Source organism: Quercus lobata, chromosome 5 (assembly GCF_001633185.2).
Source record: "Quercus lobata isolate SW786 chromosome 5, ValleyOak3.0 Primary Assembly, whole genome shotgun sequence".
Lineage (NCBI taxonomy): Eukaryota > Viridiplantae > Streptophyta > Magnoliopsida > Fagales > Fagaceae > Quercus > Quercus lobata.
This window is the reverse complement of record NC_044908.1, coordinates 1,237,142-1,357,141: the sequence shown is the minus strand read 5'-3', so window position 1 is coordinate 1,357,141 and position 120,000 is coordinate 1,237,142. Positions and strand designations below refer to the sequence as shown.

Genomic DNA, 120,000 nt, shown 5'->3' with positions numbered 1-120,000 from the left:
TAAAAGGAGTAGGCAAGATGGTGAGTGTTCGTGATAAGAGCTTGAAGGCTGGCACTGCAGAGATTGGCAGCTCAATGCTTGGCTTGGATGGCATTGAGAGCATGGATAACGTCAAGAAAATTTTATCACAAATGCAATTGCTGGAGGGCACAGTGGATGCCGGATTTCAGGATTTCAGAGATTGGAGGGCAAAGTGGACGCCGGATTTCAAAGATTGGAGCTTTTGATCAAAAGCAGATGTGGAGGAGGTGGCCCTAGACCACCACAGTCGGGCTCTGGTGGAGGCTCAGATAGTGATGAAGATTCAAGCTCCGGTGGTTTCGATATTGAAGAGTAGTCTTTTTTTTCCAAGTCCTTTAACTTTGACAAAATAGTATGATGTGTAATGTATAACTTGTTCTGCCTTCTTTTAAATGTTAATGGATATTGAGTGTAGTTTTCAAATATCAATTCAACCGGAAAATAGAGAAAAAACAAGAAAACCTGAAAACCACCGATAAAAGAGGAGTCTTTTGGCCAAATATTACTAAACCTAGAGTTTATTTGCGTTATAGGTACTGTTCCAAGTTATTTAGGGAAATGAGGAAAGAGAGTGAATTTCGGCAATAGTGTTGCCGAAATTCAACAAAAGTATGAGAGAGAAAGAGAAAAAGTGGAAGAGAGAAAATTTTGAATTTCGGTAATCAGATTACTGAAATTCCTGCTGCCCAAACCTGTTGACCGAAAACCAATTGTGGCAATGCCATTGCCGAAATAGGGAAAAAAAAATTTTGTGGCAATTGTGGCAATGCCATTGCCGAAAATGGGAGGAAAAAAAAAATGCTACGTCCACAATATTTTTACAACATTTTCACAACAAATTATAATAGTTAAATTTTTCATATTTTTTCTTACAATAGATTGTAAAATAATTGGAATTAGATCATTGTAATAATATATTCATTGCAGCTTCATGTTTGTCATTGCAATAGATTGTAAAATAATTGATATTTTAGTTATTGCAATGTTAAATTTGTTGCAATAGGCCATCTCTTTGAATTTTCGATCTATTATAATATATCGCAAAATATATAATTGGTATCAAGTTATTACAATGGTTTCTTCAATTTAAGTTATTAAAAAAAATTGATTTCTTCAATTTAAGTTATTGCAAAAAAATTTCTAAATTCAATTTAGTATTAAAATCTCTATTGCAACTAAAAATTATAAATTATTACAACTAATTATTATTAATGTAACAATTTACTATTTTTAAGTTACTATTGCAACGACTTTTAATTTTTAGATGTGATATTATGTCTAATACCACTATACTAATTTTGTTGTATTAAAACTTGACGTAATAGACTTATTTTGGTGTAGTGGTAACTCAACAAATTAGAAAATAAGTCAATTCAAACGTACACTAATTTAGCAATCGTGGAGGCTTTTGAGAATGGTTCATAAGCATGATGAAAATAAACTTTCTTTTTTAATGAGAGAAAATGGGTTGATTTCCTATACATCTGATGCCCTAGAATTTTCATAGTTGAAGACTTTACTTTTCACTATTCTATATGACACGTGTTATGTACTATACCAACAATTGCCAATTTTTGGGAGTACTATTCCAACAATGCCTAGAGTGACACGTGTTATGTCTCTTCACGTCCTTATTTCATATTAGCTCTGGCTCTATATATGGCCTCCACTATACTTATACACTCATACTCTTATACTCTCTGATTGTCATTCTCTTGCTCCCTCTCTCTCCTATCGGTCTATTTTTTTTTTTTCAAAATCTTCACCCTCACCATGACCCGCCTAGGAAGGATAGACGAAGCTCAGAATATCTTGAACAAGAACGAAGGTATTATAAATCATATTCTTCTTCTTCTCTTCTTTATCATCTTTTTTTTTTGGTTGGTTTTTTACTCAGTTTTGTTTTTTCTTTTTAAAACAAGTTGGGACTCCACCGAGTGTAGGATGAAGTTGAAAATTTTTCTTTATGGAAATAAATATCAAACTCATGGTATTTTTTTTTTTCTCCTTCCTGTTACTAATTTTTTTCGTTTTGCTTTATTTCTTTTTTGTATAGAGTGTCTTGCAGAAAGTATAGAAAAAAAGGTCAAAAAATTCTTGTTTAGAAAGAAATATATGGGAAAAGTTCAAGGAACTGACGTTTCTTCTAGGGTGGAGAAGGTGGATGCTAGTTCGGGAGATCATCAAGAAGATGCAAAGAAGAAAAAGGGTAAACTAAACTAGTCAATCACTTCGTTTTTGTAGTTGTTGTTTTGCCTTCGTTTGGAAACGTTTTGATGGTATATTTGCAATGTGTACTGGTTTTTTTGTAGGCGCAAGGGTCATGCCATTACTTTCCAACGTCGTGGTTGTTAAAGGTGCTGCCAAGATCGGCTTAAAAGGAGTCGAGAAGGTTGTGAGTGTCTGTGATAAGAGCCTGACGGCTGGCGCTGCAAAGATTGGCAGCTCAATGCTTGGCTTGGATGGCATTGAGACCGTGGAAAACGTGAAACAAATTTTATCAAAAGTGCAAAAGCTGGAGGGCAAGATGGATGCCGGATTTCAGAGAATGGAGCACAAAATAGAGGAGGAGTTTAGAAGATCGGAGCTTTTGATCAAAAGCAGATGTGGAGTAATTATTCAATTTGTAATTATTATAGGTCAATCATTTTATTTATTTATTTAGTATTAGTAGTTAATTATGTTTATTAGTATTTTTAGGTTCTTCAATTTGTTGTCTAGTTTTGGTTTGTCTTGTTCCTGTATCTTACCAAATTATTCTTTCCAAACAATAACTTTTTGACATTTTTTTCTACTTATTCTACAAAACATTCTATAAAAAAAATGAAAAAAATGTAGTAATAGGAAGGAAAAAAAATTTATACCATAGGTTTGATATTTCTCCCCATTAAAAAACTTATTCAGCTTCATATAAAGATTTGATAATTTGTACTAGAAAAAAAGAAAAAAAAGAAAAGAAAAAGAAAACTATTGTTCAAGAGTATAGTTCTAAACTATACTTAGGACTATACTTATAAGTATAGTTTGAGACTATACAATAACGGCTCTTCAAAAAATAGTCATTGGAAGTAAAAAATTGATAGAATTTATTTTAATCTTGATATGTAAGCTTTTAAGCAACTACAGCTTTGTAGATCTTGTAGTCTTTGCATCTGGTTGCTGGCAATATAAGTAGAATATTCTATACAGTTTTAAATGCCACTATTGATTGTTTTGATGGGCAAATTGGGCAATTGCTGTTTGGTTCTTTAAGTGTTTTTATGCATGTCATTTCTAAAGTAGTCAACATGACTATGCATTGTTTTAATTAGTATGTTGAAAATGTTGTTCCAGAGCTTGTGTGTTTTTGGGTAATTGCTTTGAACCATTTTCATGTTTTTGTAAAATTAATTAATATATGATTCTCTGCTTATACTTGGTTGTTTTAGAAACATAACACATCTTCCTGCTGTCAGCTGTGATGTTGATTTATTGTTCTTTTGAAAGGTTATAAGAGAACCCCAAAGAGAAAGGTTGTCATTCTAATTATCATAGATTTGAATTAGTGGAAACATACAACTTATTATACTACAATGTTTGTTTTTGGTAGGTGAAGGGGCCATGCCATTCCTCCCCAACCTCACAGTTGCCGAGGGTGTTGCTGAAATGGGATTAAAAGGAATAGGGAAGCTTGTAAGTGTCCGAGACAAAAGCATAAAAGATGGGGCTGTTGAAATTGGGACTCAATGCTCGGCTTGGATAGCATTGAGTTGATGGGAAGTGTGAAAAAAATTTTAACCAAAACAATTTCTACCGAAGAGTTACTTCTAAAACTAAAGCACAAGATGGACACTAAATTTCAAATAATTGAGCAAAAGATGGACAACGGGTTTAAAAGAATGGAGCTTCTAATCAAAAGTACATGTGGAGGTGGCCCTAAACTACCACCGTCGAGCTCTAGTGGAAACTTGGGCTCCAATGGAGACTCGAGCTTTGACGATGGTTTTGATAGTGGAGATTAGTTATTGGTTTTTTTTTTCAAATCTTTTTTTTATTTGAACTCATGATGATTCTATTGATTGTGGAGATTAGTTTTTTTTTTTTTTTTCTTTTCTTTTCTTCAAGTCTTTTTTTTTATTATTTGAACTCATGATAATTCTAATGATGGATTTATTTTTAATTTAGTCTTATTTTATTTTGGAGTCAATTGTAATTATTATAGGTCAATCATTTTTTTTCATTATTAGTAGTTAATTATGTTTATTAGTATTTTTAGATTCTTCAATTTGTTATCTAGTTTTGGTTTGTCTTATTCCAGTATCTTACCAGATTATTCTTTCCAAACAATAACTTTTTGACATTTTTTTTTTCTACTTATTCTACAGAACATTCTATAATTAAAAAAAAAAATGAATGAAAAAATGTAGTAACAGGAAGGAGAAAAAAATTATACCATAGGTTTGATATTTCTCCACGTAGAGAAACTTTTTCAGCTTCATATAAAGATTTCATAATTTGTACTAGAAAAAAAAAAAAAAAAAACTATTGTTCATGAGTATAGTTCAAAACTATACTTAGGACTATACTTATAAGTATAGTTTGAGACTATACAATAACGGCTCTTCAAAAGATAGTCATTGAAAATTGATGGAATTTGTTTTAATCTTGATATGTAGGCTTTTAAGCAATTGCAGCTTTGTAGATCTTGTAGTCTTTGCATCTAGTTACTGGTACTATAAGTGGAATATTCTATACGATTTTAAATGCCACTATTGATTGTTTTGATGGGCAAATTGGGCAACTGCTGTTTGGTTCTGTAAGAGTTTTAATGCATGTTATTTCTAGACTAGTCAACATGACTATGCATTGTTTTAATTAGGATGTTGAAAATGTTGTTCCAGAGCTTGTGTGTTTTTGGAGAAATTATAAGGTCCTCATGGTGGACAAGTAACGTGGTCCACCATTCTACTAAAAGACTCTCACTGGTTTAAGATTGTTGAGTTAGAAAAATTTTTTAAATAGAAACTAATTACTGACTCAGCAATTTTAAACAAATGGGAGTCTTTTAATGAAATGGTGAACAAATGACGTGGTTCATCAGAGGACTATATAATTTCTCGTGTTTTTGGGTAATTGCTTTGAACCATTTTCATGTTTTGGTAAAACTAATTAATATGTGCTTCTCTGCTTATACTTGGTTGTTTTAGAAACATAACACATCTTCCTGCTATTAGCGGTGATGTTAATTTATTATTCTTTTGAAAGGTTACAAGAGAAACCCAAAGAGATTAAGGTTGTCGTTCTAATTATCGTAGATTTGAATTAGTAGAAGTGTACAACTTATTATATTGCAATGTGTGTTTTTGGTAGGTGAAGGGGCCATGCCATTCCTCTCCAACCTCACAGTTGTCAAAGGTGTTGCTAAAAGGGGATTAAGAGGAATAGGGAAGCTTGTAAGTGTCCGAGACAAGAGCATAAAAGATGGGGCTGCTGAAATTGGGAACTCAATGCTCGGCATAGATAGCATTGAGACAATGGGAAGTGTGAAAAAAAATTTAACCAAAACAATTTCTATCGAAGAGTTACTTTTAAAACTATAGCACAAGATGGACACTGAATTTCAAAGAATGGAGCAAAAGATGGACAACGAGTTTAAAAGAATGGAGCTTCTAATCAAAAGTACATGTGGAGATGACCCTAAACCATCACTGTCCGGTGCTGACTCGGGCTCCGATGCAAACTCAAGCTTTGACAGTGGTTTTGATAGTGGAGATTAGTTATTAGTTTTTTTTTTTTTTTTTTTTTTTCAAATCTTTTGTTTATTTGAACTCATGATGATTCTATTGATGGTGAAGATTAGTTTTTTTTATTTAGACACAGGATAATTCTAATGATGGATTTATTTTTAATTTAGTCATATTTGATTTTGGAGTCAATTGTAATTATTATTGGTCAATCATTTTTTTTTTCTGTATTAGTAGTTAATTTTGTTTATTATTATTTTTAGGTTCTTCAATTTGTTGTCTAGTTTTGGTTTGTCTTGTTCCCTGTATTATATTATAAGACTCCCCTTTTACCGAAACCAATGTAGCTTGTATAGGACACTCTAGATGTATAAGGTTTCTTGATGAGTTAAATTCTTAAGGATTGCTAAATAGTGTTTAATATATAAGGGTTTAGGAAGGTTTTGGTAAATAAAAATTGAATCTTGTCTAAAACTTGCGGGAAATTAATGGGTTTAAAGTATTGAAACAAAGAATTTGTGAAGTCCAAACCTATGAGAGTATTAGAGGATTCCAAGTTCAAACCTGGAAGACAACTCTTCAGATTGGACAAATTGAGGGAAATTTTGTCTATGTATAGATGTGGTGGAAAAGTTTTTTTTTTTTTTTTTTTTTGAAAGAAATGGGATTTAAGAGTATTTGAGGAAAAGGTTATGGGTTTTATAGGTTATTTAATGAGTTATTTAATGAATATTTGGTGGAAGTATGTTGAATTTTGGGCTTGATTTTGGGTTGTAAGAGCATTAGCGATCTAGACTTCTAAAAAAAAATCAAATTTTACACTCAAAAGCTATTTTTTTCTATTTTAACATACAAATTTATAACTCTCCAAATATCTTAGTTTTTATTTTACTATACAACACATTAAATTAATATAAACTACTCAATAAAAATAATATATCCCTATTCTCTCTCTCTCTCTCTCTCTTCTCTCCTATCCTCTACAACTTCTCTCTCTCTCAGCCACCACCATATCAACCCTCCACTGCCCACCACCCAAACCCGCAAAGACCAACATACCACTGCTTAAAACATTCAATAACTTTATTAATCAACTCTCCCCCTTGAATACATTGAGCACAATTTATAAAGACCATTTGTTGTAATAGTACTAACTCCTGCAAGTACTAGGACTCCTAGTTTGACTAGTAAACCAAATCCCATTTGAATTACACCAAAGCTGATTTTTTTTTTTTTTTTTTTCTTTTGATAAGAAAGCTTTATCAATTTGGAAAAAAAAAAAAAAAAAGTAAAAAACAACAACCACACTTTGTATAGACAGAATGTGTACTAGTAGTTAGAAATGGCAAAACGGGCGGGTCGGGTTTGGGTCGGGTCGGGTTGACCCATATTTTTTACATGAATTTTTTTTTTCTTTTTTTTTTTTATAAAGAAAACAACATATATTTGCCATTTGAAAAGTTATGCAACAAATTACTTGATGTAAAATGCATTATTTTGAATTCACCACTTATATTAAAAATGAACTCAGTTAAACTTATTAATACTTATTCAATAATTTTAAAATTATACAAATCCTAACATTACTATCTAAAACAAAATAATACAAAGATAAGTAAAACAAATACACAAGTTTTATTTCTACACAATAACAACATTCCAAAATATAAAACAAAATTACAAATGACTTATTAGATAACGCATTTGATAAAGAATAAAAACATATAAGAAATTTACAATCTTGAAAATTAATTTTTTTAATCTATTATCAATTGTGGTTGGCACTCTATTTCAATTGAGATATACATTAAAGTTTGATTGCTTACTTATTTATATATGGTCTCTTTTATAAATATCATATCATTGTTAAGCAACACACACACTAGGAAATATCATAATTTATTTTGAAAAGCCATTTATTTTGGACATAAATTGTTAAAAAAATAGGTCTAAGCATTCATAATTTATGCTAATTTGATACTTTGGCTTCACTATTTTCACACTTGTGAATGTTTCTCACACATATCTACAATTTTAAATCTATGTTTTTAACTCTACTGTAACCAGATTATCTTGGCATGTATTTTACTCTTTGATATTTAAAAATCTTTACTCATTACAGAATGCTCAACCATTTATCTTTCAATTAATTTGCATGCAATTATGTAAATGCATCAATTGTTTCTGTTGGAACATTTTAATATTAAATAATTAAAATGAGTAAATGTTATAAAATAAATGTAAAGATGTGGAGTGAATATGGAAGATGAAGAGTTGTGAAAAATGTTTAATCCCACATTGAAAAGGAGAGAGACTTTTTTATTCTTTTTAATTGTGGTGATTAATGGGCTAACATGAATTGTCTCAGATATTGGGCTAGATACGTGCGCAAGGGGGAGGTGAAGAATGGAGGTATCAAAAATGGAAATAAATTAGAATAATTGGCCGCGCCTCAGTCCAAATAGTGTTGTGTATTTCCTTTCTTTATATTAATAATATTCAGAAGTACTATTCAGTTTCTCTTTGTGTATTATTTCCATTATTATTGTGTTTGCACCAACAGTTTCCTTAAAACTCACAACAAACAATTAAACCAATATTGTCTTAATTTTACTATTTTTTTTACCAAAAAAAAAAAAGTTTAAAAAATGGTTCGGGTCGGGTCGGGTTGACCCGCAAAAAACATGGGTCAAGTCACGGGTCAACCCGTTTTTGCTTTGGGTAAAAAAAAATAGGGTTCAGGTCGGGTATTTTTCGGGTCGGGTCGGGTCAGAAAATTATTACTCGTTTTGCCATGTCTACTAGTAGTGCACTGAAATTAAAGAAAAATACAGCAATCAATGAAGTCCAAAATACTAGAAAAAGAATAACTGCTCAAAAGCACCATCCACTCATATAATGATTTCAGGAATGTTTGCTTCACCTCCATCATAGATCATTCAATGTCCTCAAACACCCTATAGTTTCTTTCCTTCCAAATAGTCCACATGATACGCAAAGGAATTGCATCAAATATCTCCATTACAATGCCTAGCAAACCTCCCCTTCCAACATGCCAATAAATCAACTGCCCTCTTCAGCATAACCTTTTGAACCCAAATAGACAGAGCTAACATCCAAAGGTCCCTATTTTGTTTACACATACTACACCAATTTACAACAATAATGCCTTTAGTAGGAGCTTTAGTGGAGCTTTCACTTTCCAAATTCTTTTCCAAAGGCCCAAAAACTAAATAAGACTTATTAATAAAATAAAGCCTATGAGCCATAACTATGGTCCATGGTCCATATCCAACAATTGTTGATTATCAAAATACCCTTGACTCTAGAATAACCAAAAAATATATATAAAAACTACGACAGACACTAATTATTCCTCTAATAATGAGGTGGTTATACCATCAACTCTGAATTTACATTTCACCCAAAAAAAAAAAAAACTCTGAATTTACATGGAGAGCTAACCCATCACATCGCTTCATCTACTTTCTCCATAATCCTTTTGTCCCACATGAACCATATGCCACCAGAAGTCCCAATAGGTCCCACAAAAAGCCAATCAACGTGGTGACTACCCTATAATATACTCATAATCTTCATCAAAAAAATATACTCATAATCAAATACCATAATAGTGTATCCTAGTTTTCTATTTTGCAAAAACAAGAAAGTCTACCTTCCACTGTTTGAGCAAATTTCTCTGTCGTTCTTTTTGAGCCATCATTCAACCCCTTAATAGTTCAAGAAAATATTTTAAGTTCACCATCAAAAAAAAGAAATTCTTTAAGTTCATGGCACCGATAAATCCCCCCCAGCTCCCACTATTATTTGTTCTTCTCTTTGAACTCCCAGCCTTATTTATCGTCGATGCCATGTAACCTCTTGACTCTAAGATACATATGGCTTTCTTCAACTGCACATACAAGTACATAATGTCTTCCTCAAACCCATCATAGGAGGTGCCCAAGAACTTACTAAACCCTTTGGATTTTTTCATCACCTAGCTCAAGTGCTTCTTTGGTCTAGGTGGGTTCTCTACTATTTGCCTTCTTTTCTCCCCTCATCAAAAACAGGGAGTGTTGCTCGACCCACAATAGATCATCATTAAAATGCCCAACTAAACCAAATCTAAAGTAAAAAAAAAATGTTAAAGCAAAGGCCTCATTTCATCCCTCATATTTCGAATCAAACTCAGTATCCAAGAAGCTGCCATTCTCCTCCTCATATCACTCCTCATACTGTTCCGACACCTCACCAACCTCTGCCAGTGCCTTCCCCCTTTCGTGGAGATCTAGCATCACTCTTGTCCTAGGAGAAGTTTCGACAACACCATCAACAATCCACCATGTTGAGGCATCACTGGGGATGCAACTGACATTGACCACAACAAGGGATCGGAGGACCGAAGTGGAGGTGGTAGAGCGTCACCACTCACCAAGCTTGGATCTCCCCTCTTTCGTTCCAAAGCCAAAACTCGAGGCAAACTCAAATGATGTTCTTATTGTGTCTCCGTTATATGATCAAAATAGTGGTTGTTGGAATTTGCAAAAGCTTAGAGATTTGTTTGATGAGCATGCTTTGGAGGCAATCCAAAAAGTCCCACTTACAAGGTTGATAATTGGATCTGGACAGCTACAAACTCAGGTGAGATCACGGTAAAACCTGCTTATTGGATTTGTTGTAGTGCAAACCCACCTCTAGCCAAGATTCTATTCGAGTCTTATTTGGAATACAAAGATTCATGATAGACTAAAAACGCATTTATGGAGGATAGCAGCAAATGTCCTCCTAACAAAAGACCTGCTAGGCAGATTTTTTGATATTGGAGACTCCATCTGTCCACTATGTAAAGTGGCAGAAGAGAGCAGCCTCCACCTCTTTACAAACTGCCCTTTGGAGCGTGCTATCTGGTTTAGTAGTCTTTGGGGTCTTAGACTTGAGTGCTGGAACCTCAACTCTCCAGATCAATTTATTCAAACCCTCTTATCTCTTTCTAATGAGGTGGATTCAGAGCTGATTCTGTTTGGAGCTGTGGTTTGTGATGTTATATGGAAGGCCAGGAATCAAGCTCAATTTGAAGGCATGTCTCCTAATGTTGATAGCCTCATAGCACAAGAGATTCAAGGCCACACTATTCCGCACCCAAACATCATGTTATTCAAATGTATGGGCTAAACCTGTTAGACCTCAAATTAAAGTTAATGTAGATGCTGCTTGCAATTTTGGGAGAGCAGCCATAGCTGCTATTGCTAGGGATTGGAGAGGGGAGTAGGCCCAAGAATGAGCTTGGGGCCGATACTTCTCAATGTCAAGGTGGAAGATGAGAGACCAACTTCAGTTTGGATACGAGGTCATGGAAATGACAATGAGGGTGTGACTTAGTGAAAATGTCCGTAGGTTTATCATGGGATGGAACAAAGTAGAGTTGGAGGGAGCCCTGGAGGAGACAATGATGAAGATCATAATCAACATTGCTATACTTGGTCCATTAGTAGATGGCATTGTTACGGTAAATTAGAATGGAACTTTTGTTGTCATAGTATACAGGAGTAGTAGAAGCAAGAGGGACCCCAAATCTTGAAAAAGCCAACGCAACCAAAGGAGCTCCAAGCTAGTCTTTCCAAGAGCACAATATTCAGCCACAGCAAATGTAAGATGACTGAAAATCAGGTTCAGATGTTGAACTGTAAAGGACATGGGGGTGTAGAAATCTCAAGAATTCCTTCTAGCATATGATTGAATTCCCTCAGATCACTAAGAGCCTCCTCATTATTTTCCACCAATCTTTCCACTTTACTTTTACAGTAACATTCATAAGCCCCATTCCATTAGAATTGTCTGCCCTCTCCATCTCAATTTCCACACATCTCCCGCAGCAAGTGATCTCCAACAACATGACTCCAAAACTTTAAACATCGACCTTTATTGTAGCGGGTGTGTGTTCCTGAACCATTGGTGCAACATAGCCTTTAGTCCCCCTGATGCTCATGAGAGTTCGGGATTGGTGGTTCATCAAAAGTTTTCCTAGTCCAAATTCAGAAATATTGGCTGTAAAAAAAATCATCCAATAGTATGTTTTGAGGCTTTATGTCACAATGAATGATTTGTGTGCAACATTCTTTATGTATAAGTACATTAGTCCTCTAGCAACTCCTGAAGCAATCTGCATTCTTTGTCACCAACTTGGTCTTACTACTCCAAAGAGGAAACTTGACAATGAGCCATTGAACATAAACTTGTACACTAAAAGTCAGTCTTCACCCTCATCACAGTAGCCAAGTAACTGAACTAGATTCTTATGGTGAGTTTGGCCAATCACAGTCACGTTGGTTTTAAATTCCCTCTCATCTTCCCTCACCATCTTGTCTAGCTTCCTGACAGCAACATATTTGTTATGACTAGATGCTAATACCACTTCATAAAAAGTGACAAAAGAACCCTTACCCAATTCTTCTTTGAACCCACCAGTGGCTTCTCAAGATCTTCATATGTAAATGAACGTAGATTCATATCAAGATCTTTTGTAGGAACAATTTTGGAGAAATTTGATAGTTTTTCTTGCCACAAGAAGAATACAACTAGAGAAATTGCAGTTACAGAAAAGAAGTTAAAAAATACAGTACCTAAGAGGATTGCAAGGATCAATATTGCTTGATTCTGCTTTCCTAGGCCTGGATTTTGTGAAGAGCTATTCAATTTTAATTTCTTGAATAGTACTTTTCTTTCAACTGCACTGCTGTTGAGCCTCCCGTGAGAAAGTGGTAATTTCTTCTTCCAACATCTTCCTGTACCATTATAATACTCTGGTTGCTGGAAAATGGCAACTGCACACAGGAAATCTTGCATGCAGATTCTGTTGTAGGCTGTAACAGTTCACAGTCAGCTAAAGGCCAAACAACATACTCCATCTCCAAGAATTCAAATTGATCCTTTGAAATTAAGGATCCCATCTTGTAATAGTCACTTATGTAGCTTAAATCATCTTGTTTGCAGCCAATATTCCTCTTATTTACATCCAAGAGAGAAAAGCCTCAGGCGCATTGGCACATTGGCTTACCATAAGCTTCCAGAGTAAGTATGCTGTTATAACCACAAGTGCAACTTCCAAAATCGCCACCAATGACCAAGCAGATGTTATAAGAAGCATACCAGTTGGCAAGCCAGCTTTGGGTGGGCATAGAGTCTGAAACTCCATCAAAATCAAGTGTTGCCCTATAGTAAGAGTCTGTCCTGAAGACCGCACCCTCTGATATAAGGTTAGATATATTTCCCTATGCATTCTTGACTTGAAGGTAGCCTGACTTATCCAGGATTAGCTCAGAAACATCCTGATGACTATAATAAACTCCATAAGGATATTTGGTGTCGACATCTATTTGATTATCAGATTGTAGGATGTCTGCTCTATGCCAGTGAAATGGAGCTGAAATTTCCCCCCTCATAATTTTCTTCGGACATGATAGAGAATAGTATTCTCCCAGAATCTAAGACTTGGGTTGGTAAGATTGTATTGGTTGGTTCGTTGAAGCTAACCCATACGATGCTTTAGTTTGTGCTTGTTATCACAAAATTCCTAGTGTCTAGCATAGCCCCATTTGATACTTCACGATTCTCACTGTTGTTGGACCTCCACAACTCCAATCCACTTGGAGCTCTGAGTACAAGCTGTCTGGTAGCTTTTGATTGTCTCTCTTTACAAACAAAACTATAGTTTCATCTGGTATCTTAGCAAATAAGATAGCAAGTAGGAACTGATCCTGTTCACCTAGAAGCCAGTGGAATCCAAATGTAAAATCGCCAGATGGTGAAGACCATGTGGAGTTATTTTCAGCGGCTAAGAGAGTTGAAACCACACAAACGTTATTGTTAACTTCAGCTACTGCAGGAACCAGGAGGGTGATAACCGATAACAAGGACAAGCGATTAGCAAATGGAAATGAGAAAGTAATGAAGCCATTGGAAAAAGATAGTGCTAATACAAAGTGGTCAATGGTAGACTTATGAAGAACTTAAATGTGTAGCCTTGGTAAATATTGTTGACTTTGAAATTTGCAAATGGTCAATATAGTCAGGAAAATCAAACTGCAGGCAGCAGGTAGTTAATTGATACATCTCATAGATCACAAAGTTTTAAAATGGCACTGTTTTGGATAACTTATTTTTTGGATTTTCAACCTCAATATGATAATTTTAGCCGGCACATGCTTTGAAAATGACAAAATAAATTAATCATGGATAGTTTGACATGTTCAGGTGGGTCTTCATTTACTCAGGATTGAGGAAGGCTTATGCTTTGAGTGGAGACAAAAGCTAAGTGGTAAAGATTGACAAATATCAGCAAATTTTATCTGCAAACAACCAAAACAATCAATATGAAAGGGAGACAGTTTCTACAAGAAATAATTTGGCATTAACGTCTTGACTTCAAGACCCTTCCTTCTTTTTGCACCCAACAAACAGCAATAACCAGTAGAATAAGTTGAACATAAATTATACTTCAGATTGGAATAAGATAAAACTCTGTTAGTCTGGTCGCAATGCACAAACTTGATTATGTTTAGTTTCAACCTCCAAATATCAATAAATATATTTTCATCTGTATAGGAGACACGCAGAACAAACAGTAAGTGTCAAAAAACAATTTAAGTGATTTTTCAATTTCTAAAATAACTGCAGGCTGCAGCCTTCCTTGCTATTTGCCAAATTATGCTGAAGCTTCAGTATAGGGATATTCACTCAGTTCTAGTACTCAAGGGCAGCAAAGCAGTGTCTGATTTGTGTAATGGAATGTGTAGCTCTAGCTGGTCTATGGAGGCAGTTATTCTAGACTTTAAGCAGGTAAAGAAGCAGATGACAAATGCGTAGGTTGGACAAGTGGACAAACTCAGTTTAGCTGAACTGTTAGCATTAGCAAATATTGCTTCCAAGTTCTCTAAAATTTTACCTAAAATAACAAGTAAAGCTCTTGGACTTCTTTTTTCTATCAACATTTGTTCTATACTTTTGGAACTACGGTATCAAAAAACAAGAAATAATGAGCCATGCTAAATATGATATCATTATGCCGCCCTCTATCTACAGGGGAAAAAGAAAAAGGAAACTTAATTGTCTATATAAGCAATGGAAAAATATAAAGCCATTTGGGCTGAAAATCCAGACATTGTTCACAGAACTGTTACTTCAAATAAAATAAGTTGTAACACTAGTTTTAACTTGTTTTTGGTTTGGTCAACTAAAAAATAGTTGTTTGATTATGAAGTGATTCACTTGTAACTTGTAAGGCTGAATATGAGCCATGTTCATGTATACATACTAAATTTACTGGCTGAAACAGTGAATGAATAAAAATCAGGCCCTGGAGTCCTTGTTTTACTGCTCTGTTCTTTCTCTGTTTGCTGCAGAAATTTGCAGCTTCTTTCTCTGTGATAAGGGCTGGTTTGTTGCAATCCTTAAGCCATCTTTGTGTGTCTTATCTGCTAACATTAGTTTTTTCCCTCTCCATCTGCAACTCCCTGCCAAGCTACATTTTATTGTACAATGTCTATGGTTCTAGGTTGTTGTTGTGATTGTTGTTGTGATTGCTGTGATTCTTGCATCTAAAACTGCAGGGTCTGCTTGCTCAGACCACAATGCCACCTCCCCACCTAACACTAGATTGGCCTCCTTGCTCAACTCATATGTTATATCATAGTCGTATATGGTTTGCCATGTCTTGAAAGGTGCACACCATGATCCTCCATTTCCAGAGGTACCACTTGTTTGATTATCATACTGGTTGTCATTCCCTACAAAGCCACCGTGCCCACAGTCCAGATAATAGAAATCCGCAGATGATACAATAGCCCGGTATCCAGAAGAAACAATCTTTTTGGTGTTATTATGGCCATTGTTCCATGTTTGCAAGATGGTATGCTCTGGAGGAAGAGCTGTGGTTGGTACCTTGATATTAGCATCCAATATAACATCTTCCCAGTAGACCACTGTTCGGTTGAGGGATACAATATAAGGAAAAGTAGAGTTGACAAAGATCTCGAGTAGCTGATTGAGAGTTCTACCATTTGAGAGGAAGGATTGAATAGCTGCATCAGCTTTCCAACAACCAGGGATGATCTCATCAGCTCCAGCATGGTAGAATGGTTCTGGGAATAGGGTGGCTACATTATTAATAACTCGTTTCAGGACTTGGTAAGTCTTGGGGTTTAAGGGGTTCAATTGGCCTGTTCCAGGTTCAGAGGCAAGACAGTCTTCCCACTTGCTTCCGACTGGCCACCAGAACATGTTTGCACATGTTATAATGTCAGGGTAGGCTTCTGCCAATGATCCCGTATGGGCTGCAAGTAAAAAAAAAAAAATTTTAACTCCTTCCATTTCACCACAACAATTACTAAAGCTTAATTAAGTACAAACCTATAGTATGGAAAAAGGAATGGACTGAAATTTACTTGATATCATTGTATGCATTATGATTCTGGATTAAATGGTTCAATCATCTGAATCATCTTGTGTTTTATGTCTTTCAAAAAGCCTCACCCAATCCCACTGTCAAAAGTAGTATTAGCTCGTGTATATTCACCATATTGTAATATAAGAATTATGAAGGTTTCTCCAATTATATTTGAGTTTGATTTTGAAATTATATCTTGCACATATTCAAATTCAAATATATAAAATGTCTAATAAGTTTTGGCAAACAATGAAAAAATAATGAAAGCATCTAATGGGAAGCTGTATGCTTGATAATCCAATATTGTGTAAACTAGCTTGGGCTGCTTCCATTTATCATATTTGACGCCAAAGGCAAGAATCACCATGGGTTGATTTAGTCAGAATTTTTGCAGTAATGCAAAATAAAATTCTATGCAGTCAGTGGGGGATGTTTTCAAAGGAGGAATAAATGTCACTGTAGAAGAGCTTAGGGTGTGATTTCTGTCATGTTTTGTTGAATAATTAGATGGTAATGGTAGTTATGATTAGTTTTATCTGTATTGTTTGTCATTGTGTAAGATCTGCTTGTACCCCTGGCAAGGAGTGTTTGCAGCTTTGAATAGCTGCTTGTTTTTGCCACTATGCAATGTTTTTGTATGTTGAACAAAGGGCACTTGTTCATCAGAAATTATCTAAGCAATCTAATTTTTAATTATAAGGGCAAGAGATGCATATATGGGGCTTGCTAGATTAGATTTAGACTGATTGTAGTAAATAGGTAGTTGAAACAAGTTTACTAAACATAATCCTTTTTCATTTCTCTGCTTTTTTGGGATAAAAGGTTCATCAGAAATTGTGAGATTCAATCGCTTTGTCTTTTGATGTTTCCTGATTGATTTCTGAACCTGCTAAAGACAACATTCTATTAGACATCTTCTCAAATAAAATATGATCAATAAAAAAAAAAATGTTTGCTTCTCCTTCCAAAGGCAACAACAGAGAGGTACACCCCAATAAGAAATTGAATGATTAATAAAATCTCTTAGTTCTTGTTTAGTTAGTTGTGCCCCCCCTTATTGAATTATTGTTTAAATCTATTGCTGGAGAAAAGAAGAAGCAACTATTAGACAATATTGAATAAAAATAAAAATGCTATATTTTTCATCTCAACGATTCTACATACAACATTGTTCATTTTGCACAAATGATAAGTCCTTGACCCTAATTGCACAAAGATTAAACTCACATTGAATAAAGTTAAGTAAGACCCACATTCTTTTTTGCTAAATAATCAAGTGAGAGTGGCCCTTACACACACTTCAATCATTGAATTTTTAATTCCATTTTAAAGAACAAACCACTTGAAAGATAAATATTCACATAAAAAATAGGCAGGGAAGGGAGGAAGTTTGTTTAAATTGTTAATTTTTTTGTATAATTGGTCTTCTCTCTTGTTGGTTTTTTTTTTTTTTGGTGAGTTATTCTGTCCTACTAATGATCTTCACACATTTCAAGTCACAGTGAGAGCATAGAAATTTGACAGAAAGTCTCAAATCCATTAATCTTTCTAAGCTTCACAGTGAAGTCTGAAGGGCATCAATAAGATCAAAATTAATTTAATCCTATAAAAGATTTTAAAAAAATGCATAACCACGTCACTTCAAAAACATTTAAGGAGCAACATAATTGGCAATTCAAATATCAAATATAAATTAGAAGAAGAAAGATGTATATTAAGTAATGAAGCACACTTGCAGCCCATGCCTCAGTTCCAATATGGCAACAAACAGAAGCCAAATTCTCAGCCTCAATGCTTAAATCAAGGAGCTAATTTACCACAGATAAAGCACGACAGATTGCCCCCTAATATCACGCCCAATGTCTGACTTTGTTCTTTGCAATTACCTTAGGAATATATTATGCATTTACTTTATAACTTTTCCTTGTACAAATTACTTTCTTTACATGATGTAAATAGAATTTCTCATAAACATATTTCAAGCCTGAATCACTGTCCACGATTCCAACAGTATTAAAAGCATGTAAAATTTTCAAATTGATCATACCCTTTCTGGCAGAAACAATGGTGTTTTTTGTATTGCATGAACATGGCAGTAATCACTTGGACTTCTTCTTTCTAAAGCCGCTAGGTACTGATTTGTCAGATGGAGCCGATGATACCAAAACTAATTTGTCATATCAGCATAGTTGATTCCTGTTGCAAAAAGCATTGAATGTTTCTTCAAAGTTTTAAATAAAAATTTATTTGAAATTGAAAGTGAATAAGAAAAACCTAAACAATGAGAGATGTGGATAAGGGATTCACCATCATTGTCTAGTTTATGATTTTAATGGTGACCCAATCATCAGACCTGCTAATGTTCATCATTGCTATATCTTCATCATCAACTTGAGCCCTTGCATCACTATAACACATGGCATCAATTCAAAATTAGAAAAAAAAAAAAATTAAGACAAACAATTTAGAATGGCAGAAAAGAATACATGGCTGACCCTCTAAAGATCTATAGCCTCAGAAGCATGAACACTCCAAAATCCCTATACTTAAAATAAAAATAAAATACACCTAAATATATTAATTGATTTAATCACTATATCCCCAACGTATCATGCCTTAATTTTTTTAAAGAATCGACATATCACTGTGTGATCCATGTCTATATTTTTTAGTCTATAGCCAACCCCAAAATTTTGGGACTAATGCTTGGTTGATGTTGTTTTAGTAAGAACAAACGATTTATGTGCACTTGGTGTGTCCATAATTACATCGAATTATCAGTTTTTGCTTTGCATATAACATAAAAATACCAACACATAAATGAACAAATCAATGTAGAATTTGATTATTAATATGAAACAAAAATTCATTTCAAAGATAAAACGTAAAGAAGGCCAAGATTAGATAAAAGTGGACATATATGTATATAACTTGCATTTCTAGGATTGGACCATAATTGAACATCATCAACAGTGCAATAGTGGTTGAGTTTTTGAATGCACTCATTGACTATCAATTGTACTCGAGGGGAACGCTTTTTCCCTACCGTTAATATCCATAGGAACAACTCTCTGCCCAAAATAAAAAATCAATTAGCATTTAGTTAAACTCAGAATTTGAAGGAAAAATCAAAAATAGATTTTATTTACCACAGATTGGCCCGTGTATATGCCTCCTGAAATATGAAAGAGTAAAGTCAAGAAGTGGAAATTATTAGTAAGATAAGAAACAGTGGAAAATGTAAGAACCTGAAAGAGGAGCAGTCAGATTGGCATCTATTGAGATAACCATCCCGCCTTCCTTTTGCTTTTGATTTTGCCTAAAAGGAGGAGGGGGAGGATAGAGAGGCGAAATTGAATCTGATTTTTTTTTCTTTTCATAATGGAATCAAGTTTTTCATACGGCAAAAAAACCTAAAATAAATATCAATGCAACATTCAATCCTATACCTATTTAATCCCAACGATTTTCTTAAGATTAGAAACAGAAGTACCCAAACTAAAATCAATATTTTTAGTGATTTCTGTAATCTAAAAAAACTAACAAAAAAAAAAAAACAAAAGCAAATATCTAAAATTGAGAAAACAAACATTTTGATAGAGATTCCATAAACCCAAAACAAAAACGAATCAAGTTTAAACATACCCAACAAAAAAACTCAATTAAAAGTAACATTTTATACCCAAACCTACAAAATTGAGAAAAAAATGTACCTTTGTTGATGTCGGTTCCGACAATCTGATGGTCTAAGTCTGGCAAGGGATGGTGATGACCGGCCGTGCAAACTCTGTCTACTCTATAACGCAAGTGTTTTTTTTTTTCTCCTTCCCTTTCTCTGCATTGCTAGGGTTTTTTAGTTGCAAGCCTCTCTTTTTTTTTTTTTTGGACTTTAACCGTTTTTTTTAAATATATATACACAAAGACTGTCAAACAGTGTTAACGTTAGGAAACAATATAATGTATCGCTTTTTTAAGTTATACGTGTCTGAATTTTAGATAGGCAGTTATCCTATTTGTCACCACCTTCTTAATTGTAGGAATCCACTTTCTCTTAGCTTCTGCTATTATATATAATATAGATCTATGGTTGAGAATTTAAGGTAATGCATGGATATGAATTGTTTCATATCAGCTCTGGCTCTATATATGGCCTCCACTACAGTCACTGTCTTACACTCTTTGACTCATTCTCTTGCTCCCTCTCTCCTATTGGTTTTTTTTTTTTTCCTAAAATCTTCACCCTCACCATGACCCTCCTAGGAAGGATGGCCGAAGCTTGGAATATCTTGAACAAAAACGAAGGTATTATAAATCATATTCTTCTTCTTCTCTTCTTTATCATCTTTTTTTTTTTTTTTGGTTGGTTTTTTACTCAGTTTTGTTTTTTCTTTTTAAAATAGGTTGGGACTTCACCGAGTGCAGGATGAAGTTGAAAAAATATCAAACTCATGGTATATATATTTTTTAATTTCTTGTTTTTTTTCCCCCTCTTTTTTGTATATGGTGTCTTGCAGAAAGTATAGAAAAAAGGTCAAAAAATTCTTGTCTGGAAAGAAATATATGGGAAAAGTTCAAGGGACTGACGTTTCTAGGGTGGAGAAGGTTGATGCTGGTTCGGGAGATCAAGAAAATGCAAAGAAGGAAAAGGGTAAACATCACTTCGTCAAATATTGGGGAATTTTACCCTTTTCCTTCTTTGCATTTTCTTAATCTCCCGAACCAGCATCTACCTTCTCCACCCTAGAAACGTCAGACCCTTGAACTTTTCCTATATATTTCTTTCCAGACAAGGATTTTTGACCTTTTTTCTATACTTTCTGCAAAAAAGAGGGAAAAAAAAAAGAAATTAAAAAATATATATATACCGTGAGTTTGATATTTTTTCAACTTCATCCTGCACCCGGTGAAGTCCCAACTTGTTTTAAAAAGAAAAAAGAAAAAAACAAAACTGAGTAAAAAACCAACCAAAAAAAAAAGATGATAAAGAAGAGAAGAATAAGAATATGATTTATAATACTTTCGTTCTTGTTCAAGATATTCCGAGCTCCGGCCATCCTTCCTAAGAGGGTCATGGTGAGGGTGAAGATTTTAGAAAAAAAAAAAAAAAAATAGACCAATAGGAGAGAGGGAGCAAGAGAATGAGAGTCAGAATGTAAGACTATGTGTGTGGTGGAGGCCATATATAGAGCCATAGCTGATATGAAACAATTCATATCCGTGTAATATATTACATTCTCAGCCATAGATTTAATCTAATGGCTTAAGCCTTTAACACCTCACCAAATAACAGAAAGACTATTTTACCCTTAACAAAAAGACCAGCTACTTCACATGAAAATAAATAAAGTTTTAACTCGTTAGAACAATAAATAAAAAATAAAATAAAATACAACAGATTTCAATATATATATATATATATATACATTTTTTTTTTTTGCTTACCTTTTTCTTTATTCTCTCCATACTATTCTTTAAAAAAATTAATAAAAAATTATATTAACAAAAATTAATATAATTTTTTTTTTTAATTTTAAGAATGGTATGGAGAGAATTTGGAAAAATGGTAAACAATATAAATATATATATATATATATTGAAATCTGTTAGTGTTTTATTTTTTAATTTTATTGTTCTATCGAGTCAAAAACTTTTTGTTTGTTTTCATGTGAAGAAATGTCACTCTAGGGCTGAACAGAAAATGGAACATACTTCTGGTGAAGAAGATGCGAAGAAGAGTAATTGAAATCTCTTTCTCAAATGCTCTTCGATAGAATAGAATATATATATATATATATATATATATATATAGAAGCTTAGTTTGGAAGATGTGTTAGTATTAGATTGATCATGCAGTTAAACCCACCCTAGCCCAAACAAAACTAAATATCACCTACACAATTAGGACGCCATGAAGAATATTTAGTGCTAGGAACATCCTAAAGAACCAGAAGTATGTTCCTTAAAATCTCAGCTTAAGTAATAAATAAATAAATAAAACAATTCAAAGACTCAAGGAAAATACTAACAAAAATAGCAATAAGAAGAAGAAAGTACAAAATACCTATTCCCTATCTTGTTAGGAGGTTCGTAGTACCAGACAAACCTTCCAAGATGTGTCATAGTGAATGAGAGAAAGTTAGCTTTTAGCTATAAAACTAAAATAATTAGTGTGTAATGAGAGGGAGAGCTTTCTGTTACTAAAATGGTGTGTAGGAGGCTGAGATGGAGAAATAAAATAGGAGAGAGTGTGCAGGTTTTTGGATTTCAAAAATAAATTTTAAAAAAAGAACAACACAATTCAAACCTGAGACTTGAAATTCAAACGGTGAAAAGAAAGGACAAGAGATAGTAATGTGGTAAAAGTTGTATTGTGCAGTGCTGTCTAGTAATGTAGGTTATATTTAGTTTTATTTATTTATTTTCAATTCTTCCTTGAATTTTGTATACAGGCGGTGTTAAGATTTAATATTATGTTATTCGAATGGTTTAAAGATATATTTTTTCACTAAAAAAAAGTTTTTTTTTAATGTTAATGTCTTCAATTATATTTTGTTAATTTTCTCTTGATATAAAAGGTGAAAATACACTTAGAAATAATTTTTTTAAGCCCAAATTTTAGTTAGGATTGTATGTATTACAGAAAAAAAAAAAAAAAAAAGGCAAAAAAAACAAAAACAAGTACTTATAAATCTCTAATTCAATCTACCCCATGTGTCATACAAAGAGAAATTTACATCGTTGAGCTTAATTAAAAACAAAATCTTAATTCCTATTGATGGAAATGATATATCGATTGAATGCAAACATTGGATCACTAGATCAAAAAATCAAGCCTATATATTAAGTTTTGAGAAAGGTTTGGGATCAAAAATGTATTTTAGAAAAGATTTGGGGTTGACTTGTTATTTTAGGAAAGTTTTGGGGTCTAAAATATAATTTTAGGAAATTGGAGGGTTGAAATGGTATATTTAAAAAATTTTGGGCCAAATTGCGGTTTTGGGAAAGGTTTGTGGTTGATTTGTAATTTAGGGAAGTTGTGTTTGTGGCTTGTGGACCCGCGGATTGGGCTGAATGTTTGGAATTTAAGTTGAGGCTTTGCAAGTATTGGGCTAAAGCTTTGGGAAATCTGCTGGTTCGAAGCGCTCATGCTTAAACAAATTTCGGACTGGGCCCATTTTGCACACACGGATTGGGCTTGGTTTTCTTTGAGGGCCGGGCTAAAAGTTAAAAATGTGAGATTCAAATGGGCAGCTAAGTGATTGGATTGGTTTGAGACAATTCCAAAGTTGGGCTTTGGCGTGGATTGGGCCAAATGGATAGGGTGGGTCAGTCTGTAGAAACTTCCCTTATCTACTAAACTCTCTTATCATATCTTCTCTTATTTCAAATCCATCGGATTAAAGCATTTTTAAGCTCCTAAACCCAGCCGAGCCTCCATGGCTGAATCTAAAAGCTTTCTTCCCCCTCTCTCTCTCTCTCTCTCTCTCTCTCTCTCTCTATCTCGCATTTTCTCTCTCTAGATCACCACCACTGATGGCGGCGAAGCTAGACGAAGGCACCACAAACGGTGGTGTCCGTGTATGTTGATGTTGCTGTTTATGTGTTCTCTGTGCAAGAATATAGCTGTATGCATACAAATCTAAGCATGTGGAACATAGATCCAGAAAATAGACAAAGCTCAAATCTACAGAATCTAGGCACATACAACAGCATCTTATGAAATATGAGAATGGAAATAGATACTACCCATTTTTAGTCTCCTTCTCTGTTATTGCTTCCTCTCCACTGTTTTGCCTTTTCCAAGCTGCGTGTTATTGTTGTTGGCCACCATTGTTTGTGCTTGTCCCTGCTGTTGTTGGTTGTGATTCTTGTTAAAAAGGTTAGATTTTTGTGTGTATTTTGGGGTCTATTTTTGGAGATTTGAGGTGTGGTGGTTGTAGTTGTGGTTTAGGGTTTGTGAAAGAAAAAGGAGGTGCTTGGTTCTGTTTTGGTGTAGTTGCGGTTGTTGGTTTCGGATGTATTAAAAAGGTTGGATTTTTGAGTGATTTTAGGGTTGCAGTAGGAGATGGTTGTTTTTTGGGGGAAAGGATCACCTCCAGTTTCAAAACCTCCATTTTCCTGACATGGGTTAAAACAATGATCCAACGGTTAGGAAATTAGCCATTTGTGTTTTCAAAGATAGAAGCAAGCAAAAGCAAACCTTTTTTGAGATAAAAGTGCAGGAAGAAGGCATGGGTTCTTCGGAATCGGAGCAACACAGCCAACGGTGATCTTCAATGGCTGGAGTGTGGGTTGACGGCAAAACTTCAGGCCGCGCGTGGAGGCGCGTGAGGCTGAAGATGGACGCCGACTTCTTGGATTTTACACATCGGAGGCCGAAGAAGAAATCTGCGGCGTTGGTTTCGAGAACCACCAGTCGACGGGAAATCTGTGACGGCACGTGGGTCGACAGCCACCGCGCATGGCAACGCGTGTCTCTGAAAAATGGATATCGAACTCTTGGGTTTTGCAAATCGCAGGTCAAGAAGAGATTTGCAACGTCGGTTTCGCGAAAGGATGGAGAAAAACTAATAAATCTGAAGGGAGGCTCGAACTGATGGTGTGACGGCTGTGGCTTCTTTTTCTTTGTTAGCACAGTAGCTTGGTAAACTTAGGTGAAAGAGACGGGGGGGAAAAGAAGAGAGAGAAAGAGAAGGAAAAATAAGGATCCATATCCCGTGCAATTCCTCTTTTCTCAGCCGTAGATTTAATCTAATGGCTCAAATCATTGACACCCCACCAAGAAATAAAAGACTTCTTTACCCTTTAAAAAATTTCACCCGCCCACTGTTTCAGTTTCAACCCTAACTTTTCATAAACTCAAATTTCCTTTTTCGGCCAAAATGGCCAACTAACCCTAAAATTGTAAGTATATAGTTAGTAAGTTCCGTTTACAAACATTATAAATTTCTAGCATCTCGAGTTTCAAAGACTCGATTTTGGGACTATAAATCGAGTCTTTGAAGCTCGATTTACATGCTTGGACCAGTTCTGATGTGGCATTTTTTTGACGTGGATGTCCACCTGGAAATCGAGTCTCTAAGACCACTCAGACCAAACGAAAAACCCAGAGAAAAAATGAAAAAAAAAAAAAGAAAACCAGAAACAGAAAGGGAGAGAAGATCGAGATTGGAGACCCAGGCGCGCGCGGCATGACCAGAAACTGACCAGCGACCCAGGCTCGCGCGAGACCCAGGCGGCCTGGGGCTCGCGCGAGACCCAGGTGGCCTGGGGCTCGCGCCGGCCTGGGGCGCGCGCGAGCCTGGGTCTCGCGCGAGCCTGGGGCGCGCACGAGCCTGGGTCTCGCGCGAGCCTGGGTCGCGCACGGCCTGGGGCTCGGGCCGGCGCGAGCCCCAGGCCGCGCTGGTGAGGTTCTCTATTTCTCTCCCTCTGATCTGATCTGATCTGAGTAGCTGTGTGTTTCTCTTTCCCTCCCTCTGATCTGATTTGATCTGCGTAGTGAAATTTCTTAAATTTGTTTTGGGTAGCTGTGTATTTCGGCATGTAGATACTTGGAATTTTTTTAAAAAAAATTTGGGTTTGAAATCGAGTCTTAGAGACTCGATTTCCAGGTGGACATCCACCTCAAATAAATGCCACATCAGAACTGGTTGAAGAATGCAAATTGAGCCTCAAAGACTCGATTTATAGTCCCAAAATTGACTCTTTGAAACTCGAGATGCTAGAAATTTATAATATTTGTAAACGGAACCTACTAACTATATACTTACAATTTTAGGGTCAGTTGGCCATTTTGGCCTCATTTTTCTCTCTCTCTCTCTCCCCTGAGCAGCTGCCTCTCCTTCAACCCATTCTCTGCCTCTCCTTCAATCCATTGTCACAGCCGCCCGGTACCAGTCCACACAAGGCCAAGCTTCTCTCTTTTCCATCACTGTCGCTTCGATGAACCAATTCTCTGAACATCCATTGCTTCGAGAACCCAGTAGAGTTACTATTCTTCCAAAGCTCCGGCAAAGCTTCAAGCTCGTCCGATTCCGACGCCGACAAAGAAGACCCATCTCGCTCTTCAACAAAAAAACTTCCTCCCTCTTTCTCGTGTGTGAAGCTGTCCCAAGTCCCAACTCTCATGGAGTGAAGGTCTCTCTGAAGCAACGAAGCCACCGGCCGGATCGGTGGTTCCGATGGTACTTGGCCATTGTCTCGTCGGAAAATCCCCTTTGTCCTCCTCTTTCTGGTACCCCTTTTCCCTCTTCCACTTCCTATATATTCGTGTGCGTGTTTGTTATGTATAAGATTTTTTTTTTTTTTTGAGAGTCGTTATGTATAAGATAATTTAATGGTAGTGAAGAAGAATTTCAAATAGGCAATGAAGTTTTTGGAGTCTAATTAAGTGGAATCGTTAATTTTTGAAGTGTCCCATATGATAAAAATTGCTCTATTTTCATTTTCTTTGTCCTACCTAACAATACAGAGTGTCAGTAGTGGTTGGCCATTTGAGTTTTATGCTAAAAATTCAATTTTTGCTTCAAGAAAACTAAACATAGAAAAATCTGGGCTTTTGTTGTAAATTTGATAACTTTTCGTAAAATGAAGCTTAATTGCTTTAAACTTGAAGGTTAATTTCTTTAATCTTAATTGCTTAATTGCTGTGATGTAGGAATGGAGGATGTTCTGGCGAGCTATGTTTTTGGGAAGAAGAAGACAACAGAAGTTGCTCACTTGTAAGTACTTAAAGACTGGAATCCTTGAAATATTGATTTTATATAGTTGTATATTTGGTTTGCCATTTTGATTCTTTACAAAGATTTTAAACCTTGCTAATTCGGATTAAGATGTAGTTGATTACAAGGAAATAGAAAAAATCGCTTCACCACCTCTTTTGCACTGAGCCTTTTGTTTGTGGTACCTCTTGAGCAATTTTAGGAGGTTTTTCCTCTTTGACATTAGCTAGAAATTCTGTTGCTTGGTCATGAGGTATTCTAAAAAATATTTTTCTTTTTTGTCCTTCTAAGTTTACTTAAGTACATGTTCTTTTTCCCTAAATTTGGATTGATTATCCAGTTGTGTATTATTCTAGTAGGATAATATATTTGGCATGTTGTAGTTCATTTTATACATACAAACTATGGCTCTTGAAAGGTGAACTTGTGAGGAAACTTTTTGCTATCTTGAATTGTCACCAGTCATACTTTACAAGTTTTGCCCAAATGTTAAGCAATAAATTACAGATTTTTATATGTTTGTTAGTGCATGTCCAAAATATTTTGGGTTTTTGATTTGAAATAATCTTCCAAAATTGGGTGATTCTGTTTTTCTTCTAATAAAACATCAAGTATTTCTAGATGAACTTTGATTCTACTTGGACATTTCTATGTTATTGAGATACGGTTCTGATTTGTACCATAAAACAAGAATTGCAACTAATTTGTTAGGCATAGTTGATCATATGAATAGCCTAGTTTGTTTTATGTTTTCATTTACTGAGGCTAAAATGTTATATGGAGTAATGACCGTATGTCCCTTGTTTTCTTGTTAATAGGAAAAAAATTTAGCCTTTACTGGCCAAAAGTTTAATGTATCTGTTGAGAAAAGCTTTTGAAACATTCCATGATCAATTGAAGCACCATGTATCTTGAAGTCAACCTAGGCTAATGCAACAATGGAAAGCTTGATTTTTTTCCAGCTTTTTGGTGATGGTGGAGAAACTGTCAAAAAGGGAGCTAAAACAATGAGCCACTACGTCTAATCTGGAATGCAAGAATAAAGCTTACTTTGAGAAAATTTAGACACAACCAAAGGCCATCTTTGGAGGGAGCTTTAGTGATGTTGGAGACATAGCACAAGCTATCGGCTACTCAAGCACATTCTTAAATATTGGGCTACAGTTAACGACCTGGGCTTTTATCTTCATCAAAAGGTTTTTGTTTGGTTGAGGGATAGCGTAGTTTTCTTCTATTAACATTGAATGTATTCTCTAATTTTGACGCAAGAGTTTCCTTATTTATTTATACAACAATCTTACAAGAATGTAGAGTTCAAACCAAGAGAATGTACTAACATGTTTTATCCTTTCATGATATTATTTTGAGAATGTAATTGATTGTGTGATTTTATTTTTAATTTCTAATGCTTCAAGTTGAACTAGTAGAACAATTTTGATGTAGCATTACAATCACAAATCGATACATGAGACGAAAGATAAACAAGAAAAGGATTTGATCCAAGACTGAAAAAACTTCTATTGAAATGAAAACTTTGATTACAAGAACATAATAATGATAACAAGAGTTCTAATAAAATATACACATCCACGGGCAAAGATTCACTTAAAATAGATGGTGCCAACAGTTTCCAAATCACCAACACGAAGCATTACTTGACAGAGTGGCTCAGGAGTTGGACCTCTTTGGATAAGCTCAAAAACATAACCATCAGGATCCTTCACAAAGGCAATAACAGGTTGTCCACCTCTAACAGGACCAGGCTCTCTAGTGACAACACCACCCTTGGCTCGGATGTCTTCAGCCAATTTGTAAACCTAAATGTTCAAGGAATGCATAATTCAGCCTCAACACTAAAACAGAAATTACATCAACAAACTTCCAAGAATATAAAAATGAAACTTACATCTGGAGTTGCAATAGCAAAATGACCAAAACCAGTTCCTAAATCATATGAAGACACACCATAATCTGAAAAATCAATATCGAAGTAATTTTTAAGAAACCATATAGTAGTCATAATTGAAGTAACATTATCACCCAATTTGTCATTTTCAATAGTCTCAACTCTGTCACAAAATACCCTATGCATATTATCCTGAAATACACACAATCTCTCTCCAAAGCCTCTTTGTGTGTGTGTGTGTGTTCCTTTTTCCCCTCTTTTTAACTAGGACCACCAAAACAAGTATACTAGTGAGATTACATCCCTAAATCAACCATCAAGGAGAAAAAAAAATTAAAAAGGTTAACATTCTCTTTTTCTTTGCTTATCTCTTCATATTATATGTGCAAATCCATATTTATTCCATTGCTGCGTCTAATTTTCTTAGGCCAAGCTTCTTTACTGTATCAAATTGAACTTAAATATGCATAATCCACGTACCTCTAAGGTCCTTGTGTATGATTGTATTTAGAAGCTAACCAAAATGTACTTAGTCTAAACAAAAAAAATATAAACCTAAACTAGTTTAAAATCAAATAAAGTAATTTTAAAAATTGTTTAAAAACCAAACTAAACCATTTTTTTTACTTTTTTAATCAAACGCCTCACATTTTAACCTCACCCCCGCCCAAAAATCAGAGCAAAGAAGCAAGATAATAACAAAGATCAGAGCAAAGGAAAAAAAAAAAAACAAAAACGACAAGGTTATTTCATAGAACTAACCCTTCACATTCTCAGATTTTAAGGCCGGTAGTCTACTCCATGTGTTTACACTAATTTAAGCATAAATACAAATTTCACTCACACTCGATCACTCACGCACACAATGACATGCATTTTAGTATTTAGTATTTACTCAATAAAATAAAACACATGCTCATATCAAAACCCATTTTGACATCAACCCTCAAGTCTGTAAACGGCCATCCAACTGCCATTCATTTGAAACCCAAAAATCCAAACCAATCAACCATACCCAAAACAGTCGGACTTCAACGGAGACAAACAACAAGCAGTTGATTGACACCATCTACTGCTTTTAGAAGATTTCAGAGCATAGTGTGGGTTTCAGAGAATACTGTGGGCGGTGGTGGGGAAAGAGATTTGTGGGTTTCAGGGTAATCCGACAGACCAAGCCCGCTCTTGTCAAAACTGGCGAGGCGGAGCAATGGCTGTACTGGAGGCACAGTTGGGGTTGAGAGGAGCGTTAGGGAGAGGGAGGTAAAGAGAGAAAAACCGCTGGTGGAAGTGAAAGAGTGAGAGAAAAAAAAGAGAGGAGAGAGAATTTTTCTGAAATCATTTGGGTAAACTGTTGCTAAGTGAAAACTGAAAAGAGAAGAGAAATAGATGGGCACGCGGATTGCCAGCTTGGACAGAGAACATATCAATATTTTGAGCATTGGATTTAATCTATGGCTGATATTAAAGCTATTACATCCCATGCGGGTATTGCACGGGATATGAATCCGAATTATAAAGCTATGAAAAGAGAAATGAGACGGGTGACTTTAATGCTTGGAACAGCCTCTTAAAAGAAATGACCAAACCACAGTGTAAGCACAATGAATGAGTATGCTGATCTCACTCTGTAACTACAAATAAATGCAACTGTGCAAGTTTCAACAACCAAATTCATCATTTTGTGATTTCATCGGCAGAAAATTTACTACTAACACCGGTCCCTACAATTTCTACAACTCCTCTTATTTAACACGTTACTGTTTCGATTAAATAAATAACAATAATAAACTGACAAATCGGACATGCATTAAAAAACTTTCTACGTAAAATGCTGACACGCATAAAATATTGCTACAAAAACATGTCAATTGTTGTTTTTTTTTTTTTTTTTTTTTTCAATGAGCTATTGTTTTTCCAAAGTAGAGCTTCTACCTACCAATGAAGTTGCACTCAGAATTTAAGATACAATTTTTTTATAAAAAATTTGTTTTGATTTATTTTTTTATGGAAATGTTAGAAACTATTTTGCAAATTGTAAATATACTTTTAGCATACTTTCAATTTTTTTTTTTTTTTTTTTATAATCTTTAGCATACTTTCAAATATTAAATAAGGGAGGAACTATGTTCACAATATTTTTATAATATTTTCACAATAAATCATAGGTGGTTAGTTGTTATTGATTCAAATTTTAGCTTAACGTTAAGATTACTTTTTTATTCCAACAATAACAACTAATAACAATCTGCCACTTAACATTTGTTGTAAAAATGTTATGAAAATATTATGCACATATCATTTCAAACCGTTCTCAAAAACATGAAATCTTTATAATTAATTTTTTGAAATACAATTCTTCCATGAGTAGGACTCAGCAATTCACGCACCCATGATGAGCTTCCAACTGAGAGATGGGCTCTTAATTGTAGCTTTTATAATGGGGGTACTATGCCAATTTTACATCATGTTGTGCTCTTTTATTTTTTTTAGTAAATTTGTTGCAATATTTAACCAATAAAAAAAAATTTTCTTTTTTTTGCTAACCACCAATAAAAAATGTTTCTTAAAGTCTTTGATTTATTGATTATGATTCCCTTCTCCTTTTTCATTATTATTATTTTTTTATTTTTGAGAAAATAATTCTCTTATCCTTAGACAAATGCATCCAACCACAATCAAGCAAAACTCAACAGTCAACACTAGTCTATATAAAAAGTGTGGATAGTGAGCAATATTTAGAATGGTTTTGTCGAGCATATCAGTTTTGTTGAGCAGTTTTTATTATTGCTTTACCCAAAATTCACCATTTTACTCTTTTGGGATAAGTGTTTTTGTATTGCAAAATTATGGTTTGGTCCTATTAAACAATTGTTGTCTCTGAAGACATATTTATGGGGTTTCTATAAAAAAAATTAAAAATAAAAGACATGTTTATGGTCAATGACCTTGATAGACACTAGAGTCAAAGATTGATAGATGACCTTGATCGGAGGATGGGGCAATGAGGAAGAAAAAAAAAAAAAAAAAAACTGGTAGGAATTTAGGTTACTTTAACCGTTTTTGTTTTCTATTTTCAAAAAAAAAAAAAATGAAAAAAAGAAAAAATAATTTTTTTATATATTTGTAATTAAAAAAAAAAAAAACATGTTTGGTTAGTTGAAATTTAAAAAATAAAAAAAGTTTCCAAAGAAAAAAAATAGAAAATACTAAAATATGTTGTTACTAGGATTTGAACTTTGACTCTACCTTGTTAAATGAGATGGATTCATTAAAGTAGGTGCGTATTTTCATTGGTTTTTGAAAATTAGAATCAACATTTTGCTTTGGCCTCTTTTCAATTTCCTTCATCAATTAAGTTTTGATAACAATTTTTATTTTTTGTCCATTTTACGTTGCCAAACAAGTTTTTACCCAAATGCTAAAACTATAATATTTTACCCTTAAATTTATATTGACATTATTTTTTTATTTTTTATGTATCTTGAGAATGAAAAGAAAATAATGATTTTTATGTCTAAAAAAAGTAAAAAAATTAATATTTTAACCACGTAAAAATAGATAATATGATACATTATTTTGAAAAGTGAAAATGTAAAATAGAAAATGTGTGTTATTATACTAAAAGAAATATGAATTTTTACACAAACTAATGCAAATACTCTAAGTTTAGGAATAAGTTTTATCTAAATAGAATGTCATCTATATATTCTTTTTTTTTTTCTTTTTCTTCTTTTGATAAGGAGAAAATCTATAGATGAAATGTCATCTATAGATTCCAGACAAGTTATTTGTCACTTTCACGTAAACTCACTCCGCTACTCACTATTTATCACACTGGGGCAAGACTTAAGTACAATGTTTAGTTTCTGTTTCTTAGGTTTCCCTCTTAAGATTCAGTCATGTGGCTACTTAATTAACAAATACACTTCCATCTTATGAAAAAAAACTACTTGACTAAATCTTAAGAGAATAACCTAAAAAATAGTACTTAAGATATTGTAACTAAATTTTGTCCTTTCACACAAATAATTGTGGCAAAATTTGTGAATTTTTATCATATCCTAAAATCTTTGGATTCCTTGAAATCCAACAACAAGCAATAGGATAATGCCACCTCACCCATCATTTTATCCACCCCCACTCTTATTTCTTCTGATCTTTCTCTTACTTCTCTATTTATTAAGACCAGCCTCGATCTCTGTCCCTATCTCTTTTCTCTCTTGTTCTCGCCAAAAACAGCACCTCTCTCTCTCTCTCTCTCCCTCTCACAGGTGAGTCCTCTCATTTCATTTCTCTCCTTGTTATGTTGGGTTGACATAACATAATGCGGTTAATGGTTTGAGATTTTTTTTTAATTAGATGCCAAGAAATAAGAGAAATCCCAGGCGAAGAAAGAAAATGAGTCTGAAAGACTTTATAGTTGCTGATCTACGCACAAAGTTGATCACATGTTGGAATTGGGGGATTAGGAAAAAGGTACATGAATATGAATGTTTGTGTTATTATGTATTTCATATTGAAATTTTTTTTTTTTCCTAAGAAATTTTTCGTTTATTTTTGCATCTGAGTTGGCTGGTTTGCTTTATCTTTATCTGAAATTATTATGTTTTTTATGCATTTTAAATAGAATTGAAGAAACCATAAACTATTTAGAGTTTAAAAAAAAAAAAAAAAAGGCTATTAATCTTTTGTTAAGTTGGGAATGAACCTTGATTCTTCATCAAAGTGGTGGACAAAAAAAGAAAAAAAAAATCAATGGAAAAACGGTAGTGAATCTACCAAATAATGCAACTTAAATTTCAGTCAAACTATAAATTGATAAATTATAAATTTGCACATTTAGTAAAGAAAAGTGTGATGTAGGAGTTAATTTGTGTCCGTTCAGACTTATTCTCTAGAAAATGAACTTCTTTTTTTTCAAATGTGTTGATACTAGGAACAGAGATGCTATTTTGGAGGCTATATTTGGCATTCCACCTTGGGTTAAAATTTTCCATCAAGGCAGGATTAATTAGTTTCTCATCATAGCTATTAAATGGGAAATTAAGGGAAAGGTGGATTTTGCAATTCTGTATTGCTCTTATGGCATCTCAAAAACAAGTTATTTTAGTAGTAAACATTTAGAAATAATAAAAAACTTACTAATTTTGTTGTGAGATTGTTGGTGTTACTCCTTCCAAAAACATGGCCCCATTTTAATGACCTTTTGTCCTTACTGTTTGTGCTAATGGGCACCGGTGCTAATTAACAACCACCACTGCTTGACCTTAGCTCTAGGGCAACGAGCCAACGAGAGTGAACAGTACAACATATCCATGTCCAAAACAATATTGGCATTTTGGATGTTGAATGTTATTTCCCTTTTGTTCTTGTTTTCTTTTCGTTAAAGCATTTTTTACTACCGTACCATATTTGACATCTTTCATACGTGTGATGTGAATGTTGCGTTACTGCAATTTCACACACTGAATATATATAGGGAAAAAATTGGCACACCGCACATGAGACAAACAACAATTTATACTATCTGAACTGAGTGTCTTTGTTATTTCTTATTTGTGTGATTCGTGAATTGTGGTGTGTCTAACTTTATATGATTAGTAAAGTGCAGTGAGATAGGCACACCGCACATGAGACAAACAACAATTTTCAGTTTTTGAACAATATATCTTCACACACTTTTTCACTCATACATATTTTCACAAATGTTTTCAAACAACAATTTTCAGTTTTTATACACATATACCACGCGGAATGTGTGATAAAAAAAAAAAGGTTGAAAAATTAGTGATTATCCAAACATCTCAATGGTGGGGTTGGGCGCACACACTTGTATTTGTTCTTATTGTCATCATTGCACACTTATGTTTTGATCTCTCATACTCACGATCATGCATATTTCCTTTTGGTTAGACATGGCTAAAACTTCGACATCTAAGCGAACGCAAATTACAGAGGCCAAGTCTGCTTTCTCCCGAAGGTCCAAGACACTAAAAGAGTCTAATATGCTTTTCAAATCATCTCAGCTGTTGATGGAGCGGGAGGTGAAATTCTCCTCAATTGATGATAACTCTTTGAATTATTAAACAGAGTTGGGGAATCACTACAAAAAAGATTGCTATTTGCGACGAAACTTTTTCGACGATTACAAAAAACCATCGTAAAAACTAGCTTTTTGGACGGCAAGTCTCTTCCATCGACAATGACTTGTCAAATATCAACACATTTTGTGACGGCAAAATGAGTCTGTCAAAAATGCTTATTATTTTTGTCGAAAATGTGATTTTTTTTTTAGGGAAATGTTCCCGCCTTACTTTTTACGACGGCATAAAAATGTTCGTCGCTAGTAAGGTATTATTTATGACAACTAAAGAAAAACCGTCGAAACTATTAACACTTGTGATGGCTTTGGTACATCGAAAATACAAAATATATATTTTTTATGGTATTAGTATTTGTGACAAACAATCTTCCATCGTAAATATAATAGAGGGTATTATTTACGACGACAGAAGAAACACCGTCGGCACTATTAACACTTGTGACGGCCTTTGTGCATCGAAAATAAAAAATATATTTTTTTTATGGTGTTATTATTTGTGACAAACATGATTCCATCGTAAATATAAAAAAGGGTATTAGCGACAGACATGAAGCCATCAAAATTGGTAAAATATTTTGGAGGGAAAATTTCCCTCTTACTTTTCACATTTGTGACAACATTTATCAATCGCAATTAAATTGTTTTTTTCTAATTGAGTTTGTATTTGCGACAAACATGCTAACTGTTGTAAATAGCTAATTTGCTTTAAAAGAAAGAATGTATACTTTAAAATTTGGCAGCAAAATTTTTTTTTTCTTTATTGCCACTCCCTCTCTCCTACCCCCACCCCTCTCAAAATTTAGAATTTGGCAGCAAAAAATTTAAAATTCAGATCATCCAAAAAAAATTAATTTATACTTTAAAATTTTATAATTGACCCTTATAAATTTGTCGAAAAAAATTCAAGAAATATAATAAAGTTGGTACAACAATGTGAACAAACCCATCTTCTCAACCCAAAAAAAAAAAAAAAAAAAGGTTAAAAAACCCAAAAATATAGGAAATTCCTTTCAGGTAAACATATCCCTAATTACAAAACAAAACAAAAAAAAGCCCAAATCTATCTTCCTCAACAAATCCCTAATTCCCAATAAAAAAACTAAAAAAAAAAAAAAAAAAAAAAAAAAAAAAAAAAAAAAAAAAACACAACGCTGTTTTACAGTTACTCTCTTGTGCCATTAAAATCTTTGCTCGGTTAAAAATATGCCCTTACTAATACTAAATTATTTGTGAGGGCTATGATTGACCTTCGCAAAAAATCATTAAAATATTAATTTTTTTTGAGATAAAATTTATTCTAAAATTCAAAGAAAAATAAAAAGAAACGCATAATTGTTTAAATTCAAGTTTTTGTAGTATAAAATAATGCATAAAAGATAAGTTAATAGATCAAATGGGAAATTACATCTGATTGGTATGAAAATTGGCATTCATGTTAAAAGCATATAGAGCATATAATCCAACGGTTCGATTTTCAAAATATGAATTCAAAAATAAGTTATTGGATGGTGTAACATTTGTTAGAATTACGTCAGGTGTAATTTGAACCCAAACCTATATTTCTTAATTTGATGTGAATTTTGACAAATCTACTGTTAGATCACATTATCTTTGTATATTTTTCATGCTTACAAAATTTTAAGATGATTAAAGATCAATAGTCATGTTATCAATCAATTGTCTATATTCAACTTTTAGTAGTTTAAAATAATGCATAAAAGATGAGTTTATAGATCGAATGGTAAATTACATCCGATTAGTAGGAAAATTGGAATGCATGTTAAGACCATATAGTAAATGTAATCCAATAGTTGGATTTTCAAAATATGAATTTAATAATAAGTTATTGGGTGGTGTAACATTTTTTAGAGTTATGTTAGGTGTAACTCGAACCCAACCCTATATTTCTTAATTAGATGTGAATTTAGACAAATCTACCGTTAGATTACATTATCATCATATATTTTTCATGCTTACAAAATTTTAAGGTGATCAAAGATTAATAGTCATGTCATCAATCAATTGTCTAGATTCAAGTTTAAGTAGTTTTAAATAATGCATAAAAGATGGGTTCATAGATCAAATGGTAAATTACATCCGATTGACATGAAAATTAGCATGCAGGTTAAGAACATATAGAATATGTAATCCAATGGTTGGATTTTCAAAATATTAATTCAATAATAAGTTATTGGGTGATGTAACATTTTTTAGAGTTACAACACATGTAACTTGAACCAAACTCTATATTTCTTAATTCAATGTGAATTTTGACAAATCTACCGTTACATTACATTATTTTCATATATTTTTCATTTTTATAAATTTTCAAGGTGATCAATTATTAATTGTCATGTCATTAATCAATTGTTTAAATTCAAATTTTTATAATTTAAAATAATGCATAAAATATAAGTTTATAGATCAAATGGTAAATTACATCCGATTGGCATGAAAATTGGCATGCATGCTAAGACCATATATAACATGCAATCTAATTGTTAGATTTTCAAAATATGAATTCACTAATAAGTTATTGGGTGATGTAACATTTTTTAGAGTTATGTAAAGTGTAACTTGAACCCAACCCTATATTTCTAAATTCGATGTGAATTTAGACAAATCTACCGTTAGATTACATTATTTTCATATATTTTTCATGCTTACAAATTTTCAAGGTGATCAAAGATTAATAGTCATGTCATCAATCAATTTTCTAGATTCAAGTTTTAGTAGTTTAAAATAATGCATAAAAGATGAGTTCATAGATCAAATGGTAAATTACATCTGATTGGCATGAAAATTGGCATGCATGTTAAGAACATATAGAACATGTAATCCAATGGTTGAATTTTCAAAATATTAATTCAATTATAAGTTATTGGGTAATGTTACATTTTTTAGAGTTACAACACATGTAACTTGAACCCAACTCTATATTTCTTAATTCAATGTGAATTTTGACAAATCTACCGTTAGATTGCATTATCTTCATATATTTTTCATGCTTATAAAATTTCAAGGTGATCAATTATGAATTGTCGTGTCAACAATCAATTGTCTAGATTCAAGTTTAAGTAGTTTAAAATAATGCATAAAATATGAGTTCATAGATCAAATGGTAAATTACATCCGATTGGCATGAAAATTAGCATGCATGTTAAGATCATATAGAACACTTAATCCAATGATTGGATTTTCAAAATATTAATTCAATTATAAGTTATTGGATGATATAACATTTTTTAGAGTTACAACACATGTAATTTGAATCCAACTCTATATTTCTTAATTCGATGTGAATTTTGAATTTTTGACAAATCTACCGTTAAATTGCATTATCTTCATATATTTTTCATGCTTATAAAATTTCAAGGTGATCAATTATGAATTGTCATGTCAACAATCAATTGTCTAGATTTAAGGTTAAGTAGTTTAAAATAATACAAGTCCAAATCCAAAATCTGACCATTAATTGGATTGGAAGAATTTTTTAAATACTCTTTAATTAATTTTTTTTTAGAAAACTTTAATTAAAATTTTAAATCAATAATAAGATAATTTTGGAAAATTGAAGCATGTTAGTATACAACATTTTTAATATTAATTAAAAAAAAATTGGTTAATGAGATTTCAAGTGAAAAATGTTTTTTTGCCTTGGGAGGTTTTGCCAAATAAAATACACAAAATTATTATTATTTTTTTTAAATATTGAGGTTATATTTTCTTACAAAAAAATCCACCTACACAGTTTATATTTCACTAACTTTTGAAACTTCCTATTTGAGATGGAATAAAATTGCAACATAGGTTAAAATTTTCTTTACCGCCACCCCCTCCCTCCTACTCCCACCCTTCTCAAAATTTAGAATTTGGCAGCTAAAAATTTAAAATTCAAATCATCCAAAATTTTTTTTTTTTAATTGTACTTTAAAATTTTATAATTGACCCTTATAAGTTTGTTGAAAAAAATTCAAAAAATAAAATTTTAAAAAACCCAAAAATATAGGAAATTCCTTTCAGGTAAACATATCCCTAATTACAAAACAAAACAAAAAAAAGCCCAAATCTGTCTTCCTCAACAGATCCCTAATTCCCAATGCAAAAACCAAAAAATAGAAACATAAAAAAGAAAAAAGAAAAGGAAAAAAAAAAACACAACTCTGTCTTATTACTCTCTTGCGCCGTCAGTATCTTTGCTTGTCTCTACACCATCGTTCTCCATACTTGCCAGAATCTAATCATCTTGCTAAGCCACTGGTATCACTTACTCTATCTCACTCTCTTTGTCTGCACTTTAGTTTTTTGTACAGTTTTAAATTATACTGCACGTTCTGGTTCAATGAATCCACTGAATAGATATATAGTGATAGTGGATGGTTGGGTGCTGAGCCAAAAAGCTAATGAATGAATGGCTGAAATTTTTTTTGATTAAAAAAAAATATTTGAATGAATGGTTGGTGTTTGTTGTGGATATATAATAATATAATATAATATTAGTGTACAATTGAATATTTCTTTGTCTGCAAAACTGCAAGGGAACCAGAATCCCATTGACCACTTTTCAATAATATATATTTGTTGAAGCTGTGACAATTGTATAATAATAGTATTATAATAATAGAATTTGTCTTGTAGTATATAATAATATAAGTGTACCGTAAAAAGTAACTTTAGCATTTTTTTTTGTTTTTTTTTTTCTAAACTTTAGCAATTTGTTGAAGCTGATCATTTTATTTGTATATAATTATTTAATTAAATTAGTGAATCTCTAAAATTTGATCAAGTTTTTCATGTTAGTTAGTTTACAATATATTCAGATGTGGTGTTGTTAAGTTAGTTTTTTAGTTTTTAACTTTTATAATAAGTTTATCTATCACAAATTTTTTTTTTTTTAATCTTTATATTGATATTTCTAATATGGTCCTTGGTTTTAATTATATTTTTGTTGACTAAATAATTACAACTTATCAAAGATGTGGCTTTTTTTTTAACTACGTTACAGGTGAATGGCAAAGAAAAGTAAGAAGCGAGCTATAAAACAAGCGAGAGATAAAAGTGATAGTGGTAGTCAATCACAAGTTGCACCTTCATCATCTGAGTCTCCAACTAATGAAGCACTTGTTTCTTTTAATAGTGTAATTAATGGGGGCAGCGAAGGTAATACTTAATATCTTCCTAAAGTTTATATGCTAATATACCAATTTTATGCTTAAAGCTTATTTATTTATTTTTACTTATTCCATTATTGGTAGGATCTACTGTACAAAAGAAAAGAGGTCGAGGAAAGGCTAAGGGTGTTTATCTAGGTCATAACCACAAGTGTGAGATACATGACAGAAGGTCTTTTTTCCCTATTTTTTGGTCACTTTAATCATTTATTTTTTAGTGCTTACATTTCATTTATATGTAATATTTTACATGCTTTGTGTTTCTCTCATATTATTAGATTCATAGAAAAGAAAATACCCCAAGAGATTACTATTAAGTTCCACCAAAACATTACTGGGCCATGGACAACTTTTTCAAAATACCCTAAAGAACAACTAAATATGCTTTATGAGTTATACAAAGAAGCACAATTTGAGACAGATGACTTAGTTCTTGAGAGGTAGGTATTTGATGAGCATGTCAAACGACGCTATCCTGATTGGATGTGGCACCTTAGAGAAGAATGTGTAACAAATAAAATTCCCCAAGATGAATGGTACAAGCATCCCCCAGATGATGTAACTCCAACTATTTGGAAAGAGATGTGCAACAAATGGAATAATCGCAAGTGAAAGGTGATTATAAAATGAACTTTATTAATAGTTTTTTTTAATATATTTTTTTCTAAAATCTTTCTTTGAAGCAAATGTTTAATAATTAACTCATTTAGTGTATTTTTTTCATGTAACCAGGAAAAGAGTGATAGAAACAAAAGAAATCGCAGAAGGAGATCAAAATATTACAGACCAATGCTGGAGAAGGAAATCAAAATGTGGATGAAAACATAGAAGATGACTCTGAGGAGGAAGATGACTAAGATGGCTCTCAAAAGGATAATACTGACTCAGATGATGATTGATCTTCCAATATTTATGTTTTCAAGTTATGTGAAGGATATTATAGCTTTCATGTAGACGTTTTAATTAATATTTTTTATTCTATTTTATAGATGTTTTAATATTTTTTTTATTGCATTATGCACTTTCTAGATTTGGACAATTATGGATTTGTGCTTGTTATTTGAATTGAAATACTTTTGGGAGATTTATGTTTCCTCGCAATTAAAATATTAGAAATGATTTCTCTTTTATTATCGACAAAGTTATTTTGTTGCAAATAATGTATTACTGATGTGGTGAATAGGTTTCAATAACGGTCAAATTTCATTGAAAAAGGTAAATGGTCACATTGATAATGTATTGTTGACGAAAAACCAATTATTTTACGATGGCTTTTAGTCGTTGAAAAACTACATTAACGACGACTATAGTTCATCACAAAAGTTATTTTCGACGACAAACCAAGTACTTATGACAGCTTTTATTCGTCAAAACAAGGACATTAACAACGGCCTTAGTTCGTTGTAGAAAGTATTTGGTCGTTTGACTTCCTCGTATGAAGTTACATTGTCGACGACAAATCAAGTAATTACGACGGCTTTTATTCATCAAAAAAATGTATTAACAACGGCCTTAGTTCGTCATAGAAAGTATTTGATCATACGACTTCCTCATATAAAGTTGTATTGTCAATGACAAATGAAATTACTATGACGGCATTTTGTCATTGAAACTATGCATTAACAACGGCCAAAGGTCGTCACAAAAGGTATTTGGTTGTCCAACTTCCTCGTATGAAGTTGAATCTACGACGGCAATTATCAAGTACTTATGACGGCAATTATCAAGTACTAGTGGTACTCTTCAACCATTGGTTCATGCCTTATATGGCATGAAGAGGAAAGAGATCTTTCCAATGTGGGACCAAGGAATTCAAGCCAAAGGCAAGGCTAGGCAATCAAGCCAAAAATGCCAAAGCCAAAGGCAAAGAATTCTTAAGCACCTACATATATATATATATATATATATATATTATGATTTTTCATGTATTTTTTAAATAGTAATTTTCATACATGAACCACCAAACTCTCTTTAGCCCTTTTTTAAAGATAAAAAAGCTTGCAATAATTGAAATTATTCTTTCGAATGTAACCCATATTTCTCTTATATTTCTCTATTGTTTAGTCATATATATTTTGTTTTGATTCAATAAGTCTTTCAAAAGTTTTAATGTATGAATTTTTGAGTTATTTTTTTGCAGCATCTGAAACTATTCGACAAATTTTTTGTAAGCCATTGCATGTTTAAGCAATAGCTTCTTCATCAAATTGTAACAAAAATTAAAGTCATATAAGAGCAAATCATGCAATGGTATAGTTTCTTAAATTGTTTATAAAATTATTTTAGTCTACCTTACAAATAGGTAGATACCCGTGCATAGCACGGATTAGCGACTAGTTTATTATAATTGAATTAAAAAAAAATAAAACATTTTCCTTAATCTTATCCCAGATTAGTTGTTTATTTTTATTTTATTTATATATTAGTCAGATGTGGATCATGCAATAACGTTAGAGAAGGGTCTCTGTCTCTACCACAAGAAATTATTAAAATAAAAAATAAAAAAAAGGGTTTAAATTAAAACTTAAAACAAATTCCTAAGTAAAATAGATAAATAAATGAAAGTTCATTTTCATGGTGGAAAAAACAAGAGGAGAGTTTTATAAAAACGTTATCTGATGAATAATTTTTGTGTTGTAATTAATGCACAAATATAAACGAAAGAGTTGCAGAGAGACTCAAAGGTCGTTCATTCATTTCATTGGCTAATAACAATCTCAAAATTTATTTGTATACAAACAAACAAACAGTTGTATTATTTATTTATTTCTCTGTGCGTTTTATGGGATTTTTTTTTTTTTTTTTTTTTGGTGAAAGATCAAAACTTGAAGCATTTGCATGTTGAATCTGCAATAAGAATCGCTTTCTAGGTGGTGGGTTTATCCTCAATTGCGCCACCTACTCCTCCTCTCTGAGAGCGAGAGCTTTCGGTGTTGTTGGTGTCACGGTTTTTGTGTACACGTGGCATTGAATCAAAGACCATCCCGAGATAAAAAGCTTGATTGCGATGTAAATTTGATTGATTCTTTCAGAGGTAAAGTAGTGATTTCATTTTTTATCAGAATCCCATGTTTCAAATTTCTGAAATTGTTCATTGTATAGTGGGGTGGGAGAGTTTCTGATTGAATTGTAATTGTAATTTTATTGATTGAGTTTGGTTTTTGGATTGGGAAATTAATGGGTAACACGTGAGAGTGATGGAAGACTGATAGGTTTGAGTTGGGTCACCCTGAGAATCGTGTTTGAATCTCATTCTGTGTAGTGGTTGAGAAGCTTCTTGTATGGTTTTTTTTTTTTTTTTAGCTTTACAGTGTTTCTTGAATTCAGTGTCTGAATCTTTTTGTTCATTTAATTTCAGGACTTGGATTAGTTGTTTTTTTTTTGGGTGTCTGTTGTGGGGGCAAACTTTGCTCGTTTGTAGCCCATGTTTTGGATCCATAGCCAACCTTGGATACTGTGGTTGTTGCTGTTGTTAGATTAAGGGGAGAGGGATCATGTTGTACTGAGAATATGAAATGGAGAAGGAGAACCAAGGGCTGCCTTGATGCTCTCTGAGATTGCTAAAGGATGTTCATGAATTGAATTTTGGATTTGGGGGGGCATTCTGTAGTGGGAAATAGTGAACTTTAGGTTCTTTTGTGTAGAATAAATTTGAGTTGGATTCTTGGTCTTGTTAGGATTGTATTGCTTTCATCAGTTTGGATTAATTTGTTAGGATTGCTTGCAGTCTAGGCAATGGTTTGCTAAGAGTGGCAAATGAGCATACCATAATGAACGGGGCTGGTAGGATTGTTTGTAGATGGACCCCCAAGTCGCTTAAAAATTATTTTTGGAAACAAAAATAATGGGAAAAAACAGTTGCCAAATAGCACAATTCAAATGCTAAAACTACCATATTTTACCCATAAATTTATATTGACATTATTATTATTATTTTTTTCATGTATCTCGAGAATGAAAAGAAAATAATGATTGTTATGTCTAAAAAAAGTAATAATTAAAAAAAGTAAAAAAATTAATATTTTAACCACGTAAAAATAGATAATATGATACATTATTTTGAAAAGTGAGAATGTAAAATAGAAAATGTGTGTTATTATACTCAAAGAAATATGAATTTTTACACAAACTATTGCAAATACTCTAAGTTTAGGAATAAGTTTTATCTAAATAGAATGTCATCTATAGATTCTTTTTTTCTTTTTCTTTTTCTTCTTTTGATAAGAAGAAAATCTATAGATGAAATGTCATCTATAGATTCTAGACAAGTTATTTGTCACTTTCACGTAAACTCACTCCGTTACTCACCATTTATCACACTGGGGTAAGACTTAAGTACAATGTTTATGTTATGTTCCTTAGGTTTCCCTCTTAAGATTCAGTCATGTGGTTACTTAATTAACAAATACACTTTCATCTTATGAAAAAAAAAAAAATCTACATGGCTGAATCTTAGGAGAATGACCTAAAAAACAGAATCTAAGATATTGTACCTAAGTTTTGTCATTTCACACAAATAATTGTGGCAAAATTTGTGACTTTTTATCTTATCCTAAAATCTTTGGATTCCTTGAAATCCAACAACAAGCAATAGGATAATGCCACCTCACCCATCATTTTATCTACTCTCACTCTCATTTCTTCTAATCTTTCTCTTACTTCTCTATTTATTAAGACCAGCCTCGATCTCTCTAGGGCCGACCTTAGACATTTCGAGGCCTAAAGCGAGAACTAAAATAAGGTTTTTTTTTTTAATATTTATGTATTAATTAAATTAATATTTACATAATATTTTTATATTATAATATATTTTATTTAAAATCTATTTTTCTTACATTTTGAGATGCAAATTGACTAATTAAATTTTTGTATTCAAATTCTTCTAACATCTCCTTTTCAATCGATACTTTTTGTATTCAAATTCTTGTTCATTTTTTATACTTTCATCTAAATTTTGTGTTATATTTTGTTTATTATTAATAACAAATTTATCCATCGATCCTTTTTGAGACTCAATTAATTTTTCTTCTTTGTTTCTTTTTTTAAGTTTTTCATATCCAAATGCATATTTTCTAATAGATATTTCTAATCAAACAATATATTTATAAAGGTTAAAATAAAAAATAACTTTCAAGTGTAGAGTAAATGAGAAATAAAATCTGATTTATATAAAAAAAATATTGTTGTAGTTTCACCGAATAATAACAAATTTTTAGCAATCTCAACTTTGCATAAATAAAAATTTATTCATTATATTACCAATAACTAATATATATATATAAACACAAGATTAAAATAAATAAATAAATAATCATAGCCATAACAAAAAGTCAAAAACAAGCCCAGCCCAGACAATAACCTGCCAAGACCCACCCGTAACAAACATAAAACAAATCCTATTACATTTACACCTATAACCAAAAAAAAGAAAAAAGAAAAAAAAAACCTGCCAAGACCCACCCAGTAACCACTGACCCACAAAAAACATAAAACATGACCCAGCCCTCTTAACAAATCTAAAGTAGAATAGGTAGCAAGCCTTATCAGTAGAATAGGAAGCAAGCCTTATTAGTTATACCTGAAGCTCAAAAGTCAAAACCCATTACCCAGCTAGAATCAAAACGCAGCACGGCACTGACGGCAGCAGCGGAAAAAAAAAAAAGGGCAGTCGGCGGAGGAAAGGAAGCTTGACTGCTTGAGCCAGGCATTCGGATGATTTAGATTAGATCGGAGGAAAGGAAGCTTGAGTTAGGCAGCCAGGCCCAGCAACAGTGAAGAGAAAGAATGAGAGAAGCGGAGAGCAAGAATGAGAAAGAGATGGTAAAAATTTTAGGGATTTGAGGTTTTTTATTTGTTTTGGTTATTGATTGTTTTGTGGTTAATTTCTTTGTAGTTTATTTTGTTGAATTTTGGTTTATCTAGAATATAATGATGTTATTTTTGAGACAATTAATTTTATTTAGACCATTTTTTTTTTTTTTTTTTTTGTGCTACCAATGTTTAACTGGGTATAAGAGAAATTTTGTTTTTTGGTCCAAAGAATGTGCCGGATTTTTTTATATTAATCTGAAACCAATTTTTTTTTCCCCGGCTACCCCTTATTTTCTAAAATTTTGGGGCCTCCCTTCCACTTGGGGCCTTAGGATTGCCTAGTTCGCCTACTGGAAGGGCCGGCCCTGAGTCACTATCTCTTTTCTCTCTTGTTCTCGCCAAAAACACCTCTCTCTCTCTCTCTCTCAGGTGAGTCCTCTCATTTCATTTCTTTACTTGTTATGTTGGGTTGACATATAACATAATGCGGTTAATGGTTTTGAATTTTTTTTTTTTTAATTAGATACCAAGAAATAAGAGAAATCCCAGGCGAAGAAAGAAAATGAGTCTGAAAGACTTTATAGTTGCTGATCTACGCACAAGTTGATCACATGTTGGAATTGGGGGATTAGGAAAAAGGTACATGAATATGAATGTTTGTGTTATTATGTATTTCATATTGAATTTTTTTTTTTTTCCTAAGAAATTTTTCGTTTATTTTTGCATCTGAGTTGGCTGGTTTGCTTTATCTTTATCTGAAATTATTATGTTTTTTATGCATTTTAAATAGAATTGAAGAAAACATAAACTATTTAGAGTGAAAAAAAAAAGGCTATCAATCTTTTGTTAAGTTGGGAATGAACCTTGATTCTTCATCAAAGTGGTGGACAAAAAATGAAAAAAAAAAAAAAATCAATGGAAAAATGGTAGTGAATCTACCAAATAGTGCAACTTAAATTTTAGTCAAACTATAAATGCATAAATTATAAATTTGCACATTAAGTAAAGAAAAGTGTGATGTAGGAGTTAATTTGTGTCCGTTCATACTTATTCTCTAGAAAATGAACTTCTTTTTTTTCAAATGTGTTGATACTAGGAACAGAGATGCTATTTTGAAGATGATAAGGAGAGAGCGAAGAAAGTGGGAAGAGATCAAGAGGAGGAGTGAGAGACGAGTCTGAGAAACAAGGAAGAGGAGAGAGAAAGTTTGAGGGTGGGAGGATGCAAGGCCAGGGGATGTCTGGTCTAAGCCAGTCAGGTCCAAGCCAGAGGAGGATGTCAGGTCCAAGCCAGAAAGGGAAGAGAGCAAGAGAGGAAGAAGATGATAAGGAGGTAGCAAAGAAAGCAAGAGGGGAAGAAGATGATAAGAAGGAGAGTGGGAAGAGATCAAAAGGAGGAGTGAGAAACAAGTCTGAGAAACAAGAAAGAGGATGTCAGGTCTAAGCCAGAGGAGGATGTCAAGTCCAAGCCGATCAAGTTCAAGCCAGTTAGGGATGAGCCTATGCAATCCATATCCATACTGTAGAAAGTAGAAAGTTTCGTAACTTGTATATAATGCTCTTTCAATTTTTTTTTTCCTTCTTGTTTCTAACACTTATTTTAGCATAACAGTTATATTTCATTAAATATACCAAGGTACATCTACTATGATCATCAACTGTGCTTTGAAAATAGAACCATTCAATGTAGGAACAGGAAAAGGTCCCTAAATGTCATAGTGAACTAAATCAAAAATAGTATTAGCAACATGATTATGATTTATGATTAGTAAAGGGAAACTTTTAGGAGTTGATAAAACTATGCTAGTGACTAAAACAAAATCAATAACGTGAACAAGGGATTGTATACAACGTACCTCTTGATGCCATGAGTAAGTCCACAAGTTAAGTCTTCCTCTTCTGGCTCCTCCTTTCAAGACAGCTCTTAATGAGGCGAGTTAGAGTTTTGTCTTAGTAGGAGTGGAGAGGGGACCTAGCCTATATATATATATATATATATACCTGAAGGGCCCGTTAACATGTTGTGATCAAATTCAGTGTTGGGCCTTGGTACACCTTTTATTGGGCTTATGCCATAGTCTGATGTGAAATATAGGCCTAAAGCCTTACGCTCTATCTCACATTATACTATGGCATAAGCCCAATAAAAGGTGTACCAAGGCCCAAATAACTTCACCAAATTGCATAAATTTTTTTAGATTTTAAAAATATAAATAATTTTTTTTTTTGTTCTTATCTTCTTTTCCTATAATTTATACTTTGATAAAAATCTTAATTTAATTATAATACAAATTCTTTATCTAATCCTTTTATCTATATATATATATATATATATATATATATAACCGAAACCTCTGAAACTCCCACAGTTTTCCACATCAGCATTTTTTATTTATATTTTTTTTAATTTGATTTAGGACTTTTAAGATGTATTCAAAGGCAAACACCTCCTCTCTCATATAGTTTTCTATTTTGTTTTGGACTCTTCCTTATCTCCTTCTCTAATTCTCTGGTCACTACGTCACTATTAGGGTTTATTAAGAATTAAATTGAATACTACCACACAGTCCACACGATAGGCTCACGCTTAATCCTCAACTTGTCAGTCGCCAAACCAAACCACAATCACTAGATCACATCGGTGGTATCATGCTGACATGAATATGTGTGTCGTAATATATGAGATATATGATCTACTGCCGTGTTCAATCCTCTATTTTTACTTCGGTGTTAATTTGTGTTTTAGTACAATCCTAATTTAGAGGCACTGCGATTATTTTTATATGAGTTTATTCTAAATATTCATATCATTTGTGATTGGATATGCATGCTATCAATCCTTTTGAGTATTGTGGGCTAGATCTGTTTCGGTGTTGCTTTTCTACTTGATTTCGTAGTGGTGTGCCGACAAGTCTTTACTCTTTCATTTGATTTCCACATGACGTGATTGTTAGAGTGATGATTCTGTGTTGATACAAAATTTAAAAAAAAAAAAAAATTGTTTGTTTTGTTAAATCTAATGGACAATTGATGCTGTGAGTAAAATTGTCAAAACAAAAATCAATTGACTTTATAAAGTCTAAACTTTAAACTACAATCAGTAACTGATTAGATATTTAGAACTATGAATTTATGATTGCTAAGAAGTGTTTTTGTTAATAAGAATTATTAATTTTTTCTGTTATGTAGTCATATTTTTTTAATTTTTACTTTTGTTTTTATTTGCAGCTTTCCAGGGCATTGCACAAATGGCGTGAAAATAGCTATCAATGCAATGTAATATGAAACAAAACATTCTATGGATTTGTCAAGATGGTATGGAATAATCAATAAAGTTCATATCTACCACACTTGAATATAAGATTGCTTTATTTTTGCACTTTCTTATGGTGTTTTTCTTAGCTTTTACTTTTTTGTATGGTGTGGCAAAAGAAATCAAGATGGTATTTTTGCACTGATTCTTTACTCTTTCTTTTGGCTTTTTAGAAGTTTAAACATCTAAATTTTGGGTTCATGTTTTGCAATATATGAAATTGTCTTGACAAATTTCAATTGGTATAGTAATGCATTGTTCTTTTGAGGTAACCTATTTTTTTTTTTTTCCTAATATTAGGAGCATTCCAAGTGCTTTTTAGATTGGTCGTCTTCTATCTCGATTAAAACTCTATGGCCTTTCAATTGGTACATCCTTCTTCTTCTTTTCACATTCATATATTTTGAAATCTATTCTTTCCAATGCATTTATTTGACTTCATTCTCTAATGAAGTCAATTTATTCATCTGATACTCCTTTTTGATGTTGTTCTTTTACATGTTAAAATATTATGACTATTGCCTATAACACTAAATTAGCTTTTCCAATTTTCAAAAAAAAAAAAAAAAATCTTTTCCGAAACCTATTGCTCTAATGACTCTTTTTTAGCGTCAATTTCATTTTTGAGTGTAAATAATTACTGTTTTCTATATAAAATTTTCTATAGTTTTTATTTTCTTATTTTTTGGGTTTTTTAGTTGCATTTTATATGACAAGAAAAAACATAGGATTTTGCAAACAAATTGGTGTTAGTATTTTTTTTTCCCCCTCTTAAATTGTAACTTTTTTTTTTTTTTTTTTCAAGTGATCATAACTTTATGCTAATTTAAAATTTAAAATTTTTGTTTAACTAATCCGTGCATCGCACAGGTTAGCGACTAGTTAGTATAAATTATAAGTCGATAAAAAATCAACCAGAAAAAAAAAAATTTACATTACAAAGATGTATATAGCAATCCAAACATTTTCTCGGCCATTGAAATCAACAAAATTGTACAACATTTTATTTAAATATGTATATTTCAATAACTCACCCAAAGGATTTAGGTTGCTAAAGCAAGTGTAGTGTTGTGTACAATTTGGGACGTGATTTTGTTTGGACGTGACCTTTTTTTCTTTGAATTTCCTCTTCTTGAACCACTTATTTTTAAGATTTAGATTTCAACTTCACTTCTCCTCAAATTTATCTTTCTCTACTCTTCTCTCCTTCTACCTACAACCTTGCATGTATGTATTTGTTTATTCTAATTTTTTTTCCATAAAATTGAATAGATTTTGTATATTTGTTGTCTTTTGTTTAACCTTATTTCCTTAAGTTTTATCCAATTTATATGGTTATACTTTGAGAATCAATCATTAAATATGTTCACACATGATTTATTATTATTATTATTATTACATGGGTTTTGCAGTAACAGAGCTTTGAATACTAGCCAAGACAGCCGTGCTTTGTTTTTGGATGTTGAATTTGCAGTAACAGAGCTTTTGGTTTTGACTTATTAATTGCGCTCCCACGTTTTGCAATGTTGTTATTGTCGCATGGCTGCATTTCTAGATTCGACACCTTTGTTTGCAAGACAATCTAATTTGGCAGAAATGATAAACAGTTTGCATCATTGGCAGAATGCTCTCTGGCGCTCTCTAGGGAAGAACAAGACGAACTTGTGCGCAGTAAGAAAAAAGTAAAGAACGTAAACCATGCAGGCTTCCAAGATGGTTTGGATCCAGTAGCATCTTCCCCAAGGAACGATAGGAGCACCTGGAATCGGGAAGCTTCCTTCAAGGATAAGCTTATCGGAGAGATTCTGGGTGCTTTCACGCAAGCATTTAGCTTTGGAGACCTCATGGAAGACGATGCGGAGTCTAATGAGGAGGTGGAAGCATTCAGGGAAGGGCTGGTTCAGTAAGATTCTCAAAGGATTTCAAGCATCAGATTCGAAGCCCATGGACAAAAGCTCTCATAGTAAAGGTATATGGAAGGTCTGTTGGTTATAGTTTCCTTCAAAACAAACTTCTCTCCATGTGGAAGCCTGCCGAAAGATTGGATTGTGTTGGTTTGGGCTAGGGTTTTGTCCTAATAAGATTTTCACTGAGGGAAGACTATGAAGCTACACTCAAAAGGGGGCCTTGGTTTGTTGGAGGTCATTTTCTATCCATACGACCTTGGGAACCAGATTTTCAGCCAGAGACGACTAATGTCTCTTCGGTGGCAATTTGGATAAGACTAAATCAACTCCCGATAGAGTATTATAATGCGGAGGCCTTGCTTCAGATTAGGAAAACGATTGGCAATGTTCTTAGAGTGGATACACACACTGCCACTGAGTCCAAAGGCAGATTTGCTAGACTCTGCGTTCAGATTGATGTAGAAAAGCCGATCGCTGTAGCTATTTTAATAGGAAAATTTGAACAGCCAATTTGTTATGAGGGAATTCATAAACTTTGCTTTGGTTGTGGGAGATTGAGGCATCAAAAGGAAAAATGCCCCACATTGTCTGGCAGCATTTGCTGCCAAGGACAATGGAGGAATGTCCTGAAGGGGAGCGTGGGGAGAAGGCATGCAATAAGCATGAACCTGACAACACAAACAAAAAGGAGGGTCCCACTACGAACATGCATGGTAGTGTGAATGAAAACGTACCTGAAAGTATGTACGGACCTTGGGTCGTGGTCACGCGTAGAAAACAAGGGACAAGAAACTAGGGTAGTGGTGGTCCAGCTCTGAGTATGGGATATGGACAACGAGCAGGGAATGGAACAAAAGCCAGTATGGCTACATAATTGGCTGAGTCAAGTAGTGGGCCGATCAGGGATTTGAAGAGGAAGATTACACCTCAAGGAGACTTTAATGGGCCCAAAGTGGCTAGTGTAGTCCAGCGCCTAATTAAAGAGGGTACAAACCAAGACTGTAAAGTTATTGAAGCAAGGCCAGGAAGTAATGAGAAGCTCCGGTTTAGGCTTGGAAAGGAGGTTGGTGATACCAAGCCCATTAAGCCCAACACGCAAGCCTCAATTAAGAATAAAAAAGCTTTAGCATGCAATAGGGCGTCTTTGTCCACTCAACCAGGTGTAGCTGAAGGCACCAAGTCCACTATGTCACTGTTGTCATCCAGTTCACAGGATTTTAGAACTCTTGACGGAAAAACCGAAGTGGGTAGTGATGGAAGACAACAACAGGGAGTTTTTCAATTCTCTACCTTGCCAAGAACAGAGGTAGGCCATCAAGCTCGAAGGAGTGAGGATTGGGATATTCGAAGCGGTGTTGGCAAAGATCAGAGCAATTCCGATTCAGTTTCCAAATGATTCAGCGTGAAGCACTAGAAGGCATGAAAGTGTGTGAGGTAGGCCATCGAGCTCGAAGAAGTGGGGATCAGGTTTTTCAAAGCGGTTTTGGCCGAGATCAGAGTAATTCCGAGACAAGTCCCGAAGTGGTTCACTGTGGAGCACTAGAAGGAATGGAAGTGGGTGATCCTTTTAATGGAAGCGAGAGTGAAGCAGGTCAGGTTGTTACAGTTAGATTTAGAGTGGAGAATATTGAGAATCACATGGTGGATCTTCCTGACGGAACTACCGACGATGGAGGCGGAGTGATGTCTAGTGCCCATAACGTTGTCTCAAATCTCAAAAGCTCCAATGTTGGGTGAAGTAGACCCAATGGCATGCCTGACCGAGCAAAGGAGGATGGAGAAGCTTTTGAGGAGCAAGCTTAGTACAATGCTCACTCAGAGCCTTTAATTGATGATGGTGACAAACATACATGTTTCAGTGCAAGACCTGGAAATGGGAGGCTGGCTGTTCAATCTAATTTTGGTATCAGGGGAGGGGCTGACGAAAAAGATGGTGTTCTGGACAGGATGGAATTTGAGGCAGGAGGTGCAGCAGCTGCCACCTTTTGATGAACGCCTCATACCAGATCATTTGGTCATTATGAATATAATAGTATGGAACTGCAGGGGCGCTCTGAAGCCCACTTATCAGAGACATGTAAAGGAATTGGTTCGGTGCCACAACTAGGCAATTTTGGTAATTATGGAGACCAAGGTTAGGGGTGAGAGGGCCATGAAGATAACCGACAGGTTACCGTTTGATAGGGCCATTCACACGGAGACTATTGGATATGTTGGTGGTTTATGGATGCTTTGGGACTCAGATAGGGTGGAGGTTACTGCTACACCGAGCAAGAAATTCATACTGTAGTGAAGGTACAGAATTCTGACGTCAGTTGGATGTTTATTGCCATTTATGCTAGTCGTAGAAATGCTAAAAGAAATATTTTATGGAATAATTTAATTAATGTTGCTGAAATGCATAACATGCCTTGAGTGTTAGCTGGTGATTTTAATAAGCCACTTTTGGATGATGATAAGTTTGGGGGTAAGGCTATTAGTGTCAGTCGGTCCTTGTTATTTAAGGATTGTTTGGATAAATGTAGTATGATTGATATTGGGTTTTCGAGCGGGCGTTTTACTTGGACTAATAAAACGAAATCTCCAAGCTCTTATCCAGGAGAGAATAGACAGGTTTTTTGTTAATCCTAATTGGTGTTTAATGTACCCTGAAGCCAAAGTGATGCATCTCACCAGATGCCATTCAGATCATTGCCCAGTCTTACTTGACCTGCAGCCAAGAGTGGGTCCGAATAGGAAGAGGACTTTCAAATTCCTGACTTGTTGGTTATCTGACCCGTCGTTCCCTAATATAATATCCCAAGCGTGGAGAAATTACCCCATGCTTGTGGAGGCTATAGATTGTTTAACTACGGAGGCAGAAAGTTGGAACATGAGGCATTTTAGGAATGTTTTTGTGAGAAAAAAGAATATTATGGCTCGTTTAAATGGCATCTAGCAAGCTGTGGCTTTTAGACCCTCAAATTTCCTTCTTAATTTAGAGGGTGAGTTGTTAAAAGAGCTTGATACTGTGTTGAATCAAGAGGAAGAGATTTGGGCTCTAAAATCTCGGATTAATTGGATGATTCAAGAAGATCGGAATATTGCTTTCTACCATGTGTCTACCCTAGTTAGAAGGAAGAGAAATCAGATTTTGGCAATCAAAGATTCAGTGGGGGAGTGGCTGTATGAGGAAAGTGCAATTAAAGATGTTATTAGGAGTGGTTTCAATGAAGTGTATACCTCCTCTCTATATAGTGCTTCTTGGTTAGCACCCATTGTTACTCATTGGCAGGGAAGGTTATCAGATGAGGAAAAGGAAAGCATTGGTGGGGAGGTCTCAGTGGAAGAAATAAAATCTGCCTTGTGGTCTCTCAAGGCTTTCAAGGCCTTGGGCCCGGATAGGTTACATGCGAGTTTCTTTCACAGATTTTGGTTGATTGTTGGCAATTCAGTGATTGATATGGTCAAAAAGGTGTTTGTAGAGAGAAAAGTGCCAGATTTCTTGAATAGGACTCATATTGTTCTTATTCCAAAGATTCAGGGTCCGGAGACTCTAGGTAATTACAGGCCAATCAGTTTATGCAATACAATGTATAAAGTGATCACAAAGATTATTGTTGCTAGATAAAGGCCTCATTTGGAGAAGATTATTTGCCCTCTCGAAACAGCCTTTGTTCTGGGAAGGAAAGGCATTGATAATGCAATCATAGTGCAAGAGATTATCCATACTCTAAGCAAAAAAAAAAAGGGGGAAAGTAGGATATATGGCTCTAAAAATTGATTTGGAGAAGGTATATGATAAGTTTGAGTGGAGCTTTATTAGAGAGATGCTAATTAGAGCCAATTTGCCAGCTAATTTAATTGATATCATTATGAGTTGTGTATCCACAGTCTCAACTTCAATTTTGGTCAATGGTGAAGTTTTAGGGCCAATTTATCCTTCAAGGGAGATTAGACAAGAAGATCCTTTATCCCCGTATCTATTTATCCTCTGTATGGACTACCTCGATCAACTTATACTTGAAAAATGTGAGGCTAAGTTGTGGTAGCCTGTGAAGGCATCCCAAAGCGGTCCTGCATTTTCACATCTGTTCTTTGCGGACGACTTAATGTTATTCGGGAAGGCAAATGGGCTGAATTGCTCCACTATCAGAGATGTCCTTGATGATTTTTGCATGATGTCAGGGCAATCAGTGAGTATCATTAAGTCAAGAGCTTTTTTTTTTTTTCCAAATGTAGATAGAGATACAGGAGAGTTGTTGTGCGATATACTTGGGTTTGCATCCACTCCTTCACTTGGTAAATATCTTGGATTTCCCATTAAGCATACGGGTACATCATCCCATGATTTCAATTACATTTTGGAGAGGGTCAAACAAAAGCTAGCGGGGTGGAAAGCAAATATGCTCTCCTTAGTTGGCCGAGCTATCTTAATTCAAGCTTCATTGGCATCCATTCCATCCTATGTTATGCAGGGCACCTATCTTCCAGGTAGAATATTGGATGGCATTGATCAGGTTAATAGAAATTTCCTATGGGGCTCATCGAAAACTTCGAAGAAAGTTGGGTTGGGTGGCATATAGTTACAAAGCCTAAAGAGGATAATGGGTTGGGATTACAGGATGCCAAGGGCAGAAATATTGCACTTCTTGCAAAGTTGAATTGGACGCTTCACACAGAAGAAGGTGCATTATGGGCTCAAGTTCTTAAACGAAAGTATTGCAGCAGTAGAAGAATCAGTGCAGCCAACTCTGACCGATTGCCTTGTTCCCAGATTTGGAGGGCCATTAAAAAGGGTAGGGAGACCTTTGATAAAGGTAGTATGTGGGTGATTGATAGGTGCAGTAAATTCAATTTTTGGCTGGGTAATTGGACACGTAAAGGCCCTCTACGGCAGATGATCAATGGCCCGCTAAAGAAGCAAGTCAATGGGAGGTTAAAGACCTTTTGATAGATGCAGGTTGGGATTGGAACCGATTACCTTTCGATCTTCCTATTGATATTAAATCTGTCATTCAAGTTGTTCCAATGTCCATAGTTGGTGGAGGGAAGGATAGGTTAGCTTGGGTAGGTAATGCTAGAGGTATGTTTGACCTTAAGAGTGCTTATTCTCTTGCCAAGGAAGCTGATTCTATGCAACCTTTTAACACTAGCTGGATTTGAAAATCTGAGACACTACCTAAGATTAAAACTTTCTTCTGGAGGTGTGTTCACAATAGCATTGGTGTCAAGTATTGCCTTGCAAAGAAGGGAATGGTGGTTGATGAAGGATATCCCATCTACCAAAGGGAACCGGAAACCATATTGCATGCTCCCAGAGACTGTCAGAGAGCCAAACAGGTATGGATTCAGCTAGGAGTTAAGCAAACAAATAGAGATTTCCGGATGAGCAATTTACAGGAATGGCTTTAATCAAATGGGAAAGTTCGGAGTAGCTATGTTTAAGGGAAGCCACCATGGTGAATTACTTTTAAATTTGCGGTTTGGAGTTTGTGGAGGAGCAAGAATTTGTTTGTGTTCCAAAGGAAAAGTCCAAATCCGAGTCTACCTTCTGAAATCTATAATCAATCGTTGGAGTTTCTGTATTATATGAGCTCACCTAGAAATCCAGTTCAAAGAGTCAATAGAAGAATTAAGTGGGAGAAACCTCCAGTAGGTTGGAAGAAACTAAACACGGATGGGTCTTCTATAAGCTGTATGGAGCGGGTTGGTTGTGGGGGCATCATCAAAGATGAACATGGTAGCTGGGTGGCGGGTTTTACCAGGCATATTGGATCAACAAATAGCTTTGTTGTTGAACTTTGGGGACTGAGGGATGGTTTGATGCTCTGCTGTAACATGAATATATCCTGCCTTATTGCTGAGATTGATGCAAAAATGGTGGTAGATGTTCTTAAGAATTCTAACCATATAAACTTTATAATTTCACCCATATCGGAGGACTGTAGGCTTTTGGCATCCAGATTTCATCAGATTCAATTCAGCCACTGTTACTGTGAGGCCAACCGGTGTGTTGACATGTTAGCCAAAATAGGCGCTGAGCAAGAGGATATTTGTGTTGGGCGTGAAAGAGATCATTTTTTGTGAAATGAATTGAACTACCAAATCTCCATGTTGGATTGATCATCAACTTTTGTTATGCTTAAACTTTGGCATACTTTTTTTTCTTAATAGACTAATTATTATAGATTTGAATTAATGGAAACATACAACTTATTATACTACAATGTGTATTGGTTTTTGGCAGGTGAAAATGCCATTCCTCTTCAACCTCACGGTTGCAAAGCTGTTGTTGAGATGGGATTAAAAGGAGTAGGAAAACTTGAAAGTGTCTAAGATAAGAGCCTAAAAGATGGGGCAGCTAAAATTGGGAACTCAATGCTCAGCTTGGATAGCATTGAGACGATGGAACACCCTTTTGTAAGAAAGAGGGAGGATAGTCAAGAACTATACAATAATTTTCCATAGGTTAGAATCGTTATTATATAGTCTCGACCTATACTTGGGTGTATAGTTCTGAGTATAGTCCCGAATTATTTTATTGGGTCCTCATGTGATGTCCTATTGAAGTGAAAGTAGTGCCCTTTTAATGGTCTAAGTATGAGTCTTTTAGGGTTAAAACAGTTTTTAATTTGGGTTTTTATTTTATCAGTGATGGCCAGTTTTATATTGACAGGCAAATATGTAATTTCTGCAATTCCTACAAATTAAGGGTATTTTGGTAATTTTGTTGAGTCTAAAATCTTCTAGGGTTTTAAGTATCTTAGTTTTGTTTACTTTGGGTCTAAGTTAGTATTTATTAGGCTTTATTAGTAGTCCTGATACTAGTAGGAATCATATTACTACTAGTATGAGTCTTTATATATATATATATATATATATATATATAACCTATTTATACTTTCGCATCGAGATTGCTCGGAACGGCACTCTCCCCCCTTTGTTGTAACTTACCCCTCTTTTTGGTATCAGAGCCAAGTTAGTTTTGGCCGATAGTAAGTGTTGTAAGTTACTGTAACTATTTTCAGTTTTTAATCAAGTTGGCTGGTTATACCGCCATAGTTATCCATTATTTTGTGCATTATCCATTATTTTGAGTATGTTCTTTCTAACAAGCATTATTTTGTTTTACACCTATTTTCTGATAGTACTTCCACTTCCATACATATCATTCTTCTTCTATTACTTCATCTTAGTCAGTGTTTACTGTTCTTTCTTTTGGTGGTAGGCTGAGCCTCTCGTTCATTCTTTCTGTTTATTATCTTGAGATTACCTGTTTAAGCTAATCCTTTACTTCCCAGTTATCTTCTTTTTCCTATCTTTGTTTCTCTCCTAAAATTTGTTGCAGATGTATACTATTGAGAAGAGTAAGTCCAAATCTGTGTTGTTTGTAACCCAGTAAGACTAAGAATATTCCAAGTTGTGAGCGTTTGCCTGAATGTCCAAACAGTAATGCTTGTTGAGCTAGGAGAGAGTGTTTAGGGTTTGAACGGACGAGGGTTAGCAGGACGCTAGTAGGGAATAGAAGGAAATCAGAGGTTGCAATAAGCATAAGAGAAGGCATCAATCCCTTTGAGTATACCCTGTTTCAGATTTAAGGTTAGATCCAGAAATTGGAAGATAAAGATAGTCTAGGTTGTAATTGATTTCTTAGGCTTTTAATCCAAAATGATAAATAGGATGTTTAGAAGGAGTGATTCATCCACCAGCATTAGATCTGGCAGTACAACCCTCCCTGAGATTCCATAAGAAGATGGAATGATAAACTCGGAGTCGTATCAGCTTTCAGATCTAGATCAGAAGTTAGGAGATTGGAACATACACAAAGTTCTCACAACCCAGATCTATAAGTCATCATCGTGGTCCTTGAAAAAGACTTTCAAAACAGAATACCATGTTAGGACTATAGAACAAATCTACAGTATCAACAAGGAGTATGAAACATGCTACTTGTTATCCCCTGCTGCAGTGAAAGCCCACAAGGAAAAAGATCATAAATTCCTCCATATTGGTCTTGTCCAAGTAGGAGTAAAACCATTGATCAAAGAAGGGTTGAACAACTCAATCCCTATGGCCCTCAGAGACACTCATTATCTCAGGTTTAATGACAGCCTCTTAGGCACCATGGAATCAAGTTTGAGTGGCGGACCAATCCATTTTGATCGTTTCCCCAATCTCACTGTAGCACTTGATGACCCTCACATCTTGTCACCCTCAACATAAAAACCCATGAAACTCTTTTGTTACATGGAACTAGACAGCTTGCCCTTATAAACAAAGTGTATTATAAGTGCATGAGAACAAACATGTCTATCCAAGCCATAGACAAAAGAAAGGCTGGTGAAACCACCCTTATCCAAATTCTAGACGTTAGATCTACAGTTCAGGTACCTAAAACCTTGAAATGGTCTAAAGTCACTTTCCCAGAACATTGGACCATAGATAATGAAAATTATTAGCTATAGATCCAAAACCCAGTTAGGAACCTAGGTCTAGATTTTGTCCAAGAGCTAGCCGATGGAACGGTTAGACTTAGTTTTGACCAATCTAGGTATAGGTCACCCTTAGAATATGTTGAAACCAGGCCCAGATCTTTGGTAGATCTGTACCAGGAACCAAGGTCTAGATCCATGATCTGCGCCAACCCTTTAGGCAACCAACTATCCACCTTAGAGATAGACTTGCATCCTAGTGTAGTTCATCTAAAACACGAGCACCCTTTCCCACATCTAGAAGAGACCTAGATCCACAATTCCAAGGTGTAAAAAAACCATTCCCAGGTTAGCACCCCTTGTTACACAGCCAAGCAAGACTCAGTTGCTGATCAAGAAGAAGACAACACTAGTCAAGACAGCTTAAAGCCCCCTTCACCATCAGGAAGGGATATGAGAAATCCACAAGATCCTTATCAGTAGGAAACTGATATTGATCACCAGCTCTTGATGTTGACAAAAGAGTACACCCCTGATATGGATGCTCTAACTAAAGACTTTGATTCTGAAAGAAACAGAGCCAAGAGAGAAGCCTATAGAGCCAACCATACCAGAGAACAAAAAGAAGAAGTTTTAGAGAAATGGAAACTATTCATGAAACAGGTATCCAGTGATTATCCTTTCTTTGAATATTTTGAGAAACATTTCGAATGGCATAAAAAGTCTTGTGCCAAAGCCAAACTTCCAGCTGATCCTAACCAACCAACAAATGTTAGGAATCCACCACGAGAAGTGGAAAAATCAATCTCCCCTTCACCAAATATGTCACCCAAGGTAAATGTCTTAGAAGCTCACATATCCTCTAGCAGTTCTAGTACACCCTCCTCAGAAGATGAAAAGGAGAAAGAACAACTAGATGACCAGCTTCAAGATACACCCCTAATCCCTCCTAAGAAAAGGATATCCAAATACAGAGGAAAAGAAACCTCTAAAGATTTCCACAGGAAGAAAATGGTTTCCAAACAATATAGAAAATAGAAGTTCAAAAACAATGATTTCTATAGGAAAGGAAACCCCAAGTCCATAGAAAACCTCAAACCTAGAGCAAAAGGAAAATGCTTTAATTGTGGGAAAAAAGGACATTTCAAGAAAGAATGTCCAGGCAGATCCCCTACCCACTCCCTTATCAGCAAAGGTATCTCTAAGATTTCAGAACTTGACCGCCTAGATAGTGTGTCTAGTGAAGAAGAGAAACATCAGTTATTTAGGTCATCCTCTGAAACCTCTAGAGTATCTTCTAGCTCCTCTAGTGGTACAGATGAAATCCTAACTTGCCAAGATAGTTGTTGTAGAAACAAGACTATCAGTGTTCTCTCTAAACAAGAAGAGCTGCTCTTAGATCTTATAGAACAGATCGAAGACTAGTCACCAAAGCTCAAAGACTTAGTGAGTTCCACAAAACCCTAGTTAAGGAAGTCAGTACATCCAAACCTAGGATTCAAGAACCCAAAGTTGATTTGGAAAAAATCTACAATAGATTTACCAAATCTAAAAAAGAGATAATCATCTAAGATCTCCAGAAAGAGATTAAGGATACCAAATCAGAAGTGAGAAGCCTTAAGCAAGAATTAACCATCCTTAGGTTGATCACAATCTCATGGACCAGAGAGTTAAACAACTAGAAAATACTTCTCATCAAGGCAATGAGGAAAACACCTCATTATAGAACCCTTCTGATGAAGAAATAGATGAAACAGTTAACCTTATTGTAGATATGGAGCCAGAACCAACAAATGGATCGTTCTTGCAAACCATCAGTAGAATTAACTTCTAGAAATGGCACTCCAAAGTCAGGATTGTCATCAGTAGAGATTTTGAATTTGAGGTAGTAGCCTTAATAGATTTAGGCGTTGATCTCAACTGCATTCAAGAAGGAATCATCCCCTCTAAATACTTCTGGAAAACCAAAGAAAGGTTAACTTCTGCAAGTGGAGGAAAAATGCAGATTGAGTTCAAACTCCCAAAAGCACATGTTTGCCAAGACAATACATGTTTCAAAACCACCTTTGTTCTTGTCAAAAATATGACAGATAAGGTCATCTTAGGAAACCCATTCATATGTCTGCTATATCTTTTCATCACGGATAGTGAAGGAATCACTACCCATTCTTTTGGCCAACCAGTTAAGTTTAAGTTTCTTAGGAGCCCAGAGCCTAAAAACATCAACAGTCTCCAAGAAGTCTCTATCTCCAAGAACCTTAACCTTGTCAATGCCAACATTTTTCTAGAAAATTTGAATCAAGAAAAGAACCTTGATCACTCAGTTTTCTCCATCCTCTTCACAAATGATGATTCTTTGAACCTTAAACAGTTTCATAGATCCACATCATGCATCCAGCATAAAAGTATTTGCTCTATGACATCTCATGATTTTAACAAAAATGCTTTTAAAAGTAACCATTTTGTTAATACATGGCAGGAAGAAAAGCAAATAACTCATTATACTTGCTCCACTAGTAAGTGGAAAATGGCTTCTTCAAGCAGAAACAAAGGAAAAGCTCCTATCCAGGGTTTTCCTTATCAAAGGTATGAAGGCGCTTCTTCTGGACCAGAACCCAAGGAAGCAACATTCCTTCAAGATCCTGTTCCACTTAGAATAATATTTTCTAGTGGCAATGTGGCCATCACCTTACATGAAGTTTTATCTAGGAATTTCCAATTTACAAATGGAGTGTACACAGACCTTTCACCCTCTATCAAAATTATCCTTGATAACCTTCAAAGAGCCTTTACCCAAAGCAACAATCACCTTTTTCAAAAAAAACCCTCACAGCACTAGAAATTCACCTAGTAAATCTTGAGGCAGAAATTGAAATAAGCCGAATCTCCATTAGTTAACTCTTTGGCAAAGAGGATATCCATTCAATGGATAAAACGACTATTATGGGCACTGATTATGCAAGGTTAAGCCTTAAGACTCAAAACGAGCGAAGAAGTGTTGTTGCCAACTTGCCTACCGACATATAAGTACGTATCTTGGGAAGCAAGGCTATGTCTGAATCATGTGACCTATGGTTCAAGCATTTCAGAATTTTGGTCACCACCCATTTCCCAGTTTATGGTGAAGACTCAGATGACATTGACAATGCCTTCATCAAGTCAACCTGGGAATAATACTTTGGAAGCAGCCACAGGGTCTATGAAAAGAAACACCCCTTCCTCGGCCTAATATTCAATTATGAAGATTGGACTGTTGAAGAAGATCCAAGCTGGCTTTCACAGATGTTTGAATATGGCTTCATCAAGTTCATCAAGCTAACAAGCCATAATCAAATCAACCAGTTCCCCCAGATCATACAACAGGTTGTTTCAGAAGTCAAGAGTCCTTTTATATCCATCAGATGTTGGAGTACTCTCCCACAATGGGACAGTAACAATTGGATGATTGTTCAACCTGCACACCACCTAGTACTCATCAATGGGTATACCCATAATGGTCCTTGGTATGAAGGTGAGTCCTACCTCTCTTTTGAAGACCCTTATGCTCTTACTGATTGTTGGAGAAGTTACTTCAATAATGAAATTTTAGATGTCACCAATGAGATATGGCAGAATTACCGTCTTGTTGGAAATACTAGCAGAATTTCAGTATTCACCACCAAACCCTACTCCACAGCTCTCCATACTGAAAGAATTGACTACATTGAACCCAGACAGTTAGCAACACAACAGGCAGATTATGAACCTATCCTGTACTGTGGTTTTTGTAATCAATATGCCAAGTATCATGAGCATAACTGTGATTATGATCCTCCATGGGATCCTTATGATGGATACCCATCCGGCCATGATATTGATTAGAGACCAAGAAGTAAGAGTCAGAAGAAAAGAACTCTCCTACCTCTTTCAAAATTCCAGAACGGCTCTCGGATGCTCCAGAATAGCTCCAGAAGCCCCAGAATAGCTCAAAACCCACCTTTACAACCTGGTTACTATTCCAGGAACAGTACCTGCACTAGCAAAGCTGCTGACAAAGTACTATTCACTACACAGTACCAGAAAAATGTGCAGAGTTACTATTCAAAAAAGCAAGGGGACAGAACACTGTTCATGAACAGTGACCGTAACTGTTCACTCAACAGTACCCTGACAGAATCATTGAGTTTACTGTTCACTTTCAGCTGAAAAGAAATTCACCCAGAGTAAAAGCAGTTTACCCTCCGTGATTTCCGCAATCTCCTGAACGGATCCAAGGCTTCCTCCAGCTATAAAAGGAACCATTTGCTTCAGTCTTTAGTAGGTTCAATTTACACACTACCTCAGAGTTCCACCCCTCAGACTCAGAAAGCCCTCTCTTCTATTGTAATCGGATGGCTTTCTCAGTTTATACCTTAGTTTACATTTGTAACAGAAATACATTTGTAACCTATTTATACTTCCGCACCGAGATTGCCCAGAACGGTACTCTCCCCCCTTTGTTGTAACTTTTATATATATATATATATATATATATATTGTGCTCAATGTATTCAAAGAAAATAGAATGAGTTGATTTATAAAATTGAGTATTTTGAACAATAGGCACGTTGGCCTTTGTTGTTTCTTTCTCTTTCTCTCTTCTTTATTTGCTCTTCTTTCTTTCTAAGGTTACTGTTCACACAGCTCCTAAACAGCCCAAACTTCTCTCTAATTCTTATTCTTTCCTAACCCTAAACCCACCACAACTAAAAGTTGACAAACCCCTAAATTATCCTATATCAGATTTTGATTTGGGTTTGGGTTTGGGGGCAAACCACCACCATAGGTGGCAGTGACGAAGAGAGAGGAACAAGAGAGAGAAGGAGAACAAAAATAAAGAGAGAGGAAGGTAAGAGAAGAAGAATAATAAATAATAATAATAAAAGGAGTGAGACAAAAAAAAAAAAAAACTATTTTAAATAATACCCTCTTGCTATAGTAACATCTTTAGTTAACCTGTAAATTTTTTTAAGAATAGTCCTCCAAATAATGGACTATTTTTGTGGTTTGATGGTATAAAATAGGATATTGGGAGTTTTTAAACTCCTAATGCTAATGCTCTAAGAAAGAAGAAAAAGAGAAGTTTTTATGATGTTCATGGGCTATTTTAAATGGTTCCTGTAACTTATAGAAAGAAAAGAAGAAGAGAAGAAAGAAGAGGGAGAAAAGAACCCACAAAGGCCAACATGCCACTATGCTCAAAGCATTCAATAACTTTATTAATCAACTCTCCCCCTTGAATACATTGAGCACAATTTATAGAGACCATTTCTTGTAATAGTACTATTAGGACTCATACTAGTACTAGGACTCCTAGTTTGACCAGTAAACCAAATCTCATTTGAATTACACCAAATAAAGAAAAATTATAGCAATCAATGAAGTCTAATATACTTGAAAAAGAATGACTGCTTAAAAGCACCATCCACTCATATAATGATTTCAAGAATGTTTGCTTCACCACCATCATAGATCGTTCAATGTCCTCAAACTCCTTCCAAACGGTCCACATGATACCCTTGACTCTAGAATAACCAAATAAAATATATTAAAAAAAAACTACCATGGACACTAATTATTTCTCTAATAATGCTATGGTTATATCATCAACTCTGAATTTAAATGAAACGGAGAGTTTACCCCATCATCAAGCTCTGGGGGAGACTCTGGCTTCGATGGAGACTCGAACTTTGATGGTAGTTTTGAATTTAGGGAATAGTTTTTTTTTTTTTTTCCAAGTATTTTAATTTAATTTTATTTGAAATTCTGATTAAAGAATTTTTTTCAAATGAAAATAATTATTTATTTGGGTTTGGAATGAAAATCATTTTGTTAGACTCCGATTATTTGGTTAGACCCAGATTATCACACAGTAGAGCCAATATCAACTTTAATGGGATATATCATCAAAACTTTGACAAATTAGTTAGACACAAGTCAAATGTTACAGCAAAAATAATAATACAACACAAGTTGGATGATGGCTTATGGGATTTCCTTTGCTTTAAAAAAAAATAATTGATTGTAACTTCACTTTCTAGATTTTGACTTGAATCGCTGTGCAGAGAGCTTGAATTTTCCTAATATGAGAGCCATTATTGCCTTTAGTTTAACGATGGTAGATAAAGTTTCCTTTCTATGTAGGTAAGTAGCTTGAATTTTTCTAATATGAGCACCTAGATTATTGCCTTCAGTTTAACAATGGTAGATAAGTTTCCTTTCTACTTTAGGTTCCTCTTCAAATGGAAATCAATTTTATAAGGTCTGGCAGTAAATCTCCAATTCCATCTCATGTAACATCAAGGCTTGTAGACTCTCAAAAAAAAAAAAAAAAAAAAAACATCAAGGCTTGTTGAGCAATTTCCAAGGTAGAAAGATCATCATTGTAAATGGTGCTAATAAGGGTGAGTTACCTCCTGTTGGAGGCTCAATTTTAAGGAAGAAAATGAGAGAGAGAGAGAGAGAGAGGGAGATATGACAGATTCATGCTTGCACGGTAATCACCCAAGTAATCACTTAGATTATGGATCAAAAAAGTTATAGTAGCAATAATAAAAGTCGTATGAACCATAAGCTAAGCGTATGCTATTAGCAATTAATCTTTGCAGGATAACCTACAATTGTCTCCAACTCTCCATCTCTATATTTAAATAAGGTCACAATGAACACAATCAATTAATGTATCACTTGTTAATAAACTTTTCTTATATGAGGTATACTTATAAATATATCACAGCAAATTGTTACTAACAAAGTAACTTAAAATGAAGCACTGTTCAAATGGATAATAACTTCAAAAAATCTCTAAATATAGGCCTAATTTTTATATATTAGTCTATTGAGGATATTCATGAGGCACTGGTGAACAACAACCGTGCAGTTAGAAGCCTACTTGAATTGGGGACAGTCGTAGCGGAATCCATCACAATTGCCATAACATTTGCTAAAGCACTGCATGATTGATGAAAGAAAAAAAATATTATTAAAAACTTGGGAAGGCTCAAGAGTATGTTACACTAACTTGTTTGGTGCAAAAGTAGCACTTAATAATTTGACCAAATTGAAATGATAGCTTTTTGATAGATATATATAATTGCGTGATATATTAGCAATTATACCATTACAAACTCACACACGAAAAAAAAAAGTGATGATTATATTTTACAACCCATGTTGCTTCTTTCATAATAATTCAAGTTGTTTAGTTTTATTTAATCGTATTATAAATAATGTTCTTAATCCAACAAATGTGTACAATATATAAGGAAAGAATGAAATTATTTCTATTTCACATCTTTTACGTCTCTAATTCTAGGTTTTCATTTTTCTTGTACCGTAGTGTCAATTTTTTTTTCTTGATTAATAAAAATACACAAAAGATTTTCTCATATGTTGTGCCTTTGTATTAGAACGACTTTCTCTTTCCCTTGTGTGTAAATGTGTTTGTTTCAAAAAACAACAAATTGGCATTCATCAGTCAATCACGATTCATCAATTACACATGAAAAAAGATCATAGTTCAAATGATATATGACATAGCTTAGTTAAAGGATGACATAAAAATGATTAGGGGTGTGCATGGGTCGGATTGAGTTGGGTTAAGAGGATTTTTTGACTTAACCCATCATGTTGGATTAAAAAAAATTCAACTCAACCCACCATGGTGGGTTAAAAAATATTCAACCCAACCCAACCCATATGGGTTGGGTTGAACCCATGGGTTGGACAATTTTTTTTATTACTATTATTATTAAATTGAGCAAAATAAATAAATAAATAAATATAAATATATTAAAAAAACCAAAAGATTAGTATCAATGTAACTGCTTAGAAGCAAACAACACTAATGACTAAGCAACAATAGTAATTTACTAAGATTTGTGTGAACTAATTGGTTTTTATATAGGATAGGAATAGTTGGTTATCTAAAAAAAATATTAATTATATAATATATTTTAAATATATATTAAATATATGGGTGGGTCGGGTCGGGTTTGGAATTTTATGACCCGAACCCAACCCAACCTGTTATCAAAAACCCACCAAGCTCTAAAAACCGACCCAATCTGACAAGTTCGGTCAGGTCGGGTTGATTTTGGTGGATTGGCTGCACACCCCTAAAAAAGACCTTGGCATAGCTTATTTTGTAACTAACATCCCCTACCCCATTCTCTTTCACATTGCATGCAAAGAACCTAGTATAAGTTAGCCACTTAAAAAATTAGTGTGTTTTTTTTTTTTTTTTTTTTTTTTTTTTTTTTTCTGTGAAGATTATTCTTTTAATAATATCAACACAAGATGATGTCACTATAATCTGTAACTGGCATTACCCACTACCCCCAACTCCTCCCCCTCGCAGTTGAATTTTTGTTTTGTTCTCTTATGCACCTCTCTCTCTCTCTCACAACAAAAATTAAGCCCCTTGGCACTTTTATACACGTGCCAAAAATACTAATATGTAAAAGCCATTCAAAAACTTTTTGTGCATGTGAAGACAACCCTTTCAACCCATGTGAATCAGATTGAACTAAGGGGTTCGTGGTTAATGCTTATTATTGTCTGCTAGTGGGCTCTAACGATTGACAATTTAAGAAAAAAGAAAGTTTGGATATTGGATTGGTGTTAAATGTGTAAGTGCAATGGTGAATCGATTGACCATATTTTCCTTCATTGTCTAGTTACCATGGATTTGTGGTTTATGGTTTTGGGCTTATTACACTGATAGACCCAAAAGTTAAATTTGAAAGTTAACATGAAACAAGAGGTTTTGCATTTCACTTGATAATTTTTTTAGATTACATTTTCTTGTATGTATATCTATATTTTTAAAAATAAATTTAATCCTTTTTTTTGTAAAAATAAAAGAAGAAAAAAAATGTGGAAAAAAAAAAACCAATTCCACAAGGAAACTATCAAGGAGAAAAAGGAGGGAGGGGGGGGGGGATTTGAATGAATGAGTCTCTACTTTCACAAACTTTATGATTTTTCAGTGAAGGATTTTTGTTTTTGTTTTTTTATCATATATATATATATATATATATTACAAAGAGTTTGGGTTTGGGGCCGGTGTTGACTAAAATCATTATTTATCTAGGTTTGGAATCTAACTTTGTTGGACTCCAACTATCATACCACACATTTTTTTTACCTCTGCATGCATTTTGATGTATCAATTTATTTGGGTTGCGAATTGCATTGCGGATTGGTACAAGTTCTTCTACGGCCAAAACTTTACCCTTTTTTTTTTTTTTTTTTGAGAAAGAACTTTACCAATTGATTAACTGAAATTTTTACAATTGAGACCACAATAACCATTTTTTTTTTTTAAAAGAAATAGCAGGTAAATATGTAAAAATATGGGTGTCTACATATACTTTTCAAGATTCTACTCATACTCTAATATGACATTATCACTCCATATTCTTATTGAATGTGTAAATGTGTGAAATTTTACAGTTTTTATTCACATTCGTTCTTATTGTTCAATAATTAAATAAATATATATATATATATATATATCTATAACTAATACCTCTAACTCTTGTGCTGTGAGCCTGTGAGACAGAGAATTGTATTGGAGAGACATGATAATACTTTAAAAACTTGTCCTTCAAGTTTCTAATACAAAATACAAAGAATGTTAGCTTAAATTATACAGCCATGATTAGGCTGTGGAGTTTAAAGGTTTTGCTTGGCCTTAAAACTAGCAGATTTGTTGGGTTCTGAGTATCACTGTCATTGTGTGTTTTGACCAACTACGCGGTTTTGGTTCTAAAATTCTAATAAGGAATGAAGCTTGTGACTGAATGAAATGAATTTTGCCAAAACTGCACAACTGTATTGTCAAATCGGCGCACAACCCTATCCACTCCCCATCACTCATGACTTTTCCCAAAACTGTAACGTAAAAGTCAAATCTACCCCGTACTATATTATTTAAATTATAAAAAATATATATATCTCTACCCGTACAAATTACAAAATCTATGTCCCTCACTTAATTTTAACAATTTTTATTATAAAATGCGGAGGGTATTTTGAGAATTTGGATTCACTGTGTCTACTACATAAATAAATTGAACGATGTCGTTTCAATTCTTAATCATTGTTTATATTGTTTATTATAATTGAATTAAAAAAATAATAAAACATTTTCCTTAATCTTATCCCAGATTAGTTGTTTATTTTTATTTTATTTATATATTAGTCAGATGTGGATTATGCAATAACGTTAGAGAAGGGTCTCTGTCTCTACCACAAGAAATTATTAAAATAAAAAATAAAAAAAGGGTTTAAATTAAAACTTAAAACAAATTCGTAAGTTAAAATAAATAAAAAAATGAAAGCTCATTTTCATGGTGGAAAAAACAGGAGGAGAATCTTATAAAAACGTTATCTGATGAATAATTTTTGTGTTGTTATTAATGCACAAATATAAACGAAAGAGTTGCAGAGAGACTCAAAGGTTGTTCATTCATTCATTTCATTTGCTAATAACAATCTCAAAATTTATTTGTATACAAACAAACAAACAAACAAACAGTTGTATTATTTATTTATTTATTTTCTCTGTGCGTTTTATGGGATTTTTTTTTTTTGTGAAAGATCAAAACTTGAAGCATTTGCACGTTGAATCTGCAATAAGAATCGCTTTCTGGGTGGTGGGTTTGTCCTCAATTGCGCCACCTACTCCTCCTCTCTGAGAGCGAGAGCTTTCGGTGTTGTTGGTGTCACGGTTTTTGTGTACACGTGGCGTTGAATCAAAGACCAGCCCGAGATAAAAAGCTTGATTGCGATGTAAATTTGATTGATTCTTTCAGAGGTAAAGTAGTGATTTCTCTTTTTATCAGAATCCCATGTTTCAAATTTCTGTAATTGTTCATTGTATAGTGGGGTGGGAGAGTTTCTGATTGAATTGTAATTGTAATTTTATTGATTGAGTTTGGTTTTTGGATTGGGAAATTAATGGGTAACACGTGAGAGTGATGGAAGACAGATAGGTTTGAGTTGGGTCACCCTGAGAATCGTGTTTGAATCTCATTCTGTGTAGTGGTTGAGAAGCTTCTTGTATGGTTTTTTTTTTTTTTTTTTTTTTTTTTGACCTTTACGGTGTTTCTTGAATTCAGTGTCTGAATCTTTTTGTTCATTTAATTTCAGGACTTGGATTAGTTGGGTTTTTTTTTTTTTTTTGGGTGTGTGTTGTGGGGGCAAACTTTGCTCGTTTGTAGCCTATGTTTTGGATCCATAGTCAACCTTGGATACCGTGGTTGTTGCTGTTGTTAGATTAAGGGGAGAGGGATCATGTTGTACTGAGAATATGAAATGGAGAAGGAGAACCAAGAGCTGCCTTGATGCTCTCTGAGATTGCTAAAGGATGTTCATGAATTGAATTTTGGATTTGTGGGAACATTCTGTAGTGGGAAATAGTGAACTTTAGGTTCTTTTGTGTAGAATAAATTTGAGTTGGATTCTTGGTTTTGTTAGGATTGTATTGCTTTCTTCAGTTTGGATTAATTTGTTAGGATTGCTTGCAGTCTAGGCAATGGTTTGCTAAGAGTGGCAAATGAGCATACCATAATGAACGGGGCTGGTAGGATTGTTTGTAGATGGACCCCCAAGACAAGACATTCTCTGAGCTAGTTGGGATTGTGAAATCATGGATCCCTTGGCGATCTGAGCCGCCTAACGTGTCGAGAGATTTTTGGATGCCCGATCAGAGTTGTAGAGTGTGCTACGAGTGTGATTCTCAGTTCACGGTATTTAACCGTAAACATCATTGTCGACTTTGTGGCCGAGTTTTTTGTGCTAGGTGTACTACAAATTCAGTTCCTGCCCCATCTGGTGACCAGAGTACTTCCCGGGAAGAGTGTGAGAAGATTCGAGTATGTAATTATTGTTTCAAGCAATGGGAGCAGGGCATAGCTACTCTTGATAATGGGATCCAGGTTGCCAACCTGGATCTTTGTACTTCACCATCAGCAACAAGTTTTGCCAGCACTAAATCTAGTGGCACTGCTAGTAGTAGTATTACACTTGGCTCAATGCCAAACCCAGTTGATTCTTATCAGCGAGTTCAACGCAGTTCAGGTCTCAGCCCACGTCAATCATCTTTAATGGAAGCAAGCATGGAAAGAAAATGTGAATTGGCTTCAGAAGGGAGCAATGATCTTGTTTCAGATGTAGGGAATCCAAACCAATATGAATTTTCAATGAACAGGTTTGATCGTCTCCCCTGTTATTTACTTGCTCTTGGATTCACACTATGTTATTCATTTGTGGAGTCTTTTTTAACACACTCATTTTACTGACCTCTTTCTTTTATTTTTGCAATTAGGAAATGAATCTAGTCAAAGATATATGTTGATATATGCATAAGATATGTGTAATAAGACAACAATTAATGCATGATCATTGATGTGTTTTAGCCTGGTAAACTGATAGCATGTATTCTGTTTGCTTCTGAAAGGGATGTGTGAGTCTTAACATATAACAGCACTTGTATATATGTGTATGCTAGAAAGTAACAGTTGATCACTTTATTTGTTATTATCATGTACAATGTAATTCGCGAAGCTAAATCCACTGACCTTACTAAATAAAGAAAACTATAATGGTTTCAGTAGGTGTTACATGGAAATAAAGAAAACTAGGTTTTAACGTATTATATTTATAACCAGTTAGGCATTCCTTGATTTTTGTGTGGCATCAGGAGTGATGATGATGACGATGAGTATGGTGTATATCGGTCAGATTCTGAAACAAGACACTTTTCTCAAGTCGATGACTACTACAGTCGGGTTGACTTTGATGAGCTGAGCAATGATGGTTCGCATAAACTCCATCATGATGGGGAAAACGATACAAAAAGTTTAAGCAGCTGTTCGTTACATCACAGTTTTGACTCACAGGGTTTAGATGGAATTCCACAGATAGGAAGAAAAGATGAAAATGATATTGTTGATGAGTGTGAAGAACATTCTTCTATATACGCTCCACAGGACGTTGAAAAAGAACCTGTGGATTTTGAGAACAATGGACTTCTCTGGCTCCCCCCTGAACCAGAAGATGAAGAAGATGAGAGGGAAACCGGCTTGTTTGATGATGATGATGATGGAGATGCCGTAGGAGAGTGGGGATATTTACGCTCCTCAAGCAGTTTTGGAAGTGGGGAGTCTCGCAATAGGGATAGGTCAGGTGAAGAGCACAAGAAGGCCATGAAGAATGTGGTTGATGGGCATTTTAGGGCTTTGGTAGCTCAGCTATTGCAGGTTGAAAACCTTCCTGTAGGTGATGAAGATGATAGAGAGAGTTGGTTGGAGATCATAACAGCTCTGTCCTGGGAGGCTGCTACACTTTTAAAGCCAGATATGAGCAAAGGTGGAGGGATGGACCCTGGTGGATACGTGAAAGTAAAATGCGTTGCTTCCGGACGTCGCTCTGAGAGGTAAAAGACTCAGTACTTCCAATGACTGTAGATGTATTATAGATCATGCTTTGCTTTCACATTTTTGCAACTAATTTCTCATTTAGTAAATCATCACTGAGATGGTCTATGCCTTGTTTCAGTGAGACCCATCCATCTGCCTAATTATCACTTTAGTGTATACATATATAAATTAGGAATACATGCACTGCTTTGACTGTGGGTGCAGAAATCTGATCTGATTGTATATAGTAAACCCACTAATAAATCTTGAGAGAATATAAAGTAAACAAACTATAGTTAATGAGATAATGAATTGCATGGTTTTTCCATTAAGGCTACATTATGAGTAACACAGCAAGAGATATCTCACTTCACTACTCATGGAAGAAGCACATTGAAGTAATATTTGTTGTTGGACCCATCAAACACATATTTGTATCGGTGACACACTAATCATGTCCTTAATCGTAATGTCTACCATGTATCCAGTCCCTAGCGAACTCAAAACTTTGTATATTATTCTTGTGGCAGTGTCAAAAAACTATTCTTTCTAATTATGTTACTTTTGTTTTAGTGCGGTGGTCAAAGGAGTAGTTTGTAAGAAAAATGTGGCTCACCGACGAATGACGTCAAAAATAGAGAAACCTCGCTTGTTGATTCTTGGGGGAGCTCTTGAGTACCAGAGGGTTTCCAACCTCTTGTCAAGTTTTGATACTCTGTTACAGCAGGTTGTTGTTTTTTACCCTTTTTCTGTATCAAATTGTTGCATCCTGGTTTTTAGTGCGTGAGATTTTATTTTAAGTTTCTTCTTTTGTGTGTTACATCCTGTATAGGAAAAAGACCATCTAAAGATGGCAGTTGCAAAGATAGATGCCCACAACCCTGATATCCTGTTAGTAGAGAAATCAGTTTCTGGACATGCACAGGAGTACCTTCTTGCAAAAGACATATCACTTGTTCTTAACATCAAGAGACCACTTTTGGATCGCATAGCCCGCTGCACAGGTGCCCAAATAGTTCCTTCAATTGATCATCTTTCAACACCGAAGTTGGGCTACTGCGATGCATTTCATGTAAAGAGGTTTCTAGAAGATCATGGTACTGCTGGACAGGGTGGCAAAAAATTGGTGAAGACACTTATGTATTTTGAAGGTTGCCCAAAGCCACTGGGTTGTACTGTAAGTTCTCAAACTTAATTTGGACAGGCACAGTTTGAAATAGATTTTTTATTGCATAACTATATGGATCCTCAAGGATAAATGTCCCTGAATGCATACATTCGTGCAGGCTGTTAACGGTGATGTTTGTGGACAATTCTGTATATCTTGTTTAGTGTATGTTTGATTTGATAGACCTAGGTATTCATTCACTTGTCTTGTTTCGGTTTCAGATTTTGCTTAGAGGTGCTAATGGAGATGAGTTGAAGAAAGTGAAGCATGTGGTTCAGTATGGAGTTTTTGCCGCATATCACTTGGCCGTGGAAACTTCTTTTCTTGCTGATGAAGGGGCCTCCTTGCCAGAACTCCCATTGAATTCTCCAATAAATGTTGCACTTCCAGAAAAATCATCCAGCATTGAGAGATCCATCTCAACAGTACCTGGTTTCAGTGTCTCTGTTAATGGAAAGGCACATGGAGCCCAACATATTGGTGAACCACAAAGAACCATTAGTGGCCCTGTTTCAAATAATACAAAAACTTTTTTACCCAATGGACATTCTCAATCCACTGAACCAACTTTGGATCTGAAAGATTCTACAGTTTTTTCTGCTGGTCCTTCAGGAAATGCCTTTCCAGATTCTTACCTTAAAACACTTTCTCCCTATCATACCTTTGAGGAGAAAATTAAAATGGATTCCAAAGAACCCTTGGAGGGGGAAACTTCTGCAGGTAATAACAGATCAGCTATTATGAATAATCATCTCACTGCCAATGGTTTTGGGCATATAGAGACATTGGGACAAGATGTTATGGCAAACGATTTCCAAAATAGTCCCAGTGCAATGGCTGTAAATGAGCTAGGCAGTTCAGAGCAATCATTTTTGCAAGAAGATTGTAAAAATTGTCCAGAGGAGCAAGGACCTTTAAAAGAAGATCCTGTGCCTTTAAAAGAAGAGTTTCCTCCATCACCTTCTGATCACCAGAGCATTTTAGTGTCCTTATCATCCCGATGTGTTTGGAAGGGGACCGTTTGTGAGAGGTCGCATCTCTTTCGAATCAAATACTATGGCAGCTTTGACAAACCTCTTGGTAGGTTTTTACGAGACCATTTATTTGATCAGGTGAGTATTCTCTTTCTAACATTTTCATGTCTCACATTGTAAAAAAACCTTGCAATACATTTTAAAACTGAGGTAGCCAACTTGTTTGTCAGAGTTACCAATGTCGTTCATGTGGTATGCCATCAGAAGCACATGTTCACTGCTATACTCATAGACAGGGCACCCTCACCATATCTGTTAAGAAGCTACAGGAAACTCTCTTACGAGGTGAAAGGGAAGGAAAGATCTGGATGTGGCACAGATGCCTGCGGTGTCCAAGAACCAATGGTTTCCCTCCAGCTACTCGGAGAGTAGTGATGTCTGACGCTGCCTGGGGTTTATCTTTTGGAAAATTTTTGGAGCTCAGTTTTTCAAACCATGCTGCTGCAAGCAGGGTGGCAAGTTGTGGCCATTCTTTACATAGAGATTGTCTTCGTTTCTATGGGTAATCTCTTCATTTCTCAATTCCTTGTATATTTATTTAACTTAATTTTTTTCCCATATGGTGAGAACGTTATTTATGTTTGAATCTCATATGGATGAGTACAGTAGCTTGCATTTACACAGTTCTTGATCAAAGACAATTTTTGTATGCCACATTCTAGAACTAGGATTCGGTTGGTAGAATCAAAATTGACCCTCACAGCTATTTTTGAACAAGTTGAACGATGTGATTCACCCCCCTTTATCCCATCTTTCTGGATGGTCATATGGATTCGGTGAACATACAGAAAAATGAGATAAGTTTGATTGCACCATTGTGCCCATTCAAGTAGTAGGCTGCTGACCCAGCTAATACATAAATAATAGATTATAAGTCCAGGAGTGGTATTCATCTATAGATACTTATCTCTCTCTCTTTCTCTCTTCCTCACTTTTTTACATGTGCAGATTTGGAAAAATGGTTGCTTGCTTTCGATATGCGTCGATTGATGTTCATTCTGTCTACCTTCCACCACCCAAACTGGACTTCAACTACGAAAATCAGGACTGGATACAAAAAGAAATAGATGAGGTGCAATGGTCACAAGTTTGGATCTTTGAAGATAATTTAAGTTTTATCATTGCATCTTGTGACATAGTTCTGTGTAATGACAGGTGGTTGACGGGGCAGAGCTTCTATTTTCTGAAGTACTCAATGCTCTTGGCCAAATAGTGGAGAAAAGATCTGGTGCAGGGCCACTTAATAATGGCATTAAAACCCCTGAAACGAGGCGCAAAATTGCAGAATTGGAAGGAATGTTGCATAAGGAGAAGTTAGAATTTGAGGTGAGGCCCTTTTATTTAGGTCATACTTGCCGGCGTTAATTACATCGTTTCATGTCCTGGAAGCAGTATACTAATTCATATTTGTAGACCATATGAATTAATGGGTATGTAAGATGATGAATCAGGGACTTTTGAAATGATTAATCAAACTTTTTCTATTGACCGTGTGAACTCTTCAATAACTATGAAACAAAATCATTGAACTGTGATTTTCTATTATTTAAATTATATGTTTATACTTCTGACTATTTTTCTGTGAACCTTTTTAAATATCTATTTGTGTAACATGAGCCATGAGAACTTCTATTGATTTTTACAAGAAGTGCACTTTCCCAGTTGGTTCCTTTTTATTTCTACATTTGTTATAATCATGATAATATAATGAACGAAAATTGTCAAAATTCAGTAAATACACTAGAAATTTTATAATGAAAAATATGATATCATGGTAATGTCTATCTTTGAGTCAAAATGCTTGTTTGCTGCTCTTTAATATCTGGATTTTGGCATTTATGTTGACATCATAGGAATCAATCCAAAAGACTTTGAACAAAGGAGCAAAAAAGGGCCAACCTGTTATTGACATTCTTGACATCAATCGACTGCGAAGGCAGTTACTTTTTCAATCCTATTTGTGGGATCATCGCCTGATTTATGTAGCCAGTTTAGACAAGAATAACCATCAGGACAGCTTGAGTAGGTCAAGTCCAGAACATTTGGAGAAACCTTTTGTTAGTAATAAGCTTATGGAAGTGAATGTGGACAACAAACCAGAGAAAAGTTCCCGTAGTTGTGACTCTCTTGCAGATGCAAAGCTTAACAAAAGCCCTGAGCAGAGAGGAGGATATGCTAGTGACACTAACCAGTCTGATGCAGTTCATCAAGAAAAAGACATGGATCAATCAGACCCTATAGAATCAGAAGTAAATGTTCGTAGGACTGTCTCTGATGGGCAGTTCCCTATCATGGCAAGTTTGTCGGATACCCTTGATGCTGCATGGACAGGCGAAAATCACACTGGAATTGGAATACCAAAGGATAATACCAGTACACTTCCTGAATTGGCGGTGACAGAAACTTCAACCACCCCTGCAGTTGCGGAGGGGACGGATTTGGAGAACCAAGGAGAAGAGAAAAATAGCATTAAGGTTTCCCCTATCCTTTCACCTGCACTGTCCACCAAGAGCCCTGATAATGTAGAAGACCATGTAGGCTGGTTAGGGATGCCTTTCTTAAACTTCTACCGTTCATTCAACAAGAATTTTTCAGCTGGTGCTCAAAAGTTCAATTCATTGAGCGAGTATAATCCAGTCTACATTTCTTCCTTTCGGCAGTTGGAACTTCAAGGTGGCGCCAGGCTTCTTCTTCCTGTTGGTGTTAATGATACTGTGATTCCAGTATATGATGATGAACCCACCAGTATTATATCTTATGCTCTAGTATGCCCAAAATATCATATGCAACTGATTGATGAGGGTGAAAGGCCAAAAGATGGTGGGGATTTAGTAGCTTCCTTACCACATGTGGATTCAGTGAATTCCCAGTCATTCCTTTCTGTTGATGACATAGCCTCTGAATATCATAGAAGTCTTGGGTCTTCAGATGATAGCATTTTATCCATGTCTGGATCTCGTGGCTCCCTGAGTTTAGACCCACTCTCATATACAAAGGCATTGCACGCCAGAGTTTCTTTTGGAGATGATGGCCCTCTTGGTAAGGTGAACTATACTGTGACTTGTTACTATGCCATGCGTTTTGAAGCCTTAAGGAAGATTTGTTGTCCTTCTGAGCTTGATTTCATAAGGTCTCTTAGCCGTTGTAAAAAGTGGGGTGCCCAGGGTGGCAAGAGCAATGTATTCTTTGCGAAAACCTTGGATGATCGATTTATCATTAAACAAGTCACCAAGACAGAGTTGGAGTCGTTTATTAAATTTGCTCCTGAATATTTCAAGTACCTATCTGAATCAATAAACTCAGGAAGTCCAACATGCCTGGCAAAGATTCTGGGGATCTATCAGGTACTTATTTGAGTGCTATAAATGCTGGTCAGGGTAAATCATTATATTCATTTGTTAACCTGGAGAATTTAATTCTGATTATTACCTTAATCAAGCATTGGCTTCTTTAGTGTATAGATATACACAGGTTTACTTGATGAGTATGAGTAATATCAGATGCAAACAAAGTATTTCTTGGCAACCTGTTTGGTTATGCATAGAAATTTGAATGACCTGATTCCTGTTTTGTTGGGCATGCAATGCATAATTCTTGGAGTTATCATCATAACAGATGGAAGAATCAGTTTAGGAGTTAATGAAATCATATTATTTGTGATTTTTTATTACAAAGGCTGCCATTCTTGATTTTCTCCATTCATAGTGATGGCTTTGTACAATAGATGCTCTTTGCAAATTAAGTGTAGGTCATTCATTTTCTATAGGACAACCAAACATGATTGAGATAATTTTTTAAATTTTATAAACATTTTTTTAAATGCATTAAGAAATAAAATAATTTTGCATATATGTGTGGTTTGTCGTACATAGATTGAACTATCTTTTTAAAATTTGTTAACCAAGTATATTAGAAAGAGTAAATAGTTTGAGTGGTGGCCTGGCACTTGGGTGTTGACTTTTTTGGTCTCAGATATATATATATATATATATATATTTTTTTTTTTCCTGTTAATCCTGCTATAAACACTTAAACAAGCTTGAAATAGGTAGCTAATTTCTCAAAACTTATAGCTGCATTCCTTCTGTAAAGGATGCATTTGCCCAGTTTGAAGCTATAAAATGATTTTTTATTTTATAAATGGAACTAAATACAATAGACATTCCATATGTTGCTAACCTTAATAAATTAGAGCCTCTGGAGCAGTGGACCTTACTTTATGTTTGGCTTTATGTTGAAAGGTAACATCTAAGCATCTTAAAGGTGGGAGAGAGACAAAGATTGATGTTCTGGTTATGGAGAATCTTCTGTTTCGAAGAAACGTGACCCGGCTGTATGATCTTAAAGGATCTTCTCGATCACGGTATAATCCTGATTCTAGTGGGAACAACAAGGTTCTGCTGGATCAGAATTTGATTGAAGCAATGCCAACTTCTCCTATTTTCGTGGGAAACAAGGCAAAGCGATTGTTGGAAAGAGCTGTTTGGAATGACACCTCATTTCTAGCAGTAAGTTTTTGAACTCTTGGGTATATGGGAAAACTTGTTTGCTCTTAAAAATACACAGCATTAAGTTGTGTAGATTCCTTATTGGAAAAAAATAAACAAATAAATTAGTTAGAGTTGCTCAGGTTGTCCAGCCTTTACTATTCCCTTATCCATTTTAATTTGTTATTTCGCTTTTGGTGATGCAGTCAATTGATGTAATGGACTACTCATTACTGGTTGGGGTGGATGAAGAGAAGAATGAGTTAGTTCTTGGGATCATTGATTTCATGAGGCAGTATACATGGGACAAACATCTTGAAACATGGGTGAAGGCTTCAGGCATCCTTGGTGGGCCAAAAAACGCATCACCAACTGTAATTTCACCAAAGCAATACAAGAAAAGGTTCAGGAAAGCAATGACTACATATTTTCTGATGGTTCCAGATCAATGGTCTCCACCAAGTATTATTCCAAGTAAATCCCAGTCTGACTTATGTGAAGAGAACACACAAGGTGGGACCTTGGTTGAATGATATACTGTTAGTCTTTGTGCTTGTACATTTACACATGTAATTTGGAACTACAATTCCCACATCATCTTTTTTGCCTTTTTGATATAAGTTCCCAGTCCTATATTTCTATTCTTTTTGGGTAGCGGTTTCATATGTATTTTTAACAAGAGAAATTCATAATTATTTGTTAGAAGATGCAGAAGAAGGCTGGTGAAGCCATAGAGATTTCTGTCGGGGGTTATAATATTGGATGACCTCTCCATGAAATCTTTGTACAAAATTCATTTTATGTATTTAGCATTGTAATGTGTATTTATATTACATCTTAAAATTTTGAAATTAATTTACTCTGTCTCTCTCGTTTTGGGGAGGTTGCTATTGGGCATTTACTACCTGCACCATAAATATTTCAAAATCTTGCTATTTACACCTTATTTTGAGACTAGTTTTATAATGTTGCCCCCACCACCCAGATTAGTGTCCAAATTGAAAAATATATGGAAAATAATCCTAAATTATGACGTTGATTGTAGATTTTTTGTATTGTAGGTTGCACGATTCAAATGGCTCCATATTTTATGATAGATAGCTAGTGGTCTGCAAAATTTTGCAGTTAAGAATGTAGAATGTAAATACTCTCATAAATTAAACGGATGATTATACTTCTATTGGTCGAGCCTAATCCTTTGACAAAGGAAAGTCTCTTTCTTTCTAACACCCTCACATGGTTAAGACTCCACAAGAACCATAACTAATAAGAGGGTGCAACAATATAAACAGAAGATGTTTGAAAGTAAAGCCAACCAGTGTTGGCTTAAAAAGAGACTTTGTCAAATAAGAATGGGGTGAAGGGTGAGGTTGTAACTCGCAACATTTTTTATTTTTGGTAAACTGGCTGTAACTTGCATTCAAGACCCATTTGGTGTGGGAAGTGTCATTGTAAGTTACTAATCACACCCCAAATGAGAAGTCGAAGTGAATCTCTTGGTTCACATATGGACATATCCAGTCAGCTGGTATGGGTAGCCTAAACGTTACATTCTTTGAAATGGAGCTTGAGTTTGATTTCATTTATGGCACTGAAAAATGAGTTTGCTTTGTTCTTTTGTATAATATGATTTGAGTTCATTATGTTTATCAAAGCAATCAGCACCTGTAAATTTGTTTTTCATGCACTTGCTCCACTATTATTCTTAAGATTTCAGATATTAGCCTCAGATCAAATTTTCAGCATAAATGTTTGAACCTGCACGATATTATACACTACTCATTTAGTCTTTGGATATGATGTGTGGCAATAAGTTTAGGGACTCGTCATCGTTTCTCTGCTAGTTTTTTTTGAATGTGGAATACAACCACCGAGCCTTAGTCCTAAGATTTTGCGATCAACTATTGATCCTCACTAGTCAAGGTTAGCCACATACACAGGCAAAAGAAAACAATAGGGACAAGACAATTTTGTGTTACTCATGGAAGAAGAATGTGCTTCAAAAACAAAACAAGTGCATTTATGCCCTCTATTCACATTCTATGACTGATGTATATGCTTTCCTTACACATACTAGAGCAGAGTTGTGGAGAAATCTATTTAACTGACAAAAGTTGGGAATTGATTAGCAGAAAGAGTTAAAGCCATTGCAATTGAGGTCCTTCTGCACAGCAACACTTTCATCAACATTGTTCAATCCACTGCCTTTAACAATTTGAAACCCACTTTGTTGAAGAAGAAGATCAATGATCTCGACGTCTCTGAACTCGGGCAAAATCAATAATCATCAGACAGGTTTCATAACAAATTGGAATTTGTTTATATTATTATTATTATTATGCTACTTTTTATGTGTTAGGATTACCTACCTTGGATGACAAGTTGTTCTTGGAATCTGTTGTTGAAAGCGAGGGGCTTCATCGTCATATCCTTCGCAAACTATTTCCCCACTATCATCTCTATAGCAGATTATGCCATTAGACCTGTCCTCATAAACCTGTAACAAACAATTCATAGTTTCAGACATCAACCAGTTGAAAAAAAAAAGTGTGACTGAAGTTGATCCAACTGGGTCTTGTTTTGTAGAAAAGTTTGTGAGTATAGTTATGTTTTCAATGACAAGAAACAAATAAAGGAAAGGGATGTATACATAGGAATAACCAAAAAGTAAAAAAGAAAAGGATATTGTTGACCTTGTTTTTAACGGAACATTTGATCTGGAGTCTAGGTAATTTCTTGACTGGAACTTGAGTGTGTTTAAGCATCAGAGATTTGCTGATAGGCCTCATGATTAGACCAGATTTCAGAATTGGGATGTGAATAGAAGAAGAAGAAGAAGAACAAGTTACAGCCATTGATTTTGTGAAACAAGAAGAAGAGGCAGAAGAAGAAGAAGAAAGAAGTTTGTCAATGACGGTGGGGTTGAGGTTTTGTTAGGAGATGGGAATAGAATAATGTTTCTTTTTTCTATATTCTTTATTTTTTGTAAGCATAAGTTCTATACGTTGAGACACATAAAAATAATTGAATTATTGAAGGGTAATGTCTTATCATGGTGGATTTATTCGGTTAAATATAGCTACCTGGGACCCATTTTTGCTTATCTTCTACCTGTTGTTGCTGGTGAATCCCAGGTCATACTGTGGGTTGATATTGCCTTTTGTTTTTTCCGAATCAGCTGTTGGTGGATCTATTCAGATTTTCACAACAAAGTGACTGTACTTGTATCTTTCTCTCTCTCTTTTTTTTTTTGGTTGGAATTCACCTATTTCAGAGCAACACCTTGGAAACATCCTATAATTTTAGAGCAACACTAACTTTGCTAAGATTTGGATCACATTTTTACAAGATTCAGGATGAGGAAAGTACTGCATCTTAGATAAGAATCATGTCCATCTAGATTCAAGAGTCTCTTTGAAGTTTAATGATTAAATCCCTCCTTTACTAATAGCATAAAATTTTGAAATAATAGGTATTTTGTTGTGTATTAAAGCAGGAATTCTAAGATTTGAATGTTGTTTTTTATCTAAAAAATCTGCACATCTATTAGCTTCTTTGAAAATATGTCTAGTCCGTGTCTGGGGAATCTTGGAAATCATGTGTTTGCAGTCTTCTATCAAGGAAAATATAAAGGTATTAGCATGGATTTGTGAGTTGAAGACCTCAACAATGGATTTAGAATCCAGCTCAATACTCACGGCTTGAGTGTGAAGATGTAAACAAAGTTGAAGCCCATCACGAAGGGCCCATAGTTCAGCCATGAAACTTGAAGTTGTCCCAATCCTCCTAGCAAAGCCCGTGACCCAATCACCATTGGCATCCCTAATTAATCCGCCTCCTCCAGCTATTCTAGAATTACTTGCAACTGATCCATCTGTATTCAGAGTTAACCAGTCATTCCTTGGTTTTTCCCATCTGATATTCTTCAGGACCAATCTTTTGGTAGCTAAGGAATTGTTAGCACAAAAATGGTACTCCAAAGCACGGTCTACTATTACCTTAGCTAAGCTGGGATTTTGGTCTATATTTTTGAAAATGAGATTGTTCCTACCTTTCCACAAAAACCAAATTCCAAAGAGAAAAACAAGGTGCTAAGGCAATTGACCTGATACATGGTGCTGACCCGAGGTAGCATTGGTGTTCAGCCAATCATGCAGAGTTTGGGTAAAGAACAAAGAGTCATTAGTCCGCCTCCCAAGCTGGTACCAGATGCTTTTACTTAAAGGACAATCCCGCAGCACATGAAGAATAGTCTCATCTTCTCTATGACACCAGGGGCAATTGGCTTCCATTTGCATTCCTCTTTCCCTTAGACATTGTCTGACTCCAATGCTGTGATGCATGCATTTCCACACAAAAACTCGAATTCTAGGCAGGACTTTCAGCTTCCAAATCCAGCTTTCTTTAAAAGGGATATCCCGCATAGACTCAGTAGCTAATAAGTAAGCACTTTTAAGCATTTATTGATTCATTGTTTTTTCTAGTCCACCTGTAGACTTACTTTGTATTTTGGAGGCTGATGCCAGTGGACAGTTTGTAAGCAGGCTTTGTCCTAATGTGTTCTTTGCTATTTAGTTGTTAATTCAATTCCGTTTCACCAAAAAAAAAAAATGTTGTTTTTGATCTACCTCTTTTTTTTTTTTTTTTAATCTAACTTGTTGATACCTAATTTATTTGAGTATTTAAGACATTTCAATAATATATAAAGAAATAACATTATCACACAGTTGATTTGGTATGGAACTTATCAAAAAAAAAAGATCTGGTATGGATGATAATTTAATTTATTAATATGACTTTTCATTGGCTACGTGTCAACTGTCAACTAGACTTTTTCAATTGAAGCAATAGGTGCCAAACTTTTCCATCAATCAATTTCAGTTGCTGATTGGATATAAGCTCTCTCTCTCTCTCTCTCTCTCTCTCTCTCTCTCTCTCTCTCATAATTAGGTTACAAGCATCTATGACTATAATTGGACCTGGGACTACCTCACCATTTGCAAAAATACTAGTTTTCAATTTCTATTTTCCACATAATTGTCACTCAATAAGAATTGGAAAGACTTTTCAAATTAATGTAAACCTGATCTGAAATGTCCACTAAAAAAAAAGTTAGGTGTGGATGCTTTTTGTTGTCTGGTATAAATAAAAGCAAGATGAGGGGATCTCAAAAAGATTTATAGATTAATGAGTCCAGAGGATATGTTTCCACATTCTATCATATGTCGCCTTTCTTTTCAACAAATTTTGGGATGTGAAATTAATTTAACTTTTTCTAGTATAAAGTATATTTATATGTTATTGTATAATAATGTAATTGAAGAATATTTAAGTTTCGAGGCAGCATAGGGGGGAGCGGGAGTGGTAGTGGGAGTAGGAGTGGGAGTGTAGGTAGAGTTTCAATGCATTAAATTTTCATCCGGCTATAAAATACAAAAAAAAATTCAATAATCTCTTATAGTCTACTTGTATAACAATTATGGATAAGCATTAGATTTTTTTTTTTAAGCAATTCAAAGTCGTACCATTTTTTTAAAACAATGTTTAGTATTAATTTTTTTTGCTTAGTTCTAGCCAAATGCCAGGCAGGAATTGTGTGAGCACCGACCAGGAATATTTAAGAGGCAGCGATCGTCATCAAAATTGAGACACACCAATAAACTTATGAAAGGCAAAAATCCATTCCATGCCTGGCGCATGCCATGGTTTAAGGCTTTAAGCTGCTTTATTATTATACTTTCAAGCTATCACTTTAATAAGTAAGCAGTTTCTTTAACCAAAACAAAATAAGTAAGCGCTCCTCCTTTCATTATCAAAAACAACTCAGATCTCTCTCCCTCTCTCTATCTGATTAAGTAAAAGCAAAGGAGGCATTTATATTAGTTTAACCCTATTTTTGGATGGTTCAAATTCTCTCCGTTTCAAATCACTTTTGAATCTTTATTTATTTTAATCGCCTTTTTAATTGAATTTCAAATTATAGTGCACACTTTTAATGACTGTTATTTATTATTTGATTACAAAAAATTATTACGAGTTGAGCTATCTTTCATATTATCTTAATTATTTTAGATACAATAATCTAGATAAATTCTAAAATCTCATTATTTATTTTTGAACCATAGTATTGCATAATAAACATTTTTTATTTTTGTTTTTTAAGAAAGTTACATCATTCTCAAAACTTTCAACCACAACAGAAAGTTACTCATTGGGATGTACACCCTTTCTTTGCATCTTTTCAAAATGATCATAGGCATCCCACATCCGTTCCGCCGTACAAAATCCAGAGATTATACCATTATATAGGTACAAGTTTGGCATAAACTCAATGTCTTTAAACTTCTGCATCAGCTTCAAAGCAAAGCATTTCATCTCCTCAGGAGTATCAGCAGAAATTCTCAAAATCTTCTTCATTGGCATAAGAGTTCTCTGATGGAGTAAATGGGACAACATTTCTCTTTCCCTTTCAGACTTTTATGTATAATGCACCATTCCTTCTTAATACCGGAGATATTTCTGCTAACACCACTGACAAGTGAGATATACATGATGAGATCGGTGTCAATCTGGTTTCTGTCCATCAAATCAACTAACCTGAAGGCAAATTCGAACTGACCCTACTTCAAGAAAAGACTGATAAGCGAATGGAATTCTCTAACATCATATCAAACAACTGGTGGGCTTCACTAGCTCTTCCATTCTTCAATTAGCCATTAATCATTGTCACATAGACAACCTCGCCAGGATCCACACCAGACTCAAGCATCCCCTTAAACATTTCTTCTGCTTCAAAGATTCTTTTCTCTCGGCTTAGACAACCAATAATAGTGTCATATATAGCAACATTAGGTCTAAGTCCCCTCTCATCCATTTGGTCCAGAATATTGAAGGCTGACACCAGATCACCCCGTTTACAGTGTTCATTTACCATTATCAAATAAGTTGCTTGATTTGGGACCACACCTCGATCTTGCATAAGGTCAAGTAGGTACTTGGCATCCTCAAAAAGGCCCTTCTGACATAGACACCTGATCAAAGGGTTATAAGTAAAAAAGCAAAGGCATGCATCCAACTCTCACAATTTTATCCATGTTAAGCAAGGCATCATTCGGCTTTCCTTCTTCACACAAGGCACTGACAATAACACCGAATGCCACATTAGCCAAATTGAAGTTACATCTCACAATTCCCTCAAGCAGGATCTCAATTTCTCGCTCCAAACCCCCATTAGAGTTTACACCAGCAGAGGATGAGAGCATAGAAGGGTCAAAACCACACCCATTCTTGGCAATTGCCTGCAGAATCAGATGAGCAAGGTGAAGCCTCTGCCCCTCTGGATACTTCTTCATGAGGACAAAAGACAGCACATGATCAGGAACAACCCCCCTTACCAGCATGCTTTTGAACAAATCATAAACTTCCAATAGCCTATTCTCCTTGTAATTTTAAAGTGCATTGATCAAAACTGTGTAACAATGGACATTAGGAGCTAAGTTGCAACTAAGCATGTTGTTCAAAAGCATCAAAGCACAATCAACTTTCCCTTCCCTGCAGTGCTTACTGATAAAAAGGTGATTAGTTACCGCATCAGGTTGCATTCCCCACCCTGCCATCTGTTTGTAAACCAGCCACCCCTTATCAAACAAGCCCAATTTCAAAAACCCATGAATCAATGTATTATATGTGTAATTATCTGGCTCACAATCTGTCTTCAGCATTCTCAAGAAAACCAGCATTGCCATTTTCATTTTCTTATCCTTGCCATATTGATTAATCAAAGAAGCAGACATCACCCTATCTATATGAAGACCCTGAGACTCCATTTCTCTGAATAGTGACTCTGCCTCTACGACCAGCCCTCTCTTACAAGGCCATAAAATATTGATCTATATAGATGGAGTGTAGGTGGATAACCATGTCCACAGCGCATTACATCAAACAATTCAAGAGCTTCATCCATATACCCCTTATAGCATAACCCATATATCAATTTATTAAAACACAAAATACCAGGAGTAGCTCCAGCCTCATTTGTTAGTGTGGCTTGAATTTTGCCACAAGCCCATAAGGCCTAACCAAGCCCAATCCGGCCATAAAAGTGACCTAATACAAGTTGAAAAAGGAATCCCACTTGACCGACTTTTATAAAGTAACATATATATATATTGCTTTATTATATATGCGGCTACATGGCAGAGAAAAGAAAAAGGTGTAATTCCAATTAACCTAGTTAGCAGCCACATGAGAGAAAATAGAGAAAAGAGAGGCAGTCAGTTTCTATTCTTATTTTTTTCTGTGAGAGAGTGCTAGGGTGTAATTGGGATTTGGGTTTCTTGAGAGTGTTCGTGTGCACTATTGTATTTTTCCTGATAATAGTGAAATCCCTGCAACTCTGTGGACGTAGGCAAATTGCCGAACCACGTAAATATTGTCTTGTGCTTGTGATTTTTTTTTTTTTGACGTGTGTTTTCTCTATTTGTTTTGTTTCTCACAGTTTGGGATTTTTGGTTAAATTCCCTACATCATTAACTCTAACTAAATAATCAAATGCTTCTAAAATTCTATCTTGGGCATAAAGCCCCCAAATCATTGCATTACAAGCAGCTTTGCAAGGAATTCCACCCATCTCAAGCAGCCTATCAAATTGAGCTCCTGCCTCCTCTACTTTATCTAACTTAAACAAACAAATAACCACAGAATTCAAAATCGATAAGTCAGGATCAATACCTCTACCAACAATGTTGTCACGAAAAAGTGCCTCAGCCAATTGGGGCAGACCCGAATACACCAGTTTCCTAACGAGATCGCCATAGCTACCTAAATCAAGGTCCAAGCCATGTAAAGCAGCAAAATCAACAACCAAAAAAGCATCAGAAACCGACGAAGAATGTGCTATAATTCGCCGAACCACTTGCTGTGCCGGTGATAAAAAGCCACGTTGAATGAGCTGCTCTGCCAATGAGAGACAGAGAGATTTGTGGTCATTGGTAATAGGTGAAACAGAAGCATTTGGAGGGTCTATTGGCAAAGTACAAGTTGTAATTGCTCTTCTGGTCCTGAAGAAATAGTAATAACAATAAGAACCAGGCCTTTTCTTAATCATTTTCAATCACTCTTACAAGAAAATCAAGGGTTTTAGAGACAAAATTTAGCATTTTGAGACCGACCTAAGTGCCAAAATACCAGACCAACCCGAGTGATAAAGTTGAGAAGTTTCACAGACCCAGAACCGAGAAAGACCAATACTATTGGAGAAGACTATGAATGAGAAGTTGTACATTTTCAAAGGCAAAGCAAAATTGAGACTAAGCCAAGTGAGGAATCGGACCCAGATAGCAAGAATGAAGCAGAAACAAGTAGTGTGGTCTGAAGAAGAAGAAGAGGAGGAAGAAGACTAGGGCCGTTTGGTAATGTTCCAGATTAACGTTGTTTACATGAAGGTGAAAAAGAGTATAAAAATTTAAAATTTAAAAATATGTGTTTAAATATATATACCAAACGGGTATATATATTTTGACGCTAGAAGAAGTAGTGTTTTTGATACGATGATTGGACTAAAACCAAGTGATGCCCAATTACTTAAGACATTTAGGCAGTAAGCAATTTAAGTTTTGTGGATATATGTGAGTGAAAAAATATGTGGAAAGATGTGTTATAGTGTTTAAACAATGAAAAACAACAATTTTCATTGTTTAAACACCGTTACCAAACAAGATCTTAGATAGATTAATAGAAGTACAAGGAAAGATTAAATACGAAATAAAGATATCTGTTATCTGTGAGGTTAATGAGAGTAAAATTTGATGGACAATTTTAAATTTCTTAATTTACCTTTGTATTAATTTGTTTAGTTTGTTAAATTGCGATCAATCAAATAGTTGATTATTTTTTTAAGTACAAAAGAATGGATATTAGAGAGTCATATAAATATATATATATATATATATATTTTTTTTTTTTGCATACACGCTCTCAAGAAAAAGAACAGCCAAAAAACCAAAAACATAATGACATGTCGAAAATATAATGGGTGATTGTATCTAAAATGTGCATCAGTATATATAACATTATAAAACTTAAATAAATAATCAATGTATGAGTGAGAGAGAGATAATGTTGTGAAAAACTGGAATTTTGGAAGAGGAAACACTATGACGGTAGATAAATGAAGGGACACTTGAAATGTTAATTTTATCCACTAAAAAGACAATGAATTATTCAATTTTAAAAATTACTTGAAATTAGAAAGAAAAAAACAAAAAGTTGAAATCAATTTAGGTAGTTGAAAATAGTCAAATATTTCTATCTAATGAATAATAATGTTTGTCCATGATTTTGTATTTAAGTATTTTATATAAAAAAGATTAAAAAATCATAAAGAGAAAAATGATTTAAAAATAAAAAAGAAAAATAGTATGATGTGGCTGATGAGGTGGCTCAACAGGAGCATAGCAACATTAAATACTACGTTTTAGCTTTTAGATATTTATTTATATAAATATATTGATACTGATTGTAAGGACACAATTTGTAGTGACCCAAAAATGTATTGGGTTCATACGTTTAAGGGTCCAAACAATATCATTTGTAAAGCGTGGGCTTGAAAGGCTTGGCCCTAATCACCGAACGGTGGTTAGCCATGGTTTCTATGGAAATTTACATGAAGGTGAACCTAACACGTCTAACAAGGCCTTCTTCTAATGCGGCATGAGTGGTTCCGGTCTTTAGACGTTGTCCGAGGAGATTAGTGTTCTTATTATTCTCCTTTTCTAAGACTTCACGGTCTAGGAGACCCCCCTTTCCATTGATTCTTTTTCCCTTTTATACTAACATTTACCCTCCTTCCAGTGTCCACGTGTAAGCTCCACTTTTTGGGGTTGAGACTTATCCTATCAGCCCATCCCTAGAGTGGTTGGGGGTGGTTGCAAAAGGTGAATAGCATGGTGAAGAGCATGGACCTGTCAGACGCAGAATTCTTTATTGCAGTATTGGCAGCTTTTTCACTTGGCCTGTTCCTGCATTGAGCTCGTCCTGTCCTTTAGGGACTCTATGGGGTGACGAGCATAAGATCGTCCTCGGCCATATCCTTAGGCTTTTTTTGGACTTTCATTATACGTCCTCGGCAATAGTTCTCCTCGGCTTGGGCCTTGGGCCCTAATGTAAAGTGAGCCGGGGCCACAAATTCTCTGGCCCCACACTGATTATTATAGATACAATAATCTAGATCGATTCTAAAATCTCATTTTTTATTTTTGGACCATAATATAGCATAATAAACATTTTTTGTTTTTGCTTTTTTAGAAAGTTACATCATTCTCAAAACTTTCAATCACAATAGATTATAGGTCTCTCTCATCTATATTTTATATAATACTAAAAACTGAAGCGTAGCATTTAATGTTACTACGCTTACATTGAGCCACGTCAGCAGCCATGTCATTCCCATCTAATTTTCTAAATTTGTCCTACAATTTTAAAATAGTTTTTAACAATTTTAAAATACTAATAAAATTAAAATAATTTCCAACTTATCTCCACCATAAAACCCACTTCTTATAAATTTAATTCCACTAGCCCACTTCATATAAATTTAATTCCACCATAAAGTCCAAACCCAAGCCTTTTCAACTGAAAACCCTTTGAAAATCACAGTTACAACTTTCTGTATTTTCTTCCCTTTTGTTGCACTGTTTAAAATTCCAGTCTCCCCACGTTTTGTTTCACCGTGTCAGTTTTAATTCCTTCCCCTTCCCCACCTTCTAATGGCAACCTCTCTGTCTTCCTTCCTCCTCTCCTTACAATATATAAATAAATACTGACAGAAACTGGATGATTCGGTTGAGGTATCTCTAAATCCCAGTTTGATTTGTGCTCTATTCTTTTGCTTGATGTTTTTTTTCCCTTTTTACATTTTGTTACTGCCTCTTTTGTGCTGTGTTGTGGATAGCTTTTAATTGGAGCTCTACCTCTTTATGGTCTGTTCATCTTGAGTCTTTGGAATGGGTTTGAATTTTTGATTGCTGGGTTTTTTAATTGTATCGCTAAAGAAAGTTGCCCATCATCTTTGTAGCCCCCACAGTTTTTCCACATCATCAATGTTATATTTTTATTTTTAAAAGCCAAATTTAGATTTACACTATATGCAGAACGTATCCCGTCTCTCATTCGAAATTTATCTAAAATGAAGATCCCACTACTTTAATTGTTGACTGTTTTGGTGATCTCTCAGCGATGAAGACCAAAAAATGGAACTGTTTTTGTGGCTTCTACATTTGCTTCTCGTTAAGAAGGTACCAATAAAATAAGAATAATAGCATTCTTTTACTTTGATTTTGTGCTAAAGTTTGAGTTTCAACAATTCCATTCACTCTAATTCTCTTCTTTGCATCCAAATTTTACATGGGTCATTATCAAAGTTATGGCCCTCATATATTGTGGATATGGATGTATTTGGTAGTGGGGTCATGGGGGTAGTATTGAAGAGCCTCTCAACCCTCAAGATCTTAAGCAACTTGGAGATAACAATCCTACAGCTTTTGCTTTAATGTTCTTTACTTTTATGTGTTTTAAGTTTCAAGTTCTTCTCTTTTTGCTATCTAGGTTTTTTAAGCAGATTTGGATTAGCTTAGCTTAATTGCCTATTTAATCGTATTTTTATAATTGTTTAGGCATGTGTAAATGAAGATTTTTTATTATTATAAATAATTGAGTTTATTAAATTTGAAAAAAAGAAAAAAACACAAAGTTCAAGAAAATAAAAAGAGAAAGCTATTAATTCAAAAAACAATTCTCTTTAGTATTGTTTTATATATTTGCTCTTGGTTTTGTTGTATTGTAAAAGAATTCTGTTACCATTAATTTTTTCTCATTTCTTGTTTGTTCTATAACAGGCATACGTTGATTTTGAAATATTAGAGGATGAGTTTGAATGGACCAAAGAGCTTTATGAAAGACTTTTGGATAGATTAAAGAACTTGAAGGTATGTATAAGCTATACAAAATTAGACTATAGTGTTTAAACTTCAGAATTGTTTCGTACAGTTGTTATTTTGCTGGGTTTTATGGTTTTTGTTGCTTGCTTGGGTGGTGTTATTTGATTACTATTCTTTAGGGGTGTAATTTGCAATTTATCCAACATAATAAATAAAATACCTAAATCAAATCACATTGTGATGCTTGCATTTTGGCATCCAATTATGCAAACAATATGTAATGATTTTGCAACTAACAAAAAAAAAAAGTAACGATTCTGCATCTATATAAAAGTTACAAGCTTAAGTATTATAGCTGAAATTATGATTTTACACTTGAAAGCCCACGAAAGTGCATTGGTCTTTAGGTATTATTGAAAATTTAGGAGAGATCTCATGATCGTGTACCCAAAGTAAACCCCAAAGATCTCAATAAAAACTACAGCCAAATGCATATCATTTGGGCCAAGGGTGTGAGACCACTCCATAAACACATTCATGCATGATAATTTAATCATTGTAATTGAGAGTGCCACATTGATAAATATCTGATTGTTTCAATCCTATAAATTGCCCAAATTCCAAACATAAGGGCTCTAATGTTTAGGTTGGATGTGATGCTTGCTATTGATACGAGTTTGAATTCTTTTAGAGGCCTTCATTTTTCTTCGTTTTGATCCTTCCTCCCTCTACCTTTCTTTGTGGTTCTTGGTTGGATATAGCACTAGGATATTTAAATTTGTCAAACTACAGAAATTTGAATAGTGGACAACATTAAATATTGTCCTTTTTGAAGAGAGATATTTTATGACAAAATTAAGTTGGACAAAAGGACAATCACATTTATTTTTTAGCTTGAAAAATTTATTCTAAAATTTTTTTTTTTTTTGACTTTCAGACTTTTATCATATTTGTTTTGACTTAGTTTTATATTTAAATAGATGTTATTTTTTCTTATTTTGCTGAAGGTTGAAACTTGAAATCCCCAAACCAATGCAATACAACTAGTAGCGTTGAGAGGTAATTTTGAATAGGCTTATATGGAGCACAATTTAAGTGTGGGGAGTTCTTCACACTGTTGCATTGATATTGTCAAAGCCTTGAATCCCCAAAATCCATATAAAACCTGGTGATATGGAGGTTGTTCATGTTTATGAGTTTCGAACTTAGTGGCACAATACTTTCCTCTTATATGTGGTTTGATTTAATCTGTTGTCATCGTTATAATATGTAAGATATTTACATACAAGAATTGTTTGATAATTAATATTTAGTATGAGTTACTTCTCTCGCTCTTCAGTCAAATTGTATTCTCTTGATATTTTTCCCTTCAGCTTTTATTTTTTAATTTTATTGTCCTCATGCAGAATACGAGTACCATGTTCTCGTTTCTAATATATTTGCTTATTAGTATTTGTATATTAGAGGAAGCTTTTAACAAATATTCTTAATTCTTCTACCATTTTGCTATATTGATGTGCCATAATTTAATTTTGTTAAACTATGCCGTACATCGTACGGGTTAGCGACTGGTTTTAATAAAAATAAGATGTCAATGTCATTATGTCTCTTATGATCATATACCTAAAAAAAAGGAATTGATCGAAGACCATGTTCCTGGGCCTGTGCCATTTAATCCTAGACTCCCTACACAAGCAGAATCCTATAATATGGACATGCATAGTACAGTACTTCCTACCACACTAGAGTCTTATCTTTTTTAAAGGTAAGACAGAAAAGGGCAAGACAAGGAAAACAGAATCCCGTGTTATTTTCACTGTTTTCCCCCTTTAGATTTGGATTTGGAAATGCAACAAAAAACATACTGTAAATGTTCAAGATGGGGTTTTTTAGCTTTGTTCTGAGCATTATAAATATGTGAACAGAATAAGAACTAAGCATGCCCTAAGATTGTGACTTTGAAGTTATTAATTACATGTTACCTTAAGCTCCAAATTGGCAAATTCCCGCTCAAGATTTTATTTTATTAATTTACTGTTGTTATTATACTCTGGCTGATACATCCAAACGCATAAAAAAACACAAGAACAGTTGGTATTGCCATTGGTGTGGCATGGAAGCAAAAAGACAGATAAAAGTCGTGCTTACCTAGAGTGTAACACAATGAGAGCCTGTAAACTGTGTTGTACACGCTAAAAGAGGGGATTAAAGCCAATAAGAAGAGAAGCTTCCCAAAAAGAATAAAAAAGAATGAAATGATTTTTTTTATGAAATTGTATTTTCTCAATCAGGACTCATGAGTACTCTTTTCCTCCTCCCAAAGCCCCCCTCTTCTTTTAATAATGGGGTACTCTTTCGTCCCCTTCCTCATCTGCTTCAGAGACTAGGACTATCCCAGGATTTAATCTCACTTTTGTTAGATTCTGAAGAGAGCTACCTGGCTGCCTGAGTGGCTTCCCATGTGAGTCAGTCGATTGCTAAATGATCAATGTTACTACTATGCTAGGATACAATTATTTTCTTTTTTTAGTAGAATGACACAATTATTTTCAAGACTTGTTAACTTGTCTGAATGTATTGAAGTAACCTGATTTTATGTCTCATTTTACAAATGTCATTTTTATTATACATTAATCATAATAAATCACAGAAATGTTATGGATTTTTTTGTTTACTTATTGGTTAGTAATAGTAGTATTTTAGACTACAGTAGCAGTCAATGCTTTTTCCTTGTTCAGCTATACTGTTCAACTGCTTCCTCATCAGTCACTTTTCTCATGACACTTGTGTCTTATATCAAAATGGTGCAGAGTAAACCACTTGCCCAACATACAAGAGACTACACAGGAGATTCCTTAAGCCCAAACTCCCTGATCCCACAAACCTCCATCCCATGGCCATGGATCTCACAAGCCCAAAATACTTTCAAGCTCAATCTATGTTTGCATCAAACGGGGTAAGGGTTTCACATTTATTATAATTTCTCTCGTTTCCATGTTCCATTGTGTTTCAATAGTCATGTTCAACTGTTTTTATGCTCTTTCTCAGGAACCTCCATTAGAGGGCAACACAAGCTTCTATGGGAAAAGCAATGACAACCCATTTGTAGACACCTTCCCTGACCCACTTTGCAAGCTTAATCTCAAAGAGACTTCTGATTTTGTCAAGTCATTTCCAATGGCAAACAACATCACAGAAGGCAGAGGCTTTCTTGAGGTTTCAGCTCAGAGGAAAAGAGATGGAGTGAACTCAGTTACTAGCCAGAGGAGATTAGAGGCTCCTTCTACTCCCGGTAGACCAGTTTTCAGCTTTAGTACTGTTGGGAATCATTCAAGGAAAAGCTTCCCTTCAAAGTGGGATGATGCTGAGAAGTGGCTAATGAGTAGCTCTTGCCATGACTCTCCTGCTCATAATAACATAAAACCATCAGACTCCTCAAAGCTCACCAAGCAGTACTGTGATAACTTTAAGCAACAGGTGGAGATCTTTGCGGAGAAATCAAGGGTCACTGAAGAAAAGGTCTCAAAAGTTGTCTCAAGCTTTCAAGGGTCTGCAGCAGCATCTTTGGACCAACGTAACTCAGTTACAGCTCTCAATGGGACCTCAGCCTCCACGGATGTACTTCTAAAAGGTAAGGATACCCATTTCAACTTTTAAAGGAGCCTTTACCCTTTGGGCTTTACTGCTTAAAAGTTGTGTACTTTTGCTCTACTATTTGATTGATTATATATTCTCTGTTTGGTTCACAACCCAGCGGGTTTCCTTGTTGCATAAAGGTTTATCAAACAATGTAGGAGATTGTTTCAACTTAGCATGTATTTGGTTGCCAGTAAAACTTGAACTAAGTTGTTGAAAATCCAGATTATATATAGGAGATTTTCAAGGTTTGCTATAACGGCCATTTGAAATTTGTTAATGCAGATAAATTCACAGACGACATAGAAGCCATTTTGCCCAACTTTAGATACTCAGAGCCAACCAAAGAGGGGTTCTTATTCAAAAACTCAGCTGGTGCAACTATGAAAGATGCCTGTACAGATGTGGTTCATGAGGTACATCACAGGGATATTGGGACAGAAATGACTCCCCTAGGAAGTTCTACTACTTCTAGGTGCCCCACACCATTCAAAAGTTCATCACCTGCACGCCATAACACGCCTGCAAATAGGTCAGGACCATTGACCTTGGAGAACTCTAGCAGCAGCACCAATAGCACCATTGACATTTCCCAGCTGCAAGAGTGCCATTTAGCTAAGTTACAACTTGGGAATCAATATGATTCAGTCACGTCAAATTGGAGCTCAAGGGAAGAGGAGGAAGAGCAAGTATCAAAGAGCTTGAGGCATTTTGAGGAAGATAATGGGTGCAGGAAAAGTGTTTCAGACTCCAGAGCTGCTGCATGGGAAGAAGAGGAAAAGACGAAGTGCTGTTTCAGGTAATTGGGTTGTAAAGTTGCAACATTTACTTGTATTATGCAGTATCTTGGTACCAATTTTGATTTTGGGTTACAGGTATCAAAGAGAAGAAGCAAAGATTCAAGCTTGGGTCAACCTACAGAATGCAAAAGCAGAAGCTCAATCAAGAAAGCTCGAGGTACTTTCTCATGCTTTTGTTTATTTGTTCTTTTCCTTTTTCTGTTTTTTAACATGTTGTGACCTACTATTTCAGCAGCTGAAGGTATTGTATCTTTAGCTTATGGCCAACATTATTTTTGAATTGAAAATAGCTTTATAAACATGATACATACACTTCAATAGTTTTTCTTTACAGTTAGTTTTCCATATTCGCTTCTAGCATAGGAAAAAAGTTGAACTAGTAACTCAGACTTTTGTAGATAATGTCCATAGATACTATACTCTCCTTCAAGAATTTGACATAACTGAGGCCGTGGTTTGGTATTTTAGGACCAAATGTGATCTTAGTTTATCAATTCCCTCGTGCATTTCTGTCATGTAGCTGAACTATGTTGATTATAGTTGGAAGGCTTTGTTGTCAGACTTATTTTTTACTTTAGTCCTTGAGCCACCCGCTGCTATTGGACACAACTCTACCATTTTCTTGACTGGACCGCCTCTGTTTGAGTGTGTTCCCCAAATTCAATATAGTTTTATATAGGTTTCACTCTTAAAGAAATAAGTAGAAAGCTAGGAGTCATCATGTCCACATTTACACTTGTAAGCCCATGTGAACATCTAGCTCTTAGAAATTCGTGGGGAATTAGAATATTACTTGAGCTGGGGTGTGGTATCTTATGCTTGGAGCTTAGTTTTTTGGTCAAGTTTAATATAATAATACAATCAAATATGGCGGCATTGTTCGGTTCTTTATTTTAATAGCTTCTTGTACTTCCAGAATATAAAATAACAAAGTACGAGCGTTACACATCTGATATCTTTATCAGATTACAGATCAATTAGGATGCCTTAAATCATACTTTTGGATAAAAAGTGTGGCCCCCCATTGGCACTACCAAACAAAAGTTACCCTCATTTACTTTGAGATTATGCATGTTTTGACTTTATATATTATGTCTATTTCCTAATTTCTCCTCTATTGTCTGGATTTTACTTTTGAAAGAACTAGAACATTTTCATTTTAGTCATCCAACTTTAGCTTGAAATGATTATGTAGGTAAAAATACAAAGGATGAAATCAAACTTGGAAGAGAAGTTGATGAAGAGAATGGCAATTGTTCATAGAAAAGCTGAAGAATGGAGAGCGGCAGCACAGCAGCAACACTCTGAGCAAATAGAGAAGGCCAGTGAACAAGCACGGAAGATAATAAGCCGGCATAACTCATATTTTTCTGGCCACAGCTCATGTGGTTGCTTCCCTTGCAATAACCATTATTGACAATGAAATGAAAAAAAGACGACTTTTCCATTGTGCATTTCTAGTCTCTCAATGAAAAGAAGGCTACTATGGATTTCATTTGTTTTCCTTTTTATTTATAGCAGTGAGGTGGGGTAAGGTGAGGCTTGTCATCCTAGGCTAAAGAATGGAATTTCGCTTTGCTTTCATCCAAGTTCCCTAACAAATAAGTATCAGAACACAACATTTTTCATAACAACATTTTTCAGAACTACTAACATGGTTAGATCTGGCTTCTTGTGATTGGTGAATAACAAAATTCATATTAGTAGTAAACTCAAGTGAGGGTGATATTGCTCTAGTCATAACAGACCATGGTAGCAGTAGTAAAAAATCCTACGTCAAAGGCCATGCTTACTCTTTGGCTAAAGAATTAACTGAATCAAATATTCAACTAATATCTCAAAGACCATGCTCTTAAATAATAACTTTCATATCATCCAAATGAGTACTACACTACTACACCTAGCAATACCTTGCAGGCTTTGCCGACATGATTTGAACACATGGCAAAATTTAAAATTTAGAAGTGTCTGTATTGTGTCAACTCCAATGCACTAAAAATAAGCCGAGTCTGAATTTAAACCGGAAGGATTTTGTGAGAAGGTAATTTTATTTTTATTTGTATATATATAATGACCCTTGAGTGTTTAAATTTTCTATCCAACCCAGAGTTTAGACCATAAAAATCAATATTTTGTATGTATTTTAGGACATAGGAGTTAGGACCAAACCGAGACTCCCTCAAATTCACATGTGGCTTAACATGTTCGTCAACACTAGCATACAAAGACGAATCTAAATGATGCTGACAGTAAAAGTTACTCTCAAACCAGAGAGAGATCTGATAAAGCTCAGCTCTAAAAGTACAGAATCAGCATGCCAACAGTCACGCCAGACGCATACGCAGAAGACCATAGCTTCACAAATGTTCTAGTCCTTGGTGGTCCATTACATAGCCCAGCTTCTTGCTCATTTATTTGACGATAGTCCTTGAAAGTTGAAAGTTGAAACTCATTCTTCTTCTTTTTTGTTGGTTGGAGAAGGCAATTAATTGCCCTTGAAAGTAATCATCATAAAACTAAAAACAAAATCAAAACTGGCACCGATGTGTCTAGCTCACCACCACTCATTCATATCAAGTGCAACACAAGCCACACAATCACCTGCGTCTTGGCTTTTAAGGCAACACATGGGGGCAACATAAGAATAAGACAATAGTGCAGTTCTAATAGATGTTCCCCACGTGACCAATGAGACTTTTAAGGTGTTGTGCATGACTAGCTTATTTTGGTAGTTTTTTACTTTTACAGCTTTATGTACATGTTTTTAAAACATCATATTATATATATATTTAAATACAAGTGTAATTTACACAGTTTTTAGCAAATTTTTTTTATTAAAAATTTAAATAAATTGTTTCCAAACTGACAATGTATTTATTGATCATACATGATCTAAAGTGCCGACCCCAATAAATCAGTCTCTCTTCCTCTTTTTCCTACTGAAGTACCATGTTTAGAAATAGAAAATTTGTTCCGCACTAGCAAAACTGGCTTTTGTGATAAGAGGATAAAAAGAAATGTTAACAAAATGACAAAAGATTGCGAATTGCTGGCAGAGGTATCTTCCATCTCCTACTCTAATGATTCCGAAAAGAAGATGCATGTACAATCCCACACCGATCACACAGACCAAGGGGTTTTATCTTCCAACCCTCTGCTTGGATGGAGAAAGTATGTTGGGTATATGCATAATCTCTTTCACATTATTGGAGTCTTGCATAGTTGCAAGAAATAATACGTGTACCAAATATATGAAGTTGAGATGAGTGATGATGAAGGGGGAAAATGAAAGAAGAGGAGAAAGGGTAGTCTGAATATACTATAAATATATCTATTTAAGTCCTAAAAAAAAGAGGGTGGATATGGGGGGGGGCTTTAGTTATCTATTTTTGATACACAACCATGCGCTTTGCAAGCTTGATCCTCGACAATCAATACACTGATCCTCAAGGAAAATGTCCCAAAAAATAGGAGCTCGTAGGTGTGGTCATTGCCCCCGCATCACTTAACCCCCACATTGTGCTATGGCATGGAACCACTTGGGCACTAATAAGGCGTGCTACTACTAGAACACACAAATACTAGACTCGTAGATGTGATGGGTTATAGGAGCTTCTTACCATTAGGCCATCTCCCTAGGTGGTGCTCAAATATGCTACTTTTAATAGCAAAATCAACCAACAAAAAATATTATCCTTCTCAAGAGAGTACTAAAATTAAAAATCCTCTCCCAAAAAAAAAAAAAGGATTAACATGTATGAAAAAAACCCGTCCATGTGCATCCAACGAGTACACCTTATTGTGAATTATCTTAAAGGCAATGAATTGCTTTGCAAAATCCCTCAGTCACGGAACTCATCCATGAATCGTTTATGGAAGTCTGTTAGCCTGGAGACAACGGCAGGAATCTTGTCCTCTTGGGGCAGTATTGTACACCTAAAATGCCAGGTGCCGGGAACCTTTCACAAAGCATCATAATACAAACAAAAGCATCAGTCAAAACTCATCAACAAAACCAAATAACAAAAAAAATGCAATACACGAGGGACAGAAAAAAGTGAAATACGTGCCCCAAAACATCTACCATTGATAATCAATAAATCCAGTGAGACAGTTTTTCACAACTGCTAAAAGTAGGCCACATAAAAATGAAGTTTTAATAACAACATATCATCTCTGGCAAGTTGTGAAAATTTGTGTGCTTCTAGCATTGCCATTTGAAAATTACATGAAGGTTTCTCCATATATAAGTCAATTCAATTAGTGGTCAAACGCAAACCAAGGTTTTTTTTTTTTCCTTCACTCCTACCTTTTCAAGACCATATCTATCCTCTTTCTCACAATGGTAATTCTAATGATACTTCAATGCTTATGCAAATGCCACTATAAACACCGTGAAGAAATAGAATCTGAATGATTGGTACGTGGCTGGGGTTCAATTTTCATCACTAATTAGAACGGAAAAGGCCATTTTTATGTTCATGGCAAGTTGGTTTGCTAACAGAACTGTTAATCCAAACTTCATATAGACTCATCAGCAGTTATGTACACTAACCCAAAATTACGCCAGAATTAAATAACTCTAACCTGTCCGAAACCAGAACCAGGAACAACAACAATTCCAGTTTCATTAAGAAGGCGGCGACAATAGAACGCATCTGGTGCCGAATTTACAGCCTCTGCTGCTTTAATTGCCTTTTGTGGCAGCTCAATATGGGGAAACAGGTACATTGCCCCTTCAGCTTTGTTGCATGATACTCCCTCTAAATTGTTAAGTGCATCTTCTAGTGTCTGTTTAAATAATAAATAAACTAAGTTAATACAGAGAGCATAGTTAGTCATATCCTCCCTGCAAAAGTGTGTTTTTACAATATGCATTTCTGAAAAAGGTTATATGGAGGAAACATATCATAAATGAAGATGACTGTTGAGAATCTCTGCATACAATACTAGATGAGAAAAAATAGATAGAATTATATTGGATTTTTAATAATTCATATAGGCTGCTCTTCTTCTCCTTTCTCAGAACCAAGCACAAATTTCCAGGTGACAATGGATACCACACCACTCTTTGCTACTAAACTTTTTATTCACCATCTAATTTACCTTCACTAATTCGTTCCATAGAATAAGTTTTGTTAACTAACCTTTGCACGCCTTGCCAGTGATGATAGAATTCCCTCTTTCTCCCCACAGTATGAGTCATATGACTCATCACCAACCTGCATAAACCCACATTCAATTTCATTTCTAGCAAATGAATAAGGAACAAGATTAATATCGTATTAGAACATTTAATTAGAAAATCAAAATTTACAGCTGGTGGACTGCAATAGCAACTCATTTCCACAAGCCCATGCCCTATGGCAACATGATTATGTACTCTTCTAAACCCAACATTGACTACTTCAAAGACCAAAATACCAAGAAAAATTACATATTCAATCATGGTTGAAGCAAATCTAATTCAGAATGCTAGAACTCTCACAACAGATGGTCAAGAGCCAATGCTCTCGAGCTAGAACTTTCTTTCTCTGGTTTAACCTATCCTCAAAATAAGATTTATTTAATTTTTTTTGGAAGGAAGCTATTTCAAGCTTGCTAAACTTAAGACTGACTATCTTAAACTCATAAGCAGAAAGTAAAGTAGATGAAGAGACAAATGCAACACTAATTTAACGAGGCAAAAAAAATTAACCTTGGGTGGGCTCATGACAAGGCTTGCAAGTATTTGACCCGAGATATTAGAACAAAGATTTACAGATGACACTTTGTATATTTGTTCCCTTACTTCAGGGCTAAATCCAGAGATCTCCATGTAACCTCCTCTTTTTCCACACTCCCCATAGTAGCCTGAAAGCAACAGAAAAGACATGCTTGTTAGATCCCATTTTGATGATTTGCAGAAGCTCTTTTCACTTATTATCTAGATCAATTTAATTGATGAATATAACTTACCTTTAGAGACTGACTGAAATGATACTAGGCAGATATCCGCCTCACCGTATCCCATAGACCGAGAAACCTTCTTGAAAGAGTGGAACGTTTTCTCAGGAACGTAAACATTTTCCTGATATACCTGTATAAAGTTCATTGGACATTAGTTGTTACTTTAACATAGCAAATCACATCAGATCTATTTGGCAGGGCTCCAAGCAAGCAAAGGGAGTCAATAAAGAGCAAACAAAACCAAATTTAGTTCCCTACAAGCACTCAAATCTCTGTTTATTACTAGAGTTGCATGATGTTTCTACATCTTAAGTTGCTAATAAGAATTTACCAACCTCATCTGCCAGTAGCACAAGCCCTTCTTTCCTGCAGAATTCCACAATTTCACGCTGGTTCTCCTCACCAAGAACCTGCAGGTACAACAGAAAAATCAAATAATGTACAGGACAAAAATAGACACATAGCAATGCATTCTATTTTACGTGAACTAGGTACTTTGCTAGTCAAATCTCTACTTCAAACCTACTAATAACGCACCTGCCCTGTTGGGTTTCCGGGATTTATAACAACCAAAGCCCTAACTGTGATGCCTTGGGACTTGGCCGCCTCCAATTGCTTCTTAAGCGAAGAGACTTCCAATCCCCATCCTGTTGCTTCATTGAGATAGTAAGGAACCTGAAAAGACCATACTTCAAGATTGAATGAAAATTCAAAAAAGAATAAATCAAATTTCCAATTTCCTACTTCCAAGTTACCAAGTCAGGTCAGTGTTAAATCTATGCTAAGAAAAAAGAAAATAAAGTCTTTTCACTTAGCAGTTGAATACAATCTTGAGCTTCTGAATAAAGTGCTACAAATTAGAAGCTTACCAATGTGCCACCATGGAGATCAATTGAAGCAGAGTATAAAGGGTACTGAGGAATGGGACAAAGAATTCCATCCTTTTCTGATCTTATCAGTAATTGCATCATCATATGCACCTGGTAAGAGAGAAAACACAATCTGTTACAAATGCATCAACTGGAAATGGAAAATACTGAAGTTATAGAAACAAAAAGAAAGTGAAGTCAAAATTTACAGCTGGGCTTGCTCCATCTGTCAAGAAGATATCATTTGGATCAGCAGGAAAACCATCACGAGCTTCAATACCAGCAGCAATAGTATCACGTAATCCCTTGATACCCTAATGCACAAAGAAACAAAATAACAATCATATAACATCTCAACATGGACCGTGAATATAGGATTAACTTATTGCCAGAAAATTCTCTAGGGTGGACAGTGTGATCAGTACCTGACTGTGACTATAAGCACCAGTTGCTCTTCCAGGTATTTGATCCAGAATCTGCCAAGCTCGCTCAATGGCATCCGCACTACAAAAAGGTCACAAGGATCTGTAAATCACAGAAATTCATTACCAATGAAAGACTTGAAATCCCCACCACATGAAGATTCCAGCGAGAAAGATATGGATAGGAGAAGACTTCCATATTACCACCAGCAGAGACAACATGGAATACCATTGTCAAAAGTTGAAACAGAATGGATAACAACAACTGGTATTAGAGAAGCTGCTCTAAAATTCAAAACAAAGTGTGGAGAAACAGTGAAAAACATCTTGAAACAGGGCTTCATTCCAGTCAACTCATACAATGAAACAGAATCAGGTTTCTAAGAGAGGAACTTATTACATGAGGGTTTACTTGCATGGTGTTTAAGGACAACCAAGTAACCAACGATTTTTTACGATGAGTTTCTAAGCTAGCCACAACATTAGTAGCATCAAAAATCTATAATAGTAAGTCAGAGTGTATCATTAGTTTCTTCTTCATTTGCTGTGGACTTGCTCAGAGAAGTTTATAGGCTAGATATAGGACACATTGAATAAATCAAGAAATGGTCATGGTGATAAATCCAATTACAGAACTCAGATATTTATCAAAAGATATAGAAAGCATATACCATCCTAGAATAAGATAAATAAATAGCATATGATAGCTTTAAATTCTCAATACCTGAACAAACCCTGTGTTTCACTTTTGTCCAAAATGGCTGGATGGTCACACAAGGCAAGAACCTAAAAAATGAATGATTTAGACATGTAATTTTAAGTAGTGGTACTAATGCTAGTCCTTCCTACCACATAGTTACAGTAGACAAACCTCTCTGAAAAATGTTATTGGCTGCTGACCAAGAGACTGAGGATTTCCTATGTTGCAGTAAAGTATCTGCATAAGATAAAACAAATACAGAAATCAAGAGGCAAAAATTTATGTGGAGATTGTAGATAAGAGACTGAATCTAGCAGGAAGTGCTTTTTTTTTCCCTAATGGAAATCATGCATCTTCTTCATTAATTTTCAAAAAGAATCACAATTTGCTCTCAGAAGGAAATAAAAACCATTTGCTATTCAATTGTCAATATTTTCCCTTCTAGATGTTGATAACAATTTTCAAATAGTATCCCAAATCCCAATGCTAGAGATTTCCAAGTTTTCCAAAGTTCCAAATATATATTATGAATGGTAAACCTTTTTTCTTATATTATAACAGCAATAACTTTAACTGCAATCAATCACTACCTAAAGGAAACGAGAAATAACAAGAATGCAACACATTGAAAAGGTATCACAAAAACGAAAAACAAGCTGACCATAGGCAGGGCAATCTATAGTAAGTGAATAATTAAGAAATTCCATCCAACTAATATGTTGAAGACAAGAAACACACCTCATCAAAGGGGAGAGAGCCCGGTTTAACCTGCAACTCTTGTTGTAACCTCTGTGAAGAATGACAAACAAAAGCTTCTTAGAAAAGAAATATATATATATATATATATATATAACTTATTTTTTGGGGGGGAAAAAAGAAAAGGGTCTACAGTAGTTGTAAGCAATATGGCTAGTCATATCACCTGAGCAAGGGTGACAATCTCACCACGGACAGCATACTCACATTTGAGAACCTGGGAAAAGAAACAATCAGAATGAAAAATCATACCCAACAGTAAACATCTTTTGACAATAGTATGAGAAAACTTCTTATCATAGACAGTGATTTGTTTTGGCTTAGATACACTATTAGTCTCTAAAGTATAGCCCATGAGTGATTTTAGTCCCGAAAATTTAAAGTTATTGCTATTAGTCCTGAGATAACGCGGCCAAACTATAAACTGACATGTCATCACTCTAAAAGGACTAAAATTGATTATTTCAAGATTCTTAAAGAACTAAAAGAGATCACTTTAAGTTTGTTAAGTACTAAAAGTGATCGCCTTAAGTTTGTTAGGAACTAAAAGTGATCACCTTAAACTCTAGGTACTAAAATCACTCATAGGCTATTGTTAGGGACCAACAGTGTATTTTGGGTTAAAATCATCAAATTTCTGGGATAAATAAACTTGTCACAAATCTTCAAGTCAAATTTAAATTAATAAACAAAACTAAAACTTGAGCAACACCGACGAAATTATTTTAGTAATGAATGATAAACATTCCAGGAACCCAAAATATTATATCACTCTTATTTCCCTCTCTTCTAGTCAAATATTAGATAAAGCCTTAAAATTAGAACGCCATTGGTGCAAAAAAATACTGTGTAATCAGGAAAAAAAGAAAGCTAAAACAAATTAATAGATAGTGATGCCCCTGTAGATGAAGACGGTAAAGCAAATAAACCAACAAGACAAGCTGTGCAAAAAGTAAAGCTTTAACAAAACAAACAAACAAGTTGTCATATCACTTTCTCAGGATCCATGAAATGAAAGCACAACAAAAACAAGGTTATTAAAAGATCAATCATATATACCACACATCCATCAAGGTAAAATTTTGGTAATCCCAGACGCAAAGACACACACACAAAAAAAAAAAAAAGTAGCTTTAAGACAAACCCAGATGCAGAAACAAATAAATTAGAAAACTTTTTAACTATGTAAACAAAAAACAATGAACCCCAGTTGTCTAATACACATTACAAACAAAACCCAATTGAAGAAGAAAAAAAAGTAAAGGCATTATTACCTTGGGGTTAATGTTGTCAAGGGTGACAGGAGGAGCAGAGGGATTTGAAGAAGGAATGGGAGCCATAGAAGAAGAAGAAGAGGACAGGAAACGTGACTGTGAAACAGAGGAAAGAGGACCTTTATGTTGATGGTGATGGTGCTGTAGGTGTTGTGTGAGATTCTGAAAAGAACGGTGAAGCAGTTTCCTACAGCTTTTGTCGCTCACGAATTTCCGCATCGTATCGTTCTATATATACTAAAAGGTAAAAGGGTTGAAAGTCGGTTTTGGGTGTGTGTTAATGTGTGTCCCTGCTGGTTTTCGGATGACTTGAATTGTGGTCAAAAATAGATCGCGTGTTTCTCGAGGTTATCTCTGGTTCTTTCCTTTGTTTATTTGAGCCACCTGACCTCACCCTAATGAAACTTTAATTTATTCGCCTTTTTAGGTTCGTACTTTGTGGAATAAAAAGTTAAAAACCAAGAGCGCCCACTGGCACAGTAACTTTGAGCGCAAGAAAGTCAATCTGGGTAGATAGATCTGAGGATGTCAAAATATTCTAACCAAAATTTCAAGACAGCCTCAAATTTCCTCGTTTATTTCTAGACTCTTGCACTGCTGAAAGGCCATAGCTTTTCTCCCGTATGAAGTGGTAATGGATCCATTGTCATCATGACACATATCCATTTTCAAACACGAGTCCCAGAGAGTCTAGTGCATCATGAGATTGAAACTACTACTCAGTTTTCTTATTAGGAAAATTTGTACACTCATATTTGTTTTCTTTTCTTTACACGTCAAACTGATCCCATTTTCCAAGTGCAACAATCTTTTTCAATTTATAAATACGGTATCTATGATCGTGATGGAGGATCTGTAATGATCCATAATATATAATTTATATAAAATCAAAGTTATTTTTGTATAAAAACTTTTGGTCCCATAAAAAAAAAAAAAAAAAAAAAAACTTTTGGTTGATTTCGTAATATTATATAATGTATCTACATAAATTCATTTATATATGCTATATTTAGAACCTCGGTTAAAATCTTAGGGTACGTTTGATATACTGAATGTGGATTACAATAAAAATAGTGATCTTTATTACCATGAATAAAATGTGTTGTAATGGAATAAAACTTATGATCTATTTTAGGAAATATTTCATTCTTACAATTACATTTTCTAGAAAATAATATATTTAAAATTTTAGAGAGATGAGTTATTTTTTTATGATTTTTTATTTTCATAATTGTTAGGTAGATATGGAAAGTTTATTTATTTAGAAATATATTAATATTAGAAATTATTATATCTACTAAAGAATAGCTATTACAACCCTTTTAAAGAGGAATAGTTATTTCTCGTCTTAAAAAATTCTTATTCATAAGGAATGATTATTCCCTATAATAAAAATATAACCAAACTATTGAATAGCTAAACCATAGGAATAACTGACAGTGTTTATTACAGTCTATCAAACGTGCTCTTAGTATATTATATTTGTTTTTAAATGGTAGAATATATAATTCTATATATATACACAATCATAATAAACATTAATGTTAGAATATAAAATTATATATAAATATAATTATAATAAATGTCTATTAATAACTACTATAATTGTCATATTTTATATTTAGAAAAATATTAATAAAAAAAAAAATCACATATTTGTTAAATGTATGTGTTATTGACTAGTTATTTAAAATTTATAACATTTGTTGGTTCTATGATGATTGTTCTTCATTATCTATAACTAGAAAAATTTTATCTTATTTTATGTAGACAAATCTCGAAACTTATTTCATTATTAAATAATAAGAGACATTACAAGTTGAAATGACTAAAACGTATCATATTTTACTTTTTCTTCCTTTTATTTTTAGTTATTGGAAAAGGTTTTTCTTCAAACAAATTTCGAGGAAAATTTAACTCGTCCATATATCTCGTCCAATGAAAGAAGCTACAATAGGCGGTGAAAATTGCAAGCGTACTGGTGAACCTCGTCCATACATGGACGAGCAATACCTCGTGAGATCTACTGATCATTTATGAACGTCAAGCCTTCCTAGATGATCTCGTCCATCTTCCACTAAAAATGGACGAGATCATCCTGGAGGTCTCGTCCATCCTTACTATGGATGGACGAGTTCATCGGCCCGTCCGACCTAGGTAACTTCCACAGCGGTTATGGAAGTTACTCCCAATTCTCCGGACTCCTCGACATTGGGAACGGTTACTAAACAGATAACCGTTCCACACACACTATATAAGGCTTCTTCGATGAAAGGTAAGGGCATTCAGACACTTTTACTTTTGAGAGAACATTTCTTCGTTACAGAGAGTTCCAAGTAACTAACTTGATCATCGGAGGATTTTTGGCCGGTCCCCACCGGTCCCCTCTGATTCTGTGTCTTTTGTATTACAGGAAATAGCCCAAAGATCAACGTTCGAGTCCTGTCAACCCACTGATAAAGAGAGAATCATCAGTTGGCGCAGTCTGTGGGAAGGAATTGTTTCGCAATTTACTTCTCCGTGACAAAGGGTTTGATGGTTCGGACTAGATCAAGGGCTACTAGCCCAGGCCATCAGGGAAGCAGCAACTCGCATCGTGATCGCCAGTCTGCACCGGTCATGCAGTCATCTGCCCAACATGCACAATCAATGGTAGACGCTTGTTGAAGTCTAAAATAGGTCATAATGAAATAAGCCCAAAAACAAAAGAACAAGTCAAGCCCAAAAGGAAAATCTCAGGCTAAGCCCAAAAGTAATAGGCACGGATGACCCATGGGAGGCAAAAGGAAGGCCCAGAGGATCCTGAAGCCCAGAAAAGGAAGAATCATCCCAAAAAGAGACCACGGCAAAATATAAAGAAACAAGGATCCTCAAATCCCTTCAAGCACAAATAAAAAAAGAAAAAAGAGAAGACTGGGACAGATCGGTAGAAAGAAGACAGGAAAAGAAAAGAACAAGAAACGCAAGCGACCTTTCATGGCACAGACAGCAAAAGGGCCTCGGGAAACCAGGACAGGGAAGAAAGAATGGCAACGAATGACTTTCAAAAATGGCAGAACAGGATTCCGCCCAAATAGGAAAGAAAGGAATACGCCAGAAATGAGGATACCAAGAAGGGCATACCTCAGCACGTCCCAAAGAGGATGGCCAACCAGAAGCTTTCGAAGGAATCAGAACCAAGAGAAGGAAAGAGTGAGAAAAAAACGGCAAAGGGACTTACCGAGGCGACAGAGACAGAACATGCTCTGTTTGCAAAAGAACAAAACAGGGGAACCCGGGACACCTAGAAAAACTCCATTATAAAAGGAGGGGACGGGTCGTGAAGAAGGCAGCAAGAAAAAGGAAAAGAAACACACAAAAAAAAGAAGAAACTCTCTAGGAAGAACCATCAGAAAAATCCATCCAGAAAGAAAAATACTAAGGGAAGAACGAAATACTTCTTCCCGATATCCTGTAAAGGCCACTATTGCACATACTCGGATTCAACAGGAATCAAACTTTGCAAGTTTTGAAGGCTGAAATAGCCATTCAAGACTGCAATTTTTGAGCTTGATTGGACCTTGTATCACGTCCTAGTGAGCTTTTTGTAATCAAACAGATAACTTGTTAATGAAATACTGCCTCATAACTCCCAGGATCCCCACAACACCTTTTCTTTATCGTTTTGCTAATCCTGTCTTTGTTCTGAATTTACGTTGCTAACATTTTTGGGCATTCTACGATATCCTTGTTTGTCATTTTTTTTTATTGTCAGGAGTATTCTCTGTACCTACTTGATTCTTAAACAGCTCGTTAGCTGCGGTGAGTCAAGGCCCGGTCCACCAAATCCCTCTTTTTATTTGGGCCCGGGATCCTTAGGCCTGAGTATCCTAAAAAAAAGGGCACTCTCACAACGCTATGGCGGAGTTGACTCGCCAAAACCAAGAATTACGAATGGAGATTAATATGAGGAGGCAAACACATGAAGAACGTGAAGGTGGACAAACAGAGAGTCATGGCGGAAGAGACAATACCGAAATTGGAAGCCAGTTTAGAGGCACCACTTCACGAACGGTACCACACTTGAAGGAAGAAATGGACCAAATGAAGAGAGTTATGGAGGAGATGAAGGAAAGTATGAAAAGGGCGAATTCGATAGAAGATTTGGTTCACAGGACTGATTCTCCCTTTACGGCTTCCATAAACGGTCACCCCCTACCATCAAAGTTCAAGTTGCCTTCACTGGATTCATATGATGGAACACGTGACCCGTTTGATCACATAGCCACTTTCAAGACCACCATGCATCTTCAAGGGGTGCCTGATGAGATAATGTGTAGAGCCTTCCCTACCACCCTTAAGGGTTCAGCGCGAGTTTGGTTTAGCAAAATACCTCCAAATTCGGTGAGTTCTTTTGAAGAGTTGAGTAAGTTGTTTGTTAACAATTTCATTGGAGGACAAAGGCACAAGCGTTCCTCGTCCAGTTTGTTGACAATAGAGCAAGGAGAGAACGAGAGCCTTCGGTCATTTATCACCCGTTTTAACAGAGAAGCTCTCAGTGTGGATGAAACAGATGATAAGCTTCTACTGGCAGCCTTCCACAACGGGGTGAATTCGGATCTGTTTATACACAAGCTCTATGAAAAAGAGCCCCAGTCCATGGCCGAACTCGTCCATTCGGCTCAGAATTTTATGAATGCAGAAGATGCAATCATCGCTAAGAAGAGGAAGAGGTCCAAGAGAATGGATGCAAATCCCAGTCGTCATCACGAGCAAGGCACCCGTCCAAAGAAGGGACGGACGGAGGAAAGGAGAGATCGAGAAAGTAAGAAGCCAGGCCCTCCAGAACGGAACCAGCAGTATACCCCTTTAAACACCCCACTTGAGCAAGTCCTTATGCAAATCAAGGATGATCCTTCGCTGAAGTGGCCGGAGAAACTGAAGGGTGATCCCAACAAGCGCAACAGAAACAAGTACTGTCGCTTTCATAGGGATCATGGCCATAACACGGACGAGTGTTTTGACTTGAAGCAACAAATTGAAAATCTCATAAGGCAAGGGAAGTTGAGGGGTTTCCTTGGACGAGACCAGAGGGACGAGAAACAGAAGGGAAAGATGGAAGATTCATCGCGACCACCACTCGGGGAGATAAGAGTCATCATTGGGGGAAGTTCAACTGGCCAGTCGTCTAAGTCCAAGAAAGCATACTTGAAGGTAGTACAAAGCGTCCAGCTTACCGGACGATCACCGAGAGCAAGGTCTATGGACGAGCAGGCAATCACTTTCATGGACGAGGATGCTGACAGAATTCATCACCCTCATGATGATGCCCTCGTCATCTCCCTACTAATTGCAAACTACACAACCAGAAGAGTGCTTGTGGACAATGGAAGCTCAACAGACATTTTATACTATCCAGCTTTTCAGCAGATGAGATTAGGACGAGACCAGCTCCGTCCAGTGAACTCCCTCCTAGTAGGTTTTGGTGGGATGAAGGTGCAACCAGTGGGTACCATTTCCTTATCCGTGGTAGTAGAGGCATATCCACGACAAATTACCAAGGACGTCAACTTTCTTGTGGTAGATTGTCCATCCTCCTACAATGCCATCATTGGGAGACCAACTTTGAATAGCTGGAAAGCTGTTACCTCCACTTACCATTTATCAGTCAATTTTCCAACAGAACACGGGGTAGGACAGGTACAAGGTGACCAACTGGCAGCAAGAGAATGTTACTTGGCCATGCTAGCCATGGATGAACAAGTTCAAGCAATGAATATTGAAGAAAAGAAGGTTGTAGCAGAGCCTACTGAAGCATTGGAAGATATTTCCTTGGATGAAGTTAACCCTGAGAGGTGTACCAGGGTTGGAGCAGATTTAGAAGAGAAGATTAAAAAGGACCTCGTCCAATTTTTGAAGAAAAACATTGATGTGTTCGCATGGAGTCACGAGGATATGCCGGGTATAGACCCTAGTGTCATTACCCACCGTTTGAATGTATGTCCTTCCTCTAAGCCTGTACGGCAAAAGAAGAGGGTGTTTGCCCCTAAGAGAGATAGTGCAATCAAGGACGAGGTCCAGAAGCTGATGGTAGCAAAGTTCATTCGGGAAGTGTATTACCCGGATTGGTTGGCCAATGTAGTAATGGTCAAAAAAGCGAATGGCAAGTGGAGAATGTGCGTGGACTTCACTGATCTAAACAAGGCTTGCCCGAAGGATAGCTACCCGCTACCGCGCATTGACCAGTTAGTAGACTCAATTGCAGGACACAAATTGCTTAGCTTCATGGATGCCTTTTCAGGATACAATCAGATAAGAATGGACGAGGCTGACCAAGAGAAGACATCTTTTGTAACCAGTCAAGGCTTATTCTGCTATAAGGTGATGTCGTTTGGCTTAAAGAATGCAGGGGCGACATATCAGAGGTTGGTCAACCACATGTTTCGTCCACAGATTGGGCGGAATGTGGAAGTCTACGTAGATGACATGCTGGTGAAAAGTCAAGACGAAGGAAGACATCTAGACGACCTGCAGGAGACATTCGAGACATTGAGGCAGTATCACATGAAGCTAAATCCTAGCAAATGTGCTTTTGGAGTATCATCAGGGAAATTCCTTGGCTTTATGGTATCCCACAGGGGAATTAAAGCGAATCCAGATAAAATTCAAGCAATATTGGACATGAAGCCACCGCAAAATACCAAGGAAATCCAATCCCTCACTGGACGAGTCGCTGCGCTTAACAGGTTTGTCTCTAAAGCTACTGATAAATGTTTGCCATTTTTTAAGGTTCTCAAAAAAGCATTCGAATGGACCGACGAGTGTCAGAGAGCTTTTGAAGATTTGAAGGTATACCTTACAATGGCACCGCTGCTGAGTCCATCAGTGGAAGGAGAGGAACTATATTTGTACCTAGCAGTAACCCCGCATGCCGTGAGCTCGGCATTGATAAGAGAGGAAGATAAAATGCAAAGACCTGTGTACTATACAAGCAAGGCATTGAAAGGAGCGGAAGGACGGTATCCGCAAATGGAGAAGTTGGCCTTCGCACTAATCACAGCATCACGGAAGCTGAGGCATTATTTCCAAGCACATGTCATTAATGTTATGACAGATCATCCTCTCAAAAAGGCAATGAATAGGCCGGAAGCTGCATGACGATTAATCCAGTGGGCTGTGGAGCTAAGTGAGTTTGATATCAGGTATCTACCAAGGCATGCCATAAAAGCTCAAGCCCTAGCAGATTTTATTGCGGAGTTTACCCCAAGTCATAACGAGACAGAGGATAGTAAGAGATGGATCGTCCACGTGGATGGTTCGTCCACACGGCATGCAGGAGGAATTGGTGTGGTCTTGCAGTCCCTAGAGGGAGATAAACTGAAATATAAAGTCCGTCTACAGTACCAAGCGACAAACAATGAAGTCGAATATGAAGCCCTCCTCAAAGGGCTAGAATTGGCAAAGTCCGTGGAAGCAAAGTCCATATGTGTCATGGGGGATTCCCAACTGATCATGGGGCAAGTGAATGGGACGTATGAGGCGAAGGAAGAACGAATGAAGAAGTACCTTGGTAGGGTGATGCACCTTGTGAAAAGGTTTGAAAAAGCTGACTTCGTTCAAATCCCAAGGGAGGAGAACGTGGAAGCTGATACTATAGCGAGGAGGCCTCAACAGATGAATCATTAGAGAAGTCAGATGAAGTTCAATATATGCCAAGTATAGATGCCCAGGAAGTACAGCAGGTGGATAACAGAGAAAATTGGATGACTCCCATTATATCTTACTTGAAAGACGGACGATTACCAGAAGAGAAGGACGAGGCCAGAAAGGTGAGGGTGAGGTCAGCTAGATACGTCCTTATGAATGGAGTTCTATACAAGAGAGGTTTCTCTCAACCTTACCTTAGATGTTTAGCTCCGGACGAAGCAAACTACGTGCTGAGAGAAGTTCATGAAGGGGTATGTGGCAATCATTCGGGAGCAAGATCACTTGTCCACAAGGTCGTCCGTGCAGGATATTACTGGCCGAACATGCAAGCTGATGCTAAAGCATACGTTAAGGTCTGCGACCAGTGCCAGCGATTTAGCAACGTCCCAAGGCAACCATCGGAATACCTCACCCCAATGTTGGCACCGTGGCCCTTTGCACAATGGGGACTGGACATTTTGGGTCCCTTCCCTTTGGGAGTAAGGCAGATGAAGTTTCTAGTGGTGGGCATCGATTACTTCACCAAATGGGTGGAGGCAGAACCGTTGGCAAATATCACACAACAGAATGTGAAAAACTTCGTGTGGAAGAACATCGTATGCAGATTTGGAGTGCCGAAGGTATTGGTGTCTGATAACGGACGACAATTTGACAATGCACTCTTCAAGGACTTCTGCTTACATTTTGGAATTCAGATTCATTACTCCTCGCCTGCACACCCCCAAGCCAACGGCCAGGCTGAAGTCGCAAACCGATCCTTGTTGAAAATCATCAAGACTCGGCTTGAGGGGGCAAAGGGAGTGTGGCCAGATGAATTACCAGGAGTTTTATGGGCATACAGGACCACAGTGAGGACACCTACAGGAGAGACTCCTTTCAAGCTAGCCTATGGAAGTGATGCAGTCATACCTGCAGAAGTACATATGGCTAATCACAGGGTGATGATGTATCAAGACAAGGATAATGAAGATCAGTTTCGTCTGAACCTCGATCTAATAGACGAGGTAAGGACAAACGCAAAACACCGGGCAGCGAAGTATAAGAACCTCATGGCTAAGCAGTATGATGCGATGGTGAAGCCTAGGCGTTTCAACATTGGAGATCTCGTCCTGAGAAAGGTCTCTTTGTCGACCAAGAACCCGGCACATGGGAAATTGGGCCCAAACTGGGAAGGACCCTATAGAGTTCTCAACTGTAAAAGGTAAGGATCCTATTACCTGGAGGCCCTGGACGGGAGAAAGCTGGAACATCCTTGGAATGTGGAGCACCTGAGGAGGTACTACCAGTAAGAGTGAACCTATGGACGAGACTGGGTCTTATCTGTCTAATTAACCTACTACTACGTATGATGTTGTTTGTGTTTGATACTATTATGTTTGGTGTTGCTTATGTGTGGAGTTTGTAACTATGATCTTATTACTTATTATAGTTGAGTTATGGTTATGGACGAAGTCATGAAGTATGTATTTATTAAATAAAAAGGCATCAGTGTGCATATGCCTTGTCTGTAAACAATATTTATGTTATGTGCTAAATGTTGTGTGAAATTTCTCCATGATATTGTCGTCCAAGTCAATCCTCAAGAGGGTTGAAAGATCCAAGACGAACAAAATCTCTGGACGCAGAGATGTAACGTCTAAATTTTCTAAGGAAAAGACCACATCCACACTCGTCCAACTCATAGACGAGACGGAGCCAACTGAAACAATCCAAAATCTGGACGAGAGAAAAAGTTGGCAAAATAAGTAAAATAGTAAGTAAAATTAGTTTGCAAGTCCTAAGACGAATCAAGCTAATTAAAAATACTACCTGCTAATACGAGTTAGACTACATGAAAAATATGTAATCTCGACATGGACGAGCTAAAGTTGGAGTTAAAATAGCTTAGCAACATTCGTCCATGAAAATGAAATCACTCGTCCATGCAAAGATAATAAAAATTCATTCAAAGGGTGGACTTCCTACGTCCAAAAAACCCTTGATTAGTTTGAAAAGCAGAAACTACTTAAAAACCCGTCCTAAAACCATGGACGAGTATAATGTATTCTCGTTACATAAAAGAAGGTCCAAAAACAAAGGACCAAATAAAAAAAAAAAGAAAACCATCAAGGTTAAAAATCTCGTCCTAAGAAGGGGGAGCATTCACAACTGGTGCGTCCTGAGGCTGGGTACTAGCGTCGTCTTCCACGTTGACGTCATCAGAGCCAGTCTGGAGAAGAGAGCTTGTGGCAGCAGCAAGGTTAAGCTTGATTGCATTAAAATCAACTTCAGGGAAGTTCTCAATAGCGTCCATTCTGAAATCTTCAAAACCAGCTGCATAATTGCGATCCAAAGTGTCTGTATATTCTTTGGACGACTTGAACTCAGCCACAGTGTCCTCTTTTGCCTTGGAGAGACGAGCATTCAATTCATCGTTCATCTTCTGCAAATGATCAATGCGCGTATCCTTCTCCACTGCATCCGTCCTTAGCTCCTCAATCAGCTTGTTACGTTCCTTGACCTCGTCCTTAGCTTTTTCAGCAACCCAGCCCATTTTTTACACTCAGCATTCACCTGCTGAATCCTCGTCTCCAACAAGACTCTCGTCTTGTCCAGCTCTGTTGCCTGTCTAGACGCTGCTATAAACTTTGACATGGCCTATGAATAGACAAAGCAACATAGAGTGATTAAATAAGGAAAAATGGCTACCAAAATAAGGATGAGAGATACTGACATACCTTGAAGAGGTCATGGACGTCTGAATGCTCAAATTCCTTCAAGCCCATGTTATAGCACATGTTTATATCCTCGTCCTTGACAACTATCTGGAAACGTTCCCAAGCCAGGTCTTCGTTCTCAATAATGTTCGTAGAAGGCTGGGACGAGCCAGGCGTGGTAGACTTGGCCAAAGGAGTTCTGGGTGGAGTCTTGGACGGCGTGGACTCCACTGGAGTGGACGAGTCCACATCAACTATCTGGACGGCAGGCTGGGACTGGGGAGGTTTGGACTTGACCACCTTGGACGAGCCTGACTTAACCCTTTTGTCTCTACGACTGGGGAGCCCTTCCAAGTCAATGTTCTTTGGCAAGAACTTCCTTTTGTCCCCAGCCAATGGACGTGTCTGACCCTCAGGACGATCCTGGGTCTGACCCTTAGGACGTTTCCCCTCTCCTGCAATCTCCTTCCCTCTGTTCTCTTTCATTGTTGACATTCCTAAGACGAGATGAACAAGTTAGGAATGTATACGTAAAAAAGAAAAAGAAAAGGAGGAAAAAGAAAAGGAGGTTTAGCTAAAAACTTACTTTTTCGCACAGTAACTTCGTGGGCGATAGCTTCGTCTGAAGGCTCAGGACCTAAACCCCACTTGGCTAGACGTCTAAGCGTGACAAGAGAACGAAAGCTCCTGTCTGTATGTAGACGAGCCCTGTGGACGCGGTCACGGTGAAATTTGCTCAAAGATGGACGTTTGGCAGCTACAGCACAATGAACAAACAAAGGTTAGAGATTGTAAATATACCAAATAGAAGCGAGAATAAAAATAAACAAGGGGAAGGGACATACCTTCTGGACGAAGGTTTCCTAGGTCCCCAGTGTAAGGGGGAAAGGGATCCCTACCAACGTCCACAGGGTTCCCTGCCCAGAAGCCTGAAACGAAAATGAACTCCGTCTTCCATTTCCTATCAGACGAAGCTAGGGACTTGATCAACCTACAATCATTCCCTCTAGCAATAAACTGATAAAAACCTTCAGATTGACTTATGGCAGAAGGTTTATAACAATAAAGGAACTCGTCCACTGTAAGAGGACGGTCCCCACTAAAAACTTCCCTCCACAAAATTTGCATGGAGATAATTAGTCTCCATGCGTTAGGATTGAATTGACAAACACCTAAACCTAACTTAACTAATAACTCTCTAGCGAAGGCATTTAAAGGAAACCTAAGGCCACCTAAGAAGTAAGATTCATAGACGCCTATACCAAAACGGGGCTCACAACACCACTCTCCACGGACGGGCAGCCTAGGGTTAAACTCGTCTGGGATTTGATACCAGGATTTAAGGCTATTTAACCTCTGTTCGTCCGTCTTAGAATGGACGCCTACAGCGCAACTGAAGACGGTTTCTACCTCGTCCGTAGGATTGGACGGAGAACCAGCTTGAGAGCCAGAAGCTCTCCTAAGCTGTTCTTGGACGACCTCAATAGGGAGCCCAGGGGCCCCAGAAGAGTAGTTCTCGTCCGTGCTTCCTCCACTCTCATCACTAGCACTGCTAGAGTTAGACCTCTCACTAGTATCCTCACAGTACTCGTCTATAGCCTTATTAAGGCTATCAGTAGACGAGGAAGCAGCAGACATCTCTAATAAGAAACTTAAAGCCTAAAGACGAGGGGAAGAAGAGTACCTGGCTCTAGACGGAAGAAGACTCTAGACGCAGAGGAACTCCTAGATGAGGCTCTAGACGACGGATGTCAAGGAAGAAAATCTCTGGAATGAAAAGGGTTAAGGGAGACATTCCACTATTTATAGGATGCTGACCTGGGTAATCGAAACGACCCAACCAATACGAAAGTGACACGTGGCATCTACCTCGGAAATATAAATCGACGGAATCAGTCGCCAATAAAAAAATGACACGTGGTGCAAATAATTAATAACCAATTACACCGGTCCAAGGACGTTCAACCATTTGGACGACTCACATGGACGAGGGGGCAACTGATGGTGTCATAGATAATCCCAAGTCCATAACTCGTCCATATATCTCGTCCAACGAAAGAAGCTACAATAGGCGGTGAAAATTGCAAGCGTACTGGCGAACCTCGTCCATACATGGACGAGCAATACCTCGTGAGATCTACTGATCATTTATGAACGTCAAGCCTTCCTAGATGATCTCGTCCATCTTCCACTAAAAATGGACGAGATCATCCTGGAGGTCTTGTCCATCCTTACACTGGATGGACGAGTTCATCGGCCCGTCCGACCTAGGTAACTTCCACAGCGGTTATGGAAGTTACTCCCAATTCTCCGGACTCCTCGACATTGGGAACGGTTACTAAACAGATAACCGTTCCACACACACTATATAAGGCTTCTTCGATGAAAGGTAAGGGCATTCAGACACTTTTACTTTTGAGAGAACATTTCTTTGTTACAGAGAGTTCCAAGTAACTAACTTGATCATCGGAGGATTTTTGGCCGGTCCCCACCGGTCCCCTCTGATTCTATGTCTTTTGTAATACAGGAAATAGCCCAAAGATCAACGTTCGAGTCCTGTCAACCCACTAATAAAGAGAGAATCATCACCTACTACTTGACAATTGATCA

The 120,000-nt window shown here is 35.6% G+C and overlaps 7 protein-coding genes, 4 long non-coding RNA genes and 1 pseudogene across 22 annotated transcripts; 6 read left to right on the top strand and 6 right to left on the bottom strand.

The window, feature by feature from the left end:
• Positions 1-14,907: 14,907 nt before the first annotated feature.
• Positions 14,908-20,513, bottom strand: LOC115989039 (beta-hexosaminidase 2-like). 7 transcript variants are annotated; one of them, XM_031112692.1, is made up of 8 exons: positions 19,902-20,410; positions 19,437-19,507; positions 19,338-19,363; positions 19,235-19,259; positions 18,496-18,595; positions 18,236-18,384; positions 16,187-17,074; positions 14,908-16,075 (listed from the first exon to the last, which is right to left on the bottom strand). In XM_031112692.1, exons 7-8 carry the CDS (start codon positions 16,203-16,205, stop codon positions 15,294-15,296), a joined length of 801 nt encoding a protein of 266 aa, XP_030968552.1. In that variant the 5' UTR covers positions 16,206-17,074; positions 18,236-18,384; positions 18,496-18,595; positions 19,235-19,259; positions 19,338-19,363; positions 19,437-19,507; positions 19,902-20,410; the 3' UTR covers positions 14,908-15,293. The 7 variants fall into 7 exon arrangements, 5 of the variants coding, with proteins under 5 accessions (XP_030968552.1, XP_030968553.1, XP_030968551.1 ...); XM_031112693.1 differs by lacking the exon at positions 19,437-19,507; XM_031112691.1 differs by having other exon boundaries at positions 18,496-19,547.
• A 3,477-nt stretch (positions 20,514-23,990) lies between these two features.
• On the bottom strand, positions 23,991-24,955 carry LOC115992796. The gene is made up of 2 exons (XR_004092658.1): positions 24,389-24,955; positions 23,991-24,306 (listed from the first exon to the last, which is right to left on the bottom strand). It is a non-coding gene; the product is annotated as an uncharacterized LOC115992796 (long non-coding RNA).
• A 1,058-nt stretch (positions 24,956-26,013) lies between these two features.
• Positions 26,014-28,273, top strand: LOC115992790. 2 transcript variants are annotated; one of them, XM_031117035.1, is made up of 3 exons: positions 26,014-26,422; positions 26,846-26,909; positions 27,872-28,273. In XM_031117035.1, the coding sequence occupies exons 1-3, from the start codon at positions 26,131-26,133 to the stop codon at positions 27,918-27,920; spliced, it is 405 nt and encodes a 134-aa protein (XP_030972895.1). In that variant the 5' UTR covers positions 26,014-26,130; the 3' UTR covers positions 27,921-28,273. The 2 variants fall into 2 exon arrangements, with proteins under 2 accessions (XP_030972895.1, XP_030972896.1); XM_031117036.1 differs by having other exon boundaries at positions 27,728-28,269.
• A 129-nt stretch (positions 28,274-28,402) lies between these two features.
• Positions 28,403-30,297, bottom strand: LOC115992791 (lactoylglutathione lyase GLX1-like). Its single transcript, XM_031117037.1, has 2 exons — positions 28,816-30,297; positions 28,403-28,726 (listed from the first exon to the last, which is right to left on the bottom strand). Exons 1-2 carry the CDS (start codon positions 28,999-29,001, stop codon positions 28,511-28,513), a joined length of 402 nt encoding a protein of 133 aa, XP_030972897.1. The 5' UTR covers positions 29,002-30,297; the 3' UTR covers positions 28,403-28,510.
• Positions 30,298-33,013: 2,716 nt separating this feature from the next.
• On the top strand, positions 33,014-35,266 carry LOC115992792. The gene is made up of 2 exons (XR_004092654.1): positions 33,014-33,291; positions 34,729-35,266. It is a non-coding gene; the product is annotated as an uncharacterized LOC115992792 (long non-coding RNA).
• Positions 35,267-40,059: 4,793 nt separating this feature from the next.
• Positions 40,060-41,135, top strand: LOC115992795. The gene is made up of 4 exons (XR_004092657.1): positions 40,060-40,078; positions 40,174-40,261; positions 40,368-40,704; positions 40,822-41,135. It is a non-coding gene; the product is annotated as an uncharacterized LOC115992795 (long non-coding RNA).
• A 4,236-nt stretch (positions 41,136-45,371) lies between these two features.
• On the top strand, positions 45,372-47,557 carry LOC115992793. Of its 2 annotated transcripts, none has more exons than XR_004092655.1 (3): positions 45,372-45,909; positions 46,424-46,539; positions 46,997-47,557. It is a non-coding gene; the product is annotated as an uncharacterized LOC115992793 (long non-coding RNA). The 2 variants fall into 2 exon arrangements; XR_004092656.1 differs by lacking the exon at positions 45,372-45,909 and adding an exon at positions 46,061-46,329.
• A 22,362-nt stretch (positions 47,558-69,919) lies between these two features.
• On the top strand, positions 69,920-80,522 carry LOC115992024 (1-phosphatidylinositol-3-phosphate 5-kinase FAB1B). 4 transcript variants are annotated; one of them, XM_031116060.1, is made up of 13 exons: positions 69,920-70,016; positions 70,157-70,373; positions 71,086-71,768; positions 72,261-72,995; positions 73,552-73,705; positions 73,811-74,155; positions 74,368-75,258; positions 75,351-75,682; positions 76,129-76,252; positions 76,336-76,506; positions 77,034-78,524; positions 79,422-79,688; positions 79,874-80,522. In XM_031116060.1, exons 3-13 carry the CDS (start codon positions 71,158-71,160, stop codon positions 80,198-80,200), a joined length of 5,448 nt encoding a protein of 1,815 aa, XP_030971920.1. In that variant the 5' UTR covers positions 69,920-70,016; positions 70,157-70,373; positions 71,086-71,157; the 3' UTR covers positions 80,201-80,522. The 4 variants fall into 4 exon arrangements, with proteins under 4 accessions (XP_030971920.1, XP_030971922.1, XP_030971919.1 ...); XM_031116062.1 differs by having other exon boundaries at positions 69,920-70,373; positions 71,091-71,768; XM_031116059.1 differs by having other exon boundaries at positions 69,920-70,373.
• Positions 80,523-81,665: 1,143 nt separating this feature from the next.
• Positions 81,666-82,690, bottom strand: LOC115992493. The gene is made up of 3 exons (XM_031116696.1): positions 82,361-82,690; positions 82,037-82,164; positions 81,666-81,928 (listed from the first exon to the last, which is right to left on the bottom strand). The coding sequence occupies exons 1-3, from the start codon at positions 82,520-82,522 to the stop codon at positions 81,793-81,795; spliced, it is 426 nt and encodes a 141-aa protein (XP_030972556.1). The 5' UTR covers positions 82,523-82,690; the 3' UTR covers positions 81,666-81,792.
• Positions 82,691-85,843: 3,153 nt separating this feature from the next.
• Positions 85,844-89,095, bottom strand: LOC115989333 (annotated as a pseudogene).
• Positions 89,096-95,371: 6,276 nt separating this feature from the next.
• On the top strand, positions 95,372-98,533 carry LOC115992458. Its single transcript, XM_031116653.1, has 5 exons — positions 95,372-95,558; positions 95,651-96,233; positions 96,524-97,037; positions 97,114-97,195; positions 98,234-98,533. The coding sequence occupies exons 1-5, from the start codon at positions 95,496-95,498 to the stop codon at positions 98,453-98,455; spliced, it is 1,464 nt and encodes a 487-aa protein (XP_030972513.1). The 5' UTR covers positions 95,372-95,495; the 3' UTR covers positions 98,456-98,533.
• Positions 98,534-100,634: 2,101 nt separating this feature from the next.
• Positions 100,635-107,400, bottom strand: LOC115991829 (alanine aminotransferase 2-like). Its single transcript, XM_031115773.1, has 15 exons — positions 107,009-107,400; positions 105,901-105,951; positions 105,717-105,767; positions 105,150-105,215; positions 105,003-105,064; positions 104,282-104,360; positions 104,066-104,170; positions 103,857-103,967; positions 103,525-103,662; positions 103,323-103,397; positions 102,997-103,117; positions 102,737-102,891; positions 102,186-102,260; positions 101,626-101,829; positions 100,635-100,997 (listed from the first exon to the last, which is right to left on the bottom strand). The coding sequence occupies exons 1-15, from the start codon at positions 107,225-107,227 to the stop codon at positions 100,881-100,883; spliced, it is 1,629 nt and encodes a 542-aa protein (XP_030971633.1). The 5' UTR covers positions 107,228-107,400; the 3' UTR covers positions 100,635-100,880.
• Between the last annotated feature and the right edge of the window lie 12,600 nt (positions 107,401-120,000).

What these genes read in the sequence shown, in the direction of transcription:
- LOC115992790 (XM_031117035.1), top strand. Translation starts at nt 26,131, where the DNA reads ATGAACCAATTCTCTGAACATCCATTGCTTCGAGAACCCAGTAGAGTT. An exon ending in CCTTTGTCCTCCTCTTTCTG is followed by an intron (nt 26,423 to 26,845) that starts GTACCCCTTTTC and finishes GCTGTGATGTAG; the next exon opens with GAATGGAGGATGTTCTGGCG. An exon ending in ACAACAGAAGTTGCTCACTT is followed by an intron (nt 26,910 to 27,871) that starts GTAAGTACTTAA and finishes ATTTTTTTCCAG; the next exon opens with CTTTTTGGTGATGGTGGAGA.
- LOC115992791 (XM_031117037.1), bottom strand. Translation starts at nt 29,001, where the DNA reads ATGCATAGGGTATTTTGTGACAGAGTTGAGACTATTGAAAATGACAAA. An exon ending in TTGCTATTGCAACTCCAGAT is followed by an intron (nt 28,727 to 28,815) that starts GTAAGTTTCATT and finishes TTGAACATTTAG; the next exon opens with GTTTACAAATTGGCTGAAGA.
- LOC115992024 (XM_031116060.1), top strand. Translation starts at nt 71,158, where the DNA reads ATGGACCCCCAAGACAAGACATTCTCTGAGCTAGTTGGGATTGTGAAA. An exon ending in TCCGGACGTCGCTCTGAGAG is followed by an intron (nt 72,996 to 73,551) that starts GTAAAAGACTCA and finishes CTTTTGTTTTAG; the next exon opens with TGCGGTGGTCAAAGGAGTAG. An exon ending in ATGACACCTCATTTCTAGCA is followed by an intron (nt 79,689 to 79,873) that starts GTAAGTTTTTGA and finishes TTGGTGATGCAG; the next exon opens with TCAATTGATGTAATGGACTA.
- LOC115992493 (XM_031116696.1), bottom strand. Translation starts at nt 82,522, where the DNA reads ATGGCTGTAACTTGTTCTTCTTCTTCTTCTTCTATTCACATCCCAATT. An exon ending in AATGTTCCGTTAAAAACAAG is followed by an intron (nt 82,165 to 82,360) that starts GTCAACAATATC and finishes TGTTTGTTACAG; the next exon opens with GTTTATGAGGACAGGTCTAA. An exon ending in AGAACAACTTGTCATCCAAG is followed by an intron (nt 81,929 to 82,036) that starts GTAGGTAATCCT and finishes GCCCGAGTTCAG; the next exon opens with AGACGTCGAGATCATTGATC.
- LOC115992458 (XM_031116653.1), top strand. Translation starts at nt 95,496, where the DNA reads ATGGCCATGGATCTCACAAGCCCAAAATACTTTCAAGCTCAATCTATG. An exon ending in CACGGATGTACTTCTAAAAG is followed by an intron (nt 96,234 to 96,523) that starts GTAAGGATACCC and finishes TTGTTAATGCAG; the next exon opens with ATAAATTCACAGACGACATA. An exon ending in AAGACGAAGTGCTGTTTCAG is followed by an intron (nt 97,038 to 97,113) that starts GTAATTGGGTTG and finishes TTTGGGTTACAG; the next exon opens with GTATCAAAGAGAAGAAGCAA.
- LOC115991829 (XM_031115773.1), bottom strand. Translation starts at nt 107,227, where the DNA reads ATGCGGAAATTCGTGAGCGACAAAAGCTGTAGGAAACTGCTTCACCGT. An exon ending in CAGATGGAGCAAGCCCAGCT is followed by an intron (nt 103,968 to 104,065) that starts GTAAATTTTGAC and finishes CTCTCTTACCAG; the next exon opens with GTGCATATGATGATGCAATT. An exon ending in TTGTGCTACTGGCAGATGAG is followed by an intron (nt 103,118 to 103,322) that starts GTTGGTAAATTC and finishes AACTTTATACAG; the next exon opens with GTATATCAGGAAAATGTTTA.